Genomic DNA, 144179 nt, shown 5'->3' with positions numbered 1-144179 from the left:
CACCTTATATTAAATATCTCCAGTTAAGGACCTGTTTTTGAAAAGGAAGAAACAAAAAACATAATGCAGCTAGAGAGAAAAAATTGCCCCTGAAAAGCCATTGTCTATGGTGGGAGAGCTTTTTCCAAAGATATATGGAATATTGCCAAACCTTAAGAAATAACTCAATGTATGATAAAGCATGAATTATGAGAAAAGGTCTGTTCTTTTCTGTTTAACGAGGTTCTTTCCCTTATTTGGTATGAATTATAAAATAATAATAATAACAATAACAATAACAATAACAACAACAACAACAACAACAACAACAACAACAATAATAATAATAATAATAATAAATGGCCATGCAATAGCACTAGATGCTACAGAGCATCAGTAAAATAGTGATGGAAGATGTTAGAAATGGTATCTTTTTTCTCATGTGGTGGAAGTGCCAAAAAGTACTTTTTCATGGTAGGAAAGTCAATGAAAAAATGTCAGTGACATAGCACTCTGAATCCTTAATATTGGTAAGTGCACAATGGCGGGGTAGTACCAGACAGGTGTCTATATATAACCACCTTAGCAAGCAACTCCCAGTAAATCATGGAGAGGTACCTGAAATCCCAAACAAAGCAGTTTTAATTAGGAACAGCTGAAAACTGATAAATAGCATGCATTATCTTTGTACTACAAATTTACATAAAATACGAATGTATGGCACCAAATCTAGGAACAAACTTTAGAGAAAGTTAAGGATGCTTACAAATCAATCCTCTGTCAATCTGTGCAAGTCCCCACTGAGTTCAGTGAGGCTTACTCTCATGTAAGCATGCACTCTCATGTTGCAGTCTAAGTTACATTGAAATAAATTAGGCTTACACTGCATTCTCATGAGCATTTACTTGGAGATATGTTCAAAGGAACTTAGTGGAACTTACTTCCAAGTAAACATCTCGCTTTAAATGCCCCTGAACCCCCTGAGACTCACAACTGCATAAAACATCTGGGAATGGCAATCACTATTCTTTGGTCCTGAAATCTCACCAATTCATCTCTTAATAGTTGCTTCAAAGTTGCTTTCAAAAATCCACCATGCTAATTAGGATTAGATGCACTTCCATTCATTTACTTCAGTTTGTGCTTTCTCTCCTCTTTTGCAACCCCTCCTTGTGTGTTTTGGAGAGGAAAACCCTAGTATTTTTGAGCACTCACTAGAAAAGCTAAAAATACCTGTCACCCAAATTGATTAATTGATTAACAAATAACATGTTGTCCCACTTTTTCATTTTCATGATTCTTACCCCGCTCCTTTTATACTCACACAAGTGAGGGCGATTGGGCTGATACATAACAGCAGGGTTCATCCAACGAACTTGCCTGCACACACCCCAGGTTGAACATTTTCAGGACATATATTTTGTGTAAAGATCTCTGTTTAATTACAGAAGCTTAATGATCACATGTAAATGCAGGCTTGGAATCTGCCTAGAGAATGAAGCACATGCAGATTTATGCTTATCTTGGATCTTGGGCCAACACCACCTGGCTCAGACCCCACCACCTATTTTAACTTCATGAAAATGAACTGGGTAAAGAGGGGAAGTCCCTGATTGCCCATCCTGCCCTGCTGTCCAGTGTCCCACAGGGGAGTTCTTTCAGGTCCCAAGAACATCAGACAAACCATACACTGAGCCAGATTGCAAGGCGAGGTGATAGGTCAGATGCCCTTCACTGAAGGGTGACTCATGAGTGACTGCCAAATTAATTACCAGTCCGCCCTAAACTCCAAGTTGAGGCAGTAAGGTAAAGCTTGTTGTTATTTAGTCATTTAGTCATGTCCGACTCTTCGTTACCCCATGGACCAGAGCATACCAGGCACTCCTGTCTTCCACTGCCTCCCACAGTTTGGTCAAACTCATGTTGGTGGCTTCGAGAACACTGTCCAACCATCTCGTCCTCTGTCGTCCCCTTCTCCTTGTGCCCTCCATCTTTCCCAACATCAGGGTCTTTTCCAGGGAGTCTTCTCTTCCCATGAGGTGGCCAAAGTATTGGAGCCTCAGCTTCAGGATCTATCCTTCTAGTGAGCAGTCAGGGCTGATTTCCTTCAGAATGGATAGGCTTGATCTTCTTGCAGTTCATGGGACTCTCAAGAGTCTCCTCCAGCACCATAATTCAAAAGCATCAATTCTTTGATGATCAGCCTTCTTTATGTTCCAGCTCTCACTTCCATACATCACTACTGGGATAAAGCTAGTTAGAGGCAAATTATTCCTCCCTTGCCAAATCAGAACATAGTAGAGTAGGTAAAAAAAACTACACCTGAAGGCAGATCAGGGACACTGCCCCCCCCACATCCTATTCACACCTCAGTAGTGACTTAATTGCAAAGCTAGTAAGAACTATGAGTCAAGAGCGGTGCTGACAAGTTGGAAATGACTAGCGAGAGATGCTGTTAATAAATGAAGTACTGTAGGTGGATGCTCAGAAGTTCAAAATATGCTGTCTCCTCTTCATTCATTTCAGTATCACAAGTAGAAAATGTTAACACTATGATATTTACCAGGAAACCAACTATCATCTGAATCTATTCTTAGCAATGCCATTTTTTGGAGAGATACTGCAGGTGGTCAAAGGTTTAATCTTGTTTATCACTGACTTGCAAACATGTGAGTGACAAAAATAGCCAGCTTAAAAGGACGGGGTGAAAAAGGCAGAGACTAAAAGTCACAAGATTTTGCCAAACTTTAAGGAGAGTGAATCTCACTCATATTTTCACACATATATCCCAATTAATTTTCTCTTTCTCCATTGGGAAACAATTAACTTAAGCCATAAAGTAAAAAAATTGTTAAGTAGCTCATTTACACAGCAATAATCTTACAAATGTCAGGAAGGCACATTAAAAAAGGTGAAAAGATACCATAATAAAGGCACATTAAATAAGAATGCAGAGGCTACTAAGTGGGAAATAATCTATTCTTCTGTTACAGGTAGGTAGCCGTATTGGTCTGCCATAGTCAAAACAAATAAAATAAAAAATTCCTTCCAGTAGCACCTTGGAGACCAACTAAGTTTGTTCTTGGTATGAGCTTTTGTGTGCATGCACACTTCTTCAGATACACTGAAACGGAAGTCACCAGACCCTAAATATAGTGAGGGAGTGGGGAGGGGTATTACTCAGAGGGGTGGTGGGAATGGGTGATCAGCTGATAGGTGTGGAAAACCTGTTGACGACTGTTGACAACTGCAATTGGTCTTACAGGGAAAGGCAACAGGTGAGATGGCTAAAGATAGCTTTGTCATGTATAATGAGATAAGAATCCAATGTCTTTGTTCAGACCAGGTTTCTCCATGGTTTTAAGTTTGGTGATTAGTTGCAATTAAGCCACTTCTCTTTCCAGTCTATTTCTGAAATTCCTTTGTATTAAGACAGCTACTTTGAGATCTTTTATAGAATGTCCTGGGAGATTGAAGTGTTCTCCTACTGGTTTCTCTGTCTTGTGATTCCTGATATCAGATTTATGTCCATTTATCCTTTGGCGTACGGTTTGGTCTGGTTGTCCAATATAGAGAGCTGAAGGGCACTATTGGCATTTGATTGCATACACAATGTTGGAAGATGAGCAATTAAATAGTCCTGAGATGGTATGTTTGATGTTGTTGGGGCCAGTAATGGTGTTGCAGAGGGCCTTCTCGGTAGTGGTGCCCACCCTGTGGAACGCCCTCCCATCAGAGGTCAAGGGAATAAACAACTACCTGACATTCAGAAAATACCTGAAGGCAGCCCTGTTTAGGGAAGTTTTTAAACGGTGATATTTTAAATGTATTTTAATATTTGATGGAAGCCGCCCAGAGTGGCTGGGGAGACCCAGCCAGATGGGCGGGGTACAAATAATAAATTATTATTATTATTATTATTATTATTATTATTATTATTATTATTTGGCAGCAAAGTTGGCATCTGGGTTTATTGCAGGCTCTGGTACCAGTGTCCCTGTTGAGTCCTGTTGTTGTATTATTGTGGGTGAGGAGTTGTTTAAGATTGGGTGGCTGACTGTAGGCGATGAAGGGTCTTCCTCCCAGAGCTTGAGAAAGAGAACTGTCATTGTCTAGGAAAGGTTGTAGATCTCTGATGATGCATTGTACTGTTTTAACTTGGGAGTTGTATGTGATTACTAGTGGTGTTCTGTTATTTTTTTTGGGGGGGGGGTCTGTCTTGCAGCAAGTTCTCTCTGGGTATTCTTCTGTAATATCCCTGACCTGGGCTCCACAAACAATTAGTTGAGGCCTTTTGAACTGGGTGAATTCATATACCGAACTTCTCCAGTTCAAACTTCACTATTGGTAATGCAGACTTGGATAAAATAACTCTCATTCCTGTTATACTGGGAGATGGCTAGGCTAGGCTCATACAATAATTTTGTGGTACAGTACTATGTATCAGAATAAGCCCCGATGAACACATTTGAACTTGCTTCTGAGAAGACATGTAAAAGTGCAATCCTACATATGTCTGCCTCTCTGTTTATGTATTTACTTAAGACATACCGGTAATCTGCAGTAGAAGCCTTACTGGATACCAGGGGTGTCTTACCCATAGAGGCTAGTGGCGCAGGATGTCAAGTTCTAGAGTGCGCCAGGGAAGAGGTGGAGGCTGGACGCGGCACCTCCCAGAATCAGCTCACTGTCCTCGCCCACCTCCGCCATGCCATGCCATGCCATGCCAAAGCAGTGCCGCGCCCGGAACATCCACCTGCCGTGGCCACCACAGCACAAAGCGGCCAGCTGAGCTGGGAGCCACCGCGTCCAGCCTTCGCCTCTTCCCCGCCAGAGGTGCTGCCCTCCAGCCACTGCCCGCCTCCTCCAGCCCTGCAAAGCTGGGCGTGTTGCCGGCAGCACCGTCCTCCCTTAAAAAGGTCGGCAACTTTGGGAAACCGGTGTGTGTGTGTGTGTGTGTGTGTGTGTGTGCCGGAGGGATCTTTGCACCACAGTGCTGGATATGCTTAAGACGGCCCTGCTGGATACACTAGTCCAAAAGCTAGACAAGAAATTTATTCTTTAACGAAACCAGAAGCAACACAGAAAAGTCCTGACTCCACGTGGATAGAACTATGTTCAGTGCCACCTAAGGAGTATACTATTGTATATGACATTATCCAAACAATATTTACCCCAAGTTTATTTACAGTGTAGTTAAAACAAAACGCACGCACACACACACACACAATACAATTCAGTTCAAATGAATAAGCAAATAGCACAGTTCACATAATTCCTCCTACTGATTTCAATGGATTTTACTCCAGCAAAGTGAATGTAGGATTGCAGCCTAACTGTCGTTTGCATTGCCTATACATCTCATAGCATCTAATCTGCAGCTTTTAAGAACACAGCAGCAGGGACACAGATACTTTCATCTAAAAAAAAACTTTTAGAAAACTCATTCATCTTCCAGGCCTACAGAGTATTTCTGAGACGATGCATCCTGCTTGTCAAAGCTATCGAAGGGCATCTGCCTCTGTGATGGCTAAATGGCTTTTCCTGCAATGGATGTGAACCATCTCAAGATAATCTCTTTGAGGGGAAAAAAAATAGAAATACTGTAATCTTTATCCTCTCAGGGGCTATGAGCTTCCCACTAATAGCACCAAATTTAGACTAAGTTATTTGAGATAATCTCAAAGAGAGGATCCAGATGTTAAAATATACTTGTAAGAGAATGATTGATAAATGTGTACAAGGTCACTGCGTTGAAAGTGGCAAGATTGTAATGATGCTGTTGCTCTCCCTTTTCCTCTTCCTCTGGCTCTGTCCTCCTTCCGAGGTTTGCAAAAATTAACGCAGATGTAATGAGGCAGAGATGTTTAACTGTCTCTGTCTGTGACTTGTAGAAGTGATATTCCACTAGAGCTAAACTGAATTTTGGTGAGTTTTGATTTATCATTAAAAAAATCTGCATTTCCAGCAATGGAAAATTCTTACCCAAGCTGCTGTACAATATCATACGTGCAATGAAAGTGTTTCTCTGCTTTTTGTCCAAATAACAGTCCTCCTCTGCCTTCCACCAGCACTGTCTATACCCACATGGGCCGGAGATAAATAAATAATCCTGATTTCATTCCTGATGCGCATATTGAAGTGATTTGCAATATAATAACTTGTATGAAACAGTTACATATTTAAAAACAGAACAATTGCATATTTAAAAACAAAACAAAAACACCAGGCAATTATAAATATTAAAACAGTTGAAAACAACAGCACATACACAATATCAATACCAGTCGAAGAAAGGTACCAAGTAAGATAAAAAAAATAAAAAATAGAAGCCTCTCTGACTTCAGATGGATGGCGGCTAATGGATTGAGGTTGAATCCTGACAAGACAGAAGTACTGTTCTTGGGGGACAGGGGGGCGGGCTGGTGTGGAGGACTCCCTGGTCCTGAATGGGGTAACTGTGCCCCTGAGGGACTAGGTGCGCAGCCTGGGAGTCATTTTGGACTCACAGCTGTCCCTAGAGGCACAGATCTGTTCAGTATCCAGGGCAGCTGTCTACCAGCTCCATCTGGTACGCAGGCTGAGACCCTATCTGCCCGCAGAATGTCTCGCCAGAGTGGTGCATGCACTGGTTATCTCCCGCTTGGACTACTGCAATGCGCTCTATGTGGGGCTACCTTTGAAGGTGACACAGAAACTACAACTAATCCAGAATGCAGCAGCTAGAAAGGTGACTGGGAGCGGCCACCAAGACCATATAACACTGGTCCTGAAAGACCTACATTGGCTCCCAGTACGTTTCTGAGCACAATTCAAAGTGTTGGTGCTGACCTTTAAAGCCCTAAACGGCCTCGGCCCAGTATACCTGAAGGGGCGTCTCCACCCCTATTGTTCTGCCCGGACACTGAGGTCCAGCGCTGAGGGCCTTCTTGTGGTTCCCTCACTGCGACAAGCAAAGCTACAGGGAACCAGGCAGAGGGCCTTCTCGGTAGTGGTGCCCGCCCTGTGGAACGCCCTCCCATCAGATGTCAAAGAGATAAACAACTACCTGACATTTAGAAAACACCTGAAGGCAGCCCTGTTTAGGGACGTTTTTAATGTGTGACATTTTAATGTATTTTAATATTTGTTGGAGGCCACCCAGAGTGGCTGGGGAAACCCAGCCGGATGGGCAAAGTACAAATAATAAATTATTATTATTATTATTATTATTATTATTATTATTATTATTACTACTACTACTACTACTAAGAAATAGAGCTATATGCTGATGATACCTTGAAGCGTTTACAGAGAGCAGCTCTAAGTAAATCCTAAGTAAGTGGGTTTAGGATTGCAGCCTAAGCTTTGACTCAACTGGGTGGAAGGTGTCCTCTGGATATTTTTGGAAAAGCATGACTAATGATCATGGATGACAGGAGATGGAGTCCAATAACTCAAGGGCATTATATTGGTTAACGCTGATGTAGATAATCCTATTATGTGCAATGGAATGAAGCTCACATAATTGCTTTTAAGTAAATAAGGTTTTCACTATAATGCAACAATTTCAACAAAATGCTTACATCGTCTCCAGTGCATGTGAATAATTTTCAGGTAACATTAAAAGCAAACACAGAAACAACCAACCAAACGAAATAACAACAACCCTATTCATCTTTGGTTAAATGACAGGTGATAACTTCTTCAACGAGTTGTATAACACCAATAAGGTATAATCCTCAAAAAGAAATCTTTCATTTACATACAACCCTTGCTTCAGTTTACTACTTTGAGTGAATACTAATGGCCAGTTTATGTGACTGAAAAGCATATGACCAAAAAATCAAGTTGAAAGCATGCAAAAATTCACAAAATGAATAAAAAGAATCCCAGAGCCACATAATGAAACCAACAACACAGGTGGCATAGCTTGTCCTAGATTTAGGAACTTATATCAGAGCCTCTCCCCCCCCCCCACCTTACAGTACAAGGGCCTCCAAACAACCACAGACAGGTGGCAGAAACAATGGACAGGCAGCTGCAAGGTGTGTTGAGCCAAGGCTGCAATTACACACTACCATTTTCATTAAATGCTTAACACCTCCTGAAAGTAAGTGTGCTGAGAGTGGCAGGAAGCTCAGCTACTCAGATTCCACCTGAGAAGAGAAAGGGCAGGCTGGGGAGGTTTGGCCTGCTCCCCCCCCCCCCCGCTTGAATGTTTTCATTGGCCCCACAACTCTCAAGATGGCATCTGATAGCTAAGGTTGCTTATACTCTCTGTGAATGCACTTTCAGGAATTACTTGAAGCTAAGTTTAAAATAGGCATGTGTGTGGACTCAGCCTCAGTGCCGAAAGCCACCTTGCCTTCTTGCTCATCTGCCCCAGCCAGCCAGCCAGCTGCCCCAAAGCAGACTACTACTGCAGGTGATAGGAAGGCAGGCAGTGTGTGAAAACACTGGTGCGTGGCATTTGGGTGAAGAGTAGCCCCAGAGCCACCCATCAAAGGTAAAAGAAGAAGAAGCCATTTTTCCACATCTTAGTTGGAACTGGCCCAGCTGTTATAGGCTCAACACACCAGGAAGCTTCTCATCATAATGTACCTTGAAATGAATAGACCTTGGAACTGTGAAAGTCCTGCAGGTGGTATGTTATTTGCACTCAGTAATCTCTCCTTTTGTCTATTATGGTTTTTGAATTTTGTGGCCCTTAAAACAATTATAATTTATACACACACAGTTTTAAAACATTTTTGGAAAATGTTCTGGAGGTTCCGATTACAGCTCACAGGAGAACGTGGCTGTAATCCTGAACACAGTTACCTGGGAACAAGTCTCATGCACGTTAGTGGAATTTGTGAGTAGACATGCATAGGAGTGTACTGTTGTTCAACGAGGGAGTATTCTCTGTTAACCAGCAGAAAATGCTCGTGTAAGAGAGTCCTTAATTTGAACCAGTTCATAGCTGTCAACTTTTCCCTTTTTAAAAAGGGAAATTCCCTTATTCAGAATAGGATTCCTCGCAAGAAAAGGGAAAAGTTGACAGCTATGAACCAGTTGATATCAAGAATGGATGGTAATAAAGTCCTATAAAAAGAAAAAGAAGTGGTTTGAGGCTAAGATACTTATTCACTAGGCTGTCACAATTTAGGCACAAGAGAGACAAATGCTTTTATGAAGAAACCTTGGGCTGTGCAAATGTTTGTGGATGTTGTCATGTTATTGTTGTAGGGGATTTTTTTTTAAAGTCACCTCTTACCTTATTCCTGCTACTTTTACCGATGCAAACGACTCCCCCCCCCCCAATATATGTGAATACTAAGTAATGGTTTTGAGTGCACCACCTGGAGCTGTAAGCTTACATATTCTTAGACTCTACAGTAATTAGTTTCTGACTGTCAGCCACATCTTTATTATTTACACAAGCAACAGTGTTTAATTCACATCAAGTCTCATTTCTGTTTCAGTCTAAGCAAGCTGTGGAACAGGCAGCTTCACAGTGCACTGTAAACAACAGATAGCCCAGCTGCTCCTCAGAAGGAAGTTTTTAATTTCTTCTTATTAGAATTGCTCACAGCTAATTAAAAATAAACTTTGAAGATTGACATTTTTAAACAGGCCCCATATTGCACCACTCTGGTGGGCACTTTACTTTCAACAGTGAGTAGTAGTTTCTAGACACAGAAGAATTCACCTAAGTACTCACATTTCATACCATATATCTTTACAAATCGTGTCCTCCCTAAAAGAGGGCACGTGTTGCGGTGAGACCTGGAGACTGAACTCCTGGTTGTGGGTGGGTCTATTGTATAGCCTCAACACCCAATTGGTAGGTCCCTCATTGCTGGGTTTAATCTGGCCAATGGGGTGCAGTCTAAACGGATCGAGGGACCTATATAAACCAATGCACGTGTCCCAGAGCTTCCTCTTTTGGTTCATGCATTGAAACACCCGCCCACCTCTCCCTATATTTAGGGGATTTTGCGATTGACCTTGCTATGCCGTCGTATGTTGTCTGTCGTTAGGACAGGGGCACGGCAGGAATTTTCCCCACTTGGCTGATTGGCTGTAGCCATTTGGGTTTCGCCTGCCACGTAGCAATTTGTCACAACTTGTATGGTTGCGGATAGGCACTGGTTCAGGTGATAGGGATGGGAGAACGGTCTCACCATCCCTATTTTAAGGGTATTCCATTAAAGGAATGCAGGGACGCAGCTTGGTTTGGTCAACCCCCGAGAGGGGGTTGTGCCCATGCCTGAATCCAGGGGAGCATCTGGGGAGTGAACAGAGTCTGTTCCCAGGCGTTTCACCTGCCTCAGGTGTTCACCCTTGGCTGACATATGATGGCGCTTTGGGCCAGTGCTACCTGCAATGGTACAGGGAGCTAGTTGAACCAGAGCCTATGCAACCACTCACTTTTCTGTAATCAATAAAATTGTGGCCTAAATTCTGCCAAAAACCAATACTAAATTTTGAGTCAAATGTGTCTTTATTTAGGGGGCAGGTCTCTGGGTCTGAACATACAAGAGACTTTCAGGACTTTTTAAGTCCTTTGTGTGCATATTTATAGGACTAAAGAATATAATGGCCACATCTGCATCATAGGAAAAAGACTGTGCACATCAGCTTTGCGCTGGAAAATGGAAACAGAAGAATCATAAAGCAAATTTGCAAGTTTTATGCCTGCTTCATTTTAAAAAGGTGATATCCAACTATCATACTCAAAGTAAACCCATTGAAATCAGTGGGCTACTTAAGTCCATTGATTTCAGTGGGTCTCCTCCACGTATGACTAATGTTGGATATTACACAAAGAGAATTAATTTCAGTGAGGTCATTTTGCAAAATACCATGGTTAACTACTATAACGGGGTTATACTGTTAAAAGCACACAGGGTACACCATTCAGGTTTTTAATGTTTGTAATTTGACAGCGCCGTTTATCATTAGGTACCTGTTAATGAGCCATTGCAAAAACTGCAGAATTGCAGTGAGGAAGGAGTAGATGCAGATCGCCCTACGTGGAAAACAAAATATGTCTCAGGTTACATGCAGCTCCTATCATCCACCCAGGGTCCTCTTTCAATCATTTTAAATGCACCATTAAGTAACACTGAAGGGATTGGAAGATGTGTCCCTGATTGTAAAAATGGCTCTAATATTTCAGGAAGTGCGATGGCACAGTATTAGCCATACTCCTTGTCAAATGGGTCACTTATTTTTTCATAAACACAGACCTTAGCAGTTGAAAGTCAAAAATTATCCTCCCAAAATGTCAAAAATGCCATTTTCATGGGACTTGGGAAACAAGGTATAATTGTGTGGGGGGAAAGCAGATTAATATAAAAGTGATCCAGTCGTCGACCTCCTTCATTTCATTAAAATTGGGTTCCTGGAAATAAAATGACTTGCTTGAAGCAAAGCTTTAATAAATCTCCAACTAACTATAGATTGCATTAATTTTTCAGGGGCGACTTATCTCCCAACTTTCACTGCATATTACGCGTATCTGGCTTCAAAGATAGAGATAAACTAGTAAGGAGAGGGGGCAGGGAAGATGAGAAACAAGTTCTAAGCACTACTGTTTGCAGGTTCTGACAGTTGCCTTTCCAAACTAGTTTATATGTGTAGTTTTAGTATAACCAGCAACCTTCAGACAATTTTGTTTCAGTCACTGAGCTAACATTATGAACTGAATGGTGTCATCAACTGAAAGCTGGAAAAAGGTAGAGAGAGACAGATGTAGCCCAGCTATAGCCCCATTGTGGGCCCAGTGAGAGTGGAGTTGCAGGCTTTGGGGCTAAGGCATGTATAGTTGCATTAAACACAGGACAACCAAATGGGATTTAAACAGGCCACAACTTTATTGATGTTAGCAGGCTTTGGTACAGGCACTGGGTGTTTGTCCTGAATCAACCAACCTGTGTGCTGGCTGACAATTTTGGCAGGGTTAACCAAGGTTAAGGATCACCCTATGATGTACATAGGGATGCGGGTGGCGCTGTGGTCTAAACCACTGAGCTTAGGGCTTGCCGATCAGAAGGTCAGTGGTTCAAATCCCCACAAAGGGGTGAGCTCCCGTTGCGCAGTCCCAGCTCCTGCCCACGTAGCAGTTCGAAAGCACGTCAAAGTGCAAGTAGATAAATAGGTACCACTCCGGCGGGAAGGTAAACAGACGGCCCTCAGTGCTGGACCTCAGTGTCTGGGCAGAATGATGGGGGTGGAGTAGTTCCTTCAGGTATACTGGGCCAAGGCCATTTAGGGCTTTAAAGGTCTGCACCAACACTTTGAATTGTGCTCGGAAACGTACTGGGAGCCAATGTAGGTCTTCCAGGACCGGTGTTATGTGGTCTCGGCGGTCGCTCCCAGTCACCAGTCTAGCTGCTGCATTCTGGATTAGTTGTAGTTTCCAGGTAACCTTCAAAGGTTGTTGTTGTTGTTCAGTCGTTCAGTCGTGTCCGACTCTTCGTGACCCCATGGACCAGAGCACGCCAGGCACGCCTATCCTTCACTGCCTCCCGCAGTTTGGCCAAACTCATGCCAGTCGCTTTGAGAACACTGTCCAACCATCTCATCCTCTGTCGTCCCCTCCTCCTTGTGCCCTCCATCTTTCCCAACATCAGGGTCTTTTCCAGGGAGTCTTCTCTTCTCATGAGGTGGCCAAAGTACTGGAGCCTCAACTTCAGGATCTGTCCTTCTAGTGAGCACTCAGGGCCGATTTCCTTGAGAATGGATAGGTTTGATCTTCTTGCAGTCCATGGGACTCTCAAGAGTCTCCTCCAGCACCATAATTCAAAAGCATCAATTCTTCGGCGATCAGCCTTCTTGATGGTCCAGCTCTCACTTCCGTACATTACTACTGGGAAAACCATAGCTTTAACTATACGGACCTTTGTCGGCAAGGTGATGTCTTTGCTTTTTAAGATGCTGTCTAGGTTTGTCATTGCTTTTCTCCCTTCTACCTTCAAAGGTAGCCCCACGTAAAGCAAATTGCAGTAGTCCAAGCGGGAGATAACTAGAGCATGCACCACTTTATAACCTCTGCCTTTTAAATATGACTACTGTGCTATGTTTACCTGGCTACTGTGTTACTCCTGAGTAGCAAGATCACTGTTATTCACAATGGAAGACTTTAGCGCCAGGCACGTACCACTTTATGTACACAAGGAATTTAAATAGGCCTGTTGAATTTCTTGCCCTCCTTGCTTTAACCAAGTCTTCCTGAAAAGTCAGGCGTTGTTTTTTAGCCTAAATCCTTAAGTCTCATGTGCCCTTAATTGGCTCAAATTAATATTAATAATTCCTGGTCCCAGCCTAGATCTTTACAGGCTCTCTGCAGTTGTGGTTCGCTGTAAAAAAAAATGGAAGGCAGGAATAGTTTAGAAGTGTTTTAAAATAAAACCTCTGCAGTAATCCAGGAATAAAGCAAAAGCTGTTACCAGGTGCAGTACAGCAAAATATCAGTATTATGTATCACAAAGGTGGTGTTGGGGGAACTGCTTCATTTCAATGCTTCCAGGAGAGGCTCCACAGGACAAGTCTGATAGGTGTTACTTAAATGTTCTATTACTATTATTATTACATTATGATGATCTTTCCTTGCTACAAATTGGAGCTGAGTGCCCCTTTTCTATTTCATGTCAATTTTGTCTCACCAATTTTTGGATGTCATCAGACTTCCCTGAATGCTGATATTTTGAATTTGACCTTGACATATAAATTGTATATAGAAAGAAAAGCTCCTGAACTGCAAGTCAGTGTTGATGCAATAAAAAGATGTGTCAAGTTCTTCAAATTGCCACAGTCATAATCAGTAGTCTAATGTTCCTAAGATCATAGTACATTTAAACTCTATAACTAAACTGAACGGCAGATCTGACTATACATTAGAAGAGATTATAGGTCAGGTAGAAGGGCAAATGACACCGTCTTAAACAGCATGAATTACAATCTTGTGATGTAACCTCGTCAACTCGCTTATTTCAGTAAAGTTAAATCTGAGCGATTCCTGGCAGGTTAACTAAAATTTTATAAACTGTAATGAAAAATCATTGGAACAGTAACCTGCCTAAATGTGACCAAGCCTACACTGAACATTAATCCCTTCAGAATATCAGTGATTTTGGGGGTGGGGGAAGAAATCCTCTTGAATATTAGGAGGGGGCAAACATTTAGGTGTGGACTTTTCTATCTGCCAACGTGTGCAGGAGCTGGAAATGGAACATCCATGTGAAATGGTTGCTGCCTGTGTTAGATTATGAACATTAATTTTTAAGAGATGTACAATGCTTAGAAAAATTTAGGCACATTCTGATTGGATGGTGATGGTGCATGGGTTTTCAATGACACACACATTTGTTTGTTTTTCAGCAGGACTAGTGCAAGAAGACTTTAAAATGTTGGCACTAGTAGAGGGAAAGCCTATTTGGCTTCTACTCCAGCTAGCAAAATGTCTGCTTGATCTGCTGCATGCATGCAAACCAAAGTAGCATTTTAATATGAAAAAAGATTACCAGAGGAAAATCTATTCCTTAATTTAGCATATGCAGCCAAAATGTAACATGAAAGGCATAACTGCAAAGTATCCAGATTATATCACTATTTTTTTATAATTAGGCTCTCAAGATAGGCAAAGAACTTTGAAGAGGAAATGATTCCATAAGTAACAAAATTAAATAACTATTTCTTAAATAAAAGACAATTACTTGGATGCTTTTATGACAATGATCAGAAAAAACTCATGTATAAACTGGTAGCTAGGGAGTTAAACATTTTGTACTAGCTATTGAGACCCATTTTTCCTGTGAAAAAATATTGTCTGCGAGACACTTTGATGCATGTACAGAAAGAGAATAAATTCTCTGTTGAATAAGGACAGCACATGGAGCTTTCAACTCCCTTTGGAGTTGGTCTAGGAATTTTTCATATTCTGATCCTCTTCAAAAGAAATATCAAAGTGTCTCTGCGGACATCCAGAATTTTACTGCTTTTTCCCATTGTCATCGTGCCTCCAGGGGTATTTACCATTGGATTATCCCCATAGCTTGATCAGCCCAATATTCATTCATCTCTTTGCTGTTCTCCTTATGTCTCAGTTTAACTTTTTTAAGTTCAGTGGGGAAACTGTAAAACTGACAAAGCTGCATTCCATGAACCTCTTTATGAGTGCTTTGACCTGAGATTGAAGAGAAACTGTAATGACCTCTCCCACTCAGTGGTCATGATCTAGAGCAGCCTTTACCATCCTGGTGCCTTCTAGGTGCTTTTGACTACAACTCATTAGCCCCAACCAGCACATGGTAAGACACACATTTCGATGGCTGATCTAGGGTATCTACAAGAGATTTGTGGGTAGAAACTGATGGGTAGCATAAATACAGTGTTATAAGGGGTTTTTTTTTTTGGGGGGGGGTTAGGCTGCATGCCTGAGTCCACTTCAAATTCCTGGATCCTGAACAGATTCAATTTCTGGAATAGCCAGGCTAGCTTCCTGGTGAAGTAATGGCCTAAGTAATGGCCTAAGTATGGGTCATTAATGAAGGAAGTGGCTTGGTGCCAGAAGCCAAATGGTTTGGCTCTCCTCCCTCAACTCACTGGTAGTTAGAAAGACAAAGGCCAGGGTTGAAAGTTGGTTTGTGTAAGGCAATAGCTGGAAGCAAGGCTGCAGGCTGGCCATGCCTGATTCCTGCTGGAATGCAAGGCTGTGGCTATGGGAGAAGCAAAACCCTCTTGAAGTGTTAATGCTGTGAACCCCTCCATCATCAGCTTAGGTTGTATATGTGTGTAAATAAACCATACAGTATATCACAAAGATGCAACAGTCTGGGCTGTCCTTCATTCTGAAGGAAACCAAAGCTTGGAGAATCTGGAATCTTGCACTGCTTGGAGACTGGAGTGGCATGCAACAATAAATAGCATTGTGATTCTGCAACCTTCCTTGAGCTGAGCGCTTGCATTTCACAATGATGTTTCTGAGCAAGGACTGTGGTTGGTCATAGCACTTACAAAATTGAAGCAAACTCAATTCTCCTTTGAAGTATATACTAATGGAAAGCAAAGAAAAAAGTGCCAGTCAGGCCACAGCAATCCTTAGCGTAAACTTGTACAGTGGAATCAATAGAAGTATGGGACCGAGAAGATACAACCATAGAGCTTTGCTTCACATACATATGTAAGAAGGAACAGGGTGAAAAATTAAGAAGAAAGCATCCCTGTAAAAATTGATTGCCATTGCCTTGATAAGAAATCTACGGTAGTTCAATCTCTCACTGGTGACCCTGCTAATTTTTCTTTCTTAAAAAAGCTACTTCTTCCTTTGCCTTGCAAACTGTTTGAGGTTATACTTCTGTATCACTGTCAAGCAAGCAATTTACCTCATGCCAAATATATGTATTCTTCCACACTGGTATGAAAGGGTATATTTTTCTCCTGTGCATTGTCAGTCTGTTTGTTTGTTTCTTTTCTTAATAGATCATAAAAAATATCTCTAAATTCTCTATCAATGTGTCTTTGCTCGCTGTCAAGTGGGAGTTTCTAAATCATCACTCAAGGGGAGGTGACACATTTATTACTCAATTTTTAGGCGGCAACGTGATCCCTTTAACATGCACCCTCATGAGTCAACATGGCAAGATGATACTGTTTATATCAAAATGGATGTAGGGCTGATGTGAGCGCTTTTCAACATCCAGCTTTCAGAGAATTTTGCTGTTACAAACCTCCCGAAATCTAATTCTCTAATTTTGGATTGTACAGAAAAAGGGTGTTATGCCTGTCATGAAGTAGTGATCCTGTGAGCAAGTTTCGCTGGGTGGAGCCCCTCAGGCAGGTGGTAACAATTAGTCCCCAAAGTGGGAGCATGTGATGGGGCTGGCTGGTTGCCAGCATTCCCCTGCCCCTATAAATCTTTGAGTTAACCTGCTGGGGGAGGGAGAGAACACACCATGTTTTAGACTTGCTGTTTGATGTTCTGTGGCTGGTGCCAGAGAAGAAGCCAATAAAACCTGGTAACTCATCCAGTGCCTGATTGATTGATTACTAGCTTCGAGGGAGAACTCGGGAAACCAACCCCCTCCTTGACAAGGCCAAAATAATTTCTTAAAAATTATTTCCTAAAATGAGTGAGGACCTTAGTGTAGCACTGTATTAACTGATGCAATAGGTTAATTGCAAACTGATGTGTGAGTGATGCATAAATCATCTGCAAACCCTATGTATCTTCATCAATAACAGCAGGTGGTTGTGTTACCATTATATCCATGTCAAAGAGCAGTGTCTACACAAGGAGTTCCACCAGATATAAGGTGTAAGTAAGGTTACTTCCACTACTGTTGTCTTAGTAGTGTAAAGAACATTTTGGCTGTTTCTCCAAGATCCCCTGCTATGTTCGGCATCAATCTACAGTTAGCAGCTCTGCAGCTTTGTAGTCATATACTGAAACATCCTGTGGAATTGCTCAAAAATAGGAAGGGGCTCAAAAAAAGTGGTGAACTACAAAATGCTGCAAATGTAGAGGCAAGGAATATTTGCTTGTTCTCTATCTGGCATGCTCATTGTTATTTATTTCATGAAATGTATAATGCCACCCCTTGCCAGGGTAGATCACTGGAACAAAAAGTTAATTTGGTGTTGCTAAAATGCAGCTTTCTGCACCCAATGGATACAGAGTAAAAGTTGTTGCAATTTATTGAATTTGCATAGGCTGCTCATCATCCATGGGCAGAACAAAGAATGGGATACAATGTGAAATGCACAATACAATAATAGCTGAAGCACAAAAACAAAGACAATATAATGCAACATAAAACTTTCCTTTCTAGCAGAGGAAGCATCAAAGTATTAGCAGCTCAGTTGATAAAACATTGCAAGGCCAGAGTTTGGCTTGGTTGTTTAAAAAGAAGTTGTTTAATGAAAACCCAGGAGCAGAGCAGATGATCAAGAAGGCACCAGACAATCCTCTCTGGGGGTGCTATTCCATAGCTGGGCTGCCAGTATCACGAAGTTCCTCTCCCTAGTGGCCCAACTTGGCAGGGACACATGAAACCAGAACTTCTGAAGAGTATCTTAACATTCAAGTAATGGAAGAAAGAGATCTTTCAGGAAATTTGTTCTAAAGGTTTCTGTTCTGCAAGGTCTGCATGACTGTATATGTATTTGTGAATGTTGAGAAGGAAACATGATTGTAGTGTTAGCGCTCATCCAGACTTCTGCTTCTGTTGTGCCTAGAAAGCATAGTTCTGAGGTGCTTGAGTAAAACCTTCTTTTTAGTGATAGATTAGAACAAACGTCAATCGGGGGGAAACATGAGTTTGAGTCCCTTTCTGAGAGAAGCTGAGTCCCAGACCCAGTAGGGTGTTGGACTTCTGGTAGCCAACAGCAGTCGGCTGCACTTTCCCTTCATGGAGTCACACAAACCCACAAACATTGTCAGCAAATGAGGGGCACATTCAATTCAAGTGATGTTAACAGGCAACACATAAAACCTGAATTTTCTAAAACCACGAGACCTTTATAACTTTTAAGTGGTCTATCTGAATAGGCTTGCCTTTGTCAAATAAGTCTTGCACAGAGTGCATAGTCCTTTTGATGCTCAACCGTGTGGGATTTAAATTGTTTTCTTCTTCTTTTTTGAATTTATAAGTTTCTGGAGTGTGATTGTGTCACTGGAGATACCTGTCCATGAATATTTTTTTTTATATAACCCACACTATTGAATTGAAAAATGAGCAAGCTTTTATGCCTATTCTCAAAGCTTTTAGGCCGGTGGGTTGAAACCAGAGAAAGTTACACATCGATCTTGCTTGATGGCAAACCACGCCTCTCCGAATGTATTCTTGACAGAAGTTCTATTGCCAGAATAATGCTTGATGTATTCTTTTGTATTGAAGGTTTGCTCTGTTTTTGACTGCCAAAATGTTGTTGGATCATTTCCTGTTATTTCATGTTCTTTGCCTGATCATAACAGCAAAAGCAGAGGAGTGTGTAATGAGATACTTGGGTACTCCTCTTGTTGTCTTGTCAAAATGTTCTTCTTCCACAGATACTGGTAATTCATCCCTATCAACCAGGCTTCATAGGGGTTTTTTTTAAATCTCAACAAAGGGCAAATGTTTTTGCAGATAAATATGCCTGCATGTTGTTTTTAAAACATGGATATTTTTTTTTAATAGATAGGGTATACTGTCCTTCCTGGAATGTTATTGTATATAATCCCCCTGGTAAAAATGATTTTGTATGCTGTCCAGTATTAATTAAATAATGGGGGGTAGCAGTGGCATTTAACTTCTTTATCCAAACATAGTGCGGATTGAAGTGCATCCTCACTCAGATGTAGATCAGTTAAATTCTATGAAAACATGTTCTATAGAACACAGAAAACTGCTGCATAGTGACTCGGATCATGGTCTATCTAGCTCGGTATTAACTACACAGTGTGGCAGTGTCTCCCCAAGGCTTCAAACAAGCATACACTCCAAGTGTCCTGATTATCCGAAGACAGGCCTGAATCATGAAAGCCATCCTTGCTTGTGATTTGATCATGGAATGTTCCTCTATCTCCTCCCAGTTCTGCCACTGCTGAGCTCAGGGAGGAGGATGAGCTGGCATGCGTCCCAAGCGCTGGCAAGAGAAAATTCAGTTTTCTCTCCATGGCCTCTCCGTGGCCACTGCTCCTGGCCTCCTCCCTTGCGCAGCTTGTAGCAGCAGCAGCTGGAAACAAGCAGGCAGAGTAGAGACTGCCACCTTTGAGGCTCAGCCTCATGTGACACACCAGCTATGAGGGGCAGGCAGATGGCAGGGCCAGCCCTGGAAGGGAAGTAAGGGGAAGAGAGAAGAGCAGAGTGCAAGGGGTCTTGTGTGTGTCCACATCTAATCTTGCCCCCTTCTAAAATTTATTCATTGGTGTGTGTTTCTTTTTGTAAATCTACCAAAGAAGAAAATAAAATAAAATCAGGAGTGTGTGTGTGTGTGCTATGCCTCATGGGTGAAGTGTTGGTGTTCCCGCCCTTCTTCTGATAGGAAATGATACGTGAGGGCGGGGACAAATGAATGGGGGAGTCAAGGAGGGTCATTTGGGGGGAAGAGAGTGAGAAATGTCCCTATTTTCATTTGAGCAATGTTGGAGGGCATGCAAGAGTCTTTCCCATCCGTACGTGGAGATGCAACGAATTCAACCTGGTACCTTTGTGTGTGTTAAGTATGTACTTTTCCATTGCTATTTTCTTATGGCGCAAGTGTGCATAGAATTGCAACTTTAACTAATTTTTCACTCCTTTTACGTTTCTGGCACTATGGGAACAATTTAAATATAGACTTACCATCCTGTCAGCTACACACTCCTTTAAATAGTAAGTAAAATTTGCTACCATGTTGTACCATCTGCAGTTCCAGTGGAGGCGTGCACCATCTGGCTTTGTTTTGTTGGACTACTCCCAATTATTGAGGCCGGTAGATTGGGACAGCGTGCTTGCACATGTTCAACTAACCACTTGCGTGTTAGGCCCTTGCCCATCTTGGCTAATCTGGATGAGGCAGTTGGATTCTGAATCAGTGCTTGAATGTGGTAATGAGCTGGATGAGAGCCAATTAATTTAATCTAGATAAGACAGAGACACTGTCCGTGGTTTCTTCTTCTCAGGTAGAATTCAACTTGTCTTGGATGGTGTTGCACTCCCCCTGAAAGAGCAGGGTCATAGTTTGGGGGTGCTCTTAATTTCAGCTTTCTTGCTGTAGACTTGAGGGGGGGGGGGCTTCATCAGCTTCAGCTGATATCCCAACAATGACTCTATCTGGACAGAGATAACCTTGCAGCAGTTATTCATGTTCCGGCAACCTCTCAGTTGGATTACCACAATGCATTATACAAGGTGTGGTTTTTTAAAATATAAAAATAGTACTAACATGTTTGTCAGTGCAGTAACTGAACAAAAGAGAGATGATAATAAAGCAGAATGATAATCTTCTCCTGAAATAGCTTATTAAATCAGTGTTTTGGAAATACCAGTATTGCAAAGGAAAAGATTGAGGAAAGAGATAATGCCAGAATTTCTCACAGATTGTTTGTGTCACTCCGTAATACATTTCTCAAACCATTCTACTTTCTTAAAATGCTGACTTTATATGTTGTTAAGGCAGCAATTGCCAATGAACCATGTCTCACAGAAAAAGATGGACGGTATTCATTTTAAAGTGGATATTTCCTATTCTTCTCTCATATCAAACCAGCCATCTCCTTGTCAACTATTTGATAGTTTTACCTGCACCTGTTCTGCATCCTCCAGTACCTCAAGCTATCCTTGTCTTTGATGAACAAGCACAGTGATCTGGGCTTAACCCTGCCACCTCGAGTTTCTAGGGTTTCCAGATGACAGTCTTGAGAGTGATATAACAAACCAATCAGCTCTAAATGGAAAGTTTCTCGACAATACACAAAAGCTTCATCACTTTCTCAGCATAAGCCACTCTGGGGACAGGTATGTGGGCAGAAATAATTCTGCATGATGGAAAAGCAGCAAATGGGGAAAGTTTTATTTATTAAATGTCACAGTTTGCATCACAGCAGGGTATTATGTCTGATTAAAATATTTTAAGAGACTGTTAATATTGCAAAGATTAATTGGTATTTCAATTATGCAGAAACAAATGAACTACAGTACCTCAGATGCCAACCAACATGCAACAAGTTTAGCGACTAATCTTATTCTCTCAGAGAGCTGGGAAATACTTTAAAATTTGGCATTCCCTCCCCCTGCCCTAGAAATTCCTGCTTTCTCGTAACATTTGTTCTCCTTTCTACTCCTTGTTCATCATGACTGCAAACATAAACTTCTGGAGGATTATAAAAGCTCATTAGGTTGATGAAAGCAATCTCGGGGGTCAGCTTTGCAATGTATGCACGCGTGTGCCTTTTAAATGCCTTTCTATTCAAATAATTTACTTAGGACTGATGACAAGCGACTTGTTTTCTTTTTATCCCCCCTCCCCAATGTTACTATATTTGTTTTCTGTGTGACATCTGTCCATTTCTAGCACCTGGAAAATGGAAAAGCCTCTTGCTCAATTTATCTATCATTAGCTAGTTTCATGGGGATGGAACTGGGTCCTCAAATTTGCAGATATAATTTTTATTTTATTTTATAAATTATACCCAATTCATCAGGGGCCTCAATGGTGGATTACTGGGAACTCCTGGCAACTTTGCTGTGCCTCTTGCCATTGACATCAAATCACATGCTCTGTCGCTCTGGCTGAGGGAGAGAGAAACAGCAAACAATGGGGTGAGGAGAAGCAACTGCCACTTCTCAGCCCTTTCTTTCTGGGCAGTAGTACAGATTCGCCCAAAGGCAGAGGACGAATAAGGGAGCAATGTCAGGAAGGAGAGGATCCCATTGAAGGAGACTTGCCCAAGGAGTTCTCCCATACCTAGAGCTAGTTCTTCAATCTCATTCATGGTCCTCATGATCCAGCTGAAGAATTTTGAACAAAGTACAGGGGCTTATGACAATAGGAATAACACATGTTGCCCATTATGAAGCCGAGGTTGCACACACCCAGCGCATCTAAAGCACATGACTTATCTCAACGAATCCTGGGAAGTGTAGTTTGTTAAGGCTTCTGGGAATTGTAGTGCTTTGAAACATAAACTACAGTTCTCATAATTCTTTCGGGGAAACAATATGCTTTGAATGTGTGGTGTGCATGGAGCCTAAGTTCCCTTTACCATTTATAAAAAGTTATACAGATAACTAGCCATTTTTCTTATGTGCATCTGCAAAAGAGGAGCTATTTTAATCATGGCTCACCAAATATTTTGAATAAGCAAATATATGATAATCCCTGCAGAAATTGCCTCTAGAGAAGCCCCATTGTAGGTCATTTATCTTGTAGCATAACCCATAATCACCTGTAGACACTATTACCAACTCAGGCAACCCAGTGAGCAGGGCCGTCTTTAGCATATGCGCTGCCGGGGTGCAAAGATCTGCCCAGTGCCCCCAAATTTAGTTTAGCTGCCCTGGGGGGGGGGACTCAAACTTGTTGAGCTTTTTTGGGGAGGGGGTAATATTTGATGCTATGGAGTAACAGAGCGACAGAGGAGGGGGACGGGGACTTTCGCTCCATTGTGAATATATACAGTACGTATACATTTGGCGCCCCCCAGAATTCAGCTCCTGGGTGCACCGCACCCCTTGCACCCCCAGGTAAAGACAGCCTTGCCAGTGAGTTGCCCCTTGAGATTTTTGCCAGTTCACTGTCTCTGAGTTCTTACTGGGAACAATGGGCTAGCAGTGGTTGATGTTAGCCGTACAGTGGGTTGTGATGACTGTGTAATAACACAAAATGGAGAAGACAGTACCATAATGTTCTTTGTTGGTTAAAAGGAATCACAATCCTCTTCTTAAAATGGGAAGAGGGTAATTAAACCATTTGGGCTACACTTCAGATAAGCTAAATGTCTTGACCTGGCATTGCACTCTGGAAAAAAAAAAACTTCAGAAGGTGAGATCATGCTCACGATTGGGACATGCCATTATCTCTGGCATGGAAGTCTGAATCTTACAAAAATGTATGAGTTTATCCAATGGACTTCTGTTTATTCTCTTCTCCCTTTGCAAATCTGCTGGGGGGGGGTTAGGGGGTCTTGTGGGGACAGGAGGAAAAGAGGAGGTTCTGTTCCATGCATAGAAGTCTCTTGTGCCAGTAGTGCTGCAGTGTTGTATACGTCCTTTTATACAATTTAATACCACACCATGTTCTCAGTAATTTGCCAATATAGTCATAACTTGAAAGTCAAACGCCTTGTGAGTTGAACGTTTTGGCTCCCGAACTCCACAAACCACAAAAGTGAGTGTTCTGGTTTGCAAACATTCTTTTGGAACCCGAATGTCCGACGCGGGTTCCGCGGCTTCTGATTGGCTGCAGGGGCTTCCTTGGTTTCTGAATAACGTCCAAGGTACGACTGTACACAAAGGCTTTTTCAGGATTAGAGTTATACCTTTAGCTTCCATTTCCAAACAGCCTGCTGTAGGGTATCAATAAGCTATTAATCAGACGTCGGCATCATTTTATCTTTTCTTATTACACATTAACCTCTTTCCCATGAAGAACCACTGACCATTTTATAACCATGGAGCAACTTGAGTGAGGTCCTTGACCTAGTAAATTGCTAATCATTGCTAAATTGGCCTCAATCAACTGGAGTATAATTGAAGTAGCATGCATCTGTGCATAGGCAAGCAGTTTATTTACTGCATCTTCCTTGCATTTCAGTTTATTAAGTGCTGTAACCAATACATATAAAGCTCCATGGTTGAACCCAGGAAGAGGAGAGGGGATATGATAGCCATATACAAATATCTCAGGGGCTGTCACATGGAAGAGGGGAAAAGCTTTTTTCCCCTTCTGCCCTGGGGGGTGGGACTCGAACCAATGGCTTCAAGTTACAAGAAAGGAGATGCTGACTAAACATCAGGGAGAACTGTCTGACAGTAAAGAGCTGCACGACAGTGGAACGGACTCCCTTGGGAGGTTGTGGACTCTCCTTCCTTGTAGGTTTTTTAAGCAGAGGTTGGATGGCCATCTGTCAGGGATGCTTTAGTTGAGATACCTTCACTGCAAAGGGTTGGACTAGATGACCCTTGGGGTTCCTTCCAACTCTAGAATTCTATGATTCTGTGAATTAGTCCCAAGGAAAAACAGAAATGATCAGGCTTTGAAGTTACCATGATTCTATCAGGGCGCATTTACTTGGACGTAAATACCCCCATGGCAGAACCCAATCAGCTTTGCTCACTGAGTAAATGTGCTCATGCTGTACAGCTGAAGCAATGGAAATCCTAGCTATGTTCTTAACCTTGGGGCTAAGGTAGGAAATATCAAGGAGATTGATTATTATTATTATTATTATTATTATTATTATTATTATTATTATTATTTTGCATTGGCTTCTTTGCCACCTCTTCTCCAACCTGCAAAGGAAATGAAAAAAAGAAAAAGTTGTCTACATGCTCCCAAAAGAAAGAACAAAAGCATTTCCCCTAAAGACATGGGGGGGGGGGAGAGAGAGATAGAACACGAAGTTGTACACAAATCCCATCCAAGTTGGAAAGGAAGGGAGAAAGGGGAACTGTCATGGGGTAAGGAAGAGCATATCCCATCAGACTTTCTCAGCTGAACTGTGAAGTGCCACTTTCATTTCCTCTGTGAAGATAGAACAGCTGCTACTTGTCTTTCTAGGAGCCTCATATCAACTGTAGCCAATCGAGTGGCTATGTTATCCCAATGCAGCGGCAGAGTAAGCCAATCGGGCATCTGGGGCAGGACACACAGTGGGGCCTCCGAGGAGTCTGCCTGCCTCCTCCCACTCAGCTGCCCTGCAGCTGAGGGGGGGGGGGGGCGATGGGCAGACCGTCTGCAGGCACCCAAGCCACCGCGTCACTGCCAGGAGAGACGCATGGCTTGGACGCGCTGCAGGCCCTGCAGGCATTTTGTCACCCCCCTCAGTGGTGACACTCAGGGCAGCCCATCCCCACTGCATCCCCCTTCCTCCGCCCCTGCCCCAATGCATCCAAATAGGCAGCTGCATTACCCCAGTGCATTCTCTATGCCTTTTGTTTCCATTTGAATTGCTGGGTTCTGCTGGTGCAGCAACAGCAGCACCTGTTTGCATACACATTATATTTGGTTGGGGTCCAGGAAGGGAGGGTGGTCAGTGGGACCCTCAGAAAACTTCAGCTATGGGTCAGTGCCCCACACATCTTTTCTCCCTCCTGGACTGGTCATTGTCCTTAGTAACAGAAGCATCTCCATATCTGCCTAATAAACTGTATAATATTGCCTCCCCATTTTGCTTTCTAACTTTGTTTGCAGAGTCTGTTTGACTGCTGGAGAAGGATGGGCCAAATTAATGTGAAGATGATGTAGAAATTGTTCAGAGTTCCACACCAGAAAGAGCTTAATTTTCCTTTAGTTCACTCAGCAATTTTGGGAATTACTTTTAAGAGATGGGTCAGATAAATTTTAATGAGTTCAGTGAACTTCATTCAGCTGAACTAGTTGATTCCAAGCACTGGTTCTGCCATGTGCCCACAAAGTAGTTGCTTTGGAAGCCTGCCCCATTCAGAAGACATCTGAAGACAGCCTTATATAGGGAAGTTCTTTTAATGTTAAATGTTTTATTATGTTTTTATATATGTTGGAAGCCTCCAAGAGTGGCTGGGGCAACCCAGTCTGATGGGTGGGGTGCAAATGATGATGATGATGATGATGATGATGATGATAATAATAATAGTTGTTGTTGTTGTTAAAAGTAAAATGCAAAATAATCTGATTTCATATGACAAGCTATAGGAGAACTTCAGTGCTATTTGTAATACACTAAAGTACTATAAACTCAAAAATTCATATTCTGAAACAGATAACTCTGAATTTCCGCGATATCATTACTTTTGTTTCTCCACTTTCCATATACAGTATCTTATTTTTGGAATGTGCCAACTGTTACCACATATTTAGCAAATACTCAGACATTTGCACTCAGTGGAAACAGCTAAATTTCTTGACAACCCCCCCCCCTTGGGCACAAGACATTGCTTGTGCAAATACCTTGATTAGATTCACATTTCTAATGCTAAGCTCTGCAAATTTATTGTTGGGGGGGGAGTACATTTACATTTACATTTAAATGTACTTCAGCTAGAAGTTAAATCCAAATTTAACTCCTGTCAACAAAAATTAAGCTTATATATACAAAGACCCAGCTTGATAGATTGACAATCATGTATGATGCATATGACTTTGAATGTGACGCGGGCTAATGCTATCTGAATAGGCAGATAATTGTAAGTTATAGACCAAAGCCTTAAGAATTTGAATGCTGTTATTAAAAAAAAAAGTTACTAAATTGAGTTTCCCAGGTTTGAGATGAAAAAGCTGCATTTGATTAGTCAGTGAATAAGGTGATGGGAAGGAATAAACAAAAACAACCCTGAGACATATATCTACCAGAACACCAGAAGTAAGTATTTAGCATGGCAACTCTGAAAATCAAACTAACAGATGAGAAAGTAGTGTTACTTGTGTCAAAAATATGTATTAGCATTTTAGATTTCATTTCGAGCATCAGGTGAGGCTTGATTATGGGTCACTGAATCAGCATACTAAGTATATCTGAGCAATGTTCTGGATCAGTGCAAGCTTAAAAATATGTATTTAATTCTGAGCTTACAAAGAGTAGGAAATGACCCCAGTATTTTGGAAATATGTTGTGTTGTCCCCAGTTACCCTGTGTGCGCACACACTTGATAATCAAAGCTTAGGCAGGGCTGGTGGGGGATATATGGGATATGAAGACGCTATTTGCCCATGCGTCAAGATAAATGGAGGGAAATGGCTGTAGCTCAGTGGTACAGCATGTGCTTTGCACACAGAACGAACTTCTGGACAACTCCTGCCAGTTACTGTAGTGACAATACTGGACTAGATGGATCAGTCATCTGAAGCTGAAGAAGGCAGCTTCCTATGTTCCTTTGTGCTAAATTTACAATCATTTAATCCCGTATAAGCACCAGTGGTTACTATTTGTGCCTGTTTACTTCTCAGTTGTTGCAATAGTTTCTATTCTAACAAGGAACTGTAGCAAGAGTCTGCAGAAATGCGTAGGTGTGATATACATTCTAGAAATAAGCAGCACAGAATTGTGAATTGGAAGAGACCCAGCAGGTCATCTAGTTGCCTACAACCATCCCCGTGGCTTGAACAACGAACCTTCTGGTTAGCAACTAGACGCCCTGACACATTGACCCACCTATCAGTTAATAGCATCTTGCAACCTGATTAAAAGCTGACATTGCAATGTCATACACTGAGCAAGAAAAAGTTTTTTTTTTAAGGAAAAATTAAAGTATTGGAGATTTACACAATTTCTGCTTCACAACACTTAGGCTGCAGTCCTATACCCACATATCTGAGACTAATCTCCATTCAGTTCAATGGAACTTACTTCTGAATAGATACATGTAGAATTGCACTGAGATAGATTAATATGCTCTGGTTATCTTTCGCTTGGACTACTGCAATGCGCTCTACGTGGGACTACCTTTGAAGGTAACGCGGAAACCACAACTAGTCCAGAATGTGACCGCTAGACTTGTATGAGCTAATTTCTCCCATAATTTAATAATTATTTTGGGTTGGATCAAGAAGTTGATGCTGGATCCTCATGCAGTGGATCCCCTGACTCTTCAAAATAATTTCTGAGGGGCAAAATTTGCTACAGTGGAAAGGAGGAATGAATGAAAATCAAATTCTTGCCTCCAACCACAGGGGCAGATCATGAGCAGAACTCCACTCATGGTTAGTCTGGATCCTACTGTTTACTATAGTAATAGGTACAGTCGTACCTTGGAAGTCGAATGGAAACCAAAGCGCGGCTTCTGATTGTCTGCAGGAAGCTCCTGCAGCCAATCGGAAACCTTGGAAGCCCCGTCGGACATTCAGCTTCCAAAAATAGTTCACAAACCAGAACACTCACTTCCGGGTTTGCAGTGTTCGGGAGCCAAACCATTCGAGAACTAAGCTGTTGGAAAACCAAGGTTCGACTGTATAGGTATACAACAGTAGGGGCACTAGTAATAAACTGGTGGAAGCCAACACTGCTGATGGCAACGTGACACTGTCTGCAATGGTTGACCATTTTCTAGCAAGTCAAATCCAAGGTGCTACTATAGGATATAAAGCCCTTAGCTGTTTGGGACCAGTTTATTTGTGGGATCACTTTACCTCCATATATGCCCACTCAGGTGGCGCTGTGGGTTAAACCACAGAGTCTAGGGCTTGCCGATCAGAAGGTCGGCGGTTTGAATCCCTGCGACGGAGTGAGCTCCTGTTGTTCGGTCCTAGCTCCTGCCCACCTAGCAGTTCGAAAGCACGTCAAAAGTGCAAGTAGATAAATAGGGTCGCAACCCCAGAGTCGGACATGACTGGACCTGATGGTCAGGGGTCCCTTTACCTTTATGCCCACTCAACTGCTTCAATCTTTGCAAGTGGCATTGTTACAGGTGCCACATAATACCCATTCTTTACTTGTAAGAAATTAAACCTTCAATGTAGCAGCACCTGCTTCCTGTCTATTGACATCAGGCAAGCAACTTCACTGCATTCTCCTTGGTGCCTGCTTAAAACATTTTTCTTTGGGTAAGCCTCTCCAGACACGTAGAAGTGTGTGTGTGTGTGTGTGCGTACACACACACACACACATACACACCCCCAGATATATATTTAGCTATTGCTGATTTCAAACATCTTTTGAATGTTTTTAAATGCTTGTTTTAACTGTTTTTATTGATCATTTTAATTTTGTTTGCAAAATGCTTAGAGGTTTTCTTACAACTAGGCAGTGTTTAAATATTGTTAAATAAGTTACATGAGATAAACACCTACGAAGAACACTCGGCGAACATGTGCTGAAAAACTATATATCTTGCCTATTAAGACGGCACACAATTTTCAGGAGAAAATATCTGAGAATTGTGCTGTCAGGAAGTATTGATGAACCAGATCTTGTAACAAGTTGTATCTAAACATGACACAAAAATGGGACTGTACTTGGAGCTTTGCAATTTCCTTGTGGTGGAAGTGACAGAGAGATGCTCCAATAAAATTGTCCATGGGAATTTCTTGGCAGTTGGAGGATGTAGTAAGGAAGAAGTATATGCAATTTTCTTACCATCACATTGATCAAACTGTTTTGTCAGAGAGATGGTTAAAACATGGTGAAAAATGTTTGTACTTGCTTGCTTTATCTCTGTTAGCAGGCATCAGTCTTTCTACTGTCAAGTGTGTCTTTTGTTTCAAAAGTCACTTAGATACATGGATAGCAACAGAACCATAGGAATTTTAAACAAGGTACCCAGATGTACCTTTGCATTTTGTTCTTTGAACATTCAGTAGCATTTTTCCTTGATCAGCTATAGCTTATTGACTTTCCTGATGGACACTAAACTGTCACTTATAAGGAGATTATATCCAAACAATAGATATAGTCAAATTATAGGCATCTGAAAGCTCACACTTTTTGATTCTAGGGTGAAAAAATATAATTATTGGAAATGAGAGCAATATATACACAAAGGTTTATTAACACACACATATATGGGCAAGAAATATAATTTTAACAATAAAAACAAATGTTTTTCATTGAGGGTTTTTCTAGGAGGCAGCTACAGTCTGTTCTAGAATATACACATTTTAAAAGTATTTTATATAAATAATCTTTTAAAAGCATTTACATACTTTTTAAAGACTCCTATGAGATATAACTCGAAGGATCACACATTTGAAGAGGTCCATAGTGAAAACTCCATACCCTCCAACATTTCTCCAATGAAAATAGGGACGTCTCATTCCATAAGGATAATTTTACTATTTTATACCCCACACATCTGACTGGGCTGCCTCAGCCACTCTGACAACAACAACAACAACTTTCCTATACAGGATTGCCTTCAGACAGCTTGGGGGTTGGATAACTCTATACCCTCCAACATTTATCCAGTGAAAATAGGAACATCCTAAGGAAAAGTGGGACGTTTTGAGATCAAATCAGAAACTGGGACGGCTTCTGTAAATCAGGGACATCCCTGGAAAATAGGGACACTTGGAGGGTCTGAAACTCCGTTGTGTCAGTCCGAAGTTTCATAGATGTACAGATGTTTGTAGGGATCTATTGGGTACGGGTCATTGCTGCAGGCATTCCAAAAGAAATCTTGTGTGCATATTTTTATGCATGTTGATTTGCTCTCTTCACTGGATTTCTTGGGAAAGTTAAGAAAGATTACAGATCTCTAGAGATGCACCAGAGCTCCTATACCTGAAATTACTGACCAACAAATATAGTTTGTCACATCACAACATATGGAATTCAATCAATAGTAGCAGAATGGAAACTCGGTTTGAATTAGCACAAGGAGGTAGTCACTGGCAGTATGAGGGATACAAGTCTCAAGGGAAGATACATCATGCATGCCAGAAGTAAATCCCATTGTGTTAAATGGATTGAAATTTTACATATTATACCACTCCCCACTGCAGACCTCCTGCCCAATCAGAAAAGGAAGTAGAGGCACTGAAAAAAAAAATATCCCTCCAGACCTGGTAGGTCCCTCCAACTCTTTCTCCTGTCTCATACTAGAAAGCACAATGTTTGCTCTGTGCTTAACTCTGGTTGAAAGTATATAGCTGTAATATAAAGGTTAGAACTCAGGTATGAACATTATTTGGAACATTTGAAATGTAAGGGTTGAGGCTTATATATATAGAAAAGAAAAATGGAATATATTTTCTGCTAGTGTTTGATATTTATTTGCCTCTCTCTTCAACTCCACTCCTCTGTTTTTTGTTTTACTATTAACATATATAAACTCAAAAGCAGCTCAACTTCAAATATACCAGTCGGCAAATTTGTCTGATAGACAAGCTATAGCCCAAGGTTGATTTGCCCCCCGATGGATCACTGTGTTCCTAAGTATTACAGAAATGGTAATATACACTGGCAAAAAATGATGTTTTCCCATTTGAAGAAAATAAACTTCTCAGTAAAATGATTTAATTCCTTAAACGCAAAAAGCTCTAAGGATGGTTTGATATCTTTCATTGCAATGAATGAGAAAATTATTCTATTGTAAATAATATTTGCATTTGCCTATTGTTTTCATGCAAATGAACAGAGGTCCCATTCTGAGAAAGGAAAAATAGCTATTGTAGAGATAGAAGTGAATGTGTACTACACAAGCTGCCCGTTGGAGTCTGTTTCCCCCCTCCTTTTTCAAAACTCATATGCACTCAGTGCAATATCATTTTATTTCAGATCCTGCAATCCTCTAAATGTGACCGCATTCCAACTTCCATCAGCACCAGCTTGCAAGCCAACAACATCTGGAGGACAATAGGTTTCCCATCCTTAATTTATCTGAATGGGTTTTTCCAAAGTGGGTGCTGCTGGGGAACAAATTGGAAGCCTAAAAGATTCAGGAGGTTCAGTGGGGATTTAGCTTGTGCACCCAGCCCTAGACACAGTCGAAACAAGTTGCAGCAAATAAGTTTTCTTCATTCCAATTAGCCAGAAGAAATCAGGTGATACTCCTAACTCCTATACAAAAAAGCCTTTTCTTCAGAGCCGCTCAGGAGTTTGAGTATCTAGAAGACCCATTGTGCTCGCTTTTCCTTACTAACTACAGTTTGCTTTTGCCCTGCCCTCTTCCAGAACTGTGAATTCACTAGTATTCCCTCTTACTCTTCAAGGCACCCAGGCAGAGCCAGCCCAGCCATTATATTGAGCAAATAATTTGGATCTCAACATTGAGCAAAGAAGAGCCAGACCAAGCGGCTGCAGATGCTGTCATCTTCAGTACCGTCAATGTTTCTGAGGGGCTCACCCTCCAGATAATGTTGTTCTCTGATACTGTGCTGGGACCCATGAAAAGAGCTTGAGGAAATGAAGGTGGCAACTGCAGCCACCTGGCCTAGCACCTCTCTTCTCAGTGCTGGGCTGAGGGGATACTGGGTGGCTGGAGGTGATGTTCTTTCCAGTGCTGCTCATCACTACTGCTACTCATCCCTGTACCATCACCCATACCACCTGTCCCTTCCACCCCGTTCCTGATTCTGCTTTATGCTGCCTCAACAGGCTGCTGACACACTTGCCATTGGTCATTTCATTTTGGGTGAACCACCATGGTTGTATTTAGAGGAATCCAGAGTGCCACCTGAAAACTGGTGCAGGTCCAGTAGCCAACTAAGCCATTCAAAACATGAAGCACACCTGGTCTTCAACCCCATCTCTATCCTTCCTTGGATTTTTGAAGGTGCAAAATGACATTCATACAACTGAAAAGCCCCATGGAATTTCCAAATAATGAATTCCAAGGAAATACTATTCACAGATATTATAGGACTGAGTACATTCCCCTCTTTCCTCAAATATTTTTCACTTTATCAAAGAGACACTATTTCCTAGGCCCTTTTGATTGCATTTGTTAACACCAAATTAAGATGAAGAAATTATTTGAACTCAAAAGGACCTGACAGTCTTTGCTTTGTAATGTTGAATTTTTCATCTGTTAATGCCAAGGTTTCCTATTTTATTATTTATTTTTAAAAAATCAATAGAGGTCTGTTATATACCCTCTCCCCACACCCTAAATTTCTTTTTCCTTCCCATTTTTAGTTCTTTCCTGAAACTGAACTGGCAAATGTTTGACTTCAGGACAAATGTTTTAGTATGATAATCGGACTTGTAATCCTCAACACAAAATTTTAGCAGTTCAGTTTTTATAGGTAAGAGAATATATAAGTATATTTCAACACGAGGAACTCCAACCTTAATAATTAATCTGAATCTGCCTCATGGCTAGTGTTTCTAAAACAGGCGTCATGATGTAGTCTTGCTTAGCATCTGTTTCTCTAGCAACCCTTTTTATGTATTTTGGAGGAAGATGTGACAGTATTAAGGGATCATATAGTCAGGCAATACACAGCTTGGATGTAGTTTTAGTACAGATTTGAAACTAGGTCACTGTATGTGTATGTTGAATGCTACTGCTCCAAATTTAAAATCACTGCAGAAGCTCAGTGCTTTGTGGAAGAATTATGGTCTGAAGAACATTGAAATGAGGCTTAAATTGCAAAACGTTACTTAATTAGTAAGGTGGTTTGTTGGGACCAAGAGACAGAGCACAGTAGGCCACATGCTTTTTCTGTAGAAGGTCACAGTACCTCCTGAGATTTCCAGGTAGGCTAACAAAAACTACTGTCTGAAACCTAGAAAGCTGCTGCTAGTCTTTGTAGGATCATAACACCATTACCTGTCTTAAGTCATAAGTAGGGTGACCAAAGCTATTTTCATCCCAACCACAATCCTAGCAATCTCTGATTGCTCCAACCCTTCCTCTTCCCCATGTCATGGCTCCTGGTGGCACCAAACCTCATAAATTGCTGGCCCCCTCTCCTGGGTCAGTCTGTGGCTCAACCACCCACTTATCAAAGCCCTGCCAGTCTTGGACAATTATTGAATTTGTATCCCACCTTTCCTTCACAGAGCTTAAGGTGGTGTATATGGATTTCCTCTGTCAGTTAGGTTGGGTGGAGAATTGGTGACATGGCTGAATGGAGCTCCCATACCCTAGTCTAACACTACATGATTCTTGCTAAAGGTGGCTAAAGAACATCTTCAATAAAGAAACAAAAACTGAAGCCTACGGGAAGAAATAATGTTGCGCTCTTCTGTGTTTCCTGTTTTGTTGGTGCTTGAAAATGAATGTGTCTGAATACTCTCACACGTAATTCACATTGTAAGTCATTTCCCCCTATATTAATTATATCTATGCAAATGGTTACTAGTTATTTAGACATTTCTGCTTGCCTAATTCCAAAAGGAGCTGATGCATGGATGACAAACAGGCAGTCCTATGGATTTATGTACTAGAGATATACATTATTTATAGAAGGAAAGGTTTGAAAAAAAGAACATATATGATTTACTGCAGTAAGAATAGCAGCAACTTGCAAGCTGACAATTTATACAAGTTTTATACAGTTATTTACTATGCAGCTAGGGCAGTTATTTACAAAATAAGGATTTTTAGGCTGTAACATAGCAACTGTCATATTACATGGTTCTCATGACATCTTTAGCTATGTGATTATGTAACATGAAAACTGAGCCAATTCTTTTTGCCCAAATGGAAAAGTCTGATAGCACTAATCCTTTTGGCAGGCTACTAAACATCTAAAACAACTTATTTACAGAGTATTTTAAAGTTGCCCACAAATAAATTTGATCTCTGTGTAAACAAATTATTTCTATACAACATATTGGGTTGTCAGGGTTAATACTTATTTTTTTTAAATTGGCAGTTTTACTTCACAGTTGCCTAGCACACACACACACACACACACAGAGAGAGAGAGAGAGAGAGAGAGTGAGAGAGAGAGAGAGAGAGAGAGAGAGAGAGAGAGAGAGAGAGAGAGAGAGAGAGAGAGAGAGAGACAGAGAGATGTTTCACATTTCTTGGGTGCCCACCAGTGCAAAGACTGAGGGCGATTGCCAATGTCACAGTCAGAATAGACCCATTGAAAAAAATGTATGTGCCCCCAGCTTTGGGTTAAGCCAAGTGCTCAATGAATTCACTGGGGAAATTTGGATACCTTGGGCAGTATCTGCTTGCACAATGAAACCTCACACCCTTCCTACATCTGCTTCAGAGGTTTGGGGACCCCTTAGAACAGATTCAGTGGGTGCATGAGGGAGCAGAGGGGGGAGTCCTGTTGCACAAGTGCTAATGGGACCACCTTGTGCTAATGGGACCATAACTTAGCACTACTTTGGATACAAACCCCATCCCTAATCACAGTTCTCATGATGTTACATGGTGTGTCTTTGCACATATTGGAAAATCTCCTCTTACCTGGTCCCTGGGTGATTTTGAAGGACTGACACAGTATGGAAGATTTGGTCCATTTCATGCATACATGCTGCAACCTACAAGAGATCTCTGTGTATGATATTTTTATTAATTTTTCATTAATAATAATCCACTATGAGCCACATTGATACAATACCAAATCATAATACAATTTTTTTTTAAAAAAAACCCAATTATTCCATTCCGAATTAAACATTTTTGGGTGACTTCCCATGTTCTGATTTTGGGAGATGTTGTTATTCCTTTTCCTGATTCCATTCTTATTTAATCCAAATAATACAGTTCCGATGTTAATCCTTCATTTTAACAGCCACTGACGGAATGACTTTTGTTCATATTTAACTGTTCCATATCTGTTAATTTGCCAGAGGGGTTTATATCTTGTAACGTTCTGTGTGGAGTACATTTTAATGTCTGTCTCTCCTTTCCTGCTGCAATCCATTATTTATGATATTTCCCCTCCCCCACTCTGAAAACTTAATTGTTACTGCATAATACTCTCCGCCATCTTTCCTTTGCATCTAGCCTCCGCTCCAGGCAGACTTCCAGCATTTATCTTTGATCTCTTACTGTCCGTTAACAAGCTGGTATCTCTCCCAAACCATAATAAATCAAAGTTAGGGTCCTCATTAGGGGAGTATACAAAACATCCCATATTCCATACAGTTCTGCTCTTTCAATTAATCTCACATTCCATAATAGTTGCATTCCATTGATAATTATATTCCATTAGAAATTATTTTTCTTTTATCGGTGAAGGGTTGCCAAATCATAAGACAACGTAGTGTGTATATATAGAGAAGAAACAAAGGTTTCCCTCCACCCACCTTCCAATCTGGTTACAACAATAGTCCTCTCAAGATCGAGACCTTGGTACTCAGTGGCTAATTCATTTAGCAGGTTATCTTGTCTTCTTCTTCCAGAACATGTCTGTTTCTTAAGTCCAAATTCATATCTATCTTAAAAAAACAGAGTGACCACTGCTCATAGTCACAGTGTTGGAGAGTTACCAATACATGCAGTGCTATGCACTCAGCACCACTTACCCTCACATTCTGCATTCTGTGGAAGCAAGAAGCAGGTATCAGACAATCTGTGAGTGAAAGCTCACCCCCTGACCCTGGGGGGGGGGGGTTTGCAAGGATAATTACTCTCAGATTATCCTTAATTAGCTGCATGCCTAGCCTCCGCTATCGTGGGAGCTGCTGCTCACCATGGCGCCTTGAGCCGGAAGTGTCTGTGTAAGACTGGCTAAGATCACTGGCGTAGTCAGCAAGTAGGAATGTTTTGAGGAGCCTGTTACAAGTAGAAACTGAATATGCCAGCAGTTGAGGCTGGGAAAGGGCATGCTTTGCCTGCATGCTGAAGACCTCAGATTCAACCCCTGACATCTTCTGTCTGAAACCCTGGAGAGCTTCCAGTCAGTGAAGACAATACTGAGCTAGTTGGACCAATGGTCTGACTTGGTATAAGGCAGACATAGGCAAACTCAGCCCTCCAGATGTTTTGGGACTACAACTCCCATCATCCCTAGCTAACAGGACCAATGGTCAGGGAGTTGTAGTCCCAAAACATCTGGAGGGCTGAGTTTGCCTATGCCTGGTATAAGGCAGTTTCCTATGTAACCATGAATGGAATGTCCTTCTGATCAGAGTGAAGGAAGAGAGTTTTCTGCTGCAATGAATTCCCTGCACTCTTACAAATATGAAGAGCAGAGATGTGTGTGTGACTGTAATATAACTGTGGATGGGGAAAGTTCTGCTATTTGAGATTTGGGAAATATGTATTTCACTCATTAATCATTACATGAACTATGTTAACATAAAAACTGATTCACCACTATTTTTGCATTGATTTGGGAGATGTAGAATAGATCTAAGTACAGTTTCACTTTGAAAACTGTGGTGCTGCCCACACTGAGTGTTGAATAGCTAATTTGGCCTCTGGGGAAACTTGTTCGCTACAACGCCTTCCCTCTGTGAAATGTTTTGAGACTTCACAAAAAATGATGCCATCTTAACAAAATAATTAGTCACCATAGTCAAATAAAAATAGAAAAACAGAAAAACAAAGTACAGAAAAACAATGTTCAGTGTTTAAAGAATGTGTTACACAGTGAAACAGAGACTGGAAAAAGTTAGTTTCCCTAATTGTCACTTGAGAATATTCACACCACATGAACACATAATGTTTTATGCACAAATGGAAAAACCGCAGAAACAGGAAAGCTAATCTCTTATCCCAGCTGTAGGCTCTGGCTCTACTCTGGACAAATTAAGAGACTATTCCCTTTATTTTCCCAGATCCTACATTCACTTTGATCGGAAGGACATTCCATTCATGGAATACAAAGGACACGGGAAGCTGCATTATACCAAACCAGATCATTGGTTCATCTAGCTTAGTGTCACCTACATTGACTGGCTTCAGGAAGGAGACTTTTCAAGTCCCGTGGACAAATTTGAGGGATTGATTATGCTGTGCTCCTGGGCTTTGGCTCTTCCTCCGTTTTCAAAATGCATTTCTTAAAATTTATTAAATTTCTATGCTGCCCTTCATTTGGGGACCACAGGGTAGTTTACAATATAAAAACCCAACTGTACAGCTTCCAGGGAACTCTGTGCTTAATAGGATGGTTGTTTCATGGGCCATAGAATGCTTTATATAACATATAGGGGCAACTGTTAATCAATAGGGTCTTGGTATCGCTATGAAGTGTTTTAGGAAATGAATTCCAAGATTCTATTGGTGTGTGTGTGTGTGTGTTGCCTTATTTTTAAAAGCCATTCTTTAAAGCTCTTGTAGGGAGGTAAGAATTGGGGCTGGGGGGGGGGATGTGTTCGCAAATGTCCATGTTAGGTCAGGCAACAGAAATCTGAGGTAGATGCCCCTTGACTGAAAACGGGGGCATACAAAGTGGATTGTTTGGTCAAAATGCTAATGAAATTTCTTTGGGAAATTCCATATGCACTGGATTTCATCTAATGGCAAATTCAAAGTCATTTGAATGAGAATCGTAGACTTGCTGCTTTATACTGTAGCTGAACGTTTGGTCTCCTGCCTTCCTCCAGCCCACTTAGCTATCAAACAAAAAGTATATTTCATAGATCCTAATTAGAACACCTTACATATTTGCAGTGCTGAAGATCTACATGCATATCTATTGCTCCTTACAAGTATGTGAGTGAAGCTGCAGGCAGCCTGGCTGCTTCCAGGGCAACAAAGACCCCTGCCTGCCACCCCCTTTCTGGCCATGGGAGTGGAGCAGGCTTCCTTCCCAAGCGCCTGCAACCAGGGAGCCTGGCTTCATAGACTACACCAGGCATAGGCAAACTCCGGCCCTCCAGATGTTTGGGACTACAATTCCCATCATCCCTGACCACTGGTCTTGTTAGCTAAGGATGATGGGAATTGTAGTCCCCAAACATCTGGAGGGCCAGAGTTTTCCTATGCCTGGACTGCACCATAGTGTAAACATAAGTTTTATATGCACTGGGAGACCAAAAAAGTCTGTGTGATTCGCTTTACAGCAATATTCATTTTATTGCAGTGGTCTGGAAGTGAATCTGCAACATCTCTGAGTTTGAGAGAAAGGTCCATTGTTTTGCCACTTGGAAGTGGAAGATGTGGAATTGTAAATCCTAAAACCATTTACAAAACGCACTGACAACCTATTAAGTCTGGATTGGGTTATTACTACCTTGATTGCATGTGACTAATCCGAGACTACATTAGGGTGCTGATGTACGTAAAGCAAGGAATTCGTGGGTAAAAGATTCATTTTAAAACCAAATTTTACTAATAGAAACCAATTTGCTCATGTGCTGGAAAGAAAGGAGATTGAGCCTGGGCTTGGTTATTGTAAAACTGCTTCCTCTTCCAGAACTGAATCTGAGAAGTTAATATTTTGTGGCAAATGGTATAAAACTATATTAGATATATGCTTCCACAAAGGCAAGAAATAAAACTTCCTTATGAAGCAGGACCCCCTGTGAAGCAAGAGTTCATTATTCCCAAATTGCCTGTCTCCACACTGAATACGCAGATGTACTACATCAGAATTACAGAATTAAAAGAAGTGTAGATGTATTAAAAGAAATGGAATCGTGTTCTTACTGAAGAGTTAAACAAAGGGGCCGTTGCAATTGAAAAAAAAAGGAAGCTGGTGATCATATTCTAATGTCCTCTTCGGGAGGTCTTAAATACGGAAATCTTAAATCTGTAACACTTGCTATCTTTGTTATATTATCAGTTTCTTTCTGTATGAGTTTGATACATTCACCACAGGCAGTAGTATCTGGATAACATATGTTCCCAAAATCTGTTTTTTTAAAAAACAAAAACCCGATTTAGGCTGCAATCCTTTTCACACTTATCTCAACATAATTTCTATTAAAACACGTAAAGTTTTTTATTTTTATTTTAATAAATCTGCATAGGATATTGTGCTTCCTGCGTTACAGTACATTACCTTTCTGGGCATGTATATGAAATTTCCAAGGCTGGCACTGAGATACTTCTCATAGCTGCAGCAATAGTGGCTTGAGATCACTGCAGGCTGAAAATGGATGCAATATAGTTGGTCTAGGCTGAAAAGAGTAGACACTATAGCTATTTGCTTAACTGCACAATCCTAGTAATGTCTACTCACATCTCAGTCCTGTTGAATTCAACAGGACTTGTTCCTAGGTAAACAGGGTTTGGATTGAAGCCTTCAGTTAAGTTTTAGTCAGAGTAGGCCCTCTGAAATTACTGGTAATGGACCTAACGGATTAGGACCGCAATACCTCAAGGATTGCCTCTTTCCATGTGAACCTACCCAGACCCTGATATCATCTTCTGAGGCGTTTCTTCATGTGCCTCCTCCATGAGAGGTCTGGAGGGTTGCAACATGAGAATGGGCCTTTTCGGCAGTGACTCCTCGTCTGTGGAATGCTTTCCCCAGGAAGGTTTGCCTGGTGCCTTCATTATACACCTTTAGGAGCCAGGCAAAAATGTTCCTCTTTAACCAGGCCTTTGGTTGATTTGATTGACCTCCTGTGCCCTTTTAAAATGTGTTTGGGTGTGTGTGTTATTGATTTGTTGTTGTTTTTAGTTTGATTATGTACTTTGTGGTTTTATATTCTGATTTTGACCTGTGAGCTGCCCTGAGACCTGCAGGTATAGGGAGGTATATTATTATTGATATTATTATTATTATTATTATTATTATTAGTCATGCTCATTAATTTCAGTAGGTTAAGTCTTAGTTGAATAGCACTCTGAGAAATTATCAGCACAATGATTGTGGTATTATTCATCACATTAAGGGCTTATACAAACCCGATTCCCCTTTATGAAATGATTTACTACAGTTGTCTATAGGATAAAAGTAGATTATAGGAGAACTCTTGCCAGTTCTTAGACACTTACTTGCTCCTATGGAGAAGACCCTGGACCATATCCCGCTCACATTTGTCATTTAAAAATTGGATGTAACTCATTAGGGTTTCCATGATATTAATGAAGCAAGTTACCTTGGCAGAGTGACATGGTTGGCAGGAACAGATTAGGCATGCTTGAGGAATTTTATTTTTTTGAATTTCATTATGAAGGAATCTGATCTTTGCCTCCTAGACTAACATGTGGATCAGAACTTAGTCATCTACTGGCATTTGCACTTCCAGTTCTTGGCACACACCAAAAGTATTGAAATATATCCTAAAATATTTATTTTGGGGCTAGCATATGTTTATAAATGCACATTTAAAGATGTATTTAGTGCAAATTTTCATGCAGCTTTTAAAGCATCACAGATTAATGCAGAAGTAGAACAGAACAGACTTATGGGTTAATTAATGTGAAAATGGCATGGAAATTGCCCTGAGTATTTCTAGGCCAGTTAAGAAGCAATAAATGCCTTCTAAAAGAAATAATACAACACAAGATGTTTCTTCTTTTACATTATAGTTTTAGTACTAGGGCTTGCTTCCACAAATGCTTGCATTTTACAATGCCATGTACTGACATTTGTAGGGGTGGGGTGGGGCGAGAGTTCCAGCCCAATGGAAACTGTGTGGGAAACAGGATATCCACTGGAGATGCTTTTGAAAAGGGCTTTCCAAGTTAATGGTCAGCTGGCCACCTTATTAGCATTATAAAGGCCATTTTGGATTTTCAATCTGTATTTTACAAACTAGGTTCAAACACATGCATTTGATTCCATGGCACATTGAAAGATGAGAAAAATTGTGACCTACACCTGGCTGTCAGCCACTGCAAAGGCACTCTGTTGATGCTACTGGAAGGGGTTAATTAGCTAACCTGTATATATTTACCTGAATGTATTAAGTATAAAAGAATTTTTTAAGCTTTGCCTTATGAAACCTTGCTGTAAAGCTGTGAACTCTGATCTGCATTGTACTAAGAGTCTGGAGATAACAGAAGAAGGCTGACCTTGCACAGAGAGGAACTGGTGACAGATAGGATGGCCTTGCTGGAGTGCGCATGAACCAACTCAGGGCTAAATGTCTTTTTGCCTTATATGTACAACAGGAAATGTACAACAGGAAATGTTCCTTAAATGGACAAGGATGTACAAGAGACAGAGACAGAGAACTGTCTATAAGAACTGTCTGAAAATTGACTAGTTTTGTACTTGCTTGGATGTCTGAACACCGCAGTACCTCTGCTTGCAGAAAATAAATCTTTCTCTCTCTGAAGCCAGCAGCCTCAGGTGTCTTTTCTGCTCCCATGTTTCCTCACTGGGCGCAACCATGGGAACCCGTAGGCGCAAATAAGGCTCCATTACTTCAGGTGGCAGCAAGAAGTTTAAGAATGAACAAAAAGTTAAGCACCTCCACCACCCCACAAAAAAGGTTACTTTTGTGCTTCCCTGAAACCTAACTTCCAGTTTTCTGAAGTATCTGAAGTATCTGAAGAAGTGTGCATGCACACGAAAGCTCATACCAAGAACAAACTCAGTTGGTCTCTAAGGTGCTACTGGAAAGAATTTTCTATTTTGTTTCGACTATGGCAGACCAACACGGCTACCCACCTGTTCCAGTTTTCAGTTTCCCCTTTTGGTGACCTAAGCATTCAGGTCAATGTTGAAATTACAACCTCAAATGTATTTTGCTCAGGCTATATAGTCATCAGTGAGCAGTTTATCAGATTATAAGTATCAAAAAGTATTGAGTAGGGAGAAGTAAGCAAAAGCAAAGTGTGTGTATGTACACACACACACACACACACACACACACACACACACTGCTTTTGCTTACTTCTCCCTTCTTAGTACTTTTTGATAGTTATAATCTGATAAACTGTTCACTGATGACAATGTGAAAGGACTATTGTTTAGCAAAGGATGGAGGAGCTAGATTTCTACTACAGAAATCAACTTTTGATTTTCAAAAGCTATCAATCATCTACTTAGAAATCAATGGGAACACTTCCCTAAATAGCAGTGTGCTTCAGAACCTAGGATTACATTCACTTTCTTTTCATCAACTGAACTTTTTATGCAACTGAAACTACTTTATTCCTCCAGTGGAGAAAAATGTATACTGCGCTGAACTCTGCCAGCACCTGCTCCCAAAGAATGGCTATTCTGGCAATATGGGAACCTCCTTCATACTAATATCAAATCCGCGGCATTTAGCCTAGCTTGACTGTAATCGCAGTCGAGTGTGTAAGCGGCTGTCATTTTAGTATTTATTCAGCACACATCATTGGAGATGCTGACAATTCTTCCTGACTGCGAAGCCAGTCTGAGCACTGTGAATGGAGAACAACTGACATTTCAAAGGTGAACATTGAGACGTTTCATCTAGATTCTGTTCTGGCCACTGGCTATTGGCTGCAGCAGATTCAGATGTCACTTCTTCCAGTGACAGAGACTGGCACATTTCTTGACAGCCTGGGTGATGGGTAGAAACAGAAAACATGAAATCTGCAGGATTTAGCCTTAACTCCTGTGACAAGTTATTATTTAACTGAAAAGAATCAGCGGACTGAAACAAACAACCAGCTAAAACACGAGGCGGGCTAAAGCTTGCTTGTAGGTGTCTTATGCGCACTCATTCACATGTTTATAAACTACATTCCAGATGAGCTTTTTTAAAAAAAATAAAATAAAATGTGGTGAACAGTGAACTTGTTTACTAGGAAAAAGACCAAGGGGACTACTATCCTACTTGGTGAACTGCATAACTGCAGCTTCTCAGGGAAGGACCATTGAGATCTGGTCTGGCTTCACCTATGAAGGGTGGTCCTTGGCTCTTTCTGGAGTATATTTTCCTTTTGCAGCTGAACTTTGCTTGAGCAACAAGGTCTACCTTAGCTCTAGTATATATTCCATTTTGGGTCTTGCTCCTGGATTCATGAGTGTGGTACAGTGGTTAAGAGTTTTGGACCTGGGAGATCAGGATTCCAATCCCCACTTGGCCATGAACCAAGTGATAAAGCCATGAACTGGGTGGTGTTGGGCCAGCACTGCCTTTCAGCCTATCCTACCTCACAGGGTTGTTGTTGGGGATTAAATGAGGAGGAATCAAACCATGCATGCCACTTTGAGTTCCTTGGAGGAAAAGGTGGAATATAAATGCAGTCAGTCAGTCAGTCAGTCAACCAATCAATACCACCTGGTTCTGCTCCTGGTTTGTCTTCCCATCCTGATCACCATGTGTGTGTGTGTTGCAGAAATATTTCCACACTCCGTTTTTCTTCCAAAGCTGGTCACTGCCACTGTAGTCTGCTACTTGCTAGTACTTCAATGCCATTTTTCTCTGATTAGGTTTCTTTTTCCAACTTAGAGTAATGCCAGCCTATCAGGTTGATGCACAGTGAAGGTGATAATGTCACAATGCTACTTTGCCAATCTGATTTGGTGGCTTCCATCTAGACATTACTGAGAACACAATTTTTTTTTTTAATTTTTAAAAGTAAATCTTTATTGAGAACACAATAATGTTTATGCAGAGTAAGGGCAATGCATCCTGAATAAAGAGCATACGATTGGCTTTTAAACTTTGCCAAAAAGGAGAGTGTACTCCAGTATGATGAAAACTGTCCAGTTCATGTCCATCTGAATACTAACCTTTATTCAGAGTAACTCATGGTAGAACTCATGATCTTGGCTAACTTGGCATCATTAATGTAAATGGTCTACTCTGAGTAAAAGTTAGTTTACTTCGGCCTTTTGTATTTAATGCAATGCTGGGTGATATAAAAGCACTGCCTGTGTCATTTGGACTGCAATGATTGATGAACATGTATGTGTAAACTCACACTGAGGAATGATAAGTGCTGGTGACTTGAGAATGTGTCTTTGAATATATGTGCAAAATACAACATGCAGGGAAGCAGTTTTGTGGCTGTTCCAGTACATGCACAATGTATTCTAGGAAGGGTAATTATGCAGAGAGATTTCTTGCATGAACAGCATGGTACATCAAATTGCTGTTGTTGTGTGTAGCCACTTGTGTCTTTTGCCTACCCCCTCAGGTGTCTTCTCAACTCTTTGATATACAAGGATATTTTCTCCCTAGTTTAATTCTATTTCCACCTCATTCATGCTTGCCCCCCCCCCCGCCTCTGCCCTGCTTCATTGCCCAGTCACATTGTTTAAGCATGGCAGGAACGTATAATAGCACAACACTGCAGGTTTTTAAAGAAATCAGTAGGGGTGGGAGGCTAAGGGCGAACGTCTTGCAAGAAAAGCAAACTCAGCCTCGCCAAATGAAGCCAGGCTCTCCTATGGTGCTTCAGAGCCGTCTGCAGAAAGCGGCGATAGCTGATGATATGGCATTGCAGAAGAGTGAGCAATCTGAAACGCTGCAGCACTGTCCTGGCTAATCAAGTGGCAGACTGAACAGTTGGAAAGCAATTGTGCAAAAGGCTTTAACGCAAAAGAGCTTTAAATCAAAGAAATGGCAGTATTAGAACTTCTGAACTCTTTGGCTTTGAATCTTCAACATGCTTATGTGAACCATGAAGTTCATGAACTAATAAATCCATTTTAATCACATCTTTTCTGGCTTTCCTGAAAATTCCTGTTAAGACTTTTCCTCTCTTTTCTCCAATCAGCTTTACAAAGAAGTACAGAAGTTGCTATTTCCCCTCCATGTCTTAACCACTCATTGTGTCTTTGAAGTGTGACAAATAGAGTTGAAAATGGGAGTTTCTAAGAAAAGCAGGGTTTCCCCCCTTGGTCTCTTTTATTTCCAGAGGCTTATAAGGTCCTTGGTTCAAGCCTGTTCTCTTTTTCCTAGCAGCGAATGCTTAGGTTTGTACCCAGGAGCTTCTATCTTATTCCCATACTTTCATGAATCTTTAAGTATGTCATGAGGAAGATTTCTAGAAGTTGATTATCAGCTAAATGATTAAAAGTTTGTAATATGTAGCATTGATGTAGCAAATACTACTACTACTACTAAATCTCCCTTTTAGCTATAGCAAAAAAAGAACAACAACCCTTTATGAAGAAACTTGCCCACATCCATATTTTACAGTTTAGGCTAGAATAAATTGTTCAAAGGAAGCAGCAGAGTGCTGAAATAACCTTGGCATGTGCAAGTTCATTTACAAGGCACAAATGTAGGTTTGGGGGTGATCAGTCTGCATGATGCCTTGAGTCCCGTCCAATTATTGGCATCCAGTTCCCAGTCAGGGTTAAAAACTGATAGAGGATTCTGCTACTGAGCCATCACACGTATGCAGATGGTAAAAGGTCAGACTGCACAGGTGTCATGTCGTCGTTTGGAAAGCTTACAGAGTACTTCAGCCTAAGGAAGTCGAGGAATGAATTTTGATCAGATCGGTGGAATAACAGGAAGTGTGGCAGCTAATGCTGTAGTATCACCAAATGCAGGTCATTAGACAGAAAGCCACAGAAACCTGTACAGTCGTACCTTCGTTTTCGAACAGCTTAGTTCTTGAATGTTTTGACTCCCGAACACTGCAAACCCAGAGGTGACTGTTCAGGTTTGCGAACTATTTTTGGAAGCTGAACATCCGACGGGGCTTCCACAGCTTCCAATTGGCCGGAGGAGCTTCCTGCGGCCAATCAGAAGCCGCACTTTGGTTTCCAAACATTTTGGAAGTCGAATGGACTTCCAGAATGGATTCCATTCGACTTCCGAGATACGACTGTATTAGGAAACTCAACAACTCTTCCCAGCATTCCTCAGTCCCCCAACCATAAGCCGGGTTCCTCTTCTAGATTTAAAATTGTACAAGAAAGATATGCCAGAACAGAAGCATTGCAGAAATGACTCTGCCCCTGACTGTCAAAAAGGGTGTGCAGTGCCCTCTATGGGAGAAGCACGGCAGCTGGAAGATGATTGTGCTGAATCTGTGAGGGATCCTGTCCTTCAGCCAAGGCTGTGCACTACCTTTCAGATCGTTGAGAACTCGGTCCTTCTACATGAGGAATTGCCTTTCAGTGGACAACCACTTAAGTGCCCTCAGCTATTCTATCTAGCCCACAGGAACCAAGACGGAGCAGGTCAAAACTGAACTTTGAAGGCTGTTTAGCCTTGGATCAGCAGACAATAAGGACTTGTATCCATCAAAGAAGGTCTGGGGGGGGGAAACAGCTGGAGGAGGAGGAGATGGTGAAGAAAGAGCTGTGAGTGGAGGGAGTACCCTCCTTCTACCCTTTGGACGTCTTGAGAAACTCAACAAACCAGCTGTACCTGGAACTGGGTGTGGAGAGTACAGCAGAATGGGACACAGCTGTGGGTAGCCAGAGAAGGTGCCATCCACCTTGTGCCTACAGAAAGCAAATCTAGAGTGAGAGACTAGAGTGATATTTGCTGTTTCCAGGAACACATCTCACTGTGAGACTTTTGTGGGTGAGCTGAGAGTTTGTTGAACCTTGGGTGAGAACCCAGAAGCTGAGAGAGTATTTCAGAAGAAAAATGAATTGATATTGATTTATATATAATAGTAACTTTGTGTTAATGCAACATTTTTATCTATAACTGTGTATTTTTGTAATATTTTGTTTGTCTGTTTCAGTTTTTTGTATACCGCTTAGATATAATTTTTAATATATTAAGTGGTATAGAAATTAATTTTTAAAAAACACTCAACATGCTTAACTCTATTTAATGCATGAAGGGGTTAAGGCTATAGAATAAGTTGTCCTGCCAGGCTTAGCTAGTTCACTTCCCCTCCCCTTGGGAGAAGGGTTATCAAACTCTCCATCATGTGAATTCTCCCAGGAAGGAGGCCTGGGATGGCTGCTTTAGCAAGCTTCTTTGTGTTTCTATACAAATAATTTAGAAACATCTTCCCTCTTTATGAACCTACGTTTTGCTGTCTTTTCTTGCTGCTGACTGGGAAAGCACATGAATCTGACCTCTGAAGAGCTTGGAAGTAAACCATTTTTAACTTACCAAATATGTGATTTCTTTCTTTGCTAAGGAAAGAGGGAACTTTGGAAGGGGATGTTTTAAAGGTCTAACAGCCTATATTCCCACGCTTTACTTTGCTGCATGTTTTGTGATTTTAAATCTCTGCTGGGGCTCTGTCACCAAAGAGTACTTGGCCCAAACTTGGAATCTAGGTATTCAGGAAATTCTCCTTTCATCTTACCTACAGTATTTCCCCTTTCAAATCAAAATACAAAAATTCCTAAAAACCAACAATTGGTGCCATGTAGTTTTACATTCAGTTGATTAAAACACAGCGCTACCCTCAGTGTTATAATTATTGTGATAGCTAAAATTCATTTAGATTATTTGGTTAGTATTTGCTTAGTAGTAATCATCAGGTTATTTCACAGCTCTACATTTAATTATGTTACCATTTACGTTACCTATTCACACATCAAAGCCAGGTTTTAGAACATACAGCGAGGCTATTCGGGAAAGTGGCAGTTGAACAATATTTCATTTTTATGTGACTGAGTGTTGCCACTCAAGTGTGGTATTTTTCTTTGGAATATAATAATCCTCAAACAGCTTGAGGAAATCATTGATTTTTCCATTTCCCCTAGTTCCAATGTGAATGTGCAGTAAATCTTGTTGACCTGCCCCTGTGTGCTCTAATGCAAAATATGATTGCTTTTCATATCAAGAGTCTCAAGTTCATGAAAAATTTTAATTTTTCAAGTTTCTGTATATTGCTTACCCAATTTCCATTCCATTGCAACAGAGTATAGGCATTTTACTGTTGAATGGCAGAGCAGAAACACGTCAGACTCTAATAAGTGCCATATCTCTATCACCAGCACCATTCCAGGGTTCAAGGTTATGAAGATTCCCTCTTCTCTAATACAAAATATGGCTTCACGTGATCAATGAAGCTTGCATGTGTTCAGTATAGCTCTACAAAAGGCTATCAAAATGAATTATTGGGCTTAGTCCTGTTATAAATGAAATAGTACTTCTATGGCTATAACTGGAGTTTGCTATCCCACCTGAGGACTTCACCCATGCATACTTACATCTAAAGCACAATATTGTTATAAAGGTTGTGCGCCACCCCTAATCTCTGCCAAGAGGTAACAAGATTCCAGGGGGTTCCAGGCACTCACCCAGGATCATGTTTCTGTTGGGAATCAAGATGTGGCAGAGACTGCTGTGTCTTCAAGAAACATGGCTTATTAACCCATATTTACAACCTGGGTGCAGATGGAGGGAGTGCAGAGTTTACAGCATCCACACCTCAGTAGGGGCATGTCCTTTACAGCAGCTCAGCATTGCATTCAGAGACTTTATAAATGCCATCTCTGGGCCTTTGCCCCAGCTTGTCTCCAATTTCCCCTCATGTCACCTGCCCTTCAGCACCCCACATGGAGTTCTCTCCATTTCCAAATATATAAAAAAATAAAAAATTGTCCAGTAGCACCTTAGAGACCAACTAAGTTTGTTCTTGCTATAAGCCTTTGTGTGCATGCACACTTCTTCAGATACACTGAAACAGAAATCACTAGACCCTTATATATAGTAGGAGGGTGGGATGGGGTTTTTTCTCAGGAGGATAGTAGAAGATGGGTGATGGACTCAATGGGTATGGTACACCTGTTGATGACTGTTAACGACTGCAATTAGTCCTACAGGAAAAATCAAGGAATAGTATGCAGATGATTAGCATATGTAATGAGACAGGAATCCAATATCTCTATTAAGACCAGGTCTCCATAGTTTTCAGTTTAGTGAAAAGTTGTAATTCAGCAACTTCTTTTTCAAGTCTGTTTCTGAAATTCTTTTGTATTAAGACAGCTGCTTTGAGACCCTGTATTGAATGCCTGGGGAGATTGACATGTCCTCATACTGGCTTCTGTGTCTTGTGATTCCTGATATCAGATTTATGTCAATTTATCCTTTGGTGCAGGGTTTGGCCTGTTTGTCCAATATAGAGAGCTGAAGGGCACTGCTGGCATTTGATGACATCTCTCTCCATTTCCAGCTTCTCTTTCCCAGAAAAGCCATTGCCAAGAAACTCCTCCCCTTCTGTCTGCTCATTCCTGGTTTAAAAGGTGAAAGTTTTTTTTCTGTAATCTACAACATTGATCAGCATAACCTTAGCAACTTCTATTGACTCCAGTTCACATCAGTCCCAGCTAGCATGGCCAATAGCAAGGGATGATGGGAGTTCTGTAGCTCAACAAGGTCTGCAGGGGCACACATTAGCCACAAGTTAACAAAATCAGAGCATGACCAACTACTGGCCAACTATTTTATGCATGATCTGTTACGTGGAGTTTGGTTTTTGTTTCTGAACTTTCTATGAGATAACTAATTTGCGGATTATTACATGTAGCATTCTTTTGCACTTTAACAGATGCATAGTAGATGAGGAAATTTCAGCAGGTGGACCTTAAGCTTTGCTTACCTTCTCCACAGCCTGGCAAGTATAAACTAACTTCTTCTTCCTCCTCCTCTTCTTCCACAAGCACGAAACCTGAAGACCTCACCCATCACAGGATAAAGTAACTTCCACTGAATAATCTGAGTCTGTAGAATTTGTGTAAATACAAGGAAATTATTTCCTTACAAAAAAGTACTTCTTCTAACTTTAGGTTGTACCCCTCCTCCTGTTGCAAACACAGAGTCCTACAAAAGTTTATGTCTGCTATGTATGCCCCTTATTTTTTAAAGTTGTCCTTATTTCCAGAACTTGACAGCTCCATTAAATATAACAGATGCTGTCCCTTATTTCAGATGACATGAAATAATGAAAGTATGGAATGGCTGCTTCATAGAATGCCCTAGAGCAGGCACCAGATCTCTGCACTGCCCCTTGGTTTTGTTTTGTTTATTTTTTTGAAATCTTGATCTGCTTTGTCCCTTTATTTTGAAATCTTGATCTGTTAAACCTAATACTTTATACGAGTCAATGGAGTGCAGTTTTTGGAGGAAGGAGCTACCCCTCATTACATGCTAGCAGAATTAATTGGTGGCAATGGCTGCATTAAAATCACAATGAGTCATTAGTTAACCATTCATCCAGAAAATGTATAATAAAAATAATGAAATAAACACTTTCTCCCTCATTATCAAAGGCAGGAGGTTGTCACACCCAGTTGCTTCTATTAAGAGTGGCCTCTAAATTACAGTCATTTCGTTTTCAAGTTTTCAAAATAATAATAAAAAAGTTTCTTTCGGCTGGATTGCACACAACTGCTCATCTCATACCACCCAGAGAAATATCAGAAGAACTTCCTGTCTGGTTAGGTAACACAGTAGCAGCCTTTGAATAAAGACAGAACTTGGTGCTACAAAGGATATTGCTTGGTTGCTGGAAACTGCAAGTCCATCTTGAGGCCCATTGGATCCCATAACATTGATGGCTATACTTACCCGCTATGGTTGGAGGCAGTAACACCAGTTCCTGGAAACTCCTGGAGGGGAGAGTGCTCTTGTGCTCAGGTCCTGCTCAGTCATCTTGGTGGCCACTGTGAGATAAGGATGGTGGACTAGATGGGCCATTGGCCTGATCCAGCAGGCTCTTATATTCCCATGCACTTATTGAGTTCAACATTCCTACCCCTACCTCCTGATACCATTAAGAGGAACATCCCTGTAATATTAGATCCAGAGGAACTTTCTTCGACAGAAAAACTTTCTCAGGATTCATGGATCTGGAGCAGAGGAGGGCACACCAGGATGTGTACTAAATGGAACAAGACATTGCAAAGAAGGAATGAGGAAAAAGATGGATTGTTTTCATTTTGGCAGCAGTCCCATCTTTTTTGTATGTGTAGTTCTGCCCTAATACTGAGTGCCTTTGATTCTGCAAAATGCTTACTCTGGTAAGACAGACAGACAGACAGACAGACAGACAGACAGACAGACAGACACACACACACACACACACACACACACACACACACACAGAAAGACAGAGAGAGACAGAGGAACTGCAACTGCATAGACAAACACTTTATTTCATTCAAAAACCAGTCTTTGCCAAGGGAAGAGTTATTCCACAAAAAATAGTAAGGCAGTTGCTATTTTTTCATCAGTGTACACAGTCTTTTGTATTCCATATATTTATTATATTCTTATCAAGTTAAGGCAATATAACTGTACAAACTAGTAATTAAGACCAGCAGCCTGTTATTCTATCCTCCCACAGTATTTCCCTGTTCCTTTATAATCCACACACCCCATTGGATCCCTTTTATGGATTCCAGGACAGAGAAGGACCTGGACATACCTGTATATATTATTTGGCTGACTCTATATGATCAGTTTTGACGACTAATATTGCTAGACCTATGACTACGTAAGCTTGTGGCATAATATATCTGATAAAGATGTCAAACAGAAAAAAACTGAGGTAGTGAGAACCCAAATAAATTATGATGTGTAAAGTGGTATAGAAATGATCTAAATGAAAATAAATAAATAAAACCCATAGCTTGCATGTTTTTAAAAGAGGTTTTACAGACTGCAATGAGTTATGCTGATTCTGTCAGCATAACACAACACACCAGCAAGATCTATGACAGAAATCAATGAGGATTCTTTCAGTCACTAGCAACCTTTGATTATCACATGGATCATTCACAGTTTTTTGTTCTCTCTGCCACCCTGAATGGCAGTATATAATGCCTTTAAAAGCCCACTTTAAAAAAGGAAATCTTTTTGAAAGACTATTCATAAGCACAAAGCTGATAACAGTAATGACTATGAATCTTCTAGCCTCCGAAGCCCATTTTTATAGATAAATGTGAAAGGCATGTGTGTAATACAGCTCTTGGCCCCAACAATGTGCTTGGGAACTGGGACGATTCAAGCACATTGTACCGGTAATGGGACAGGGCTAATGAGCAGCCTGAAACTGGAAGCATGCAGCTAGCAGTGGAGGACCTGGGGGTTAAAATTTCAGTAGTGCCCTGTGCGACACCATCTCGTCTCAGCGCCCTGTGCGGGTGAACCGGTCACGCTCCCTTAAATCCACCTCTGCATCCAGTTGCATACCTATAAACTACAAGCTGGAAAAAACTTAAGTATTTAGAAATGGGTGCTAGATTTCAGTTTGAGAATATTTCACATCTGTAGTGATATAGTGTTGGTATATGTGAAACTGAAACTAATAGTCATTCCTTATCTGCACAGCGTAATGTAAACAATCTAGAAGCAGGTGGTTTCAAGGTCAGAATATGAGGTAATGTTCATGCACTGTGTGTCTTTGGGCCTCACTGAGAGAAAGAGCAGAGTTTGTTCATTTTCTCTCTGCTCTTCTCCCTGCTGGGAGGGGGAGAAACATCTCTGGATGCGGGGCCATCCTAGCAGTATGCTAGTGACTGATTTATGGGCTAATGATATACAGAACCATGAAGTTGTAAACCAGCAATAAACCTTATTGCCTGAACCATGGGTGTGAAGTGAGTTTATTGCGTTGGTGATTGTCTCCACAAAAGGCTTGGAAACACTGTGCAGAGTGGAGCATGCAGAGAAGTGTCATGGCCTTTGGCTAGGAGAATAAACTTCTGAACTGAACTGAAACCCTTGAAAATAGCTGTTGGCCTGCTCCCTAATAAGGTGTCCTAAACAAATAAAATCTCCACATGTGCTCCATCCAGCAAACTGTATCTCCAGCTGATCTTCTCAAGGTGGGTGCATATAATTGTGCTCTAGTATAAGAGCATCACTGGCATGTAAAATGGCACCTGGCTACTTTCATTTTGCATGTAAGAACAGTCAGGGCATAGAATCATAGAATCATAGAGTTGGAAGAGACCACAAGGGCCATCCAGTCCAACACCCTGCCAAGCAGAAAACACCGTCAAAGCATTCCTGACAGATGGCTGTCAAGGGCAGAGGTTAAAAATCAGGGATGGAGCATAATAGAAAAGGTTAAAACCCGTCTTTCACAGAATCACATCCCTTCCCACCTTTGAAACTTTCAAACAAAGAAACAAAACACTGGGAACTTCTCCATTAGGTCTAATTTGGCCTTGAGGTGTAACATGTATCACAGACACTCATCTGAGTTGGCATAAATTTGCCTAGATTAAACATTACCGTAAGTGACCCACACACGAGTTTTGATGGAACAGAATGAAGCTGTTCTGCTCATCAGCTGAATCCCAGTGGAGCAGAAGACAGTGGTTCTGCCCATACCTTAAAAAAAAAAATGTGTTCAGTAACTCACACATGGAAGACTAATGACTTCCCATATATTTACTCCAATCTTGAGGAAATATAACTCCAATCTGTAGTGGAAGTGAAATTCTTTTCACTCAGAAAGTATGATGATGATGATGATGATTGAATCCATTCCAGAAGCTTTCCCTAACCATTGCATTTTCACTGATGAGCATTTATTTTGGGGTATTAATTACCATTGAGTTTAATTTACTTGCATACTGTATACAAGACAGATAGACCTGGCTTTCAGGAAAACTGAAAGAGCAGTAGGCTGACACAGTATTAGGTATTTTAAAATAATGATAATGAGAAGAAGAAGAAGAAGAAGAAGAAGAAGAAGAAGAAGAAGAAGAAGAAGAAGACTGCATGTAAATAGATACAGAGTACCACTCTAATTTCACTTACAACTACACTAGGGCTTGGCCAGTGATATAAAACCTAGCTCATGTTTTGGTATAAACCCCCCAATCTGGTACTGACTGTCATTGCATATCTTTTGTTCTATTGCTCTTATCTGCTTTTCTAAATACATTTTCTGGAAATGAATTAAAGTGACAATAGTCAAGGCAAACTTGCACAGATGGACTTTGCATCAGCTCAGAATGCCAGGCAAACACGCGCACAGAACAGCCGTTCGTTTGGCTGTAATTGAACTTGTATCTCTGTGAAAATGAGGAATGATGAATTGCACCCCCAACTGTACTACGATGCTTACAATCTTGAACATATTGCCTATGTCCAGTAGTTCTAGAAAATCAATTAAGTTTTAGAGCTGATGAATGCTACAGTGGAAAAGGGTCTCAGGAACAGAATTCAAATGAGGTGTGCCACAGCGAGTGAAGGGTGGGTGTTGTTGTTTTCTTGGAGCCGGGGGGGGGGGAGGAGCTGCCAATGTGTTTGGCCCTGGCTGTTCATAGATTTTCCGAGACAATCATTGAATAAAAATAATAACCAATTAAAGGAAGGAAGGCTTCTGGAATGGTGTGGGTTGTGGCATGGAAACAGGTTGATGAAGAGGGGAAAACCAGAGCAGATACTATGAAAAGAAAGCCCCTCCCAGTTTCTGCTGGTTTTCAGCTGTCCAGGAGACTGTATTGGGCAAGGTCTCTTTGGGTGAAAGGGTAGAATATGCATTAATTTAAATTTAACCAATTAATTATTTATAAGCTTTAATTATAATAATAAGTCTACATCCGTACATTGTGCTCTTAAGCCTTGCCAAGCAGGTGGGCTTTCCTTCAAAGGGTGTATAGCATTTCTGCACCCTATGATATCTCAGTGATAAAAAATAGCAACACTATCAGGAGGACTGAACAAAACATGACTTCAAATATGATAGGTTTTTGCACATTTTTTTAAAAAAAAGCAAATTCCTACTGCTGTGAGACCCAAACAGGATTGGGACAATCACTGTTGGGATCCGTCTTGATTGCTAAAGTCTTCCGATGGGTCACTTTTGGTGGTCTAACATGCCCCTAAGCTTTGACTCACCCTTGCCAGCAGCTGAACCTTTAGTGTGTCAGGCTGTGCCCTGTGGAACTCCTTGCCAATAGCAAGGAGCCACCCCTCTTCATTTCATCAGTAAGTTTTGTAACAGCATATAGATTTGCTTGAAAACAAAATGGTAGAATTTTTAAAATACAGTTCACCATTGAGCTTCTAGCCTAAGCAAAGTAACTTGAATTTTGAAAAGCTATGCAGGGTATACAAGCCCTGTGCAGATGGTCTTCTAGTATAGAAACACATTTATGGAGGGAAGCCTGGGATTGCACACAGTGCCCCTAACCTCCATGGATGGAATCCGACTAACTCATTCCATCAGTGCAAAGACATCTGATTGTGCAATGGTAATTCCCCCATCTTGTCCTCCCAGTGGCCCTTAAATCTGTTCTGAGGGGTCCTGAGAAAATGTGGGGAGGGTGCAGGCTACGCATGGGAAGGAGTGGGCATCCTGTTATGCAAGCATAAATCCTTGCACTGATGTAACAAATTAGATAGGTGTTCAAGGTTTTATTCATACACATATGTGTATATTTTGTACCCTGAACAAAATGGATGGTATGGATGTCCAATACTCATCTGAATGAATGCACATCAGCCTTCCCTTCCATGAGTTCATTTCTACGCTGTCGGCACAGGGCTTGAATGATTTTCAAATTATGTTATGATCTACAGCCATGAAAATGTAGGAACAGCATGAGCGATTCCTCCTTTGTAACATAACAACACCAACAACACCAAGAAAATAAAACCAGGTACCATTATTCAAAAAAACATTATGTTAGAGAAAACACATTTTATTGTGAATAAAACACTTTGTTTAAAAAAATTCTATAGCAGAGACATTAATGGTGACAAGAATGCTTTATTGGTCTCAAGTGTCCAAATGAACTATGAAGAAAATCTATTTGGCTAAACAAAGAACAGATGGTAAATAATGGGAAAGCATTAAAATGAGTACTCTAGTAGTCACCACATAAAAACAAGCCAAGTTGCATTTTCTTCAGACTTGATGTGTAAAAGGGGAAAAAATATCTTTCAAGGATGAGAATAAGTCCCCGACCATTTCTTTTCATTACCTGTACAGTCATATTGTAAACAGATGAGTAAAAGACTGCCTGCTTTAAGGCCATTTCTGAATTTCATCCCTTCCTCACCATCCCCTGATCCCTTGATGGTTCTTGAAATCCAAGTTGTTCATTAAAAACCTTAAATGGAAATGTTATTGAGCTTATGAATGCCTTTGTTGTTCAAAGGCTTAATTTAGGAGCAGCAAGCATTTTTCAGGGCCACATGGACCCATGACCCTATAATCATAGAATTCTAGAGTTGGAAGGGACTCCAGGAGTCATCCCCTGAAATACAGGGATCAGAACTAAATAATCCTTGACAGATGACCATCCAACTTCTACTTAAAAATCTCAAAGGACAGCCTGCCACCTTCCAAGGGAGTCCATTTAACACCAAACAGCATTTACTGTCAGAAAGTTATTCCTAATATTGTCAGAATCTCCCTTATTGTAATTTTAATCAATTGCTTGGTGTTCCACCTGTAGCAGAAGAAACCTATGACCTTCAGGTCAGCCATCCCTGATCTAATGAGACAAGTGTGTAGAAACCATCTACAGTATTTTATATTGTGCTTGCAGTAGTGAAGCCTTTGAGAATGATTGGCTGAACTGCTCCAGGGACACAGAATTGCATGTTTTGGGGAGCTAAAGAGTCGTGGCTCAGCTTCTATGAAAAGAAAGAATATTGTCAGTATGACAGAGAGTAAAACAAAGAAACGAAAACACCAGGCGACTCAAAACCAGGAAGCACATCGAAAGGTATCCCCAAGGGACAATGCAAGACAAAAAAGGGGGGGCTGGTAGTTGAAAATAACATAAAGAATAGACTAGACAAGGCACAGGGGTGGAAGATTGGACACTGAGATTAGTTCATTGTTTAATAGGGATCTTCATGAATGAAGGGAAGTAATGTTAAAATAGGCAGTACTTTGAAAATAAGGAATTCAAAGAAGCAATGAGTGCTCATGATATGGATTTTGGGGGGGACGACAAAGGAGCCATATAGCCTAAAGACAGGAGGCGATGTATACTAGCAGCAGGGATGGGGAAAGCAAGGGAGAAAGACAGAAGAGCAAAGGATTCCTTCTTCTAGACTAGGAATAGTGTGGTGGGAATTAGCATCAACACACTGTTGTGTGCTGCTTCCTCATGGCTGGATTCCACACCATTCCAATAATTTCAAATTATTTCTTTCAACCACCCGAAAATATGTGAATATATGGTGGTTTAGAAATACGTTAATTAAATAAACAATGTGTTTGGATGACTCAGTCGTACTGGATCAGTAGGATTGATTCAGTATTACTAGGATTAACAGAATGGTCTAATTAAAATTGGCTCCTTTTGAGATCTTTCCAAGGGCTTCTTGGAGGGTGGGGAGGGTGGGGAATCCTACTTTGAACTGGCCATCCAGAAAGTAATTATTTTAGAAAATATAGTGGACATCAAGTGCTACAGGACATAGTGAGTGATTGCTGAAATCATCCTGAATGTGGATATGATTAGTTCATTCCCTTTAGCCTCATTCAAATATAAGCATAGACTTTTGTGGGAAATATCATTTTAATTGCTATTTTACTTGAAATTCATTTTAATACTGCTGATGGGAGGCAGTGCACTGTGAAAAAAAACAGGTTACATCAGTCATCTCCCATTAGATTTGCTCCATTACCTATATCTATTCTTTTTACCTCGCCTATGGTCAAAGAGTGCTCAAATATTTGCAAATGGAAATTTTAATCACTGGTTGTAAGTAAATCATGTGAGATCACAATCCCCTGTAAATAATACATTTGTTTAAGCAAACCATCTGTAGGTTATGAAATAAGTGAACACACTACTGTATTGGAAAAGAAAATGTAAACTCCACTTCCTTCAGTGTGCAAAGCAGAAACTTGTGTTTCAAACAGCTACTGTACATAGCAAAGACTCTTTTGTTTTCTGGCTTGGAAATTGGGGCAGAGTCAGACCCCATTGCATGTTCTCATTAATTTCCAGCCCCAGTGGAAGATAAGAAGTGCTGAAAGGCCATTCTAGGCTATCATTATGTTTTGCAAATTGAATCTGAAGGCAATTGCCTCCTCTCATTGCTGTTCACCAGCAACTGGACAAAATGCAACAGATTAAGAGTCAGAAACTAAAACATTACAACTGTATTCATGGTGCAAAAGCCTCCTGAAAGGTTTATTGGTGGATTGGCTTATGACATTTATATACCCCTGTAACTCTTGCATTCTCATTCTTGTGAACAAATAAAACAGTTTCACTAACCTCCCACCCACCCAGAGTAAAGCACTAAAACTGAAATGATCCAATAAAAACTTCTTATTTTAGAGAAACACCTTTGTCCCACTTTTAGTTGAAAGCAAACAAACACAAATTATGGGCAACCATATATTTGCAATTTATAAATATGTAAGTATGCAATCACCTCTCCCCTCAATGGAAATGGCACAGTTCTCTTATGATCCTAGGGGAATAAATAGGGCAAGGCCCAGAAGTCAACAGGGAAGTTTGGCTTGCAGTTCAGGGCTGGTGAGGTCAAGTAATTTGTCATGAAAGTATGGTGGGGATGAGGTTGAAGTGTATTGGCCAGGTGGAGTCCATTTGATGAATGTCAGCAATGTCATCATCCTACTGACCTGGAAGAGCATCTCTTGGGGTGGGGGAAAGGGGACTAAATAGATATTTGTCCCCTTTCAGTGGCAGTTTAGGTGCGGGAAAAGGAATAGTTTGGTTTAACCTGGTGACGTCCTTTAGGCACCTTTCAGGTGATGGATTGGCCCTGAGGCTCACTTCTCCGACTCCACAGTTCAGAGGGTGAGATAGGGGCCTCCACTTAGGCCAAACCCCCTCATCCACATGGGGTTCTATGGTCCCAGGGGTGGTGACCAGGTAAGGCATCCCTTCTCACCTTCAGGATGTGACCCGGGGAATCGAGGCAGGCTAGGAAGCTGGTCCCTAATTCCTTAGGCAAGGACGAATCTTCCAATAGCTATAGTTATACAGTGAAGTTTGTTCCCGCCCCATAGCCATCCCCCTCTGCTGATTTTAATTTGGGGTTTAAATAAATGTGGTCCAGGTCAACCCCAGCTTATATGCCTGCCTCTTTATTTGCCTATCGGGACGCAAACAGTGAAATGCTAGAGCCTTGTGTGCATGTAAACAGTGGCAAGTTTGGGGGGCACCTGTGAAGACCTGTAGTTCCATGCAGAATCATTCTAGTTAGGTATAAATCAAGAAAAAAACAACAACAGATTCACCTAAATAAACAGAAGGTTCCCTTTTGATCTTAAAACTTGTGATTTACTTCAGTGCTGGAACAAATATTTCCCTCAAAGTTCACATTTGATGAATGCTATTGATTTGTACCTTTATATAGCAGAAAATGAGCCTTGCTTGTTGCATGTGAAGTTTGACCTTGAAGTTCTCACAAGGATTGTGAAGAAAATTAAACCAGGAAGGGGATGGGGAGAAAATATTATATGAAAGAAAACATTTGAAGAACAACATAGGAACAGAGCAGCATCCATGCATTTAAGAAAGCACAATATTCATTTACAAGTAAGGATGGGATTCATTGCTTTTCTTAACTTGGCTTGCATTTGCGAATTTGTTGTGGTTGCTAGCTCCATGATGACACTTAGCTTGTTACTCCGGTATGGGCTTGTTCCACAGCCTGGAATGTCAATAGTGAACTTGGTTCTGATGTCCATCTTTATCATTCTAGCTGAAAAACCACAAGCTGCAAAAGCAAATCATCTGCCCCTTGCCCCCTGGATACACAAGAATCACTCCCATCCATTGAGCCATCTCACAGCAGAATCCAGACTTGGCCATTGAGCCCAGTACAACATAGTTTTGAGTAAATGTGGGATATATCCATTCTCATATGACCAACATGCTGAAATTTAAATAATGCATGAAGGGGTTAAGACCACAGAGTAAGCTGTTCTGCCAGGCTTAGCTAGGTCACATCCCCTCACCTTGGAAGGAAGGGTTACCAAACACTTTGTTCTGTCTTCTTGCACCATGTGAACTGACCAGTTAGGATGTCTATGCTATGTCTAAGTGTAGACCAAATAGCTGTAGCACACCATCTTTGTGTTTCTATACAAATAACTTAGAAATGTTTTACCACTTTTTGAAACTAAGTTGTATAGCCTTTATTTTCTTGCTGCTGTGTGGAAAATGACATGAATATGAACTTTGAAGAGTTTTTAAGTAAATCCTTTTTAACTTACCAAAGAAATGTATGGTCTCCTTCTATACCAAAGGAAGTACAGTAGGTTGCTTTGGAAGAGACTTAGAAGGGTATATTTTAAAAGGTCTAACAGCCTATATTTCCATGCTTGCTCAGAAGCGGTCTTAGGATCAAAATAGATAGTTCAACATCTCTAGAAGCAGTGTTCTGCAAATACAATGTGATTGGTGTAGTTTCATAAGTTCTTAATTATAACAACAATCTGAATGAAATTTAAGATGGTTTTATACTTTCCTGGTACATGTTTAGAACCTGCTTTCTTTATATTAAAAATTGAAAATTTCTTCCCAACCTTGACCAGCAGCTTTCCACCGATAATATATGTTCTAATTTGATTTTCATTTAGTTCAGGTTGTATTCATCCATCTAGCCATCCATCCATTGTTAATAGTTCCCTTCAGTTTACTGTTTTGAATGTTAGCATTGTTCAGCATTGCACTGAATCATAGACCTTATCATTGCTTCATTTTCAGCTGCAACACATAATGAGAATAAAGAGAATTTATTAAGAATATAAGATTTCAGATGATTTTATACGTAATGTTGAAATATTATGAGTCTATATAATGATGTACGTAGAAGCATGAATAAGCAGATTTATTGAAAGCATATAAAACGATAAGAAGTGGGGGTTAGTCTTTCTAAATCCAGTTAAAGTTTTTTCCCTAGAAAAATAGGTACCGGTACTCACCATGAAGTTAAAACAAAATAAAAAATAAACAAATTCCTTCCAGTAGCACCTTAGAGACCAACTAAGTTTGCTCTTGGTATGAGCTTTCGTGTGCATCCACACTTGTTCTTATTTTGTTTTGACTATGGCAGACCAACACGGCTACCTACCTGTAACTCACCATGAAGTTGTTACAGTAAGTGCCACACTTTTAAACAACACAGAAAAGAGGTGCCGGTACTGCATACCCTTGAGTGCACCCTGGGGGGAAAAAGCACCGGTGAAGAGTATATTATTTGAGCTCTAGCAAAATATGCTACCCATCACGAGCTCTTATAGATTTCTAGCACTTGAAGGAACTTAGTTTGAACATCTGGGTGGCCTTCATTTTCTTCCAGTTCTATCTATCCATCTATCTGTCTATGTGCATCACAGTTTTACAGAGATGTAAAATAAAATCCAGGGAGGGATAAAAGTTAAAAGAATAGATTTAAAAAATCATAGAATCATAGAGTTGGAAGAGACCACAAGGGCCATCCAGTCCAACCCCCTGCCAAGCAGGAAACACCATCAAAGCATTCCTGACAGATGTCTGTCAAGCCTCTGCTTAAAGACCTCCAAAGAAGGAGACTCCACCACACTCCTTGGTAGCAAATTCCACTGCCGAACAGCTCTCACTGTCAGGAAGTTCTTCCTAATGTTTAGGTGGAATCTTCTTTCTTGTAGTTTGAATCCATTGCTCCGTGTACGCTTCTCTGGAGCAGCAGAAAACAACCTTTCAATAATAATCTAACATGCCTAGAATAAACTGCAAAAGGAAAACAGTGGACACACACACACACACAGAGAGAGAGAGAGAGAGAGAGAGAGAGAGATTTCATCACTGTGTGCAGCACTGTTCAACTCATGAGCAGTTCTAGCTCTTATGGAAGCAGAAATCCAGGGTTCCACTCACCAGAATGATCAGGATGCCTCCAAACATGGCAGGGTTGGCTCACCACACTTTGAAGTAAGTAATGTGATACACATCAAACAATGGTGGGGCATAAGTCAATTATGCCCAGAGTCTAAAATTATCTAACCACACCATTGACTGCTGCATACAAATAGTGATTTGACAAAGTAGTACAAAATGAGCAAAGCTTTGGATCTTTCCATGCAAGCTTTCGTACTTTATCCAATGCACACCCACAGCTTTCTTTCCATATGCAAATCCATCTCAAGTTACTGGAACACTTGAAAATCTCAATACCTGATTAGCATCTTGGCCAAATTCATTTTGGCACTGTATCAGATCTGGTCATTAAATGTTTACTAGATCCCTACCAATATGGGCATCAAGTACCTGTAAGGTCCAATAGCAGAAAGGAAAGTGCAGATTAGCATGTCTGTTAAAAATCTGACCTGATACATCTATGAGCAATCTTTTTTTGGCCCCTGACATGTCTGTTATAGACTGTAAAAAACATGCTGGAAGATTGAGACCAGATTGCAGCCTCTCTCTAGTAGTTGGGAGGGATGGCTGTATTTGCCTCAGTGGTGGAACTGCTCTCAACTGCAGGATATTATCCAGAATGGGATCTAATAATTCTTTTTGAGCAGCACTATGATGAATTATCCCCATTTTATCTCAGTATGGAGAACAGTTTTTAAAGGAAGAAAAAGAATAGTGTCATATTATGTCCTAAATCATCCAAAATGATGGACTTGTTCAATACACAATAGGAAATAGACACAACCCACTCATCTTATTCAGATAACTGTCAGAGTATACTACCAGGGCAAAGTCCCATTCATGTCAATGGACCCCCATAACTAAGTGTTTTGAGGACTGGGAAAATGGTTCTTTCCCCAAAATGAAAAATAAAATACTGCAATGGAATATGTTCTTTACTATACGCTTGGGAGCAGCAGTTTTTATAGATCACACTTCTGAAGTCTGGAGGCATTCACTATATAGTCATTTTGATGGGGCAGCATCAAAAGCTAAATCAGCAAAATATCATTACTCCCCAAACAATATTTTTTCTTTGCACATTTTCTCGCTCTTCTTCCAACACTTTCTGGCTCCAACTGAAGTAAGGCAATAAAAGCATAATAGAGACAAGGAGTGAGCAAGTTGTGTAGGAGGCTATGGGAAGCTTCATTATGTTACACTAACCAGTTTTTCCCATGGCCATAACGTGAACATTTCATACACACACTTGATCACATTACATGAAATTTGGCATCAAACTTATGAATAAAGTCTTCTTTTTTCATTTAGGTAAGTAGGACAACTGTTAGATTTTGCATGGAGCTTTCTGAAACTCTTCTGATGTTTCACTTGAGGAGCTTCCCCAGCTTATTAGGACAAATATCCTGAGTAGACTTGGTGATCCAATTATTCTGGACTATTTTGTTGCCGTGTAATACAATCCTTTTTGTATGATGGAGCTAAACACCTTGTGATTGAGGCACAGAGATTCAGCCCCACTTAATGATTAACCTGTTAGGGTCTTCTTCAGCTTCATGGAAATTTCCAGCCGTGCTTCACAGTATAATAAAGGCACATTATAGATTTCCATTTCAATGTAAATGAAACAACACTCCCAGGACACCAAGGTCTCCAGGGCAGTTCCCTGAATCCCTAGTGCTGCTCCTTTTGCAGTAACCATTAGATTATCCATTTACGTCCTTCTCCGTTACTATCATAGGAAGAAGTATAAGCTGTTGATCCAGGCAATTTGGGTTGGGGAGCCTTTGGGGAGCCTCTTGCCATTCTGTAAAAATTGTATTTGTTGCCTTGAGCTGCAAAGCCATGTTACTGATAATCATTTTCCCTGTGTACATAAGTAAACCATTTTATTCAAACCCAAGTTGGAGCTCAGTGGTTTATAATAATAATTTTATTATTTATACCCTGCCCATCTGGCTGGGTTTCCCCAGCCACTCTGGGCAGCTTACAACGCATAGGAAATTGTATAATATTAGACATTAAAATTTTCCCAATACAGGGTTGACTTCAGGTGTCTTTTAAAAGTCAGATAGTTGCTTATTTCCTTGACATCTAATGGGAGGGCGTTCCACAGTGAGGGCACCACTACCGAGAAGGCCCTCTGCCTGGTTCCCTGTAACCTCACTTCTCTGCCTGGTTCCCTGTAACCTCACTTCTCAATGTCCGGGCTGAACAATGGGGGTAGAAACACTCCTTCAGGTATACTGGACCGAGTCTGTTTAAGGCTTGAAAGTGTATCTGAAGAAGTGTGCATGCACACGAAAGCTCATACCAAGAACAAACACAATTGGTCTCTAAGGTGCTACTGAAAATAATTTTCTATTTTGTTTCGACTAAGGCTTTAAAGGTCAGCACCAACAGTTTGAATTGTGCTCAGAAACGTACTGGGAACCAATGTAGGTCTTTCAGGACCGGTGTTATATGGCCTCGGCGGCCACTCCCAGTCACTAGTCTAATTATAGTAACAATAAAAATTTATTATTTATACCTGGCCCATCTGGCTGGGTTTCCCCAGCCACTCTGGGTGGCTTCCAACAAAGATTAAAAATACATTAAAATGTCACACATTAAAAACTTCCCTAAAAAGGGCTGCCTTCAGATGTCTTCTAAATGTCAGGTAGTTGTTTATCTCTTTGACATCTGAAGGGAGGGCATTCCACAGGGCGGGCGCCATTACCGAGAAGGCCCTCTGCCTGGTTCCCTGTAGCTTTGCAACATTCTGGATTAGTTGTAGTTTCCAGGTTTTTGCTAAATCTCACAGGTGATTAACTACTGAAGGTGCAGTGTCATATCCCCTGTGCTTTATAGTGAGCTCTAAATTAAGGATCCCACATAACATGTTTCCATGGTTGTATGTTTATGATAGCATGTACCCTGAAAACAGTGTGTGTTTAAATATGAGCATCCTTCATGAGAAAAAGGAACACAGTTAAATTAATCAGCTACAAGTTTATCCAACAGTAGAATTGTCTAGCTGACTTATTACCAGCTTGCTTACAAGAATATCACAGGGACAAGGTATATTATCCCCCTCAGCAGTTAAAAATCAATCAATCATTGTTTTCATTAAGCATCAAAGGAAATTGTAAAAGTTGTTCCAAAGCACACTAATTTAATTTTCCCTGTGGGCTTGCCAATTATTAGGTTTTGATTGGGCCATTCAGAAATAACATACTGTTGTTCAGAAAATATTTGAACTCCCCCTGGACATCTATTACCCAGGACTTCATACATCACTCCCCACCCCAATATATGTTAAGGGAAATGTAAGATAACAAACTGCTACAAAAATATAGTTATTGGCATATGCATGTAATGTGTACTTACAAAATATCAAGCTGCCATCCAAAAAGAAATTACTTTGGAGAACTCTGTAAGTAGTGGTTTGAATTTGCAACTTAAGTACTATTAAGCTATAATGCCTCTTTCCCATCAAATAAATATATATCTTATTATGTAAGGTAATAAAACAATCCTTCCATCTGTTAAAATCCTTTAAGTTGGTTTTTTGGGTGGTACTTTGTGCATAGCACCTGTTGTTATTAACCTTATACAGGTTATAAAGGACATCTTATAGCCATATTCCTGCTGTGTATTGCAAAAAGTTGAACAATCATGATTGATGCTGCAATTATAAAGTTAATGGTTCTGTAAGTCATTGCAAAGTCATCTTTCAGTTAAACATTAAGATTAAGGTTTTAAAAGTGAAGAAAGCTGTTTTGACCTTTAACTTGCCATGTAGTTCTTATTTGAAATATAAACTAGTATTAATAAGGCTACAGGGAAGTGGGATCACACTGTCTTTTGAATACAAATTCATTATATCCATCCATTGAACATTTACCTATATATGCTATAGATGCTCCGGTTCACTGAATTTGAAGAATTCAAAAGGCCACTGTTCCTTTAAAAGTTAAATCCAAATGAAGCTCATGATCCCAATGCCTAAAAATGGCATGCAAGCTACTATCTGGACAAAGGTGCAGAAAAGGGCAACCAAAATGATCAAGGGGATGGAGCAACTCCCCTACGAAGAAAGGTTACAGCATCTGGGACTTTTTAATGTAGAGAAAAGGTGAGCAAGAGGTGACATGATAGAAGTTTATAAAATTATGCATGGCATGAAGAAAGTGGGTAAAGAAAAGTCGTCGTCCCCATAACGCCAGAAGTTGTGGACATCCAATGAAGTTGAATGTTGGAAGATTCAGGAAAGACATAATGAAAGACTTCTTCATGCAGAGCACAGTTGAACTATGGCATTTGCTGCCACAGGAGACAGTGATGGCCCCCAACCTGGACGGCTTTAAAAGACATGTTCATGACTATCAGTGTTTACTAACCACAATGTCATGTTCTACCTCAACGGTGAGGAGCAGCATGCCTCTAAATAGCAGTTGATGGGAATCACAAGTGGAGAGAATGCTCTTGGGCTCATGTCCCACTTGTGGGCTTCACACAGGAATTTGGTTGGCCACTGTGAGAATAGGATGCTGGGATACATGGGCCACGAGCCTGATTTAGCAAACTTTTCAGCAAACTCACCCACCATCTTTGCTGAGTTCCAGTTAAGCAATTGCAAAGGAAGTGTTGGAGGTCTGTTGCCTGGCTCTGGTGCTGTGACAGAAGAGGCAGAGGGGATGGGGGAAACTTTCTTCCCCACCAGTGGAGCTTGAGATACAGCAGCATGAAAGTAAATGGATGGATGGCAGATGAGTGAATCTGAGGCAACTAAATGTGTAGCAGAAGAAGTTGGATGCAACCTTTCAGAATGTGTTGAGTAAAGGCCTACTGAGGTGCGATAGAGCTCTCACACCATCTAATCTGCATCAACAAATAACAATCTTCATTAAAATAATTGTGGTGGGATACTAAAGGGCATGCTTAATTATTATTTTGCTAAGGCTCATTAGTAAGTGTTCATCATGAAGCACTTTGGAAAATTTGCCATTCAAACTGCTAGAGCGGTACAATGTAGGTGCTATGAAGAGAAGAGTGTTACTTTCATGTCTGATGGCATTTGAGCAAAATAATATCTGTTTACTGGACTGCTATATACAGCCACATGACCAAAAACAGACAGTTTGAAATTCAGAGAAAGAACAGAAATTAGGAACATATAGTTCCGCCCTGTGCAACACCCTCCCATCAGAGGTCAAACAGATAAACAAGTACACAACTTTCTGAAGACACCTGAAGGCAGGAATGTATTGATAAGTTTTTAATGTTTGATGTCTCACTGTGTTTTTATATTATGTTGGAAGCTGCCTAGAGTGGCTGGGGCAACCCAGTCGGATGGGCGGGGTATAAGTAATAAATTATTGTTATAATTATTATAATTGCTCTCCAATTTGAGGTGCAGGGATCAAAGATTTTGAGACACCATCTCATTAGAAAATGATAGAGCTGTCATTTTAAATGTACACAATTTTGGGAATGAACTGGATATGTGCCATTGCTGTTCAGAATACCAAAGTTCCTCATTATATTTATATGTGGCATTAGTTTATGTTTTCCTCCTGTGTCTATTAGGAACTGAGGTGGCTTAAGATCCAGCTTGGCTAGTTCATAACTTAAAACCCTTTTAAGTTGACTGCAGGTAGAAGCATCTAGTTATGAGGCATGGAAATCCTATTTGCATATGTACAGTATACATATTTTTTTTTACCCGGAAATGAGGACTTGCTATATCTAGTCAAATCCATGCTCAGATTCTGCATATTAGTGATCTGGGAGATGGTTTCTTGCCAGCTATAAATTAGACTCTAATAGATCAGTCCTAAGGCTAGATGGATCCTGCAGCCAGAAATACAGTATAATTGAACTCAGCAATGCATTGTCATCTACGGTATATGGTGTTGTAGTAAAACAATCCAGCATGCCATATCCTAAGCATCTGTTTTATTTCAGCTTATAGCACAGGATGGTAAGTTTGAATTACTACAGTTTTGTGGTCTTGCAGAACTTTCTCCTAAGCCTCCAGCCTTTTGAGCCTCTCAGGACATGCAAGATATAGCACCTTATTTTTTATTATTCCTTTAAAAATTGGCCGCATTATATGGCTAAGGCAGTGTACAGAAGCAAGCCAAAAAAATCAAGATTAGCAAATAGAACCACGTCATTTCAGAATATAAACAGTATACAAATAATGAAAAGAATGAAATCTAAAACCCTTAGTTTTCCCATTTATCACTGGCTTCTAAAAGTAAATCTTAACACACACACACACACGCAAGGCCCAGTCTTAAAGAGGTTTCTAAGCAGAGGTATTCAAACAATTGAATATCTGCTACTGAAAATGCTTCCTTGTGGACACAGATGTTCTCATTTAGCACACAGATTTTGCCTTCAGGAAACCATTTCCTGCTCAGTGATGGTACACATGAGAGGATGCAGCTTCAGAAATATGTGGCCTGAGACATTTTGAGCTTTACAAAAGCTTTTACTGTTTTTTTTATGAACAATGTACTACAGTCATCTTTCTTCATGGGCTTTGCAACATGGCTAACCTGTACCAGGGAAAAAATAGGTAAAAATGAAGTAGATCCCTAATTAGGAATTTGTTTTACTGGTGAACCATTTTGAGGATAAAACAGGTTAAATGAGCCAGGATGGGCCATGATGACTCCCTGAAGTGCTTTGTTGCCACCATTCCGCCTAGAACTGGACAACTTTTAGAATGTTTGATGTTTTATTATGTTTTTATATGTTCTGGAAGCTGCCCAGAGTGGCTGGGGAAACCCAGCCAGATGGGCGGGGAATAAATAATAAAATTATTATTATATACTTGAGTTATTTATTCATTTAATAAAATTAAATAAATTTTACAACCACTTAGTTGTAAAAGAACAACACCACAAAGTGGTTTACAAAAAGGGAAAACAATAAAATCAAGACAAGTTCAGGAATCTTGCCTAGGCATTGTCAACTAAGTAGCAAGATGGTACCCCACAGCGGGCAGAATTGGCCTGGGGGTTGTAGTGGGTCATTCCTACTAAAATGCTTTTTGTGTCGATCCACTTAATTTTTCTGCAACATGGTATCCATCCTGCTTTTCTGGCTTCACATTTTCTTTGAACGTGTATTTAGTTAATCTTTCTTTCCTTTGTTTAAAAAGAAGGCTTTTGCTGAGCGTGTTGCCAACAGAAGTTCCGAATGTAACCAACGAGACAGATGGCCAGATAATGTTCAGTTAACAGAGACTGAACCTCTAATCTCATGACACATTGCTGGTGGGTTCTGAAAAGAGCTATAAAATTATCCGTCACTGAATTAAAAAATAGAAGAAAAGCAGCAAAGAAAATTTACAAAATTGTGCAAGTTTTTGCATGTGTGCGTGTGAACACACACACAGTGGCATCACCCACAGTGCTGCAGCCAGGTTGCTGAGTAGATCACTTGGCTGCATACATATTGAACCTGTGTTGAGCGAACTCCACCACCTGCTGATCTGGGCCATGTTCACAGTCATCAACTGTGAGCTCAGTATAGCCTTTCAAACTGAAATTCTCAATTTCCAGCTCAAGAATATCATGGCATCTAAACATCCACTGTTCTTCATGTTAGTTGTTTCTCTGATGGAATTACCTGAAGTAACGGTACCTACACCATCCCCACTGCTTAAAGACAGACATTTAAACTCGTAACTGTCGTTGTAGCTTCCTGAGTTCTTTGATCCAGTTACTCAGGAATATATTTTTCTTTTCTAGGGTGGAAATACATACCTATATACACACGTCATTTAATTTGTATGCTGCCTTCCCATAATTTAAACCAGGTTCCTGGCAAGTTACAACATGAAAAAAATGCATAATTATAAGCACAAAAGTATGACTACAATAAATAAAATATCAAAAAGTACACAACCAAATTGAATAATTTCCACCTAAATCATAAGAGCTAAAATAAATTTACTAAAAGTTAATATCAATAGTGGCAGCAACTCCCCCACCCCCGGGCAGCAAAATCCCATATAATACCCCATCCCAAGAGTCCTGCAATAGAGACATTTACTTCCCCATAAACATTTATTAGCTTACTTATTCATTATTTCAAATTTATAATCTGCCCTTCCTCTCCAAAGCGAGCACAGGATGACTCACAGTGTTTTTTGCCAACATCTGACAAGAGTGGAGAGAATCTTCATATTATTATTTTTTAAAGGTGTTATCTGGGTTTGTTGTATAATGCCAACATCGGACACACAGACAGTTGCAATACATTAAGGATTGACAGGGAGCTAGCAGTTATGAGCTCACTTAGAGATTAAGAACAGCGATGAGAAGTTTGGAGTGAAAAGGTTATCAAGAGATTGGTATCAAAGGCTGCTATCAAGCACCTGTATATAAGGCAGGAGACTGGTTCCTCCATGAGCATGTGAGCCTTGCTAGAGCTTGCTCTTTCATCACCATCCCTATCAGCAACTAATCTGTCAGTGACAAAGGAACCATTAACAGCTTCTGTGATCGTGGACTCCCTTTTTCTCACCCACTAGAAAACACTGAAGCAAGATCAACTGCTGAATTAGTAGGCACAGCTATGGGTTGCAACAGCACCATAGATTTAATGAGCTTTTCCCAAAGGGCTGAATTGGGGTCTGAAGTGAAACAAGTACATGTATTTAAAACATTTATAAACCGTTTCAAAAACCTCCAAGCTCTGTCCAGTTTAAGACAACAACAACAACAACAACGTATCATTAAAAGAACAAAAACAACCAAAACAACCAATAAAACAGCAATATTTAAAAAAGCAGATAAAAGTGACTAAAACAGAAAATGTCCAGGAGGCACCTGAAGCAACTGATGGTTCTTGTTTCACATGTGGCCAAGGGAAGTGCATTCCACAGTACAGGTGTAGCTGCCTCAGATGTCAATTTTCAGGTCACCACCCTATGATATTCTGTAAGGTGTGAAGCCAAAAGTAGAGTTTCTCCAAATGGTCCAAGTGGTTTTACAAGTCTATATGGGGCTCTGTACAGGGGCCAGATTGTTTAGGGCTTTATATGTTAACACGATGTGGTCAAAGAGAGTATAAAAGGAAATGCTTCATTTGCCGAAATCAAACTGCATGAAAGGAGCATATTCTCTCTGCTTTTATTTTTCATAAAAAAATAAATTCTGGGGAGAGAAAATAAACCAAGGAACAAATGGCATTGTCTTTGTGTGGGTGAGTGTGCTTTAGACTAAATCGTTAAAAAAGAATGCTTAACAGCAGTCATTATAAATCACACACTGGCAGAGATTTGCTCACCATTGGTTTCAGTTATGCAGATAAATGGCCACTGGCTCCAAAATTGAAAAGCTTGATGGCATAATGGCCTTCGTTATAATGACATAAAAAGCTGTTATCATGCTGATGTTAGAATAACTGTTGTTTGATCTAAATAATTTTGATGGATCATTGCATTTGCCACTTTTTCGGTACAGAATACATGAGATGGGGGGAGGGGGATATACAATACATTACTGCTTATTCCCTTTGTGTTCTCTATAGGTTCAGAAGACTTTCCTACCATCAGACTATGTAATTTGTATCACAAGTTCATACAAGCATATATAAAAAGTGTATTACTTATGAACTATTATGCAGGTGAATAAAAGAGATATGATATTTTTGAAATACATAGTGAAATGTGGGGGGAAACCTTCCTCTATAAACTCCATTGAAGAAGAATACACGATGCAGGGCATCAGTAGGTGGAAAATTGTGGCTCATTTGTATGCTTGACCAAAGGATGAAATGGTTAGTAATGAACTGACTCAGAATTCCATTGTGAAAGTTGTGAAATATGTATTCTCCAGAAAATATTCCAAGTCCATGATGTGAATTAATAGGACTTTTGTGAACATTTCAACCAACTTCACAATGTCAACACACATCCCACCTAAGGGAATTGGACAAAATATCTGTAGGCTACAGATTATGGTGGCTTGGACCCTAAATTCAAAGAGGGTTCCTGGAAATATTATTCAATTTCTAGAACATGTTCACTCTGAAAGGGGGACATATGCCTTCAATACTCAATCCTATATTGCTGTGATACTAACAAAATGGTAAGCTTTGTGTAAAGCAAGTTTCAAATAGGTTGGGTGAGATTATACAAATTTGCAATACGTTGTGTGCTATATTTACTGTGAATTTGGACTCTGGTAACTTATGTGCGATGCTGGTTAATATACTGCTGTTTTGGAAGTGAAAAATCTTCAAAATAAAGTAGTTTTCAAGATAGATTCCAAGTGAAAACTCATATTTGCATTCACTGGAATTCCTTTGTGGCTCATGTTCTCCTTTTGACCCATCACTTATCTTAGATACACAAATAATTTTCAACCAAAATTAAAACAAGAAGTTTCTAAGATATGAAAGATAGTGAAATGATATCTGGTTGACTCACCACGTTCCAGAAGCCTTGAAACATTTATCTAGTTTCTCCCCTGTAGTTAAGGAAACCAAAGTTGTTACAGAATGAACCAAAGAAATTGTATCTATGTGAAGAACATGAGAAAAGTCCTGGTTGATCAAATCAAAAGCTGATCTGGTCCAGCACACTGTTTTCACAGTGTCAACCAGATGCCTGTGGGAAATCCACAAGCAGAACCTGGCTGCTACAGCGCTTTCTCCACCTAAGATTCCCAGCACCGGGAGGCAGTAAATAACCACCATGGTTATAAGCCATTGTTAACTTTACCTTTCTTAATTAACTTAATATTTTGAAGCCATCTATATTTATGACCAGCACTGCATCTTGTGGGAATGAGAAAGTGCAAACTTTTACTGTGGCGAGCACTTGCATAGTAATATCTTGTTTCTGAACCTTTGCATCTGTCAGGGTTGAGCCAGATGAGGAGGTGTGGTGGCAAGCCCCCCCCCCCCCGGCGAGGCTGCACCCACAGAAGAACCTGGGGAAATGGAGGAGTTCATACCTGGACCAGAACAGGAGGAGGAAGAAGTCGAGCCAGAATCAGGCTCTTGTGAGGAGAGAAACTGGCAGGGCCCCTCTTCTCCTCCCTTCTCAGCTGTAGAGCGTAGAGCTGAGAGACACAGGGAACAATTGGAGGCAGCTGCAACTCGTAAGAGACGTGGTTACAGGCCGGCTACTTAAGAAAGGCTGGCTGCTCCCTTCGTTAGCACCTGCAACGCTGAGTGTGTGGTTGTTCTCGCTTGTTCTGTTCCTGACTCCTGGCTTGTTCCTGTTGTGATATCAGTACATGACGAGCTGCGAACGCTGCAGCAAGGTCACAAGACTCAAGAGTCATGTTTCCACTCTGTGTGAAACACACCAGCGATACCAGCTCCCACACATGTGATGTCATTGTAATTTACTATTGTACTTCTTTACTTTCAGTTTTTGCATCAGGAGATGCAGACGCATTTACAGACAGCTCTGAAATAATGAGCTGCTGCGTAGAGGCATACTCTGCTCTTTTTATCTACAATAAAGTAGATCTTAGCCAAATGGCTTGTGTATGTTGTTTTCAAGCTGGGGACGAGCTGCATATTACATTGTGCCCCTGGACTCTAGGAGCCAGAGGGCACGGAAGCTTCGTCCGCCTTGGGGTCAGTCTCTCAACTTGCCCCCGCGGGAAGTTTTCATAACATTGGTAGCAGTTGGCTGGTTTCCGAACATCGGACCTCTGAAGTCTTCTGCCTGATGTTTATCTGCCGGCAAATAAAAGGCAGCCTTATACAGCGTTCTAGAATTCCGGGGGAGTTTTTCGTGCTGAAGACGGCCGTTTCCCACTGTGAGAAGACACGTTAATTGACTGTGAGTAGTACCGGACTGATTTACGAGGCAATAAACCTCAGAAGGCTAGGTTTGTTTGCTTAAATTGCTTTCTGAAGTCAGAGAGTAAAAAGCCTGCTTTTTCGCCACTATGGCAAAGGATAGCAAGCAGAGCAGCAGCTCCCTTTGTCCAATGCTTATTGATGAAAATTACCAGACATGGCGAATTAAAATGGAAGCTGTGCTTACCAGGCAGAATTTGCTTGATGTGGTCACTAATGCCCCTCCACCTTTCCCAGGCCCTCGATGGCTGAACAGGGATAATCAGGCGAAGGCGACCATTGTTTTGCATCTTGACCAATCCCAGTTAATTCACATCAGGGATTTGCATCACGCTAATGATTATTGGGTTGTTTTGCAAAATGAACATTTGAGGATTGCGGCAGGGAGTTCCATGCTGCATTTCCAACGTCTCACCAACCTAAGGCTAAAGGAGGGAGACAATTTGCGTTCGCATCTTAACCATATGAAAGAATTAAGAAGTGAACTCGCACAACGCAACGTGCAATTAAACGAAGATGTGTTTTGTTTCATGGTTTTGAATAGCCTCCATGCCGGTTATAGTGCTATTGCATCACAGCTAGGTGCCCTGGATGCTCAAAACTTAACCGTGGCCAGAGTCTTCTCAACTTTGCTAAATGAGCAAGATCGTTGTGCTGCTCAAAATGAGGCTAATGGCAGGGGGAGTGAAGCGTCCTCAACCCCACCTAATGGTCCAATTGAGCATGTGCAAGCTCTTAAAGTCATACACTGCACAAACTGTGGAATGAGAGGACACAGTTTCCAGACCTGCAGAAAGCCCAAGAGAGGATCTACTCAACAAGCCAGTGGATCTACAGGCAAGGCGCAAGCCAAAGTCTACAAAGGGCGCACATTTGCATTGCTAACACAAGGCGTGCAGGAGCAGCATACTGACTTAGCGTGGGTTATTGACTCAGCTGCCAGCCACCACATGACCGCAAACAAGCGTTTATTTAAGACTTTTAAGAAGCTGGAATCCACCGTGTCGCAGGTGAGTGGAACACACCTGAAATCGACTGGAGTTGGAACTGTTTATCTTCAGAGTCTCCAGCTATCTATTAGCAACGTGCTATACGTCCCAGAAATTGCCTACAATCTGCTAAGTGCATCGCAGCTTACTGAGAAGGACTGCGAGCTCAGGCTGCGCAAAGGACTTTGCACAATTTTTAAAAATGGAGAAGTTATCTTTACAGCTCAGAAGAACAAAGATGGACTATTTTTACTGTCTTTTGAATCTACTGACTGTTGTTATGATGTTGTTGACTCTTATTTTGCAGGTGCTGCTAAGTCCAAGGAGACTACCAAACAGCCACGCAGAGAAAAGGTCACAAGATGTTTCCAGCAGGTTTCTGCTGATGTAATAGGACTTTTGCCACAATCTAGAGGCGGAGCTACCTGTTATTTATTGCTGTCTGATCATTTCTCAAAATTCTCTTGGATTTACACTATGAAAAGTCCGCAGCAAGTCTTGGCCAAGTTCACTGAATTTTGTGCTAAGATAGATTTCATGCATGATGGAAAAATTGAATGTTTGTATACTAATCAATTACCAGTGTTTGATTCACAGGAGTTCCAAGAGTTCCTAAGTCAACATTGCATTCAGCACAAAGTTGCTGTCAGCCAATCATCATGGAACAAAGATTTGTGTGTTAAAATTAACACAATACTACGTGAGGGTATGCAGGCGCAATTGCTAAGTGCAAAGCTGTCTGAACAGAATTGGGCTGAAAGCCTATCTGCCTTCACATATGCATGGGTCAGGAGTATTCCAAAAGGAATGGAATGCTCACCTTATGAGACACTGTTTAACAGAAAGCCTTCTGTTAAGCATCTTAAGGTTTTTGGTTCTCAGATGTGGGTGGAATCACTTGAAGGTGCAACCATCCAAGGCATCTTTATGGGCTATGAGAAAGGTCAATACAGAATACTATTGCCTTCCTCAAACACAGTAATTCTTACTCAGGAGGTAGAACCTACTGTAAAGCCGGAGACACAGATTCTCCAAAGCTTTCCCATTGATGTCAATACAAATGAGGATACTGACACCAGCAGCAGCAGTGCAAGCGCAACCACGGCTAGTTCCACGGCTAGTTCCGACACAGGTGACACTGTCATTGAGAGACCTCATGATAGTACCAGGCCATCTACAGATGATGATGTGCTAGGATCTTTAGAGCCACTGTTTACAATTGGTAAAGTTTCTCCAAAAGGTCCTGTTCAGGAGAAACTCAGCAAAGAAGATCTACATCTTGTGCGTAGATCTGAAAGAGTAACAAAGGGTCAGGCGCCCAAACGCTACTCCAAAGAGTTTGCAATCTCAGCTGTTGCAAATGTAGCTGTAGTTTGCACTCAAGACAGATACACTCAGGCTCACTTCACAGGTGTGAAAAGGCCATCACAACAGGTTGCAAAGTTCAACACTGTTTCTGCCAACACACACAGAGCAAATGCTCTGGTCCCCTGGAGAGTTGGTTATCAAAGGCTCCAACTGGTAGAACCAGTCTCAGAGAGTTCCAAGGGTGGAACAAAGACATCAGATTCATACTGTGTATATGATAACTGTTTGTTTGCTTCTCTTAATGATGCCTTACTTTTCGCCGCTCTTTCATTGTCTAATATCGGGGGAGGATGTTGTGATATCAGTACATGACGAGCTGCGAACGCTGCAGCAAGGTCACAAGACTCAAGAGTCATGTTTCCACTCTGTGTGAAACACACCAGCGATACCAGCTCCCACACATGTGATGTCATTGTAATTTACTATTGTACTTCTTTACTTTCAGTTTTTGCATCAGGAGATGCAGACGCATTTACAGACAGCTCTGAAATAATGAGCTGCTGCGCAGAGGCATACTCTGCTCTTTTTATCTACAATAAAGTAGATCTTAGCCAAATGGCTTGTGTATGTTGTTTTCAAGCTGGGAACAACTGCATATTACATTGTGCCCCTGGACTCTAGGAGCCAGAGGGCACGGAAGCTTCGTCCGCCTTGGGGTCAGTCTTTCAACTTGCCCCCGCGGGAAGTTCTCTTAACAGTTCCTGGCTCCTGGCTTGTTCCTGACTGACTTGGTTGGTTCCTGACTTGGACTGTTCCTGACTTGGACTGTTCCTGACTTCGGCTTCTCCTGACCCCGTGCTGATACCTGACATCTGCTGGCTTCTGACTCGGACTGTTCGACTTCGGCTTATCTGACTGACTGCTGCACTTCAGCACGCCAACTTGTTGGCGCCCTAACAGCATCCTAACCAGGATCAATAATATACTTGGTTGGCTGACACCCTATCAACTTCATTATAACGACCTGAGATTCCCACCCTTTCTCCATTTTGCTGTTTCTCTGCTTCTACTCTTTCTTTCAGCATCTTGGCCTCCTTTCCAGGTCTCGTTCACTTTCCAAGTTCTTACTTTTTAGCTAGGACATTTGGGTTTTAGTTTTCCATTGTTTCGTCCCCAGAAACAATTTCACCGCATGTACTGAGAACTTGGAATTTACTTTGCCCTTTGCATTTTCTAACTGTTAATTTTCTTCCTTTTAATTCTATCATTTACTAAGCAATGTTCTGACTCATTTCCTCTTTTTGAGGCATTAAGTGCTCTGTTACAGTCCTTAGTGCTTCACATGCCTCATCAGTCTGAGTTCACAATGAAGCAGAAAATACATACTTGGAATTAATTTAATTCTTTGCAGTTCATCTCAGGATATTGCCATTACAGTATAGACATTTCATAAAAGAAGCATTCTACAATTTTGTAGGATTGTATGCTCTACAATTTTGTAGGATTGTATACTGGACCATCAAGAAGGCTGATCGCTGAAGAATTGATGCTTTTGAATTATGGTGCTGGAGGAGACTCTTGAGAGTCCCATGGACTGCAAGAAGATCAAACCTATCCATTCTGAAGGAAATCGGCCCTGAGTGCTCACTAGAAGGACAGATCCTGAAGTTGAGGCTCCAGTACTTTGGCCACCTCATGAGAAGAGAAGACTCCCTGGAAAAGACCCTGATGTTGGGAAAGATGGAGGGCACAAGGAGAAGGGAACGACAGAGGATGAGATGGTTGGACAGTGTTCTTGAAGCTACTAACATGAGTTTGGCCAAACTGCGGGAGGCAGTGAAGGATAGGCGTGCCTGGCGTGCTCTGGTCCATGGGGTCACAAAGAGTCAGACATAACTGAATGACTGAACAACAACAAATGCTCTAAAAAGCCAGTTTACAGTGGGACAGAAGTCCCAGTTTGCACACAGGGCTCTTTCACCATAAAATTGGCCACATTTACTTTGAAGGGACAATTATGATCTGTGCTGGCCTTCACTAATGCAAAGTGGGTAGCATATGCATCCTGAGGCTCCCTGGCTGCATAGAATAGTGCCTGGTCAACAAAGAGCTCCACATTGGCTTCCATTAAGTATCCAAAAGCATGTGCAAGTTTTTAGTCAATATCAATAGTGAAATCCCAATGTATGTGCTTTATTCCTGAGGGTTGTGCAAAAATAATAATGTTGAGCATGGTATTTTAAGCATAAGCATTATTTTGCTTTTAAGTTGCTTTGAGACTTTTTGTATAAAGTGACTTGTGAATAATAATTTTAAAAAATCATTTTTTCCCATCAACAGTGATGGTACAATTGATGTATTGGCACCTCTTTCTTTCCCCCAAATTTATTTAGCAAAAATTATTGGGCAGAAACTGTGGCCAAGTCGCTTTCTAGAGGCCTTGGCCCACCACCTACACTTTTTCTTCCTTCATCAGCACCTCACTTTCCATAGTAGCAGAACCCCAGATTTAGGGAGCCTGGGGAACATTGAATCCAAGCCACCTGCAACTTTAAAAGTCACCCAAGAGTACCTTGAATTGTTTCCAGAACACAGTGGGATAGATAGAAAAGAGATTATAAAAGACTAGTTCTTTGTCTAGCCCATTGTCATGCACTTCTGTTTGTATACTTGACTTATTCACTGTATCCAGATAATTAAGCAATAAGACATGACAGGACATGAATTGTACTGTGTTAATTTACACCTCCTGGGATCCTCACAGCATGTATCTGGTTTCTAACTGTTGACAACACAGCTAAAAGTGAATAAATGCATCATGGCCCAGTATAATTTATTGCAATGAAATATTGTGTATCTTGATTTAACTTATGTACTTCCATGACTCTAATCGCTACAAAAAGATGCAAAAGTATAACGTGTCATCATTGTTCCAATGTGTAAGATCACATGTGTAAGGCCTTATTTACTATGGCCTTATTTACTATGGTTGATTGATAGATGACTGATTGATAATTTAATTTCAATTGTTGCACAGTAGCAAGACTGAAGTTACATCATACTGTTAAAGCACATCCAAAGCCTTCAGTGTGGTTAGGCTGTGGGGAAATGTCACTCTGTGAAGGGTAAACTGCAGTTCTCATGATTCTTTGGGGATTGGATGCTTTGGTGTTGTCATGAACTGGCTGGATGCTGAGGAGTGGTGGGAGGCACCAGCTAAGGAACCCCACAGGGGAACCCCCAGGGAAAGAAGGCTCAGAGCCAGGATTGTGGACAATGAGTGGTCAGAGGGAGAAGAGGGAGCAGACTGGGAGGAATTGTCGGAAGCTGAAGAGGTAACAGGTTTTAGTGAGCAGGAAGAGACTGTGACAGAGCAGTCCAGAATCAGAGGCAGAGGTGTAGACTGGTGAGGATCAGGGCCAAGAGGCAGAGTGGAGGCAGGCTGCTGAAGAAGTCAGGGAGTCTCTCCCTCCTGTTGTGACAAACTCCCTTTCCCCTGGTCTCCCAGAACATGCAGATAAATGAAGACGGCTTCATATGATATTTTATTGATGGCTCAAGTCATATCTTTGTATGCAGCCCACTGGGTGAACAAGAGTAGGATTGGATAACAATGTCTGGTGCTGATTTGCTTTTTTTTGGGGGGGGGGGTTGATGCTATGGGTTTACCCTGTTTTATTGTATCTATGATGTGTTTTGCTTTGCTGTTATGCATTGCCCTCAGCTCCTATGAGATGAAGAGCAGATTGGCCTTCATATGTAGTAGGCACAAGAGACAACTATTTATTAGCAGAGAATGTTCTGTGCACCTTGATCAGTGACAGAGGTTGATGCCATAGGCTTCCAGTCAATGAGACATTTAAAATATTGAATTTGTGATGTTGTCAGATCTCCACTGACAACATCATTGTGTGCACCTTTTAGTGTGTATCTGTGTGGGTGCACATTTAAAATCAATCACATGGTATGGCATAACTGACTTGTAGAATCGCTCTACAAAGTAGTATGACTTTTGGTGCAGTTGCTTTCCTGGAGTTACAGCATAGAATCATGAGCAACGCCATTACCTTTATCATCTTATCCTACTGTATCCCTAAGTTCACAAACCGAATGAGCCATCCAGCACTTCCTTCCACTTCTTGGAGCTGCAGCAACAGAGAATGCAGATGCAGCCTTCAAAAAAGTTCCAACCCAACAATATCAGCCAGCAATCACTGAGCTAGATTCCTGTCACCTCTTTTGCAGCAAGATATATTTGGATGGCCTCCACTACGGCTGACAGTTTTGTGATGATTTTAACCATAATAAAGCAAACCTTTCCAGTCCACCTAATTCAGGATTTGTGAACCAGATGAAAGTCTGCTGGGAATATGACTGAACATATCCTTCATCTAAAAGCTAAGTTGCAGAATATAGTGACATCAAGGAGGCCATTGTTCTTCATGCTGTCCAATGGACAATAAACTCCTGGTTTATGCTATTCATCAAAGTTGTTGGTGCCATTGCAGCCAGGGAGTCATTTTCAATCATAAAACCAACTCTTGGTGAAACTTTTATTATTTTCTTGGTGCATCCCATAATGCACCCCCATAACCTGCACACTTTCATTCTGACATTGTAGAGCAGCCTTCACTGTGTTGGCTGGGGCTGATGGGAGTTGTAATCCTGAACATCTGGAAGACTGTTCCAGGTTATTATGCCTTTGCTACAGTTTTGCTCTTTGGCTGCAAACATCATATATGGCTTGTTTCATATATCCATTTTTTACACAATATAGAATATCCTTTGCATTGTATGGATGAAACTGTCAATTTAGCTTTTCTCCAATTTTTCATTTATTTCGACTAAAATTCACTTCTCCATATTTCCACAGCAATTTGTGGGTTTAATTTTTTTTAATCATATTTTACTCTTTGACTGAAGATACAATTTGATCTAACATCTGAAGGGTAAAATTCTTTCAATCATTTTAAAACTCAAGGGCAAAATAAAGAATCTGTCCTGATGTCACACATTACCCATTATCCACTATGAGTATTGCCATTGCTTAGAGCTAGTTGAACCTAATGACTACTGTTCCTTTTACCTTTGCTGCCCCACTGGTATTAGCTGTCATGCTTTTAAATGTAATTATTAATAATAACTGGTGGGAGTTGTACAATGTCTAGTGTAGGGAAACACATGCTAACAAAGAACAGGAGCAGCAAAGCAACGCTGGCCATTTCCAGTGAGATCAATGTGTGGAGAAATGCTGTTCAGATGGGAGCTGGGACCAGAAGGTGGCAAAGTCAGGTCCTCCAGCCCCAGTGAGCACCGTTGAGAAGTTGCCCTTGGCCAGCCTCAAATGCCAGTTACATCCAGACAGGCCTAGTGCTACTCTCAGCACTAAAGCCCAAGTGGCCGTGACTAAGACCCAATGTTTTAAGTCCTCCATATTCCCTCTAGGTGCAAATGTTGCACTGTGGGGGAATTAAAATGGCAGGTGCCAGCTGAAGAACTTTCAAGCAGGACTGAGTTTTTGGGTGTGTTGCTGATTTCCCCATCCACCACTACCGAGGTGAGGTGAGGCAAGGCGAGGGCCTACCCAGGATACCATGCTAAGGGGCACAACTGGAGGGATCAGAAGCCTGGCCATGCCTGTCCTGCACTGCCCTAACAAGACCTCTATTCTCACTTCAGAAGAGAAGATTAGATCCAGTATAGGAGAATTCTCAAGTTTTCATGTCCTGCAGGGAAGTGGCCTCAGTGAAGATTCTTTTCCCAAGAATTCCACAAATTCTGGAGCCTTTTGTGTATATTTCTCTCTGAGTATAAAATCTACAGCAAAAAGATACCGTTCACTCTTCTTCAGTGTTATGCAACACTTTATGTATTGTTCTATAATTAAGTCTCTCTGCTTTAATTTAAGCATCTTCCCATCAGCCTAGGATGTGATTCACGTCAATAATAAGCAAAACTTATGAGATGTGGATTTCTTTGGACAACTCTTGTGATGTGAATTACTTAGTTCTTTTATGTATAGCTGTGTACTTAACCCTTCTGATTTACATTACTGCTCAAGGGAATCCCATTTGGCAGGTTGTAGAAGAATCTGTTTGTATTTATGACAATCCTCTACAATTTGTCAGTTAGCCAGCCAATCTAGTTCACCAATCTGCTGCCAGCTTTTTTTTTTTTACCTTAATCACTAGCTTTCAATATAATAATTAGCAAGTGCTTCTCAGAGTAATTAAGATAGATTATGCCTCCAGATTTCCCTTTCCTCTGCTAACTTGGTTCTATCAAAAATCATATGGTGAAGGGGAACACTTGCCTATGGAAAAGGGTAGCAGCCAAGCAAAGAAAGTTTCAATTGTGGACGTGAAGGACAAAATGGTGTGAGTTTGGAAGGGAGGGAAAGACAAAAATCTTGGTGTCCTTCAAATTCTCATTTGTTTTAAGTATGCAAGAAAAAAACACACCCCACCATAAGTTTGTTTGATTTTGTGATAGGGCTGGGCATGAATTTATATTTGAATACATATTTCTAATATTCATATGTGGATTCATTTTTCAAATATCAATGCACTGTGGCTTTACACTACATCCTGGCATGCCAATTAGTTTCTGGGCCCAATTCAATGTACTGGTTTTGACCTATAAAGCCTTAAATAACTCAGGACTGCAATACCTCAAGTACCCCGTCTGCCCATATGAACCAACCCGGACCTTGCGATTATAATCTGAAGCCTTTCTTAAGGTGCCTTCTCCATGGGAGGTCCAGAGGGTGGCAACACAAGAAAAGGCCTTTTCTGTGGTGACTCCCTGCTTGTGGAATGCTGTTCCTAGGAAGGCTCACCTGGCGCTTTCATTACATATCTTTAGGTGCCAGGAAAAAAGCATTCCTCTTTTCCCAGGCCTTTGGCTAGTTAAACAATCTATGACCTTTTCTGCTGGGTAGGGGGTGACTATTGTTTTTGTTTGTTACAATGTTATGTGTTCTTGTGTTTTTATATTGTAAATTGCCCTGTGATCCTTGGATGAAGGACGGTATAGAAACTGCAGGTATCTCAAATATGCACCAGACTAGAGGACTCTTTTAGCCTGGAGTTGTAAGTATATTTATTCACTGCTAATGGCTCCCCACCACCACCACCAGGATATTATTGGCACTACAGAGAGAGCTACATACCCTTGTTACATGGCATGCTGCACCCCCCCCCCCCGCAATTAGGAGCTGCTTTTATTTGTGTGCCCAGCAGGGGTAGAGAATAGTGGGTGCTTTTATCTGCTCCCTTGAAAGACTGGTAGGGAGGTCATGCAAGTTATTCATACTCTTCTTATAAGCTGTATTCTCCTGCTTCTATACAGAAATAAGAAATGAAATCCCTAGGGGGGGGGTTATGTGTGTGTGTGTCCTCACCATTCTTTATATCACTGTGGAACAGAAACACAGACTGAATCATCTTCAAAGAAGCCTGCTTTGGATTATAAGAACTCATGGACTTCCTTATGTGAGGCCATGGCAATGGTCTAGGGTGGCTTTCTTTCCTTTCCTTCCCTTCCTTCCTTCCTTCCTTCCTTCCTTCCTTTCTTTCTTTCTTTCTTTCTTTCTTTCTTTCTTTCTTTTGCTTTTTTCCCTTCTGGCAATTTGCACAAAATTGTAGGTAACCTTCCATTTTAAGTCGCTTTCTATCCCCCAACAGATGCTGACAACCTTGGGCAGGGAAGGAACTAACACCTTTAAAATAGGGGTGAGCAGAGTGGAGTAGTTCCATTCTGCAATTGTTCCACTATTCTAATACTTGGGACTCAGCTACATTGGCAAAGAAAAGGCGCTTTATATGCATTGTATAGCGGGTCCTCCATTAAAGAGGGCACGTGTTGCAGTACGACCTGGCCACCTGACCCAGTGTTGTGGGTGGGTAATCTTGGAATAGCCACAACCCCTGATAGGTGGCTCCCGCGTTGTTTGGGCTCAATCTGACCAATGGGGTGCTCTAGAAAAAGAGCAGCGCGGGACCTATATAACCCATGCGAGGCTTATGAGCTTCCTCTTTGGGGCTATCGCATTGGAACACCCGCCCACCTCTCCCTATCTTTAGGGCTTGTGCTTGACCTTCCTAGGCCATCTTGTGTTGTCTGCTTTCAGGGCAGGGGCACGGTAGGAATTTTCCCCACTTGGCTGATTGGCTGGTGCCATTTGGGTTTCACCTGCCGCGTAGCAAATTGTCACAATTTGTAAGGTTGCGGATAGGCTCTGGTTCAGGTGATAGGTGTGGCATCAGGGCGGCTGTTTGGTGCCCCCTCTATCAGCTGTCCCTGGTGTTCATCCTTGGCTGTCCTATAAACATGGCTCAGGGACAGCGCTGCCTGCATGGGTGCAGGGAGATAGTTAAACCAGAACCTATGCAACCACTCACTTGATTGTAATCAATAAAGTTGTGGCCTAAATTTCTGCTAAAAACCAAACCAAATATTTGACTACTGTGTGGATTTATTTATGGGGAAAGGTAAAAGGTCTAAACACGCAAATGCATTATAACACTATGACACCAGATGGTGGTGTGGAGTTCTGTTTTTGCCAACCCGATTTCTCATCCAAAGTTTACAATGCATTTAACTGAAAGGCTTCTTTGATGTGTCTAGATCCAGCCACGGTGAGATTCTGGAATATGCTCATTCCTACACTTGCAAATTAGAAGAAATAAAACTGAATTGTAGCAATAATTATTAACTATTCAAATGCCACACAATTCATTTATAACTGTTGATAGCAAGTAGATATTACTATTGAAAAATGCTTTGAGAAAAGACCCACAATAGCTTTAGATCATGTCATCTCTCATTCCCCACCCCATTTGTCAAATAAGACCCACCCGAAGTGATTAATGTGAGAAACACACATTTTTTCTCTTGCCTAGTCCTTTGTTTTTGTTTAAAGGTGGTCAAGTTGGTGGCCATCACTGCCCTCTGTAGGAGCAAGTTCCATAGTTAAACTATGCACACCATGAAGAAGTACCTACTTTCATCTTTCCCAAATCTTCCAACATTCAGATTCAGCGGATTTCCCACAATTTCCAGCATTTTGAGAGAATTTTTTTACCTACTGAACTAAAAAGCCCACTGTGTTGTAACCTTTCTACTGACCAGTTGATCATTTTGATTGCCCTTTTCTGAAACTTCTTGAAATGAGGTGACCAGAACTCTCCATTGTATTCCCACTACAGTTGCACCATAAATCTATATTACAGAGTAATAGGTGCCGGCTCCTAGGGGGCCAAAGCAGTCCCCCCATGTTATTTTTGAGGGTGCCAGGTATGTGTCCTCAGAATTTTTCCAATGGGGTTTTGTGTGGATAGCAATTTAGCATTAATCCCCAACCCAACACACACATGCCTTTATTGGTTTTTTTTAAAAAAAATCCACATTTAAAATTCAGGTTTTATAAAAAGGAGATTGAGAGGCACCTCTTATTTAAAAATATATTCTGTGTGACTCATTTCAGTACCCATGTAAAAAGAATATTAAATTAAGGAACCTGATTTTTAGAATTAAGCATTATGTTCCCAAATTTGATATAATCAATTAGTAAAACTGTGGTGCAAATTTTAAAATTGGTCATTGTTTTTTATAATGGCTATACTCTGCATTCATTGAGTGAATAAATATAGATTAATGAGGCATAGTAATTAAGGTAATTATGATTATAGGATAGAATTGCCTTTTGATGAAGCCTCCATAAAACTTGTTTATGAAACATGCTCTGATCAATGGTGTGATGAATTTTATTTCTGCGATCTGTAGCATATGCTTTGCAATAAATTAACATGACAGAACTATTTTGATGGATTTTACATTGTTTTCATGTAAACAAACAAACAAACAAAAACTGGGCTGAAGATTCAAATAATCCTCAGTTACAGCCTTGTATGTAACTTAACATTCATTTCATAAATCTGAATTTACTGCCATTCAGAATATCCTTGATACACATGGTGAATTATTAAATCATCTTACTCAAACACATTTATAACTAAGATTGAAATTTGCATATGTTTATTTTGGAGGGTAGTACCTTATTTTGTAAGTAATGAAGAGCCACAATATCATTTTCAGGTTGTGAAATGTTTGAATGTGCAAATGAAGGATCATAATGCAAAACCCAGTCTTCACAATGTAGTAGGTATGAGGAATTAATCAGTAAATCAGTAAATATTGTAATGTAAACTTACCTAAACCACACTTCCAGAATCAATATGCAAAACCTAAATGCAACTGTTCTTCAAAATTCGCACTTTCCTGAATTTTGCAATAAAAGTTTCCAACCACAAAATCCATGCAAAATGCATATATTACATGAAAGTCTGCATAAGGTATATATTTGTGAAAATAATGTATTGAATTGGTTATATTGGGGGGAAATGCATGCAACAGTGCACATATTAGCCAAAAGTGTGTACAAAAACGTGTGTATTAGGAGAAAGACACATGGAAAACACATTTTTCCATGCATTTTTTAATACTTTTTGTTCCATGCTGATGAAGGAGGAAAGTTGGAAATTGGGGGACGGGCACGGGACAATGACACAATTCAAGACGTTCATGTTAGTGTTTAATGCCTTAAATGACGTAGGCCCAAGATATCTGAAATACCACCTTCTTCCTTACAGACACTTTCAGGTATTAAGGTGTCAGAGGGGGCCTTCTTGGTAGTTCCAGCACCCACAGAGCTTTGGGGCAGGGAAGGAAGCCCAGGAGAGGCAGCACCTAAGTCGTGGAATTCCCTCCCCACAGAGGTGCATCTGACACCTTTATTATGTAGTTCAATCATATGCTGAAGATACACCTCTTTACTCCGGCCTTTAATCTTACACACACACACCACAATCTCTCAACTGTTTTAATCTGTATTTTAATAATTTTTTAATTGAAACACATTGTGGGACCTCATGCTGAAGGTCAGGTAAGAAATCTATATTGCTGCTGCTACTACTACTACTACTACTAATAGAAGAGATCTTATTCTTTCAGAGATCATGAGGACATCCTCAAGACCTGTCAGAATATTGGCCAATATTGGACCTGTTAGTAAAAATGTAACTATCATGGTGGACTCTACCATCCCTGTCCATTAGCCATGTTGGAGGGGGCTAATAGGAGCTGGGAGTCTGAGAACATCCGAAGGGCACTATGTTGGCTACCCCTGTTCATAGCATTAAACAGGCTGCCATTTAAGTCACTGTTGATCACAGTGCCTCAATTTCACCTAAAAGTTATCCAAGAGACAACAAAGGTTTGTTGAGTGTGGCGTTATTTTTCATGTGCCCAAGGGACTTGAGCTGGAAGAACAATATGGAAATACCTATTTTCTTAAGCAACGGTGTTACAAACAAGTCGTTCGTCATATGCATAGGTTGTACACTGAAGAAGAATGTTAGGAAGAGAAATTTCGAATGGAGCAACAATGCAGAAAAGGGTATCGCTAACAGCTGTGGCAGTGCTCTTGAATGACTAGTGATATTACCAACATTAAAGGGAGACTGTTGAATGGCAATCTGGAAATGACTCAGCTGTCACTTTCTCAATCAACTGCACGTTGCTGTAGGCAATAGTAAATAAGCTGGGGTTTTAACTTTTTATGCTTACTTGTTTTTTAAATGGATTTTTTTTTAAGTGTTGCACTTGTACACAGCATAATGCAGCCTTCTGTTTTATTGGCATAAGACTTCTCTGTGGAAATGTTAATTGTTCTTGTTGTGTAGCTCTTTTGCTGAATAATAATAAATAGTTGCTTCAGAATAGCTGTCACTCATTCCAAAAGCTGTTAATGAAATAATGGTAGCATGCTGTGTAATTAACCCACATGTTAGAGTGAACCAGGAATACTGCAATATATTGCTGAAAAAGTACGTTGTTAGGTCTATTTTCCAACACCCTGCCATGATTCAAGAAGCAAGGAAATTGGATATAATGCTTTTCATGATGGGAGTTGCTCGTAATTAATTTGTGTTAGCATATGAAGAACACCACCCTGCTACCCTTAGAATAAAATTATCCCATTTGTGTCTTGTTTCCCTTGGTCTCCATCAAAAAGCACCCACAGAGGGGGAAAAAAACTGGGGAAGAATGGTCAGCAGGTTATTCTTGATGAAATTGGCAGTTCCCTGTAGAAATTGCTTTCATCCTGAGACCACCCATCCATCTGCCTCTTGTTCAGTTTTATTTTGTTTTGTTTGCATCTGAGTATGCTTGCATTGGGACACGGGTGGCGCTGTGGTCTAAACCACGGAGCCTAGGGCTTGCCAATCAGAAGGTCGGAGGTTTGAATCCCCGTGACGGGGTGAGCTCCCGTTGTTCGGTCCCTGCTCCTGCCAACCTAGCAGTTCGAAAGCACGTCAAACTGCAAGTAGATAAATAGGCACCTCTCCGGCAGGAAGGTAAACGGCGTTTCCATGCGCTGTTCTGGTTCACCAGAAGTGGCTTAGTCATGCTGGCCTCATGACCCAGAAGCTGTACACCAGTTCCCTCGGCCAGTAAAGCGAGATGAGTGCCGCAACCCCAGAGTTCTTCGCGACTGGACTTAACGGTCAGGGGTCCTTTACCTTTGCCTTTTTATGCTTGCATTGCATCCTCCATGATATATCCCTGTTTCATCCTGCCTTGTTTCCAGCCTAAATCAATTCCAATCTCTTTTGTGCTGTTGATTTGATCCTGTCTCATCAACTGGTTGCCAATCTCATCCACTGATTCATCTTAGTTTTTTATGCACTTTTTGTTTTTACTTTTCCTCTCTGTTGTTATAAGCTATTTTGAACACATGTTAGAAGAGTGTCGTGCATGTTTGTGAAATAAATGAAGTCTTTGTGAGCCTTGTCCTCTCCATATGACTGGGCTTGCTGACAATAGGATTGAGAGTTGATTCCTACTCGGGAGTTAAACTCAAGAGTAAGTAGAACATTATTATCAGTTTAATCTGTTACCCGCCTTTCACCAAAAGGTCCCATGGCAGCTTACAACAATTAAAACCCAATGTTAAAAACAGTTTGAAATAATGTAGAATCACAAAAATAGAGGGGACTCTAAATATATACATCTCAAAAGGCAAGGTGAAAAGGTGTGAAGTGCGAATCTCCTTCACTCTGGATTCTACATCACGAGAGTAGGCTGCATCCAGAGAAAAGGTTTCCCTGCTGCATCCTGCCATGCTCCAGCTTGTGAAAGGTAACTGGGACAGCAGCAGTGCATTCAATTCTTGCCCTGGAGCTCATGCATTCACCCTTGCTCTCCCCATCCTCATGTTACTCATGAGTACAATGTCTGAATAGGGCAGGCATAGGCAAACTCTGGCCCTCCAGATGTTTGGGACTACAATTGCCATCATCCCTGACCACTGGTCCTGTTAGCTTGGGATGTTGGGAATTGTAGTCCCAAGCATCTGGAGGGCTGGAGTTTGCCTATGCCTGGAATAGGGCATAGGAATCTTAAGGGCCATCAAGTCCATAAAATTCAAGAAAGAGTCATAATTAAAATGTGTAGGTACTTAATGAAATGATCTTCACTTTGGCAAGTGTTGGGTTACTGATAACCTTGAGGTTGGAAGTAGGAGTTCTTTTGTAGTGGACAGAAACCCTGTAGGACTATAAGCAAGTAATGTTTTGATGTGATGAGAAATTGGGTAGGCATCATCCAAGCTGTATCATTTATGTTGTACTTTACGTAATTCACTCTGCGATGAAGAGTGGGCAATAAATATTTTGAATAAACAAAGCTGTGCAGGGCCAGAGATTAATTTTCTTTTCATAATAAAATCAGTACAAGCTCTTATTTTAAAAACCACCACCACCTGTATTTATTTCATCTGAAAGATGGCTTGCTTCACCTAAACAAGCGTAACATTTCATTATTAGTTATGAAAATTGTTTCCAGTTATCTTTCATTGTCACAAAGGGGTTTTGTGACAGATTTTTAACTGATCTTTTCAAGAGATTTATCCCTGGCAACCCATAATAAATGACTTTATAGTTGCTTGTTTAATAGTCCTAAAAAGTTACAGGAGTGCTGTGCTTTTTGTCATGCTTTTTCCAATCCACAACCCAGTTGTATTAAAATTGGTGAACTTAAGCCGATTTAGTGCCTTTGATGCAATTGAAATAAATCATCTACCTTACTAGTGTCTCAGTTGGATTGTGGGTTGGGCTTCAAGGAACTGTTGTTTATCAACAGTTGATTTACCCTAATCATTCCCCCCTGTGAGACAATATTTTAGTGGAACATTAACAAATGCCTTTCCCCACTTTTTGGTCTGCATATAATATTGTACTAATTGCTGCTATCATTTATCTTCATGTTGTTTTTGGATTCTTAATTGGGTTTAAAGTTTTATGTACCATGTAGCTTTCTATAAGAACCTTATCAAAATATTTATAGAAAATACATTAGTAGAAAACAATAATCTTTCTCTAGGGGTGCTTAGCAGGATTAAATTATGCCAAAGTAATAAAAAATCTATGAGACAGTTCTGTCAGCTTTGTTAAGTTGACAGTTGGGAAACTGAAGAAATAATGGCTTAAATTGCCTTATTTAGATGAGACAATTATATTTAATTAATACACTTCTTAGAATATCATTAAGTGACAGTAAGATCACATTTCTTTCTTTATTCTCTACCATTTTCCCACCCGGTTGTAACTAGAAATGGCCACTAGATCTTTACGAAATACTAAACAGGTGAAATAATTTATTATAATTGGTTAATTTGTGTCCTCCTAACACAAATTCATCAACTATTGCTCCCCCTTTGTCAATATCCCTGTTGCTGGAACAACATTATCAGTCAAACCTCTCCCCCCCCCCCCAGTCTCATCTTCTGATGCACTTATTTAGCTTCATCTTAAGTTAGTTCCCTTAATGCCTTACCTTAGTTCCCTTGGCTATCCATGCCAAGTCTATAGTTGTTCATTGCCATTCTACAATCTTTTTCCTCATCTCAAACTTTTAGGGCCCCCAAATTGGCAGAAAGACACACAGCACAGCACTGCATCACTAAAAGTTATTTCACACATTCCCCAGTCAATGTTTGACTCCTTGGCCACGTGTATTTATGTGCTAAAAACACTTACAAATCTATATGATTGGATCCAAAGATGCTCATCCTCTGATGAAAGGCGATCTTTCTGATATTTGTCACATTCACCCTCCAGATTTTTTTTTTTTTTTGCCTACAACTCCCATGTTCCCTAACTAGCAGGACCAGTGGTCAGGGATGATGGGAATTGTAGTCTCAAAACATCTGGAAGGCCGAGTTTGAGGAAGCCTGCCCTATACGTTGCAAGGTATATATATCAAAAATGTAATGTAGTGAAAAGCTCTAAAGGTAAGCCAGTGTTGGCATTCCTAACCACATAGGAAGCCAGCTAGGGAAGTGAATGTAAGTGTTTTGGGGCTATTTGTAGATAAAGTGAGACAGATAGATAAGACCTCTGCACATGATCTGGGTTACTTCTATGTACTATGAAACATCTAAACACTACTGGAGGTAAATAAATGTTTAATAGCAATAACTGCTGGAGAAGCATGTTTATCATGCAGGTATTTCTTCACCTTCAGTTCTCCATGGAAGAAGACCTATTCAGAGTGGAAAACACCATCTGTTAAGTGTGTCTAACTAACTCAGTGTTATTGAAAGCTACAGCGTTTGTCTAATTAGCTGTAATTAGATTTTTAACCCAGAAAGGAGCTTTGTTACGTAAAGTGTCATTGACAAAGTGTTGCTACCACTGATTGTAGGTTGATATTAGAGTTAAGAATGTCCTCAGCCATCCATACAATTATAGCTGATGGGCAAAGGACCCATTGGGGAAGGAGAGTTCTCTTTCTTTAGGGTACATTCAGATTACAACAATTTTGTTCACTTGTGGGAGGAGATGGTGCAGGTCACCTTGCATTTTGTTCCGTATTGAAGGAACAGAATTTTTTATTTTGCATTGATTTTACGACATTTTATGTTTTATTGTAAATATGTTAGGGAATCATTCTATCAGAAACAACCAGAAGTTTCCAGAAGGTTCCAGAGTTTTCCTTTATATATGGGAGTGGCACTCTGAGCTTAATTAGTGGCAATAAAAAGAAGACCACTCGGCTTCATTCTTGCAGATGCCTGATGGCAGACGTCTGTCCAAAGACTGCTGCCTGTAAAATCTGCTGAAGGATTGTTCCTATAATTTACAACATGCAGGAGATAAGACAGAATTTGTTTGAAAGTGCGCTGTTAATTGCTGTTTATTTTAACAGTTGAAAATATCTTTGCTACCGTAATGCTTGTACCCAGTCAAGGAATGAAATATGTTGACCGAGACTTCAAAGAGTTTGGTGAGTCATCTTTAAAACAACTTCTGTTATTGTCTGCTGCTTCTGAGAGAGAAAGAAAGAAAATTCTGCTAAGCAATTGAAAGAGGTTTTACCTATACACAAGTATCTGTGCAGCAAAAGTGTGTGGACAGTAACCTCTGACAAATAAGAATGGTAACTGAGGCACTGGGCTTTGGGAAGGAGGTGTGAGGCTCTGACAGGGTCCCAGAATCCTTTCACCTCCTTCCCAAAGCCTAGTCAAGGTCAAACAAATTAGACACTACAGTCAGTGACTATGAATTGATCTTACGTTTAACTCTCTTGGACAGCCTAATTCTGCTGGTTATTGGTTATTGCAAAATTCAATACCCTTTGAAATCCAATCCCAGAGAGTGGAATTCCTTTAAAAGGAAAAAAAAAATACTTGACTTTTGGGGATGGTAACATTTTTGTGTTGGATATGTGTATTGTGTGTTGGATACATGTTGGATATGTGTATTTTGTGTTGAATATGTGTATTGGTCCAACAGTGCTGGTTACTGAGGGAAGAACTTCCAGCTAATGCTTCATTTTCTCCGAGGGCAGGTTCTAGGTCCAACCCGGTGTTCATACAAGTGAAACAGATAAGCAGAGAGATTGTCCACATTTCAGATGTATTTTGTAGAGATCCTGCTCTGTTCGTGTTAAAGACATTGTATCTACTGCTATGTTGCACTTCTGACATTGCCACACATGCCAGTTTCTAGGGGCTGAGGCAGTTTCAGGCCCCCAACATATGTTTTGAGTGGGATGAGCCCCCTGGCTCCTCGTGACATCACGTGTGTGACGGCAGGACATCAGGTTGCCCCCCTCAATCAACTTGAGAAGATAGTGCCTCTGGACATTGCTGCTAGGAAAGCATGAGATACCCACTAGCAGTGCAAGGCAGCCGTAGCCAATTTAGGACTGTGTCTTCCCTTGCTTCATTTTTCGATTTCTTCATAGTCCTTCTGTTTGCATAATGACAGCGAAAAACATTGCCAAGAGCAGCTGGTGTCTCAGAGTGAAAAGTCTCCCTGTACTTTACTGATGCTCGTAGCATGCTGAGATTCACAAGGACATCTTTTGCAGGAAAGCTGGCCTAGATAGGAGGCTTTGTTTCCTGTAGAAACCAGGAAATTCAGATCTTGAAAGAAAAGTTTCGGAAACTCTCACTTCTTAAACTCCTAAACCTATACTGAAAAACACCAATTAAAAATACTGATGTATTTTGCAGTTCCAGAAACTCTATGCTGGTACTTTACACAGGAAAATACAAGGAGTGGACCCAGGATGGTATGGGTAGGGGGGTCAAACTATGAAATAAATTTGCAATGCTTTCTCAGAAATGAGTCCAATTAAGCTCAGTGGGGTTCACTCCTTTATAAGAGCATTCAGAATTGCAGCCCAAAGTGGCAAGGAGCAGGCCTTTTCTATGGTGGCTCCCCACTTGTGGAATGCTCTCCCCAGGGAGCCTCTACTGGTGCCTTCATTACGTATCTTCAGGCCTTTAAACGTGTGTTTGGGGGCAGTTATTTTAATTTTTATTATTTACTTTATTACATCTATACAAAAGAAAAAAGAACATTGAATTAAAAAAACAAACGATAACCAAAGAATAGCAATGTTAAAAGATTACATGTTAAATTCTTCCTAAAAAACCACAAAATGCATTCAATTAATGCCTTCCTATATTCCCAATAATTCAGTTGTAAATAATACAAAGCAAAACATAACATCCAATTCCATATTCATATAAATCAATTCTACTAACCTTTAGTAATACTTCTTTCTTCCTTTCTTCTGTCCATACTTGTCTATTTCTACTATCTGTTACTTCCCCTTCCCTTACAGCTTCCACTTGTCTTCATCCCAGGTTATCAGTCTATCTCTTCTAGTTTACTACTTTGGTACTCTTGTGTAATCCTTCTATTTTATTTTCTTGTATTTTCCTTGCTAAGTTTAGCTCCCAATACAGAGTGCTTAGAAATGGAGCCAGCATTTCACAGTGGGGCATTGCTTTTTCAGGTAGTCTCCAAATTTCCCCCAATCTTGTTGGAATTTTTGGTCACTACTTCCTCTGATTTTATCAGTTAATTTAGCCAGGTCTATATAATTATTTAATTATTTTGTTTGTTTGTTAATATGGTATGTACTACTACTACTACTAGACTTAGTGGATTACTTGCCTGGTTAGCAAATTGCCTGATATTTTAAAATTTTAATTTCTGACCGGCAATATATGTAAGTCCATTTTTTTTCTAATAACTTACATTTAATAATAAAAAGTTGCATTAATTCATTCTTTCTCCCACCTGCATATTCCTTATTATAGAAAAACACACACCCTAAAATAGTCTCCAAAAAAGTATTGCCTTATTTCCAACCCCTCGAAGTTGATTAATCAACTAAAGATCTGCTTGATTTGTTTAACAATTTAAAGGATACAGGCAATTAACTATAGTCAACAAGACTTCGGAGAAATAGTCTAAGGTGAAATCAAGAATTTCTTTGGATGTTGGAACTGCCTGTATATGGTATTTCATTACTACCTGCTACCTGTTTATATTTCCCCTAGAAAACTGAACACTGAGCTACAGACCTTTTATATACATACTGCACACACACACACACACACACACACACACACACAAACACACACACACACACACACACTATATACATGTAAGCAAAGCTCCTTAGAAAGAACCCTGCATTTAAGAGCTGTGAGTGTCTTTTTTGTTCTTGAACATTTTCGAAGCAAAAGTGTGCTTTCAGGGGCATCAGAAAAATGTTTTCCTCCTTCTTCCTTTTTTTAACAGGTCACTGGAAACCTATTTTCCTTTTTATAGTTGTTATTAAAGGATTTTCATAGTTAACAAGGGTACACATGACATCTCTGTTTTCAAGTCATAGAGTCTTTTCTACAGTTCAGTGACACTATTTGTGTCTTCTTCCTCTAACTGAAAGTATAGGCTTGTTGTTGGCAATTATACATGTCCTCAGGAGCAGCTCATGTGGCGGGGTAGATCTGCAGCAATAGCCTTTCAGCAGTGATGTTGCTGCCGCTTGCTGAGAGGGGTGAAGTGATAGCAGGACTTTGTGGGTGCACTGGCAAGAACAGTGGAATGACTCCATTGGTGCACCCACATATTGCCAATCTTCTCATCTATCGTCTTGCCCCTCAATTCCCAGTAAGCAACAAAGATGCTGCTACTGGGAGGCTATTGATGCAGTTCTGCTCCTGAGAGAGTTGCTCCTGTGCTGGAGTCTCTCATCTGTGGCCTCTAATGTGAGATGGAAAGGAAATAGTCTCCCTGCATAGATCTGCTCTTCTCAGTAAAGGATCTGGTATCCTTGCCAAAGACCTCCCTTGCAGTGTGGAGGAAGTTCATGACTAGTGACACCTTAACACACATAGGAATTCAATCTATGCACAATCTAGGCCAGGCATGTCCAAAGTCCATATCAGAGGCCTAACCTGGCCCGATGGTAGATTTAATCCGGCTCTCGTGGCAGTATATGTCCTGCGGTTAAAATCTACAAAAAGCTCAGGATCTTCAATCTAAAAAAAAAAAAAAAAAACTCAACAATTTCAATCCTAAAAAAGCAAAAAAGCTCAACAACTTCGGTTGGTCGGCCCTCATGCTTGTTAACTTAATCAAATCTGGCCCTCTTTGAAAAAAAGTTTGGGAAGCCCTGCTTTTCTGTTGTTTCCTTACGATTCCTTTATTTCACAATTTACTTTGAAATAATTCTCTTTCATTTAACTAAGAATGAGGAAGAAATTCAATTCATTTTTTCAATTTAAAAGTGAACTGACTCAGTTTGTACTTTCCAAAACAATACATGAACCAAAATATAACCCTCCTTCAAAATCCACACTTTGCCAAATTTTGCAATGCAGCTAAGTAAGATGTACAAAAATACATAAACTGGACTAAAGCATGGTGAAAAATCCACATATTAGTGAAAATAACAGAGAAAATTGCATTCTATCAAGGGGAAATGTTCTGCCAAAATGTTTATATTAGGCAAGATTACATATGAAAAGGTGTATATTAGGATAAAATGTTGAGAATTTTTCATGAGGAGTTGTTGGGTTTCTTAATTGCAAAATGGTGAGGAAATGTGGAGAAATGAACTTAGTACTGGAAAAAATGAGAAACCATCAGGTGTTGAAATTGACAGATTTGCCCATCCCTAATTTAAACAGAACTTACTTTCACCTTATGTTCATTTTTGAGGTTTGCTTTCCCATTTGTATACCTGTTAACCTTCATTTCTGAAGGTTTAAGATGTCCCAGCACAATGAAGCTTGGTGATGCTCATCACATGCTTCCAGCATAATTGTGGGTATGCTTGACTTGTACATTTCAGAAGCACTAAAAAGGGGGGGGGGTCACCCTTTTATTCTGGAAGCATATAATGGATATCATCAAGTTCTATGCACATATCAGTTGTGCTACAAATAGTAGAGTATGCCTTCACAGACTGAAAAGGTGACATGCTGTAGTGCAGTTTAAGAATGTCTATAATTGGAAATTCACCCCAAGGCCTTACAGAAAGATGAAGTCAATATTACAGTAGTGGGTATGTAGATGGTATCTTGTGTTGCTGTGTTTTTCATAGCAATATATTTTCCTAGAGTTTTCCTTAAAATGTAGCAGTTCTTTTAAACACATCTTCTTTGGTCATGTGCCCCAATTATGTAATTAATTTACATGCTTTGAATAAAAGGAACTGGAGGTGAAAAGTAGCGTCAAATCACTAAATCAGGTTTCAGATGTGCCTATGACTTTTTGCCATTTCAGCTGAACTAACTTCTAGTTTCTCCATGCCGTTAATTAATATGGTGTATGGAAGACAGTCGTTAAAATACAGAAAAGAATAACACTTTCAGTTGGGGGAAAACAACCTGTATTGTGCTAATGTATTCCTCAAAGTTTTTAATGCGTGAGCATGAATACAGAGCCACATTTTCTTTTCAGACAGAATCAGTGTGCTATCAGGAATCAATCATGGAAGCATTTAGGTTTTAATAGAGTGGTTCAACAGGGCATGTGCCTCATTAAGATTCAGTTACTTCTTAGCCACCAGGTGACTTTGTATCCAGCACTGAGTTACTTTTCAGTTAACGGTCCCTGCTATCTGTCGGTTAATATCTGCAGTGTTTTGGAAGCAGCATGCTGAAGATCTTTGAAGGGCTCTGAACACTGAATGTAGGGTTAATAAAATGTTGAATCTCAACTAGACTATTATTTCCCTTTTAATACACCAGAATTAATTTTGAATCAACTAATTATTGGTTGGATAGATACGTAAGAAGAGCTCCTGTTGGGTAACCCTCAAGGTCCATCTAAGTCTGGCAATTTGTTTCCCACAGTGGCTAGCTCCATGCCTCCAGGAAGTCTACAACAACCCAGACACTAAAGCAATTGCCTTCTCCTGTTGATGTTCACCAACAACTGTATCTGGTGTGCAGGTTCCAAGAAGAGTATCTGGTGGCATACTCTTCTTGGAACCTGAAAGTTGCATATACCATCGCTATTAGCAGCCACTAATGGACAAATTCATGGAGAATACACCTAATTCCTTTTAAACCCATCCACGTTCAAGGGCATCACCACATCATCTGACAGTGAATGCCATATATCTTTTGTATTAGGAAGCACTTTCTGTTGCCTCCATGGTCAGAGGCAGTAACACTTCTGAATACCAGTTGCTGGAAGCAACAGGAGGGGAGAGTGCTTGTTGCATTTGGGACCTGCTTGCTGGCTTTCCATAGGCATCTGGTTGGCCACTGTAAAAACAGAGTGCTGGACTACATGGGCCACTGGCCTGGTCCACCAGGCTCTTCTTAAGTTCTTACGCCTGTTCCAATGCTTCTGCCATTCAGCTTCACTGGACAACCATGTGTTCTAGTATTATGAGAGAAAGCTCTCTCTCTCTCTCTCTCTCTCTTTCTCTCTCTCTCTCTCTCTCTCTCTCTCTCTCTCTCTCTCTCCCCCCAGTCTTTCCACAACATGCATCATTTTATATGCATCAATTATATGCCGCCACCACCACATTTTCCCTAAACTAAACTAGCCTTCCCTCCTAGGGAAACTTTTCAGTCCCCTCCTTATTTTGGCTGCTTTTCCTATACTGAGCAATGTTGGAAAGTGTAAATGTGAAATGACACCCCCAATGTGTATTTGTTGTTGTTCAGTCATTCAGTCCTGTCCAACTCTTCATGACCCCATGGACCAGAGCACGCCAGGCATGCCTATCTTTCACTGCCTCCCGCAGTTTGGCCAATGTGTATTACTTTATACTTATACTGGCAGAGGCTACATCTAGCCTCATGTATCTCTAATAGGACACACTGCCAGGGCTGTTCTGCTGCTATGGGACAGAGCTAAGACACAAGATGTGGCCCACCAAATTACACTGGTGCTATTCCCAGTGCCTGAATGCCACAACTATCTGTGCTACACACAATAGCCAGTTGTATGGTGCCCTGCCAGGGATGAGTTTGGTACAGGACAAAACAGGTGAAAGGGCAGGATCCCCTGCTTCCCCATCATTTATTGTCTAACAGCTTATCGACCAGTACAAATGTGTTATGGCCTTTCCTAACAAAGCAAGTGGCAGAGGTTTACTGGGACATGGGACACAGCCAGCAGGTTGTACCTTTTTGTTCATTTTAGCTGCGTGATGCACATCATTACTAGCACTGTGATAGTTTAAGTGAGAAGATGCTATTTGGGTGTCAGATAATGTGGTTGCCAGCTTTGCTTCTTGAATTCTCATGAATTCTCCTCCTACCCCCCCAATAGTTAATCTAAATTGCAACTGAATTACTTTTGTGACATCTTTCTTCAATCAAATACCCACATTTCTGTCCTCATCCCCAAACTCTGCAGTTAGCTGGGGTTAGCCACTCACTGGACGTGTAAACAAACCCATGCCTGCGTGGAGGTCTGTTGAAGTCCCAGAACATCAGGCAGGATCTGGGAATTAGTTTGCAAACCAGAAACACTGCTTGACATAGCAGCAATTTTCAGCTTCCTCGAACAGAATGTCAATCATGCTGCATAATATTTCTTGCTGAAATATGTTTTTGTGATATGAATAAATGTGTGCTGAGCCTTTGAGCAGGATTGACAAACCTTAGATATTTACAATTTCATGGATGTACGACATTGCCAAAGTTGTCTATTCTCAGCTCTTAATTTGTATAATATATACATTGCCATATGTTGTGATTTAATGCTATGTAGTAAGCCAGCATTGTGTCGAGCCATTTTATTAGATGGATAAAATTAAAGACACTTTGAGTTTGTATTCCAAGTCCAGTTTCCCTCTAAAATTTCAACCTCTGGCAATACCATTACAGTTTGACATGACATTTGCAGATAAACGACTTGTCAGAGTTCATTTATGTTTCGAAATATTTGGCAAAGAATGACAGCTGCACAAAGCTTATAATTTGACAATGCTTTATCTCAATGAAATAAAGCAGCTTCCCAGGGGGGAAATATGCCAAATTAAACCTTAGGCAGCCTGATAAATTTTTTTAAAGCTGATTTAAAATATGATTGTGCACCAAATAAGAGGATTAGTTCCAGAAGTCAGATAATGCCAGAGGAAAGGAGATACTGAAACCTTCCCCCTCTGAGCCAGAGAAGAATTGTAGATGCCTATCAGGGTCTCTCCTACAAGAAATCCTTTCTTTGGAATGGAAAAGGGAAATGATTGTGATCACTTTTTACATTTATATCATTAAGCTCATAGCTGGATTGTGCCCTGCTCATAGAAAGATGTTTCCCAAACATGTGATTAATAATCCATGACTACTTTGTTAAACTTCAGCCCCTCCTCACTTTAATAAAAATGAACTATAGAAAGAAATGAAAGGTATTTGAGAAAGTGCACCCATATTTATGTGAAGTTTGGGGTTGAAAGACGTGTGCCATGACAGCTAATCATCCTTCTGTACAACTTCTAACATTTATTTAGCATCAACAGAGCATGACAGCAACCATCTTTTAAGTGAGCTCTCTGGAATATCAAGGCTAGAGATGTGAGAGGCATATTCTCTCCCTGATTTGGGCTTCAAGGAATAATACAGCCACATAACTGTTGTATGGGACACAGTGAAATGTTTGGGTACTGTTCCCTTAAGTACAGTTCCGCCTCCAAACTCTACATTTGGACTAGGGGAGAAATCCTACTGCAGACCTACATAAAGAACTCATGAAACTGTGTGTGTGTGTGTGTGTGTGTGTGTGTGTGTGTTTATGTATGTATGTCAACCCTGCAATTGTCCCAGAAAACTAGGACATCCCACTTTTCATCCCGCGAGAATGGAGGCCATTTTTCAGGGCTGTGATCTCATGCAGTGCCCCCCAAAATCACTTTTTGAAGAAAAACTGTGGTGGGAAATTCTGCAAGATCACAGCTCTCACAATAAGAAATGGGAAGATGGCGTCTGAGAATATGGCACCCCAGATTTTGACTTCAAAGTGTTGGAGGGTATGGTGTATGTACTGGTGTATCTCCCTCCCTCCCTCCCTCCCTCCCTCCCTCCCTCCCTCCCTGTATACACACTTACTTGAGAATAAATGTCATTTTGTTGTTTACTAGGATAATTAATGAGATGAGCATCTCTAATCTCTAAACCACCCCCTGACTATATAACATTATATGAAATGCATGTTATATAAATGATCCTGCGGCTGTCAGCATGAACCCTAACATGTCCATGCCTGCCCACGTGGTCACACGGAGAATTTGGGCACCCAACATCTGACATGATCATAGGTCATGAGGGCAACATTGGGCTCCAGCCCCAAGGTCCAGGCCTAACTACACAACAGTCTTTGTGAACTTTTTGACACCTTTCTTTTCACCCCGATCTTTTAGGTACTTAGGTACCCTGGCCCGTGGTCTTTAATTTGGGGTGGGGGTTGTTTTCATGGAATCATAGAGTTAGTTTTATTACATTAAAGACCTCTCCCTGCTCCATTTTAAGGGTTCTATGCTTTACTTTATATTCCAAGGTTGTTGTTTTTACTTATTTATTGTGAACTGTCCAGAGAACTTTATATTATGGTGCAGCATACAAATGTCATCAATAAAATAAAAAGAAAACAAGTGTATGTGAGGGATTCTCAAAAATGAAAGCCTATTAGTTGGGGCTGCTGTGCTGCAAGTTTCTCCCCTTACCTGAATACATTAGAACACTTGAAAGGAACTAGTTGGTATTTTTTAATGCACAAAAAAGGTCAGAAGTGAGCAGGAACTCTGAGATGCCTATTTAACCAAGCTCGATGAGATTCATGTCCTTACCATTTGTATTTTGCAAGGATACATGTTTGGGGGGTGATTTCTTCCTCCAGCTGCTTCCCAACATACATTTTAAGAAGGCAAAGAGGGGAAAGTATCATGCCAGATATTATTATGACTCTGATTACCAGGTTTTCATCCCTAACACTATTAATTTGCAAGAAGAATTTTGTAATTATGTGTATTCATCAACTCAATTCATGAAGGACAATCTGTGACATACCGAAAATTAGACAGCAGACTCCCCCAACCTTGTGACTGTGTAATTAGAAGTGCTCATTTAGCGGCACAGTTCTCAATTATCCACTAAGTGAAAGTATTTGAGTTAGATACGATCCCTTGTCTAGTGTGACTAAACATACTTTAAGTTGGAGAGCACACTGACGTGTTAGCAGCAGGGAAGTACACTGACAAGTGTTTCATGGTGCTGGTATTTCCAGTTATGAAAACTTTGTATGTTGTGAAAGCTTTAAGCTAACAAGAATCTGATGGAACCAAACGAGTTAGCATATCTCTGAAGGTAACATTATGTTAACTTCTGCATTTCAGCTCAGCATAACAGGACCATCATCATAGCTGATGGGCAGCAAAGACAGCAAGGGCAACCAACTTGACATCCTCCAGGTTTTGCTGGTGGACTGACACACGCATCACCCCTGATCATTGTCCACAGTGGCTGGAACTGATGGGAGTTGGAGTCCAACAACAGTTGAAGGAGTGGACACCTGAAGGACTTATCCATCAACCTCTCCAATTCTCTCAGTTTTTCCAGGTCAGTTGCCTTGGTCTTAAAGGGGCAGATTTGTTCTCTGTGAGTCAGAACATGCACTCACAGCTTCCACCCAACAGGGAGATTACTTGTATATATGATAATCTGTACGAAATACTGGATAGCCTCCACATCCCTGCTGACTCTCTGCCTGCAAAAGTGTTATTATTGTTGTTTACTGAGTTTATTTTATTTTGGGATTTATTAGGTCAAAAAAATAGAAGTAGTCTATCTTGTCCTCCTGCTGAACTTGCTTGTGACCATAGTATTTTGCACTGGGGCCAAGATGCTTCTTCACCTGGGGCTCCCCCCCCCTTGCTTGTAAAGTGGCCTCCCTTGCTAATTTCCCCTAAATGTATAGAACTGATTGGCAGCCCCCAATTAGACTAGCAGCCAAGTAGATTAAGAAGACCTTTGTTTGAAGAAAAAAATAACCCAAGGAGGTGTGGCTCAACTATTGAATGGATAGAAATATGAAAGGGCAGGCGGGGGAGGTTAGATATGTTCAAGTCATGCATTTTTAAGCCCAATAGGTCCTGCCTACTGGATTGTGGCTTCCATCATCTACCATATTGAATTACTTTCAAAAAAATTTAGTAACATAAAAGAGCTCTTTGCATATACTGCTTGCAGTTTGTGAATATGACAAACACAGATGGCAGTTTTTTTGCTCTTGTCTCCATCAAATAGACTGTTCGTTGAAAATGTGCAACTCATAAAAGGAAATGGATTGAGAACCATTGTTTTTATGTGAAACTTCTGTTTCCTCCTTGAAACAAATCACATCCCTATTCTTTCTTGAATGCAGTGCATGATGCAACACACACATGAACAAATTCTACCAGCTAGAGAATAATTTCAAACACAATGCCTAAGATTTAGGGTTGGTGCTCTTCAAATGCCCTTCCACTTTATTGAAAATGTATTCTCAGGAAACTGCGTAAAACTCTCTTTTGCTCTGCTGCCATGTAGTTTAGAATAGAATAATTACCTGTTTTATTGTTACCTTTCATTTTATTCAGGCATTTTTAACAAATGCATTTTAAGAGTAATCAGCATAGTTGTTGCTGTAAAAAAAGAAGTATACAATACAACCAGTTCTCTGAAATGTAGTTAGTTTTCCATGGTTGTTTGTATGATTTAAATAGTATAAAACAAGGTGGTGTGCTTGGCCACTAGACAGATGGTGGTATAAATCTTAGCATTTAAGGGCATTATCAGGAACTCCAGTGGTTCTGATGTGTCCCTACCTCATGCTTCATACTCGGATAACAACACTCTGCATGATCCAGGGATTTCTGCGTTGTCACCAGGGGTACCAGCTTGAATAAAATATTGCAGGGAACAGGTAAGCCCCGCCCCACATAATCGATCACATGACACTGCACATGCATGCCATTTGAATGGCAATGCCCATCAACTTGGGGGGAGGAGGACCCCTCAAATATTTTATGGGGGGGTGAAGGGACCTCAGCCCTAGGAGTTGGCTCCTATTATTGTAACAACTCCCATCAGCCACAGTCATCATGGCTGGATCAGTCCCTGCCATCATTGCAATGGCCTTATGTGGTACATTTCTGGCATGAAGTAAGCACACAGCAGAAGCAAATGTTCTGCCTGGGAACATCATTATAGCACCAGCATATTTGCTAGAACTGTTATACTAGATTCTGTTCTTTCAGTACATTGCTTTATAACAGGGGAGGCCAGCATGGATACTGAAATATACTCGGAGTCCCAACTCCCATCAGCCACAGTCATCATGGCTGGATCAGTCCTTGCCATCATTGCAAATGGTCAATGGAAGTAGAACATAGCCATTGTGGCTAGAGACATTATGGTTTCCTTCTTTGGAGGTCTTTAAGCGGAGGCTTGACAGCCATCTGTCAGGAATGCTTTGATGGTGTTTCCTGCTTGGCAGGGGGTTGGACTGGATGACCCTTGTGGTCTCTTCCAACTCTATGATTCTATGGTTTTGACAGGGATGACAGTCAAGCCACTTGGAAATTCTTCAGTGAGAACTTATCAATTTTGAGGGGTGGGGTGCCATTTAATGATTCAGTAGCCCTGCAGAGGGAATAAGTCTCTAAGCCTGAGCCTAAAGATATGCCATAACATACCAGGAAATTATCTCCCCTTCAGCACTACACAGAAACTCCCCAGGGTTCTTGAAAAGCCACATACATTCATTGATTTCACCAGAGGCATGTCTATCTCAAGCACACACTCAAAACTCTTCTCCTTAGAGATCTGAGAGTGGCATTTTCTCCCTGACTTTATCTAGCCATGCAATCTGGATCATAAGCACATAATACTTTCCCATTACTAGCATTACTTTTCCCCTAGATCATAGAAAGTTTCAAATTAATGTCTATGGTTCATTTAGCAGAAAAGAAGGTATGCAGATTTTCTTTCTTAGCAAGTTCTTTTTTTAAAAAAATTAAAATCCTGCAGTCTGCCAGTACCACACACCCTAAAGACCAAAGCTTATCTGTGGAAACCTCCATACAATTGTTATATAATGAAATCCGACCAGTTCATTAAATGAGAAAATCACCACAGAGACCGTTTAAGGCTAATCAAGCATGCTGTATAGTTCATTGTAAGTACAGGGTAACCTGAGCAGGCAGATAAGACCTTGTCTCGCTGGTAATCTTTTATTATTGTTCAAAGTTTTTAAATAAAACATAGGTTGATGAATATTAAATTTGTAATCAGAATTTGGGTAGCTGAACTAAATGGGTCTTCTGAAATCCAGGCAAAAAGTCACTTGAAATATTCATACTTTGCCATTGTTTTTGCTCATTTAAATGCAGAGTACAGTTGGACTATTGAAATCGACAGCCTTTCAGCCCTGTATAATAAAGTCTGAAAGAAATGTGGTCACAAGTTGTGCTTTACCTGGGGTAGCTTTTCATTACTTCTTACAAAGACTCCATTATTACTGACATACTTATTTCCTCAGTGGGAATGTATCACAGCTTTCTGAAAATAAAAAATGGTATTTTAATGGACCGTAGCTACCCAAGATACAAAAAATCAGAGCAAGGCCTGCGTGTTCAAAACAGGACTTTGCAAAACTTGCTGAGCAAACTAGGTGTTACCTATGTGTTACCATGACCCTCTTGGTGAATGTTCACTTTGATTCACAACTGTGTTGCCATGGCCAAAGTGTTGCATCTCAGTAAGACCTAAGTAAGCTCACCCTGTTTCTGCTGGATGGTGATAGGCAGGGTGAAGCTTACAGGGTCCTCATAGCAGTCCACCATTGCCCACCCCCCTGGCTGGACACCAATGTGAGGCAGGTTGGCAGAATGCCCCTCACCTGGAGAGTGCTTCTAAGTGCCCACAAAAGCTTGGTGATAAAATTGAGGTTGAATAGCTATAATAATTTATTATTTATACCCCGCCCATCGGGCCGGGCCTCCCCAGCCACTCGGGGTGGCTCACTTCAAACATTAAAAGCTTCCCTAAACAGGTCTAACTTCAGATGTCTTAAAAAACAACAACCCTATACCTATATTTCTGGGTGGCAGATTGTTTCACTAGCTCCTGACTCTTCAAATGAAAGTCATTTTACAGGTGTTGGGGAACAAATATATACTGGCACATGTGAACATTTTGGGTGCTTGCTTTGCCGTATCATCTGCTAAGAAGCTACAGTGTGCAATGTTCAATAAAATAAAGTGCTCTGCTTCATTCTTGTGTATGAAAAGGATCCATCTGATGATAAAATATTAAATTATTCTTATTCTGTGCAAATCTCTGACAGTAGTCTGACTAACAAACGACTCAAAGCATAGAAGTAATTAACGTTCCTTCAAAAATGTGCTTTCCCCCCTTACATATTATAACTCACAAAAATGACAGTTCTCTTTTCTCTTTTATTTTTAAAAGGTTTATTGTGGGTAACACAAGACAGCCCTGTGGTACCACTGGAATTAGATGTATGTCAAACCTGTTTCTCTAAAATGAAATGTGGTTGAAGAGTCATCCCCTTTGAAGGTTAGTAGATTAGATGCAGAAGATTATCTGCATAATTCAGTAGCATAAGGATATTTGCAGCATCATGGCATGAAGGGGAACCATGAACCTTTGGGCCTTTCCATCATATGCAATAGTTGTCTGGTGCACTTGTCTCTTGCTTCTCTAAAGGTCTTTTCACAGCACATGTGAGCTGAGCAGTAGGAAATTCTTTCTCCTTTTATACCAGTGTCATAGATGAGGCTGGCTTTCACCTATGGCACAAGGAGTCATATTGTTCTTTTGTAATGGGGTAATGTCTCTTATTTGAGTTAGTGTTACTACCTCATAGGGGATGCGGGTGGCGCTGTGGGTTAAACCACAGAGTCTAGGGCTTGCTGATCAGAAGGTTGGTGGTTCAAATCCCCGCGATGGAGTGAGCTCCCGTTGCTCGGTCCCAGCTCCTGCCCACCGAGCAGTTCGAAAGCATGTCAAAGTGCAAGTAGATAAATAGGTACCACTCTAGCAGGAAGGTAAACAGTGTTTCCGTGCGCTGCTCTGGTTCACCAGAAGCAGCTTAGTCATGCTGGCCACATGACCCGGAAGCTGTATGCCGGCTCCCTCAGCCAGTAACGCAAGATGAGTGCCGCAACCCCAGAGTCGGACACGACTGGACCTAATGGTCAGGGGTCCCTTTACCCTTTACCTTTACTACCTCATAATAATAATGCCAGTACTGGAAGAAGCAAAGATCACCAGTGTTGAAGCAATGATTCTTCAACATCAACTTTGTTGGACTGGTCATGTTGTTCGGATGCCTGATGATCGTCTTCCAAAGCAACTACTTTATTCCAAACTTAAAAATTGAAAGTGTAATGGTGGTGGTCAACAAAAGAGGTTTAAAGACTCTCTCAATGCAAATCTTAAAAAAATGTAGTATAAACAGCAACAACAGGGAAACACTGGCTTGTGGACGCTCCAATTGGAGAACAGCCTTTAACAAAGCTGTCATGGGCTTTGAAGACACTCGAACTCAGGACGAAAGGGAGAAACATGCTAAGAGGAAGGCATGCTTGGCAAACCATCACTGTGATCAACTCCCACCCCAAAACCTATGTCCCCACTGCGGAAGGACGTGTGGATCCAGAATTGGCCTCCATAATCACTTACGGACTCAGTGTTAAAACCATGTTTATGGAAGACAATCTTATGCAGCTACGAGTGATTGCCAAAGAAGACTACCTCATAATAATAATAATAATTTATATCTTGTATGCTGTCCATGTAACTGGGTTGCCCCAGCCACATCTCAGTGCAACAGGAGCGAGCTGCTAGTAATATATGAAGCATACAATGTGGGCTCACAGCCTTCCCACTGGGATCTGGTTGGGCACTGTGAAAACATGATGCTGGACTAGATGTGCATTTGACCTGATCCAACCAGGCTCTTCTTATTTTCTTAAGGATGGAAAAATATTTTTAAATAATTTCACCAAATGCAAAATACTATTTCTCGTAAGCTCTCCCTTTCTCCACAGATGCGTTAGCAGCAGCAAAGCCAGCAGGAAGCTTCAGTGCTTTGGCCAAGACCTGGGATGCCAAAGCTGATCAATGGCAGCTTTTACCCATGTTGCAGGCACCTGGACTTGACACAAGTGAAGATGGGCAGTTGACACCGTCCATGTCCAACCTGCTTGCACATGATGGGATGCTGTTTGGGAACATTTCAGAGTGTACAACCAGCAAAGCAATCATCTAGCAGATGCTTGTTAGTGAAGCCGGTTTCAGTTTTGGATTGTACCTGTAATATTTTATTGGGAGCCTAAAAGTTTAATAATCATTAGTTGTACTAACTAACCTAGTAGACTGTAACATCACTTGTATGCTTTAATATGCCACTTGAGCACTACAGTCCCTTTCAGAGAAAGCTTTTTGTATGCATTATTCACATGTTGGCATAGCAGGTGACAAAAACTGCTATATGTGTGCAACTCTTCCCTCCTACACCCCAATATACAATGTCTGTAATTGCTGCATGTGAGACAATTCAACTCTGTTTAGCTACCTAATAGCCTATTTTAACTCTCTGGCTGTCTATTATCTACCTTACTAATTATTTACACTTCACCCTATGGAAAGCTAACAAATCCTTTGTGCATTTGGCTGAGCCATGTGCAGCTGGTGCAACAGAAGATTAAGTTGCGCATACACTAAATGGCGTGATTGATGGCCATGGTTTCATCTCACAAAGTGCAGTTTTGTTACATAATTATGAGAACTATATGCAGCACTAAATCTAGTTCTTGACTATAAATTGAAGGGTTGTTCTGACTGAATTATGAAAGAAATTATAAACTAATTTGTGGAAACAACATCTGTTGTACATTGGCAAGAAAGCCGAGTAAGAAAGAAATAATTTCTCCGTTTCACTGCTATTATAAGACAAAGGGAAAATCCAAATTATTGTAGCCTGAAGTACTTTGGCAAAACACATTTATGCCAGCTTTGCTTACAAATGTTGAAATAAACTGACACATGCAAAGTTATAACAGATACTAACTCTTAATATCCACCCTTGTTTAGTGGCAGGGACTGAATATGTAATTGGGCTCTATCACTCTGTTACTCAAAATGGTGATACTAGCAGATTGCTTCAGCGCTTGTGCCAGCCTTTATTCTCTTGTCATCACTTCCTCCCCTTTCTGGCTTAGCTGCACTGGGCTTGTATGATCCTGTGGGCTGAAGGCCAGACAAACATATCTTACAGCCTGATTGTATGAGCAGCAGCAAAGGTATCTTACAACCATGATCTAGTGTGAGGATAGCAGCACCAGGGTAACAGCTGCCCTTTCTATCACAGACCGTTCATGGTCCACTGATGTAACACAACAAAGGAGGCAAAAATGTGTGAGATTATTTGCAGGCTCATCATCTTGCAGTGGTGTCTAATGACTTTTCAGGGCCAAAGGAACCACAGATGATGGCAGAGTTGCTCTAATGAGAACTTCACTGTATGCAGGAAGCATTGAAAAGAAGAAGCACCCTTCTGCTCTGCCCCTGAAAAGAAATATTAACCTGCTATCTTCTTATCCTCTCTCTCTCTTGTATTAAGCACTAAAACACTTATTCTCAGCCCAGTCCTATGCAGTCTTACCAGGGAGGAAGCTCCTTTTAATTCTGTGCAAATTACTTGTCTATCTACATGCATAGGTTTGGGCTGCATATTTGTAAAATGTATTCGTGGTCTACCATAGCTTTCTTATGCTTGGCTAAGTGTGTCAAAGTCTATTGACATATGGTTCTCCCTCCAGTTCTGCAATGATTTTAGTTTTAATACATTGCATTTTTGTCATCTAAATGTCCCAAGACAGAGACCTTAATCGTGCCTTTAAGTGGCATTCAATGTATCTGGGGATGAGACACTAAACATATCCTAGAACCACATTAGTTTTCTTTGTGGATCAGCTGGGATGTTTTTCCTTCATTGTCATTTCCAGCTGATGAGTCCCCAGAAGGTAGCGAATGTGTTTATTGTTGATTTCCCTGGTGAATGACATTACATGGTATGCTTATTAAATTTTATCCTGTATTCTCAATTACACTGGGAGATCTTTTGTTTACAAGCATCACATCACCTGTTAGGGAGAAAGAAACACGGGAACCACTAACCTGGTGATGTAATAAAAATGTGTCTGTCCTTGAAATTATGGCTGCTTTAAAAAGGGGGGGGGGGGGTCTTAATATACATCCAACATTTAGAAGGACCCTGTGAATAAGTGAATGTCTCTCATCAGTGCTGAAACTCCCTTTTCACATAACAGCAACATAACTGAAGAAATTACATTTGTTATGATGCATCATTATAACAGTGTGAGAATGGACTTACTGGATTAAAACAAGGAACTCCATCGTTCAACATTCTGTCTCCATTCAGTGACCACCCAGAGGCAACTAGGGAGCTCATTGGCTGGGAAAGATGTACTAACTATACACAGGGATATGTCTTGCAAGGACCAGGTGAGGCCAGAGGCAAAAGCAGGTAGAGCAACAAATATATTTTTTACCTTTGTAAAATATATTTTAACCTTTGTTTCTTTACACATCTCTCTATCAGCCCCATCCACAAGCAAGAGGCATTAGCAGAGTTCAAGGACACCTTCCAGCCAAAGATGCTAGGGGTGCAAAGCAGAGCCGGGGAGGGGTGTAGCCTAGGGAGAGTTCCAAGGGCCAGATAGAGAGACCTAGAGGGCCACATTCAGCCTCCCTACCTGCCATAGCCCGCTGATTGCCCCTAGCAAGCTCGAGTGCCCTGCCTCTAAATCTAAACAGGGTCGGTCTCTCAAAATGTCATGGTTCATATTCATCGAAAGAATTAAGGTTCATGAATTTGTCTAGCTGTTTTTTAAAAGCCATCTGATGTAGTGGCCATCACTACATATCATAACAAGAAATGTGGTTCCATTAATTAATTTGGTCTGCAGAAACATTTCCTTTTGGCTGTTCTATATATCAGCTAGACCAAGTGACTCCACAATTGCCAGTATGAAAACTGTACCAATATATTAGAGCAATTCAGCACATTTCAATTAAAGTTTTGGTTCAGACGCCTAATTCTTAGTTTTACTTTTCCTCTTTTATAAATGAAAGGTTACAGTATATGAAGGACAATTTTCAGAAAGCAGGATCTACTTGAAACAGCTTTGCACACTTATAAAAATTGTTTACTGAGAAATATACTTTGAGGGGAAGTATAATTGCTTGTAGAGGAGATTTTCAGCTACAAATTTTGAAGATGACTAAGTTATTCTTCTATTCTTTTAATTGATTTGACATGTATTTATTCCTTAATTATTCCTTAATTAGGCTCTGTTCGGGGGGTGGGGTGAAGACAGGTATGCCTTCTTATTGTTCAGTATTGAAAGATGTATATTTGTTTGTAGAGGATTTTGCCTAAACAGAAACCGACAACTTTCATGGTCAGCTTGCTTTTTCAACACATCTCTGGGTCTGCTTTATGATTTTCAGTGTCCTGCAATTTTTGACAGGCGGATACATTGACATGCCTCAGTCTACTCCAATATTCACTTGCACTTGCATCTTTTAGTTTACATTCTGCTGCAATCATCTTAGTTTGCACAAGTCTGTGTTACATTTTGTCATCTGTTGATGTGGAAATATATGCACTTTCAACATACATTTTACATAGCACACAATAGACATGCATATCTTAGCCATCAAGAGATATTTACAAATCAATTACCTTCACTATGTGTTCCCTTTCAAAGTCAATGAATTTTCAGAAGAGTGGCCCTGTAAGTCTTATAAGGCAAAAACTACAGAGAACCATGTAACACACTAAAGACAAGGGCAATGAAGTGTCTAATGGCTAATCAGAAATCCATTACGCAAACCTACTCAGAAGTAACTCTCAATGAATTCAGTGAGGCTTACTTCCAGGTAAATGGGATTAGGACTGCAGTCTTTCTTGCTAACTTGATTTCACAGTTCAGGACAAACATGTCATAAGGTCGAATATAATCAAGTGTAGAGTTTGAGTTCTGAGTTAGAAAGTGGAAGAAATAATACTCTTTTGTTTTCCTCACTCATGAATCAGGGACAGATGGTTTAGTCAAGAAAACTTCAGGGACAGGGAAAGAAAGGAATTTTAAATTTAAATTCACTTCGAAAATGAAGTTGTAGAGTGGTCAGAATGAGTCTTCAAATCCAGATGGTTCTTCCCATTCCACAGAGTCTAGGTCTTTAACAAAGGAGCACTGATAAAATCCACAGGTACCAAGAGAAACCACTTACTTTCACGTGAAAAGAACAATACAGGAAGGATGCATTCCATTGGATCAAAAAAATCCACTATAGGAAGCATATTAAGGCTGAAAATCCTAACTCCACTTACATGGGAAATTCCTTCCAGTAGCACCTTAGAGACCAACTAAGTTTGTTCTTGGTATGAGCTTTCGTGTGCATGCTCTAAGGTGCTACTGGAAGGAATTTTTTATTTTATTTTGTTTTGACTATGGCAGACCAACACGGCTACCTACCTGTAACTAACTAATGGGAGTAAGCCTGTTTGAATTCAATAGGATTTACTTTTGAGTAGACAAGGTTAGGATTGCAGTCTTTTTACATATAGGTTGCCTTTGGCAACAACCAACACTCCAGAAACAAGAAAAGCAGAGGTACCTGTATGCACCAATGACTTTCCCACATCTTGGCAGCTATCTCAGCCAAAAACAAATACTTTGTGTTTTTCACTTCCCTGCATGTTCTATTTCAAAGTAAATGAAGCAGCTAATGACCCATCAATTTGTCATCTCCCCACAGGGTTCTAAACCTTCATTAAGCTTCATGATAACAGTGTTCTTGGGCACTGAGTGAAGATGTGAATCAAGGGAATTTATGTATGTGTGTTCTCTTAGAGTGGAATTCAATGAATTGCTACTGTGGTCTAGATACAAAAGATCTCTCCATTTCCCCCTCCTTGCATTCCCTCCATGTGTCTGTTGGCCATGCATGATGCGTGCAGTGCAAGAATGTTCTCCAACCTGCGTACAATGAAATGTGTGTAGGGCATTCCACATTTGGAAACCCTGATACAACCATGGCCCCTGATCCTTACAAGCTCTATGTGCATGCATTCAGTTAGTTTTATAAATTTTATTTTATCCTTATAGTGATTGATTGTACACTGTGTTAAAATTCAAGGGCAGCATACAAACATTTATTCAGAAACAAACTAACAATCATTCCATGTACATTAAAACTATTCTATGCAGTTAAAGAACAGGTCTATAAAACACCCCGCCATCATTAAGCAATGCAGGTACAAAGTGTGAAGGTACAGCAGAGGCACAATTTTGAAACAAAACTTTAACAAAAAACCTGAGTGAGAAAACCCTATTTTTTCCAATTGGCAGTGACAACTAAAGAGTGCCAATACTGATCTTCTCTAAGGGAGAACAGAGTTCATTAATTGGGGTGTCTGTACTGAAAACCTTCTATTGAGCTGCTGGATTTAGCTGTCCCAATACATTTCCATGAGGCTCACAAAGTATAATCAGCATACATTTTTTGAATTACTACAGCAGCAGCAACAGCAGCAGGCCAATAACCTCCTGCAATTTTAAAGGATTTTTCCATCTCACCTTTGAAACATGCAGAAACAGCCTCCCCACTTTCAGAAGCAGAGAATGGGGGCCAAAGAGGTAGGGAGGCATTTTTGGCCTTAAATCTCTTACAGAAAATCCTAAACCTTGGGAGCTGGGTGGGGGTTGCAGGGGAGAGTAGAGGAGGAGAAAGCTCTGTTCTATTAGCATGAGTTTTGGATACCAACCACATTTTCCGGTAAGGGTATTTAAAGCCATGTAATAGTTATTGCATGCTCCAGAGCTCTTTCAGTTTTCGAGATTTTACCAAGCACTGCTGAACATCATCAAGGCTATTTTTAAAGCCTTAAATATTAGAAACTTTATGCTTTCAGTATGTCAGATTCTGTGCACACATCCAAATTCTGCATACATGGTGCTGTTGAAGAATTGTGAAATATTCACTAGCATTATATGTGGAGATGTGGGTGAGAATATGGCTGTTCAGGTAAACAGAAACAAAACAGAAAATTCTTTCCAGTAGCACCTTAGAGACCAACTGAGTTTGTTCTTGGTATGAGCTTTCGTGTGCATGCACACTTCTTCAGATAAACAGAGTTATTGATATTGACAAATAAACAGAGTTATTGATATTGATTTATGATATGTTGCTTTACAACAGGCTTATGACTGGATGCTCACTTGGTTGAAATTAGTACTGGCGATTAGAAGAAAGAAATATCATGCTCAGAAAGTGAAATTCACTGGGGGTGAGGCATATGCTATGACCCTGAAATAAAATAATAGCTAGTCAACTGTTCTTTCTTATGGTGGTTAGGATTGTACATTGTGGGAGACAATGATTATGAGAAGATGCCATGACTGTGGGACTGGTGCCCTCAATTTAACACTATCAAGTGCACTGCTTCACTTTCTCCCACAGGAATGAAAGGAAACCATGCACTTACATGTGGGAAAAGTAAAGGGATTTCTGAGAGACACTAAGAAGATAGGGGGCCAAATGTTCTATCTGATCCTGGCGCTCCCAACTAACATCTAAGACCCAAGGCTGCTGCAATCTGCATGTCATCCCCCATCTTGAATTCTGTTTCTTGGCTATGTTGAGAACAGTATTTTATAGGGTGAGATTCCATAATATGCTTGATTAATTATAAAGCTTGCTTTTGATTCTTCATAGGCAGGAAACAGCCCTCTCTGCCAACAAGTATTTCTGTAGCTTTTCACTTTATGATCTTCATATTTCTTTCTTCTAATAGCTGGTCCTTACCTCATTATTTATAAATGCATTTTATGAGCTTGTTACATTTTAGAGAGAAACATCTGCAAAGCACCTGCGCGCATATATATATATATATATATATTCTCCCAGTTGCTAATAAAATGGAATGCTCATTTTTGTCAACATTCTGTTGCTCAAAAATGCTGTTATCATCTCACTTTATGAAGCATATCTCTGCATAATTTACTTCTGCTACTTTTCCTCCCAAACATAATTACAGTTTCAAGTGTCACTAGGCAGACAGGAAAGGAAACAGCATCGTGAAGGGAAGGATTGGAGATTGCCTGATAGCATACATATGTGGGGGGGGGGAGAGAGAGATTTATGTATACTGTTTACATTTTCAGGTAAGGGAAATGAAGGCCTGGTATAGCCATTTGAAATAGGATATCTACTGTAGCTGTGTTGGGAATATCATATGTGATGCTTCCTCCTGTGCCCTTCAAGCAACTCTCATCACTTTAAGTGCAATGGTATGCTGTTTGGACAGTAACTTTGTCCAGCTGCTTTCTTACACATCAATGCCTTGATATTTTTGCTTGAAGTCTTTAAATGTTTTTATTGATGACTTTAATCATTTTTGAAAACCATTTAGATGTTTTGCTACAGCCACGCGGTATATACATTTTGTTAAATGATAAATAAATTAGGATGTAGGTATGAATGAATGCATAGTAGGTAATATACAGGACACTCTTCATTTGAATCAGTCCCTGCACGGGGTTTGTACCTTTAGCCTCACTGGTGCTGATCTCCTTGTGGTTTCTCCCACACAGGTATGTGTATGCGTGAAGGCTTCTACTCACACGGAGGTAGATGTTAGAGTGGCCAGCCGTCACTTACATGGCTTGTAAATATGTCCGTTGCACACAGGCAAGTCAGCAACCACAGAGAAATGGTCAGAAATTTAGACGGTGGGTTTGGAATTGTGCTACTACTCAACAAATTTTGAATAGCACTAATTATGGATGAATGATTTGTCTGCATTGGGTACGTGAGTGTTGCCAGTCCATCCATCCATCCCCTATTATGAAGATAAGATGATGCCAGATGATGCCTTCCTAATCTTCCATATTTGCTTGAGTGAACAATTGCGTTGTGGACATGAGCAGCTCAGATTCCAATGCAAATTCCCCAAGCCACCCATTTACCTCCCACATATCAAAACTATCTCCCATTAGAGCTGTTTGTTCTCTCACTTCATATATCTTTAATGATCAAAGTTTTTACAATGCTTACCATTTTAATAGATAGTGAATTATATGGTTTAAAATTGAAATAGCAGTGTAGATTTTGCCTAAGGGAAAAATAACAAAGGTGTTAGCATTGTAGCATACTATATTTTATTTTATACATGATTTCCCACCGGTAATTGGGGAAAATTAATGTTTGGTAAACTTGTACTTATATGACAGATATTCATCAGCACATAATAATTGTGAATAAATATCATAGTACAACTTGTCATGATGTAAATGAGGTTCTGTCACCTTGTATTTTGTCTGAGCAGATTTCATGCTGTTTAAATGAAAGCTATTTGCAGCATTTACAGTTTGTGAAAAAATCTGGGTGAGTTCTGGAAAAGCAGATGGCTACCCCGCTTCTTTAAAGACAGTGCTTCTCAATTTTCATTTCTTCTTCTTAGTATGATCTTTTAGGCGTTTTCGTGTGTTGCTCTGGTTCACCAGAAGCAGCTTAGTCATGCTGGCCACATGTCCCGGAAGCTGTACGCCGGCTCTCTCAGCCAATAAAGCGAGATGAGCGCCGCAACCCCAGAGTCATCCACGACTGGACCTAATGGTTAGGGGTCCCTTTACCTTTACCTTAGTAGATATGCTGAGTGATTAAAGGTCTGTGTTTGCAAGTGATTCCACTTAACTTCGACAAGGTGGGGTGGAGTGAGGGGCTTGGCAAAGTGGTGGTTCATTTCCCTAGCACGGCCATGTGACTGAATTTACAGAGGACAACACTCTATTTGAAGGGCTGCCCAGACCATGAGAAGGGAAAACAGGAGCCTTGAAGTTATCCACAGACACGGAGGAGGAGGAGGAGGAGGAGTTTGGACTTGATATTCCACATTTCACTCCCCTTAAGGAGTCTCAAAGCAGCTTACAATCGCCTTTCCCTTCCTCCCCCACAACAAACACTCTGTGAGGTGAGTAAGGCTGAGAGACTTCAGAGAAGCATGACTAGCCCAAGGTCACCAGGCAGCTGCATGTGGAGGAGTGGGGAAGCAATCTGGTTCACCTGATTACAAGTCCATCACTCTTAACTACTACACCATGCTGGCTCTCTTAGCACCTGGAGAGCAGACTAAGAAGGCACACAGGTCACCCACTCATAGCCCTCCTTCCAATGGTGAGATACCTTGTGTTTCTATTTAAATTATAGTAATCATTTGCATCTGTAATGTAAATTAACATGAGCAAATATTATGCATCTCTCTGTTACCCTCTTTTTCTGATGATGCACTTGACAATGCCTAAGTGGCCACCCTATCCATATCAGTGAGTTCTGGTGGGCTTGCCTGTGTGTTATGTCAGTGTTCAAAGCTGCCCTGGGCAGCCGGGTTGAGCTACTCTATTAAATTTCCCACAGTGTCCCAGAGTGACTCTTGCAAAAATAATTGGTTTGGCATCCTACTGAGCTGTTCCTTGAGTGCAAAGAAGGGGGCATGAAGCAATGGTATGGCTTGAAGTGTGAAGGACCAACCATTGCACACCCATCTGATAGATTTTGTGTATAGTGTATAGTTGTGTATAGAGATAACTGTTTTGTGATGTTTTGTGATAACTATAGAGATAACTGTTTTGTGATGTTTCCATTATGTTTGAAGGGCAAAAATTGAGCAGAAATTCTGTAGGACCAGCAAGAAGTTCTTTAGGGACATTTTGATTAAATCAGCCAATAGAGAGAAAAAAAGCTTCATGGTAAAAGTTCCTAAAGTGCCAATATTTTATTCTATTTGAAGTAAGTGGGATTTTGTGTGGGGTTTTTCATGTGATCCCAGCTTCATTTGGACTAGCACTTTTAGATAAATTATTTCTAATCATGCTCAGCTGCAGCCCAAATAAAAGTTTACTTTTATTTGAGAATAAATCAAGAAATGAGTGATTCATTTTCATATAATAAAAAGCTAACAAGTGGCTTACATTTTCTGCTCTACAATTGTCATAAATAATTGAAAGCATTTCTTAATTAAAACATCTATATATGTATCTATCTATATTTAAAGGCAGCATTTCCTGACTGGTTAGTTGTATCATTGAAAGTAGAGCAAAGATGAAACTAATAACAAACTTCCTTGAAACTTCCTTTATTTGCATAGACCGATATGGTAGCTGAATAAATGTAAATTTCCATATAAAATTTAATCCGTGGTGTGAATGTTTCTGTGTCAGGCTCTGTAGGTCTTTCCTCGGCCATGTACTCACTGAGGCAGGGGGTGGGGGAAGCTCTGGAATTTCAGTAAAATTCTGACATGTGAAAATTCTGAAGAAGCTGTGTTTCAATTCCTGTATCATTATGGGAAATCCTAATTGGGTAGATTCACAATAAGAAACAAAATAAACCAATTGTTACCCCAAGCCTAATAGGTAGTTGTGATATATTGTGTCTTGCCTTCAGTACCATCCAGTATAGGAACTTTATCCCCATGGAGACATGACTGCCTACCTCCCTTTCAAGGTTTGGGTGGCAAGACTTTGGGGTGTGTATTTGTGTGTGTGTGTGCTGGGCTGCGCTTTTGAGTAGAACAACAATTATTGCTATTTTGCTTCTTGAAGTCCACATCTTATTGATATTTCTCAGGCGCCAGTGGCATAGGGAGGTGGGGGCGATGGGGGTGGGGCGTCCCGTGTTCCAGGGGAGGGGAGTGACACTCGGCGCACGCCCAGCCCCGCCCAAGCCAAGCCCCGCCAGCAGGCCCCGAGCAAGCCGCAAAGCGAGGCAGCCTTGCCTGCAGCCTGCTTGCAAACCTGCTCAGCGGCCTGTGAGCAAGCTGCAGAGCAAGGCCGCTCTGCCCTGCGGCCCGCCTGGGGCCTGCCCACCGGTGCCGCTATGGAGTGGCGCAGCATTCATGTGCTGCATGTGATGCACGCAGCTACGCATGCCATGCGCACGGCACATGCGCCGCTGTGTATGATGAACGGCGCATGCGTTCCATGCTGCTCCATGCGTACCATGCTGCTCCATAGCAGCACTGGCGGGCGGGCCCCGGGCGGGCTGCAGGGTGGAGCGACCTCATTTGTGAGCAGGCTGTGGGGTGAGGCTGCCTCGCTCTGTGGCTTGCTCGGGACTTGCCCACCGGCGCCGCTATGGAGCAGTGCGGCACGCATGCGCTGTACACGATGCATCATCGCTGCATACGATGCACGGCACATGCATCGTGTGTCGTGCATCATATGTCGTATGCAGCTATGCTGCGCATACATGCCGTTGTCAGGCCCCCGGGTTTGCCACCCCGGGTGACCAAGTGGCTTCGTCCGCCTCTGTCAGGCGCTTTGGTTACCATGTTTAGGATGGCCATTTTGGTTTGTTTTTAATTCTGTGAATTCTCTTGTTCATCATTTTGTGCATGGAAACCTGTATTTGCATGCTAAGACTAAATAAATAGGATCTTTGTCAAAACAGCTGGAAGAATGTACAGATAGAAAGGGTCATTTACTACTTGGAATTTTGGGCTTGTGGATGAATACCCAATACCCAATAACAATGGTTTGTATGGAACCCTGCATAATTGGTGTTCTGCTTGTGTAATGGGACTCCCCCTTCCTCTTCTCTCTCTGTGTTCTCCACACCACCACCACCACCACCCCGCCCAAAAGATCTGCTCCACAAAACCTCCCAAGTGTCCCATAGTGGCAACAATTCCACCAACACATTGAGCAGAATGTGAGGGATGCTGCACAGGAGAAAAGAAGATATGAAGGAGAAGTTCTATTGTGCAAGTGGAAGTCTGTTGAGTGAGTGGAACAGCAGCATGGAGTACAACTGAATATGCAGGAGACTTGCATTGTATCAGAACAGTACATGCATATTTAACTTGCTGTGGCCAAACTCTGGCAAAGCTTGACTTGGAGATGGGACTGAAGTAGATGTTTAGAGATGCAACACAGTTGCTACTGTGTGTCTGCTTGCCTGCTATTTATTTATTTGGAAATGTTCCTAATTGCTGATGTAGAAATCAAATACAATACAGCATATTAATCAAATAAAAAACTACTATATGACATTATACTAGTCAATCTGTAATCCCATCGTACAGCCGTCCAGATCTGTCAGTGCAAAATGTCAACTCATCACTTTGTACAACAGAACTCATGCTGCCTTGGATTCAAGGCTCCCATAACATCTAGACAGCTACAGCCTGTCCCATGATGCCTGCTAATCTGGGCCTGAATTTGCATTCCAGTGGGTAATGCTGAACCAGGGACAAGGACCACAGACTCAAGAGTATAAAAGAAATGAATTAAATAGCTTAATGATACACAGGGCTCAATACAGAAACCACAGATAATTAATACAGTAAACCCAAATTACTACACAAAAGCATAAAGGAAGAGCCATCCAGGCAGTACAAATGTAATAATCAGCAGCAAAGACGAACAGTGAATAAATGAGGAAATAATACTATAAGAATGTGAATAAAGAAATCATTATAATAATGACATAACAACACAGAAATGAAGCAACTACTATAAAAGCAACAAGAATAAAATCATGCTTTGTATTGTCAGGCCCCACGCTGCATCTTCCTACTAAAACCCCTTCCAGACCATCTGGTTGAGAAGCATCCTAAGTTTCACAGCTCTTCCAACATGACCTGGGCCAAACTTTGTGGGTTATTTGTTTTGCAAATATTCTCAGAGGGAGGAGTGAAAATGGAAAGCGCCTGAAAACTGGGTGTGGGGAAGAAGGTGACAAATTTCCCTGGATTGTGTTTTGGCTTACAAAAGGGTTGTCTCTAGTGTTGTGTGAATGACCTTCCACTAAGAGCTGTAGCTCAGGCCAGCACAACTTGGCCCATTTCACATGTCACATTAAGCCACAGTTTAAGACAAACTACTTCAGTGTAGACAAATTCAAATGTTCCCGCAGTCACTCACTTCCCCACTCACTCCTGCAGCTCCCACACCAGGGGTAAACTTTGGTAATCTTTCATAATATGGCGTCCTGTGTGAGGTCAAAACGTGGTGCCCCCAACTCTTCTCAATTATGGATCCTCTCAATTTTGTGCCCCTTCAGCTCGGCACCCTGTGTGTGTGTGGGGGGGACTGCCTGCACACCCTAAATCAAGCATTGCTTACACCACGGATGAAACAACCAGAGTCCGTCTTCCTGTGTTATTTGAAGCCCCCAACAATGGGGTTTAGGGTTTAGGTACCTGGAAGACCGTGACACTATTACTGGTAGGCTGCGTTTTGCTTTGTGGATCGCAAGTTACATAGGCCTGTATTGCCGCCCAATGAGAACAGGTGCTGAATATGTAGCGTAAGCTTTCCTTAGCCACCCTCTACTCAGTCTGCTTTGGACCAATAGTTGTTTGCATTATTTATGCATTTTGCCCCATTAAAAATCAAAGTCATCGTTCATGTCTCTCAAGCAAACACATGACTCAGCCTGAGCATTTCAGCAAGTGGCATATGCCATGTTCAGAGAAATGGAACAGGGGCAGAACTCCTATAATGTATAGCTGTGTCTAGCAGCCACACAGCTGTTTCACTCGGTAGCTTGAGAGTAGCAACCAGATTTAGAGGTCATTACACTTAATTAGCTAATGTTACAAAAGTGCTTGGAAGACAGAAAGCACCATATAAGTGATATATTCTGTATGCCGTTATTCCTAGAGGCTTTAATGTGTCATTTCCCCCCCCCCCCCAGTGCTCAGAATAGGCACAGTCCCTTCCTTTGGTTTTCCTGAGAATATATACAAAGGGAGTAATTATTTATTTGTATTAAAGTCATGCCTGCAGTCTCCAGTAAGAAGCAGATATCTTTCTAACTCTTCATAGCTAAGGAGGAAAATGTTATAACTGAAAATGAAGCAGCTGGCCACAGGGTTTGGTTGCTGAATATTGGATTACAAGTAAGTATTGTACATATTTACTCCACGAAGATGGGTGAACTGCATATGACTTCATACATCTAATAATTAGGACCCATTGCATTTGACTTGTGTGGCCTGGTGGGCAGGGCCAGTCCTGCTATTGCCTCAGGCAACTGATTTTGGGTGTCAAGAAAGGGCAACAAATAGTTAGCAATTTAACTTATTATTAGTGCATTTTTATTTACAGGGACAGGCATTTATGGATTTTATGCCTTAACTAACCTTAGGTACTATGCATCTTGACTTTTTTTTTCTTGGGATGGGTGACATTTTCCTGTTTGGCAAAATGCCTTGGTCTGGCAATCTTGGTTTTGTATTGGTTTTAGGCAATCTCAAATGTTTAAGTGCATTTAAAAAAAAAAAAAATCAGCTATGTATGCATGTATGGGCTGCATCCGATTCACTTATACCATAAATGCAAGGATTTCTGCTTGCTCAATGAAACATCCCGCACTCTCCCTTCCTAATGTCCACATTCCCCAAAACTTACCCAGAGGATTGGGGGAGTCTCTAGATTGAGAGGTCCTGGTGAGACAAGAGGGTGAGAATGGTGTAGACTTGGTACCCTCTTATCTGATATAAACATGTGCCAGCAGATTTTGATCATGAAACCAAAGAAAGAATGCAATAGGACAGCTCCGGTCCCATCACACCAACCCTGGGTTCATTCCAATTAAACACAGGTTAGTGTTACTGTAGCCGTTTGCAGTTCTTCCAATGTCTATGCGTTTTGAATAGGGTCATTTTCCTAAGACTACCAGAGGATGTTACAAAAGCTATTCATTCCCATTATATATTATAATTACCTAGAGAGGGTATGGAGTCACAGTTCAATTTTGGACACCTAAAGGATGTCAGAAAATGGCTTTGGATTATTGGACTGATAAACTAATGTTCTCTTTTGCCTCTTGGAAGACCTCTGGGTTACAACCAAATGCTTCTGAGTTGCTGTTAGCAATAATTGCCAGCAGCACAAAAGCAGTTCTGACTAAAGATGCATCTGTTCCAACATTCTGCTTTCATAGCAGCCAACCAGGTGCCTATGGGAAAGTCACAAGAGGGGCATGAGCACAATACCACTCTTGGTTGCTAGTGATCTCCAGCAAGTGATCCCACTCCAGAACCCCAGCACCTTCTCATTCTATTCCATCCACTTAAGTTCACTGGCTGGCTTAGTTCCAGTCCTCTTATATGCCAATTTCACAAGAGCCCTACTGGATTACCGTAGGTCAATGGCCCATCTAGTCCAGTTATCACAATGGCCAAACAAAAACCTGCAAGCAGACCTGTGTATGACAGCGGACACCCTGTCCCACAATTCAGGATGCCATAAATGCAGCTCCGCATTTTTATGTGGAAACCTTAAGTGCAAACAGAAGGTGCCCACAGCTTCCTGACATTCATGTGACACTGGTGTTGTCTGGAGAAAAAACCTGAGATCCATCACCTACACGCAATAGATTGCAAAGGTCATTTGACCAACTGCACCAATTCATATTGATAGCCCTATCAAATCAGTCGCTGCCCAGTTAAAAACACACACTACAACCATAAATATCTGTCTTAGATTTCACACATAGCTTCAACATAAATGACACTGTTAGCTTCAAAATAAATTACACCGTTATCACTGTCGTAGATTGTCTACATTCTTTATTTTAATAGTGCTAAAAATTCTTTTTCCATCCTTCAGTACATTAAAAAAGTATATATAGCTGATCAATTTCCTAGCAACATTGTATCACAATAATAAATTATCAGCAATAAACAGTTTCTTAAACGCACCCTTCTGTATATTGGAAAATCTGTGGGAGCAAGTCCCCTAACAGGATGTAATTTTCTTTCATTTTTTCTTTCATTATGGCTTAGTCTCCACTGTGATTTCTTATCGAAGAGATGTCAGCAGACTATACACATTACAAAGGATGTTTGCAAAGTTAAGGTGGCCACCCCCACTTCATTTTATTTATTACAATTTACATCCTATTTTTCAGGATACAAATGCTTCCAAAGCAGTTCACAAGTAACATTCAGTTACATATTTTTAAGACTTAATAAATAATATCAGCATATTAAAAGTAATCAAAATCCTTCCACCAGGCCAAATAATAGGAGATCACCCATTGGAGTAGGGGGCCAGTTCAGATGGGGGAGGCCTTGGGGCGGTCTTCACCTGCCCTTCTCCAGCTCTCTCCTGCCATATTCCCCACAGGACAGCTAATAACTCTGTGGAGGTGGGAATTATTATTATTATTATTACTCCTCCCCCTCTCTTTTATAGTACAGTCTACAGCCTGCTGTTAATTCTATTAGCAAATACCGAAAATAATAATGCGGCGAATTATTCCTTTATTTGCATGCATCAGTAAAAATTGCAGCAGTGAGTACAGGAAAGTAAAGCAGACACAACCAGAAATTGGTATCAACAGGGTTTTATTTTCTTCTAGTAGATGGATAAAATATCAAAATTGTGAGAAATCAACTATCTTACAAAGGTCACACCGGCAGGGCACTAAAATACCTGATAAATAATGAATTCGTGTATGATTGAATTTCAGAAAACAGGTCTGATTCACATAATCATCCCCCATGGTATTCAAGAAGCTTTGGCTATCTGCAGAACACAGCCCATGTAAAGAAATGTTGGTGTGAACATGGGTCTACAAATGAATGGAGCTGTAGTCCATTACTGCGTTGCCCAGGAAAATTGCTGCTGCAGCCACAGAAACTGCTTCCACCTGCATCAGCAAGGGTGGGGAATTTCAGGCCCAGGAGCCAAATGCATTCCTACAGCCTTTCAATATGGACTCTCCCTATGCCACTCCTGGCCACCCACTCCACGAGGATGTGTGTGGATGTGTCAAACCCTCTGACATTTTCATGGTTGGATTGCAGCCTACTGTACAAAGGTAGTCGTCTCTATTCCTTTGCTCCATTTTCTCTTTGGTGATCCCCAATTTTGCCCCTGGTGATGCCCCTGGAAGGTTGTCCATGAGTTCTCCTCCTTTTGCAACCAGGAACTGACAATACCAGACCATTGTTTGACTCCCTCCAGGTTGTGCATCCAATGTAATATCTGACCAGCAGATTTCAGTGCTTTTCTTGGTCTTTCCTTAATGACTTGGTGATCTGGGTTGGAGTGTTGTTGTTGTTGTTGTTGTTGTTGTTGTTGTTGTTTTCTGGCTACTAGCTATGATGGCTATGCTTTGCCTCCATGGTAAGAGGCAGTTATGCTTCAGAATGTCAGCTGCTGGAAAATGCAGGAGTAGTGATATACTTCATGAAAGGCAACTGGAGATGGGGCTGATGAGGGCATGACCATGACTTTTAAGCAGATACCTCTCTTATAGCTCTTTGATTCCCTTCCCAGGGAATTCTGGGAACTATAGTTCTATGTGGGGGGATAGGGGTCTCCTAACAACTCTCAGCACTCTTAACAAACTGAAATTTCAGGAGTTGTTTGGGGGAATGCTTGGCTGCTTAAAGAGGTAAAATACTGCCTCAAATGTATAGTGTACACAGCACCATTGTTATGGCCCTTGCATATAAATCCGTAAGATTCAGTCCAAAAGAGAGTATGTCTCACAGGCAACTGAAGAATTTGATGAGAGCATCTTGATAATTTCGTTGACAGCTGTGCAATTACTATGTGATGCTCCCTATGATGAATTATGCCCTGCATTTTGTTCCGTCTTCATGTAAATTGCACATTATGTGCCTCCAGTATTGAAGCTGGTAAAAAGATATAACATGTCAAATAGTATTGGAAAACTCAGCTGGAAGGTGCTATACAATGCGTAATGCTATATGAGGGAGAAAAGGGGTAAAGGACCTATTACGTCTGACTGATACAGAGTAATTAAAATGAGATTTGGTTGCATAAATTAAGGTAGACATAATGACTTTTGTTGAGGCAACACAGCAGACGACTCACTCTTCCTTGCCTGAAACCTTTCTTTGCCTTGTTTGACAGAACAAGAAATTACCTTTTCTTCAAGCATCTCATATTTTTCTGTTTATGAACAGTAACACTGGCATTTTGAGAAGTGTAAGCAACATGCTCTTTTCCCAAATGAATATTTTGATATATATTTTTAAAGCAGTGTATAAAAATATCCAAGAAATATATACTTTCTACTTTGTGGGAACAGGCTGCTAAACTCTGGACAGTGACACATAATCAGACCTGCAGCAAGGTCCAAAAGACTAATGAACTAGTTTATTTGCATGTTTATGTTAAGTAGAGAAAATGAAACAGAAAGTCTAAAAGTCCTATCATATGGATGCCTACAAAGGACTATTGCTAGTGCAATTCTGCCTTGATGTATCTCAAACTGTAATCCTATACAAACACTTGAGATTAAGTCTTACTAGATGCAACAAGACCTACTTGTCAGTAGACATGGATTGCATTGCACTGCAGAAGCATACAGCACAATTCTAAGTACAGTATAAGAAGCTGGCAGAACCAATGGTTTCATATGTGGTAGATGTTAAACAGGAATGGGGACATAATGGTATCTTGCTGCAGCTCACAGCACAAATGCCAGAGGGATGAAAAACAATTGCCCAATGCTATTTACTGAAACTGACCCTGGTGGTAGGATTGGAACAACTGTAGGATTGGAACAGTGCTTTCAATTCTCATCCCACTAAATCAGCTCAGAAGGATACCATGGTCAATGGTATCAAAAGTTGCTGACAGATCAAGTAAGAATAATGGGATCACACTCCCCCTGTTCTTCACCCAGTAAAGACCATCCATCAGGGCAACCAAGGCCAATTCAATCCCCAAACCAGGCCTGAATTCAGATTTAAATGAGTCAGAATTTATTTATTTGCACTTTAGAAGGTCTAGGGTTCTGCTGTCATGTTCAGGATCTCCAATTCTGTGCCAGTGGCATAGGTTAGCTGTCCATTTCTGGTCCAATTTAAATTGTGTCTTGGAGGGGAAACAATTTTAGTATTGCTGCTGTTCAACAACTGAAAGTCAGAAATCTTTGCAAATGTACTGTAAATCAGTCAGAGATCTTACTGTTCACTCCTACCCCAAATGGTCACTTTCTCTGAACAATGCCAATGTCTTACAAGCCTAAATATCCCTGCCTTACTTAGCAGCAGCACCACCTCCGTATCTGCCTAGTAAGCCTCACAATCCAGCCTCCACTGTTTGCTTTCTAACTTTCTTTATAGATGTCAGACTGAGCTACTGTTTTTTTTTTTTTTAAAGAAAGTTACTGGGGTGGGGAAGGGAATGAACATGAGCATGAACAAGAAATTGTTTAGAGTTTTACCCCAAAATGAACTTAATTCACCTTCAGTTTACCAAGCACTTTTGTGAAATACTTTCAGGTGCAGTTCAGAAATTTCAGAAGTAGTTCATCCTAAGCATGACCTGTATAAATATACAAAACATACCATGACATTTTGTGGATTTATGATGATATTGACACCACAACAATAGTTCATTATCTAGCTGTTTAAATTAGTTGCTTCTGTTCTTCATTTTTCAAAGGTCATATATTAGTTATATAATATAATAATTAAGCTGGACCATCAAGAAGGCTGATCGCCGAAGAATTGATGCTTTTGAATTATGGTGCTGGAGGAGACTCTTGAGAGTCCCATGGACTGCAAGAAGATCAAACCTATCCATTCTCAAAGAAATCAGCCCTGAGTGCTCACTAGAAGGACAGATCCTGAAGTTGAGGCTCCAGTACTTTGGCCACCTCATGAGAAGAGAAGACTCCCTAGAAAAGACCCTGATGTTGGGAAAGGTGGAGGGCACAAGGAGAAGGGGACGACAGAGGAAGAGATGGTTGGACAGTGTTCTTGAAGCTACTAACAAGAGTTTGGCCAAACTGCGAGAGACAGTGAAGGATAGGCGTGCCTGGCGTGCTCTGGTCCATGGGGTCACGAAGAGTTGGACACGACTGAACGACTGAACAACAACATAATAATTAAAGATCCAAAAATAAGTACATACCATTATGAATAATTTTAACTCACATGAATTGAGTTAGCCACCAATAGCTTTTTTATTTTTATTTTTTTGCTTATCATGATGACAGTCAGAATAGATCAGATAACTTGGCCACAATTACTCTGCTGCCTTGAACACAATATTAAAGTCAACATTTTCTGCAAGAAAAGTCCTGCCTTATATTTTATTTCCCATGTGTGTCATATCAAGGAGTTTGGGATGTCATACTAGACACCTGTCATTTGTATAGAGTCCTTGAAGATTTCAGGTGCCAACAAGTAGCTGAGAGTGATTAATGAACTGTTCAATGTATGAGAATATCAGCCTGCTTGTGTTTGGGGAGGGGGGATATCTTGACCCCAATAAAGCTACCACCACCACATAGTCAAAGATTCTCAAGGCTTTATATGCCTTGTGACTCAGAGAGCTTCATTCATTCTACTGCATCCAGACCTTCTTATGGATAAAAACTTCACTTGTCCCATAGAGACATAAAATATCATCTGTTCTGAGATGAGGCAGTCCTAGAGGAACTCACAGTGCAGTGTTCTTTCTGGGCTTTCGGTTTATTGCAGGTGGTGAGGAAAGATTAAGGTGATCCACCTCCTGATGAACTTCAGCCGTGCACCAGGCCATTTTCAAAATGTGTGGCTTCATTTATGAAGCCCTAAAGGGCTGCACTCCATAGATCTAAAATATTGCCTCAACCCTCCATAGTATCTTGATCTCTAAACTCAACCCAAACTTCTCTGTTTAAAATACCACCCGTTCCCTTTCTTTGAACTGTATAGAGATACAATTGATGGCTGTAGGAAAAGCTTGTGACTGTTGCTTGAAGAATTTGAGACTCACCAAAAAGGCCACATCTGAGCATTTCCTATAAGCACAGAGATGCCGCTCCCATGCAATCCAGTGCTTTCAACCAATATGGCAGTTCTACTGTCGCCTGGTTCCTCTGGTTCTCATACACGGAAATGAGAATCTTTACATCCTTGTGTACACATACAGCAGCCAGATACCTCATCTAATTATGTTTTGATTTTTGTAACCTACCCTGGTACCTTCAAATGAAATAATACAACAACAACAACAACAACAACAACAACAACAACAAGTGGTGATACTCAGTTTTGATTATGTCCCATGTAAAAAACTTCTTGTACCCTCAAAGGGGATAAGATAGCATGTTAGGGGGAAAGATTCTATCACAACCCATTCCTCAGTGCGCTGCTTTGCAGAAAGATTTTTTAATGCTAAGGTAGCATTAATACTCCCGCCTGCAGTTTGAAGTGACACTATCTATTCCATCCATATTTGTCACTACAACCTCATTCTGCCTCACAAACTTGTCTTGAGAGGCTTGGGAAAATGCTCACTTTAACCATCCTGTCTGTGACCGTGTTGGTAACATCCCAGTCTCACACTATGTTGAATATTTCTTCAAAAAATATTTTCATGGAAGTAAGTTCCAATGATTTCAAGTAAAATGAAAGTGAATCCATGTGATTCTTAGGATCATAGTCTAGGACTATCAAAAGATGTTTTCCCTTTGGCTAAAAGAGGTAGAGAGTTCAAATCTTACTTTGTTTTAAAAGAATAGTAATTTAAAATTGTAATAAGGGTGAGCTGAAATAGGGAGGTAATTTTTAATGGAAGTTCCCCTCTGCCACACACAGTTATCTGCAATTTTTCAAGGGTAGAAGCATCATTTGGTGACCTCTTATCTTGAAGACTCTCCCCAGCACATATTCAGACTAATTTTCCAACCACCAAGCGATCCTTGATTTTGAGGCCTCTTTGCAATCACTGATCAGGTGCAGTTTCAACATTATTTTGTTTAACCCCCTTTCCCCTAGTAACAGTGATGCCATTACATACAGTCAGATTTAACTATGTGATAACATTACTGATGGCAAACTATTCTAATACAGAACATGTGTATTGTTTCTTGAACAGGCATTGATCACTGCATTTAAGGGGTGGAAAACCTGTGGTCTTCCACATGTTGGACTCTAATTTCCATCAGGAGCCAGGAGTCAGCTTCCGTCATGGGTCAGGAGTCAGCTTCCTGAAGGAGGAATGACTCCACCTGCAGCTGATCAGCCTTCAAGGACAGGAAGAGAAGACAATGATGTTAACCAGCTGGCTCCAGCCTTCTTAAACAGACCTCTCAGGAGCAGTAAGATGCTGGAAACAATGCTTGTGGTTCCTGGCCCTAATTTACTGTTCTCTATTGTTCACCTTGGATCTGCAATTGTCTGGACTGCCTGACTTCATTTGTGGATTCTGTTCTCAGGCAAGTGTTCTTCGGGGATTAGGGGCTAGGGATTACTAGCACCTGCTTGCTCAGCAACAGGACTCAGATGGGGCTATGACAATTACCAATGATCATGGATGATGAGAGTTGCTGTCCAACAACATTTGGAGAACCATGGGTTCCCATCCCTGCCTTATTTAGTTTTCAGTAACAGTGATTTTCATTAATACTAGGCAGAAGAAACAAATAAAAATGGTGCAAAGTAGCTTCTGATTGGGGATGCAAATATCAGTGACAAATTTAAGTTCCCACAAGCCATGCTCTTTCCCATGATTCTTATTCCCCCTGCCACAAAAGTTTAGTGGGGAACATTTGACTCCACCCTAGTTTGCAATGCAATTTTTTAATGCAAAGTTACCTGCCCCAAGCCTTGTGGATGGGATGGGTTAGACCAGGTGAGAAAACTCTGGCCCTCCATATTTTGCCAAACTACAATTATCAGGCCAGCAATGATGGGAATTGTAGTCCAACAACTTTGGAGGGGGCAAAGGTTCCTCGCACATGGGCTATATATTTGAATAAAATAAATATACACAACATACACAGAACCTGTAAACCCGCATGCCTTCACAACCAATGAAGCATTTGAAGGATGGCACATAGGACAAAAGAGAAGGTGACTGGATGCCTCAGGCTCAGTCTGCTGCCACAACACCATCTGCTCTGAAAATAACAGTTTGTTAAGAGAGTACACTGAGCCAGCCACCAGTGATAAGGCCAAAGAACTTTGCCACTGTCAATCTATATAAGCTTAAAAAACTAATTTAAAAAACCACAGGTTCCCTGCTGATTCCCTCAGTGAGCAACATATTTTGAGTAATACATCACTGGATCAACACCATTTCAGGTTGAAGGTGTTGAAAGCTAGTTTGTTTTCAATGACACTCAAAGTATTCTCTACTGTTAAAATGGTTTGGTTTTTTGGAATACAAAATGGATTGGGGGGGGAATACCATTCTCAGAGACTGAGTGGTAGCATAGTGTTTAGGTTGATATATTATCCATTGAGGGTGAACATTGTTAAGTAACAATGGGGATAGTTCTGATGCACTTGTTTTATTTCTACAGACAAGTACAATTTTAGCAAAGCATAGCGCTTAATACATACAAAACATTTCCCCCTAATAGCTACTAAATTGTCAAGTACACAGTACATTGTACATTGCACAGTATCAAACCTGTGCCTTTAGTTTGGTAATAGATCAACTGTTGAAGGTAATTCTCCTCAACCATCAATAGGAATACAATATTTTATCATAATGAATCTTGGTCTTGATTTTTTTGGGGAGAAAGGTGTTAGTCTCATTGCATATAATGAATTGGACTTGATTCATAGTAAAAACTGGCTAATTTTTTGGGTGGCATTGTTAATTATTTGTGGAGAAAAAAATGATGTCGATTTGTTGCAGCTGTCAGGTTTTTGGATCTGTGCAGAGAGAGGCTACTTTGTTCCCAGTGAATTGCTCAGTTTTATTTTGCAATTTTTGTTTTGCTCAGTACCATTTGCTCAGTATTATTATTATTATTATTATTATTATTATTATTATTATTATTATTATTACTATTATTGAAAAGAAAAACAATTGCAATGAACATAGTGCAGTTTTGCTTCAAGTTCATTTCTGTGTAATATCATTTCCCCTCTTATTTATATATTTGTTACAAACCATCCATGAGTCACTCCTAGAGACTAGGCATTTTGTTCAATTATTTTATGTTTGTTGAGTGTCTGCATGTTGAAGCATTCAGAAATAAGTTTCTTTGGGGTACATGAATGGGATTGACCAAGCAAGAACACCAGCAAGGTCTAAGCAGGTTAGAAATGCTTGTAGCTCACCACTTTTTCCAGATTTGAAGAAGTGATCTCCTTCCTCCTCCCATTCATTCATTCATTCATTCATTCATCCTTAAACTGTACATTCAGATAAAATATCACAAGGCACAGACTAAAAACAACATTGCTAGCAGCTGGTAGGCATAATATCTCAGGTTTGAAAGGCTTGTCTGAATAATAGTTTTTAGAAGAGGTCTAAAAATGAGCAGATGGCTCCTGCTAAACCTCTGTTGGCAAGGAGTTCCACAGGACAGGGCATGTCATGAAAAAGGCTACCACCAGTGTAAACTCCTCAAATTTACATTTCAAGGGTGCATGTTCCCGCCCCCCCCAGGGGTGCATGTTAGCTGCTATCAGTGGGGATACTGCTTGCAGTAAGCTGCCTCTTGTCTGTGCTTTTAGCAGATGCTGTGGGGGCCTCTGTGGTTGCAGAGCCCTCTTGTTTACATTGCTGAACAGAGTTGGATGGAGGGAATACTCAGGCACATCCTAGGTTGATCAGGTGTTAGAATAGCACTGTTAGCCATCATGTGACAAGAGAACAAGTCCTCTAGCTAACAGGTTTTTAAAATGGGAAGCAGTGGGTTACAGATAAAAGTGTTCACAATGAAATGAAATAAATAGTACTGTCTCCTATGGCTCCTATTTAACAGATTTGAAAATGATTGGAGTCAGAGATGAACAGAGATAGCTAACTGATAATCACCTTTATTTGAAGTTGCTCAAAGAAAAATGGGGAGCACATTCACCCATAAAGCAATCAAGTGCTGTTGGGCAGACCAATACCATGTTAACATTATAAATAGAAGGATGAAAACCAGCAGATTCATGATCATTTCATCAACAATTTTATCCATAACTTAACACATTATATGGTTTCTAGTGAAACCAGAGTATTTTGCATGCAATAACCAGATGCTTTTAAATTTTGCCATTAGATAACCAATGGCCCATCTAGACCTGCATCCTGTCCTCACAGTGGCCAACCAGATGTCTGTGGGAAACCAGCAAGCAGCACCTGAGAGCAAGAGCACTCTCTCTTCCTGTGGTTTTCAGCAACTGGTGTTCAGAAGCATTACTTCCACTGACCGTGAAGGCAGAGCATAGGCATCATGGCCAGTAGCCATCGATAGCCTTTACAATTTGTCCAATCCTCTTTAAATCTGCTCATTGTTTTCCTGCTCCGGAGGGTAGGATTTGAACCAATGGCTTCAAACTTCAAGAAATGAGATTCTGACTAAACATCAGGAAAAAGCTTCCTGACGGTAAGAGCTGTTCAACATTGGAATGGTCTCCCTGGAAGGTTGTGGACTCTCCTTTATTGGAGATTTGTAAACAGAGGCTGGATGGTCATCTGCCATGGATGCTTTAGGTGAGATTCCTGCATTGCAAGGGGTTGGAATAGATGACCCTTGGGGTCCCTTCCAACTGTGATTCTGTGAAAAGCCACCCAAGCCATTCTTACTCTGAGGAAATGTGATCGGCAAACTTTGCCTGGCCTTCTCATTATTGATAATAGATACAAATTTATCTGCTCGATAATGGGATGAGGTTACAACTGAAAGGAGGCTTTATGATCCCGTTAAACATTTGTGTGTTCCTATAAACATTTTGGGCTGGCTGCTGAGAACAACTGATCAAAATTCATAAGGTTGCAATTGACTTGCTCACATCATTACAGATTTCTCCTGAACACTGAGCATGCCTTTCTTCTCATCACTGCTTGGTTTTAAGAAAGCATGGAACACCACATAGTGTCAAAAGCATAGCGTGGGAATGAATTTCTGAAGACTCCGAGAAAAGGTCAGAGCAAGTGGAGTGGAACAAAAATATAGAAGAGCAACTGAAGGAAGCTTAAAGTTATACATTTTTAATATGCTTGCATGTACAGAACAGTATGGTGAATATATAGAACAGATACAGGCTCAAAGGCTTACAGTTAGACTTTAAATAAAACAGCGTATGAGAGCACAGGGATCACATTGGTGAAATCATGGCGCTATTGTAAATTGAGGTTTGTCAAAAGTGTTTTATGACTACATACACACTGGTTGTTTCTGAGGTGCCATTCATCACTGGGAGATGGAGGGTGTTGCGATGACGCTCGCTCAGGAGGTAAATGCTTCAAAAGGTACTGGTCTTGCTTTAAATCAAAAATGGCAAGAGCTTTACCATATGTTGTAAATCAGTTATGTAAGGAGCATTATGTATATTAGCCTTGGGCTCCATGTTTCAGATGCGGCCACAGTGAAATGAAATTTGCATTTGGAATGATATGGAAAGCACCTGTATGTCAGGTTGGCCTCTTGTGGCAAAAGTGAGAGTACTTAACAGAGCAGCAACATTTGCATTCCTAATGGTGGATTTCAGTATTTTTTTACATGGTATTTTTTTAAAAATGTATTTTAACCCTAGGCATGCTGATTTTGTGGAAGATGGCAAAAAGCCCAGTGCTGCTGCATTTCACTGATCCATCATGCTTGTGGAAGGTCTGTCAGTAGCAAAAGAACTCCCCTGTGCCCTTACCCAAACTGACTTTATAGCTGAATACGTGACTTAAGAAGGCTGGGGTTGGCAGAACTTTCCATTGCAGTGTGCGAAGCCCAGCAATCAGTGACGAGTTTCCTTGCTAAGGTGTGGAAGAAACATGTGGGAAGCAAGGTTTTGCAAGCCTCAGGCCTGCCTTGTAAAACATAATGTAATTCAGAATGGATTTCTTTAGAAGTTATACTCGAGAGATTCCCAATGAAGAGACGTTCCTCAGCACATGTGCCAGCCATGTATTCCTATGCATTCTTACTCAGAATGAAGTCTCACTCTGTCCACTGAGGCTCACTCCCAGGTCAAAATGAAGGGATGCCATTTTTGTGGTGGCCATCATTTTCTATTCCCTCCAAATACTTCAGGACCACCTCTCCCCATATGAGACCCTGGGTCTGGACCCTATGATCATCTGCTGAGGCACTTCACCATGTGACTCCTCCATGAGAAGCCTGGAGAGTGGCAACACAACAGTGGGTCTTTTCTGTGGTGGCTCCTTGCTTGTGGAATGCTCTCCTAAGGGAGGCCTCACCGTGCATCTTTGTTACATATCTTTAGGCACAATGAAAAAAACATTCCTATTCTCCCAGGCCTTTGGCTAATTAAGGCTACAGCCTTTTAAACTGTCTGGGTGGTTATTGTTTTTGTTTGTTAACTATGGTATGCATTATATACCACCATGTGATCCTCAGATGAAGGGCAGAAACTGTGCAAATGATCTTGCATTGTAACTCCAGGCTGCAACATTGCTTTATACAATGCCTTGCGAAGAAACAGTTTGGAACCTGTTGTTTCACGCACATGAAGGTCTTTCAACGCCTTCCACACGCCTTTTGCTGACTTAATCCGTCTCACATGCAGCTAAGGTGGCCCTTGCTCTTTGGTCTATGTCCTGCTCTTCTTCATCAGGCTTTGCAGATGGCTTATTTACTGCCTGCCAGAGATGCTCCCTCTGTAACACAGCCTGCATACGCTCAGACCATAGCAAGTAATTGTGGTCATTCAGACGCTCAAACGCCATCTGAAACGGTTTAGAAGCCATCTGAGAGCAATGTTTCCTAACAACCCAGGAACCAGCTACTCACAGCTTCCGAGAGAGAACACAGGAATCCACAGCATCCACAGTGCTGACACGCTGCAGCTGTTGTCTGTCTTGTGCAGTTCCACACGTCCACAGCTTCACCAGCTCCAGCCAATCACCAGCCACAAACTGGAACTTCCATAACCTCTTAAGATTTAGTGTCAGGAGTATAACGTATTCCTGGACACCGCAGAGTTAGACACAGACTTTTCTGGAAGCTTCTGGCTGTTGTGTAATTGACTGGACAGCACAACGCAGGAACTCAGCAACTCACTGGATAACTATATACAGTATTTATTGAAACAACTAGTATCCATAAGTTACTATTTACAGACTTTACAAACTAAAAGAAACAAAACATAAAATCTTTTCCTCTCTGTCCCTCTCTCTCTACACTGACCACTTTCTCCTAACTAACACAACCACACACTAACCACACTAACCACAGAAGCTCTCACACAGAGCTCAGTCTTTAGGAACTCATTGACCAATCACAGGTCGTTGCTAAGGGTCTGAGAGAGAGCAGATCTGGGCTTTCTGCCAACTAGTTAATTGCTTGGAGATAGACAGATGAATTTCTGCACGTAGGCAACTCTGAAATCTCTAACAGGTAGTGCACCGCCAGATGCCATTGTTTTTTTGGGTTAGCAGAATGTCCTAGAAAAAATAAAGTCCAAGGCATTTTGAGAAATACAAAATGGCACTCACCACTCGCTAGCATTAGGGAAGTTGGCAATGACAAAAAAAATGGTTAAAGACAAGATCCACTTCTGCCTGCAATGGTAGCATTTCCAACCCTTTTAATCAATGCAATTTTTCTAGAAAAAGAGGTGCTGGAACTCACCATGAATGCCTCACTTATTCTCTTATAATAGCAATGGAGCCCAACTGGGAGATGCTGGAACTGAGTTCTGGTAAGTTCTGGCTGAACCCCCCCCCCCCAATTCTTTTAAGAACATCGCAACCACTGAAATGGTTTCCATGCTCACCAGCTTTAAATTGGGAGCCTCAGCATATGCATGTAACAAACTCTTGGCTTGAAGATGCCATTCATTGTAACATTCCCTTTTCTTAGGGAGTGTGCTGGGGAAAGGACACTGTGGTCTAAAACCACTGAGCCTCCTGGGCTTGCCAATCGGAAGGTCGGCAGTTCAAATCCCCATGATGGGGTGAGCTCCCATTGCTCTGTCCCAGCTTCTGCCATCCTAGCAGTTCAAAAGCCCACCAGTGCAAGTATATAAATAGGTACCATTGAGGCAGACAGGTAAACAGCATTTCCATGTGCTCTGGTTTCCATCACGGTGTCCCGTTGTGCCAGAAGTGGTTTAGTCATGCTGGCCACATGAGCCGGAAAGCTGTCTGTGGACAAACACCAGCTCTGTCAGCCTGAAAGTGAAATGAGCACCACAACCCCATAGTCACCCCATGGGTCCTTTACCTTTACCTTATTCTTCCATGACACCCTAATGCCAAAGTGCAAAAGTCCACTATAATCCTCCAGTTTCCCCAAAAGGTGGATGTGCAGGATAAGATTTCAGAGTGCTTTTATATGTTCAGGCTGTAGCGAAGATTGCATTTTCCCATTGTGTAACAAGGCACTGACAGCATTAGGGAGCTGTTAGGCTGCTTGGAAATGTGGACCACTTCAAAAAAAACCTGTCCATTTGAATGTTGCAAATGTTGCACTCTAGCATGACTGCCACCCAAGTGGCTCGTTTTAATGAAAGGCATTAGGAAAGTTCTTTCATTCATTTTCAGAGAGAAAAGTGGGGGTGGGAGGCAGGGGGTGGGGGTGGGCATGACCTTTTCTACCAGGGCATGTGCTAAATGGCAGCCAGCTACACTCCAGAAAACAATTATGCTTGGCAGTTCAATTGTTCATATGCTCATGAAATCTTTGGGGTCTTTAATCTACGCTGGCATGGAAGTTGAACTATACCTTGGAAAGGAGCCAAAATTTGCATCAGACTTTCAAATATCACTCATAGAGCTGAGAAGGACATAATAACAGGCACAAGCTGCGGAACTGGATGAATGTCGCTTGCTTAATAAATTATTAAGATGGCCATTTCATCCAAAAATTTTGTTAAATAAATTAGCCAGTGCTTTAGTCAACTTGTTTCAGTATAACCGCTAAAATAGTTCAGGAGCATATTCAAAGAGGCACCTAGGGGAATTAGATGACCTATTCCTATATTCCTTTCCAAATTTCCCCTTTTTGCCTAACAACAACAATATTTGTTGAATAATTTGACATTTGCTTCCTGGAATATGACCAGATCTAGTATTCCACTGACAAATAACGTGCGCCGCTTTACCCTGCATGTTAATCCCATATGCCAGGCTGCTCTTTACAAAAATATGGCCAGCGGGATAGTCATCAGATTCATAATTTCACTAATGCTGTTACCACAGTGCTGATTGAGACTGCAGTCATTATGTTTCCAAAGGCTCAAGGCTACATAGAAGCAAAGGGCTGAGGGGATGAATAAAGCATCTCAACCAGCTCAATGTCCTAAAGGGCATCTCCAAATGCCAGCAACATATTATGCCCCACACAGGTTAAGATAATCACCCATAGATTGAAATGCCACTACTAGAGAGCATAAGAATGGATAGAATTTCTGGGGGGGGGGACAATACCCAAGTTTAGAAACATTAGGGGCCAAACCAAACTTTCTGCTCATGTTCGGTTTAGCACCACTCAGCCTCATCCTTTTCTTTCTAGTTTAACTCTCCTCCTCCTGAAGCTGCCCACGGAGCACTTGAGAGTGGTTCAGTGGTGCTTTTTGTTTTCAAAATAAAATAGGTGGCTTTCTTAACTTACCCAAGCATATTGCACTGCTTTCATGAGCACTGCAGCCTCTTTCAGTGAGGTCCTAGGGGGCTCTCTAGGCAAGCAGGCAGGGAGGCAGCCGAGCAATTGCCAGGGAGGGCAGAATGAATAGTTATGGAAGAAAACACACCTACTCACCAGCCGCATTGTTATGGTAGTTAGGTAATTACCAGCTCTGTACCCCAGAGAATTTCTCCAAAATTCCCCACCTTGAGGTTAGATTCATTTTAACTCCCTACCCCCTGCAAGCTATGGAACAAAATATTAGTATAATAGTTCCTCAGAACATATTTGCAAAATGTCCTCCCTTACCATTTTTGCTATGTGCAAATATGGTTGAGAATTTTGCAATGCCATTCTCTCTCTCGTTGCCATTTTGAATATGTTTCATTTCTGGAAGCAAATGCAAAGCAAACAAACAGTGTAAGAAATTATCTTTAGTCAGTTTTCTGTTCAGTTTGGGACTTTAAGAATCTTATAGTTGGAAGGGACCTTGATGTCATTCTAGGCCAACCCCCTGCAATGCAAGAATCCTTCTCAAAGCCATCCCTGGGCAGACTTGAACCACCAGTCTTCTGGTTAACAGCCAGAAGCACTGGCCTCTTGTGCTACTGGAGGCTTTTGAATGAGTCCAGGAGGTTTATGGGACTTTAACATGCTTGCGTCTCTTCTGAAGTCATAAATTTTCATGAGATGTTATTGTTATTTATTTTTGTTAGTGGATTTCCCCTCCAAATGACACCTGTCCAAATATCGGTTACAAAGTACTTTGCAAAGTAGAAATAGGCTCAAGATGGTCAGATATTGATCTCTGCTACCTGGAAGGAGAACATAAATAATGAGGATATTATTCACTATCACTGATCCAACAGTGATGTCTGTCTCCAAACTGAATGGGTGATAGACTTGGTATGCCATATATTACCATTGCCATTACATATTATTTCAGGGAATACACTTATCCATTAAAGTACTTTCTCTAGAGGGGTGTTGTTGTTTTTAAATCCCCAAAGGGGGGTGTCAGTGAATGAGGCTGCAGTCCTATATACACTTACCTGGGTGTACGCCTCACTGAATGCAATGAGACACTATTTCTTTGATTTATTAAAGGCCTTTTTCAGAGAAAGATGCAAAACAACTTAGGAAGCTTTTAAAATATGTAGGAATTTCAAATGAAAACAATAACCAAAATTGTCCATAAAATGTCTTAAAACCACTTCATCCCACAAAAATTACTAAATCCCAGACAAGAGAAACAATTAATAATCATCCCATCACATATCACCAGATGCCTCAAAGTAGAAGATCTGACTGACCAGATGTAGCATCACATTGTGGAAATCTTTCATCATAAGGAGTCATAAATGATAACAGCAATTGACCATTTCTAATGCCCCTGTAAGTGGCTCAGCACTGCTTCCACTTGTAAAGAGATATTGGCAGTGCTTTTTTCCTGGAAAAAATAGGTGCCAGGACTCACCATGACACAGTAAATGTCACACTTTTTAACAACAAAAAAGAGATGCCAGTACTTTGTACTACTGAGTACCCCCTGAAAAAAAGCACTGGATATTGGTCACCTCTCTGGCTCAGCAGATCCAACACAGAGGTGGTTGCACAAACCTGACAAGCACCTTGTCCACTTACGGTGGAGTAGACATAAGATTGTTCTGTGAGTGAACAAAAACAAACTCTTTTGAACATGGCCTTGTACAGACACAAAAGCAGAGCTTGCAGTGATGTGGTAGACACACTTGCATTCTTATCTGGCTTGCTGGGTCTATGGTGTTCCCTCAGAAGCTAGAACACAGAAAAACAGAATGCCGTTTTTCAATTGTCAGTTGGCTGAGCCTTTACTAACTTGCCTTCCTGACACGTTATATTCTCTGGGGGAAACTTCACAATTTCAGCTTGTTGGTGGGTATTAAAACTACAGGAGCAAAGACAATTAGAAAATGTCAGCCACAAACCTACCACACAAAAATGAGGAGTGACTTGAGCTCTGTGAAGAAAGGGTGGGTGGGGGATATAAGATCGTTCAAGGCCAATCTCCTTGGTAGATCACAGCTGTCACACACAAGACAGCAAACATTTCCCCACTTTCTCCAACATTTTTCTCTTTCCCCTTTGTATATAAAGCTGCTTTGTCTTGCCCATGTTTCTGCAGCACAAGTAAAATATTACAGTAATACTTAAGTGGTGAAACCACTGGATATTGGACTGGCCCTTGAAACCTTTATTGAAAAGCCTTCCCATCAAAACCAATAAGGTTTTCTTCAAGGTAAATATAGATATGGTCAAGCTGAAGACTGAAATGTGCCATTCATTTCTGTAGGCCTAGATATGCTATCTATCTTTTTATACAGCATGAGATATGAAAAGAGACAGATGCTTAGGCAGTTGCAGCTGGTGATTCTTCTTCTTCAGCTGATTTAATTCCAGCTCATTGAGCTGGGTTTCCCAATTAGCTAGAGGAAAATGTGAACTAACCATGAGAAGAGGTTGAGTTCAGCAGAACAAATTATATTCAGTCACACTAGACATAGAACCAAATGGAAAATTCCTTCTGGTTGCTTCAGTTTAAACTCAGGATTTAACGAGTTTTAAAAGATTCTCATAACTCTTCCCTCTCATCTTCTCATCTAACTTAATCAAGTATCCAAAATCCACTTAGAACTTCTTAACTTACTTTGGCCTTTTGAATTGCACTCCCCTCATATGAAGTGTACATGATTTTTCTCTTTCTCATTAAAAAAAAGACTGCAAAATCATGAAGATGGACATCTAATCGTTTCATTGAAAGGTGTTGAGGATTGGTAGGGTTCTGAAGAGTGTGTGGCAGAACAGGGGACCAGTGATGGGGGGGGGGTGATGCCACACACAAGGCAGGAGCCAGGGGAGGAGGGAGAGTCAGGGCAGAGCAAGATGGAGGAAGGAGACCAGAAGTGCTGTTCAGTAAACAAATGAGTCAGTAGACTCCCCACCATCCCCCAGCCCACTGTCTCTGAGAACCAGGAGGAGCTTGAAGCAGGAAGAACAGTGGTGTCTCCTGTGCAGGAGAAGACTCAGGTTGTGATTTTCCTCCTTCTAGATGGGCTACCTTCAGGAGAAGAAAAAAGCTAAGGAGTAAACACTACACAAATCCAGAGTGGAGTCCATAAGAGGGTTTGGATGGTGCCTTGTACACCTTATTCTGGCAACTCCTGCAGCCAAGCTGGTGCCAAACATATTGCTCTACTTTCAGGTATGTCCAAAGTTAGGAAAACATTCTGATCCATATACCGGTAGGTCAGAAGCTGCACCCACAACTTCTGCCCCATATCAGAAGTGAACCTGGGAAGGATGTAAGCTCTCAGGAAAAGAGTGGGGGATAATTCAGTGCCCCTCACCTGTGTAACCTGCTAGCTATAAAATTGGACTTTCCCATTTTCCTGTTCCTATGTCTTTGGGGTACATCTGGGATTGAAACACACAAAGATCTGCCATCACATATTGTTTGACCCTTGAAGATGGAGCCTTTCTATAGCACAAATTTAGCTCAATCAATCCAGTTTGCTTACAGCAAAGATTGGTAGCTCTTAATCTTCGCTAAGCTTTTGTCTGTTGACGACCATCATGATTCAAATTGCCTGCTTCGTAGATAAATTGCTTATAAGCCCCTTTTCTCTTATAACATTTCTAATTAATCTGAATGTCATAGGGAAAAGGGGGGCACACGTTCCTGGAAGCAGAATGTTGCAAACATGTTTTTCTATTCAATGTCAAAACCATCTGATAATGCCATCTCTGCTAATCCTTAGTCCTCTCATCTGTGGTGCTTTACCTTTTCTTTGCCTTTGATTTATGAGACAGGTGACCCCAGCCTAACCCTGTCAGCTTTAGTTCAGAGGGACTCTCACAAAAGATAGGCCTCTGATCTGACAAATTGATTGGCTGCAAGGAATAGTTTAACTGGAAAAGGATCTCCCTAACAAGTGATAAAGTCCTTTTTCTTCAGAGCTTACAGGGATGCTTATGTGGGGAGAATTAATCAACTCTGCTACTGAAGGTGAAAGCGTTGTGTACCACATGGAAAAGCCGAGGATAACAAGAAGCAACGAAAGGCTCAATGTTTCCCATGTAATGCATAGGCCTGAGTGTAGGAACAACTATATTTTATTTAAAAGTTGTTAAATGAGGTTAATTGCTAGTGATTGTCCTAATTAGGTAACTAATATTAGAGCTTCCAAGCAGATTCCTTTTCACTAAGATGATTTGGCAATTAAAATTTAGAGAAAAGCTAATTAAATTAAAGGGTCAGGTTAGGTTTGCTTGCTTGTTTGTTGTTGTTTTTAAATACACCCGAGTGCTGCCATAAAATATAGTGAACTCTTTATCAGGCCTTAGAGGTTTATATAATTTAAATGCCAGGCACTGTCTGTGGTAATCAATAAGCTATTTAGGCTGCAATCCTATACCCACTTACCTATGAGTTGAACTCAGTAGGACTTAACTTCTGAGAAGATATGCATAGAATTGCACTGTGAAATGTTGCCCTCTTTCATTTTACAATTAAGAAGATAAGAACATATACCAGATAATTTGCTTTTTGTCAGTTCCAATGTGAACCAGCCCAGGAAATTTATACTAATGGGACCTCAACATGCACCATATATTGCAGAGGAACAGTGTCCTGTTTCACCGCTTGAAGCAAAATGGGAAGTGCTTCCTGCCGCTGCTACCACTGCTGCCACTACTGCCACCACACTGATTTTAATGTTGCATTTTTTAATACTGTTGTAATCCTGACCTGAAGGGACCCAGGTGGCACTGTGGGTTAAACCACAGAGTCTAGGGCTTGCTGATCAGAAGGTCAGCGGTTCGTATCCCTGCCATGGGGTGAGCTCCCGTTGCTCGTTCCCAGCTCCTGCCCACCTTGCAGTTTGAAAGCACAAGTAGATAAATAGGTACCGCTCCAGCGGGAAGGTAAACGGCATTTCCGTGTGCTGCTCTGGTTCGCCAGAAGCGGCTTAGTCATGCTGGCCACATGACCTAGAAGCTGTCTGCGGACAAACGGC

At 40.9% G+C, this 144179-nt stretch overlaps 1 pseudogene; it reads left to right on the top strand.

The window, feature by feature from the left end:
• Positions 1–45047: 45047 nt before the first annotated feature.
• LOC117045095 lies at positions 45048–108781 on the top strand (annotated as a pseudogene).
• The last annotated feature ends 35398 nt before the right edge of the window (positions 108782–144179 follow it).

This window comes from Lacerta agilis, chromosome 4 (genome assembly GCF_009819535.1).
Source record: "Lacerta agilis isolate rLacAgi1 chromosome 4, rLacAgi1.pri, whole genome shotgun sequence".
Taxonomy (NCBI): Eukaryota; Metazoa; Chordata; class Lepidosauria; order Squamata; family Lacertidae; genus Lacerta; species Lacerta agilis.
The sequence above is the reverse complement of the archived record's forward strand: the minus strand, read 5'-3'. Positions and strand labels throughout refer to the sequence as shown.